The sequence below is a fragment of the Carcharodon carcharias genome, chromosome 5 (assembly GCF_017639515.1).
Source record: "Carcharodon carcharias isolate sCarCar2 chromosome 5, sCarCar2.pri, whole genome shotgun sequence".
Classification (NCBI taxonomy): Eukaryota; Metazoa; Chordata; class Chondrichthyes; order Lamniformes; family Lamnidae; genus Carcharodon; species Carcharodon carcharias.
The window spans coordinates 105,033,463-105,177,641 of NC_054471.1; the positions used below are offsets into that span (position 1 = coordinate 105,033,463).

At 44.8% G+C, this 144,179-nt stretch overlaps 2 protein-coding genes across 2 annotated transcripts; both read left to right on the plus strand.

Moving 5' to 3' along the window:
- The first annotated feature begins 16,924 nt into the window (after positions 1-16,924).
- On the plus strand, positions 16,925-24,469 carry LOC121277731 (basic proline-rich protein-like). The gene is made up of 4 exons (XM_041187367.1): positions 16,925-17,004; positions 22,386-22,404; positions 23,479-24,005; positions 24,193-24,469. The coding sequence occupies exons 1-4, from the start codon at positions 16,925-16,927 to the stop codon at positions 24,467-24,469; spliced, it is 903 nt and encodes a 300-aa protein (XP_041043301.1).
- Positions 24,470-27,015: 2,546 nt separating this feature from the next.
- fam83b (family with sequence similarity 83 member B) lies at positions 27,016-65,665 on the plus strand. The gene is made up of 5 exons (XM_041188891.1): positions 27,016-27,207; positions 28,436-28,929; positions 33,698-33,862; positions 60,704-60,828; positions 62,572-65,665. Exons 2-5 carry the CDS (start codon positions 28,486-28,488, stop codon positions 64,763-64,765), a joined length of 2,928 nt encoding a protein of 975 aa, XP_041044825.1. The 5' UTR covers positions 27,016-27,207; positions 28,436-28,485; the 3' UTR covers positions 64,766-65,665.
- Positions 65,666-144,179: the final 78,514 nt, after the last annotated feature.

Below are 144,179 nucleotides of genomic sequence, written 5' to 3' on the forward strand. Positions count from 1 at the left end.
TTATGTTCTCTGACAAGGGAATAATTAATCTCCAGGTAGAGAAGATGAAAATTCTCCAGTGATTCTTAATCGCAGGGCTCTTGCTGATCTCTAACAAGCAGTTTTTGGCATTGTTTGTCAGATATTTTGTGGATAAGTATACAGCAAATTGATATAGTAAATGCACAGAAGATCACTCAGCTCAGACCAATATGGCTTGCATCTTTATTAAAGTGGAAAACCTTTACAAAATGATTTATGATCAAGGAGCCACACAGTTCCAATTATGAATGAATTGATTTTATACAAAATAAATGGATTATACACATCTGAATAATACAGAATATTAAAAACCCACAAATTTGTCTCAACACAGCAGCTGAGGGAGGTCTATGATTTTCTTGGTTAAATAATTATGTTCCAGTCCGAAAGCCTAACTGCTTGTGGTTCCTGTGCAATTAAGTTACTGTTCATTGCTGATGCATGTCAAAGCATTAAGTAAAAGTGAAACAGCACACTTCTGCTGCCTTGCAATTAAAAGACAACTACCTGTACAAGTTCAATAAGAAAGGGCTCAACAGCAAATTTATGCAGAGCAGTTTCATGAAAATAGTAATCATTTTGGGTTTTGCACATTGCTGTACGTATTTGTAATTTATTCCTGATGATAACTACAGATAGAAGTATCATGCTGAAACCCCCAGCAGGAGGCCAATACACTGACAACTTGACTCACACATAAATTAATGAATTTAAACTATGTGTACCTTCAAGCTTCTTGTGATGCACATGAGCAATTTATAAACATGAAAATCATGGGCATCCCTGCTCTAATGTACTATTACGATCACTGTTGAGACCAATAAACGGAAAAGAATGGAACACCTAAACAATCCCAATGAAGTTAACTGATGGACAAGATTTCACTTTTTAAAACTTTTACTGTAACATTCAAACACACAATCAATATAATATTAAGCATCCATTAACAGATGAATGTTATTTCAATAGAAATGATGAATTTCACTTTAAATAGCTTACATAACAAGGGTGGGTCCTGTGAAAATATAAGCATTCCCCGTTAGCTATCGAGTCCCACAACTCTGGGGGTAGAAATTGCAGCTCGGCCTGCAGGCACCTGCCTGACTTGCTCAAGCATGAAATAGTGTGTGATGACGACGGGCGAGCGCCCCGATGTCATCGTGCACCCCCACAATATTTTGGTCAGTGGGCACACGCAAGAGTTGGCAGCGTGCCTGCTGACAATTAAGAGGTCTATTAAGACCATTATAGTAGCGCTTTTTCGCAACGCTATGGTTGGCGGGCAGGTGAATTGGCCAGACGCCCTTTGCATTTTTGAGGAAATCTCAACCATGGGTGAGATGAGTTTTTCGTGATCAATGAAAAATAAGATTAAAATATTTTGAAAATATTTTCATCATCCGTATGTTGAGGTGTCTCATTCTGACGTGTGGACATTTTTTCCAGAGTTTAAATTTTGTTTTTATTGATATTAAATTTGTCAGCTCCGAGAGGCAGCTCTTTGCCTTCAGGGAGCTTTCTTTCTGTGCTCCCCCGCACCTGCACTGACTTTAACACTCTCCTTCCTCCCGCTTCCACCCACCCTGCAGCGCTGAGCCTTTCAGCATGCCTTTCATGCTGGCTGGCCATTAATTGGCCAGCAAGTGTGAAATCGGAGTCTGGGGCCGATCGCGGTTGGGGGTCTGTTTCGTGGTCGCTCCCGGGCCCGCCGATCGTGGCTGCCCACTGACCCAAAAATTCTGCCCTCTGTATTTCCCAGGTGTGGATTCAGGTCCTTTACTCATACATGAGGTAATCTTGAAGTATTTTCAGACATCAGTATCTTCACTGCTTAGATTCCGGAACCTACCTTTTTGGCAGCTGCCCACGAATTCCTTCCTTATCCGTCTCCCACTCACAGCTACATAGTTCCCTTTCTCCTGAACAAAACTGCTAATGATCCCTGCCTGTTTCTATTTTCCATCTTCTGTTCAAAAATTGACTCCTTGAGAATTTCTGCTTGGTTTCAACGCCAGCAGTTCTGCCTTTGCTTCTGACCCCAGTAGAAATTCTGTGGCTGTGTCCTGCTGTAGCACAACCAGTGGAAACACAACACCAACTGGCGATCCCTCAACCAATAAGCTTTAATTAGCCCCTTTTTTTCACCTAGCTTTCATCCTCATAGCAACCTCAGCCAGAATCTGACTTCTCAAAAATGATGTCACAGTCAGGAATTCCAAATACCCCTCTTTCCAAAACTCTCTAGTTTCACTTTGATTTAAAAGGATATCTCACAAACACAACCCTTTGCAAAGCACTAGGCTCATCACAATATCTCAATGACTTTACAGCTTTATACTAAAAGCAGTACTCCCGTAAAAACTGAAGCAGGTTCCAGCAGAGAGGTGGCAATATAAGATTTCATGATCCAAACCATACTGAGAACACAGTGGCTGTAACATGTGTGATTGCCAAGAAAACTGCCTCATATGAACATAATGATTAGGAGCAGGAGTAGGCCACTTGGCCCCTCGATCCTGCTCCACCATTGAATAATGATCATTCATGGCTGATCTGATGTGGCTCAGCTCCACATTCCACCCACCCTTATAACTTTTGACTTCCTTGTTAGTTAAGAATCAGCTATCTCGGCCTTAAAAATATTTATTGACCCTGCCTTCATCGATCTCTGGGTAAGAGGGATCCAAAGATTCACAACCCACCGATAGAAAAAAAATTCATCTGGCTTAAATGGGAGACCGCTTATTTTTCAACTATATCTCCCAGTTCTAGTCTCTCCCACAAGGGGAAACATCTTTTCCTCACCTATCCTGCCAAGCCCCCTCAAGGTCTTACATGTCTCATTAAGATCACCTCTCAATGTTCTAAACTCCAATGGATACAGGCCCAGCCTGTCCAAACTTTCCTCATAAGATGACCCCCCCACCCGTGACCCCCATCCCAGGTATCAGTCGAGTGAACCTCTTTTAAGGAGTTCTTATTTTTAAGTGGTTTGCCAAGAAACATTTATGCATACCAATATAAGAACAGGAGTAAGGCATTCAGCCCCTCAAGTGTATTTTAATATTTCAGTTTATCTGTATAATAACCATCTAACCCCCTTATTTCAATAAACATTAGCTAATTGCCTAAAAATGTAACAATTTAACCGTGATAGGACTTTAAAATTCTGCTCTTTTTTCTCCAATGTGGACTCTGTCACCGGACCACAAAATCCCAGCTACCTTGATATTTGGAATCCAGTTGTTAATAGTTAGAAAGTCACAATCTAATTCACAGCTAGGACAAAAGATGTATTTAGATTTAGAAGTCTGTAAATAAGACACATGAGCCAAAAACATCGTGTCACTATTAGTGAATGAATACTAATAATGTTATGAATAACTTAATTAAAGGGATTTAACATAGGGGGCAAACTGGAGTGTCATACAAGCACATTAAGTAAACATTTCTTTTTATTCACGCATGGGATGTGGGTGTCACTGGCATTTATTGCCCTTGTTCAGAGGGCATTTAAGAGTCAACCACATTGCTGTGGGTCTGGCATCACCTGTAGGCCAGGCCAGATAAGGACAACAGATTTCCTTCCCGAGAGGACATTAGGGAACCAGGTGGGTTTTTACAACCAGCAGCAATGGCTTTGTGGTCATCATTAGACTTTTAATTCCAGATTTTTATTGAACTCAAGTTCCATCAACTTCTGTGGCAGGACTCGAACCCCAGCTCCCAGAACATTAACCTGGATCTCTGGGTTACTAGTCCTGTGACAATATCACTATGCCTTTGCCTCTGCTAATGCTGTCAATAGCCTATTTCCATTTCAGTTATCACCACTTCCAAAGTAATGCATTAAAAATCTTCATGTCTTGGCAATCAATATTTTTCATACTTCTCTCCTGGGGGCTCCAGCTTGGCTTATATAATGACAGCTGCCAAAGGCATTGACTCCTCCCCAGAAAATCAAATCAATGCAGATGGTGAACTTAAAAGGTCCAGTGAAGTAGCCTTTCAAAGTCAATAGGCTCTTTAAATGCTGATTTTGCACGACCAAGCCATATTTAGTCTATTTGAAACAGGAACTAAGGAGGAGACTGCCATTAAAAATCTGAAAAGAAAATTTGGGCATCCTTGCCTTTTTGCATTCTTGCCAATTCTGGCCAAGCTATCATCTCTGCAGCAGGAGGGTAAGATGTCGGGCAGCCCACCCACCCTTAGGCCTATTGAAGCCCTTAAGTGGCCAATTGACTATCACTTAAGGGTCTTAATTCACCTTCGACTCAATTTTTCGCTCTGCGGGGTAAGGCTGGGGACAAGGTGAGCAACCCAGCAGCTTTGACTGCACAGGTTGCTGCAGGGCAGGAAGGAAGATACCTCTTTTGGAGTGTCCTTTTTGCCCATTGGGACACCCCTCCCACCCAAAGGTCATACACCTTCCATTCTCTGGCCGCTCTAACCCAACCCCAATTCCCACCAACCCTTCCCTCACTGGGATCACCCAGGCGGGACCACCCAAGATCTTTGGACTTACCTCAAGTCCAGGGGACATCTTTTCTTCTTTGGGACTGCTTGTAGTCCCAGCCATGGCCATTACTCACTTCTGGCGCAGCTGCGACTACAGAGCTGATGGCCAATCAGATTGGCTGGCAGCTCTCCAGGGCAGATCTCCTCCCTGATGGGGGCACATGCCCTACTCTAAATGAATTAAGGCCTCTCCCAGCGTAATATCACTGTGGGGCAGGAAGGTTGGTAATTTGTTTCTCCCCCCCCCACCTCCCCGCTCCCACCCCCCCCAATAAAATCCACCTCAATGTGTCTTGCACTGGCTGCTGGTAGCCCAATTATTCCTGGCCTGTCACAAGATAGGTGCCCACTGTGTCACACAATAATGCAGGTGAGCTGACCTAATTTAGGACAGTGCATCATTATTAGCCAGTTACTCTAGCGCAGGAAAAAACTACACAAATAGGGGCTGGCCCGTCAACATTAACAACCAAATTATTCATCCACATTCATACCTCAATTGTTCAACATTGGTTGTCTGCCTTCCATAAACTACGTCGAGTTGATAATAACGCCTTTAACCTCAATCTACTTGCGCACAATACATTCCACTTGTTCTTTTCAAAAGAGTTGATAAATTCAGCCTAGCCTGATCTTGCAGGGAGTCTGTTTCACCTATTCATCAGTGGCTGGCACAAGAAAAACCCTCTGACCTCTCAACACCATCTTGAAGCTCACTAGCTGAACAGTTTCTAGCCTCTACTGTAGTTCTGATGTTGTAAATTTAAAAACCCTACACTCTGGGTGGACCAAAGGTCATGTAGGAAGCCATTTCTTCCTCAGGATGTTTGGATGAGTAAATCCGTTGTGTGATGCCCAGATGGATACTGAAATGCATCATTATTTTTAACAATTGAATAAGCCAGATGCATTCATTTGACACTACTTCTGCATGGAAACCCTGCAGTGCAGCATGAGAACAGCATGAATTTAATTTCTTATGCAATTTCTGATGATAAATGGGATATAGATAACTCATTTTGTTTTAACAACATTAAGCCACAAAGCCCAATGACTCAGATTTGTTCTGTGACTCACTGCAGAAACAATGAGTCTGTTACTTTATATCCATTTTGAGATTAATGTTTACAAAAACATTCTGCTCCCATTATTCCTACCGCTTTCACCCAAAATACCTGCAGAATTTGTCAAATCTCTCTCTCTCAGATCAAATAAAGTGACAACTCAAAGTAAATGATTTTTTTTCCCTCGGGGCGAACTGATGGAGTAACCCATAATGGCAAGGTTAGCCATTTAGTTATAACACCATTATAAGTAACAATGAAAAGCCAGGCTGAAAGGTATAGACGAAGCAATTGCTCAATAATTGGAGCTGACACTCTGACTAATAATGACAACTGGTTTGTGCACCTGACAATCTGGAGCCACCATCAACTCATTGGCTAACATCCCAATATAGAGTGGGACTGTTGTAAAATTATTTTTCAATAGTCTAGCCCAGTTCCTGGTCGATCAAAAGAAATTTTACTGCAAGACATTGTATAAAGACACATTTGGTGATGTAATTTAGTGTTTATGTGACCAATCATATCTCAAACTTCAAGTGCATTATTTCAGTTTAAATTTCCAAGTTCACTTCAATGGGCAAAGGACATTGAGACCAGATTGATGGGAAAGGGAGAAAAGATTTCTCTAATATATTCAACAGACATAATAGGGATGGGTCCCTTAAAAAAAGATTGCCTTCCACCCACAAGGTGCCGCTTCAGGCAGATGTTATAATGGACAAAAAAAAAATCAGTTGATCCAGATTTTGTCTCAAATTCTGATCCGCTGATGTCAATCTGCCTGTATAGGGTCTTCTACCCCAGGAATGTCAGGATCCCAGATTTTGGCTAAAAATTGGTCACCATTGCACCCACTTTGGGATGGAAAATACCTACAACCCTCTGCCCCAAGGACATTTGATTAGCATCCAATGCCACATTGGCTTCAGGTGGTTTACAGACATACAGGGTGAGCACCTAAAATGAGCATTAAGCTGCATGAAAATGGCAACGAGGGGCCTAATCCTATCCAATTCAGTTAGCTGCCTTGAGTGGAGCCCTGTCCAGTTTTGTTTGAAGCTTACCTGCAGCCTAACTAGGGGCCATCAACTAAAAAGTAGACACATATTTGATTACATTTGAGTTGGGCCATCAAGAGTGCTCCTCCCAGCACCACGGCTGACGGCCTCAGCCAAACTGTGATTGGTTTCTTCCTGTTCGCCTCTGCCCCATTTTCTCAGGGGCAAGTAAGCTGTGGAGACAAGGGCAGGAATTTAACATTTGAAGCATTCGGGGTAGGGGATTAAAATGAGTCAGAGGGACCGGGGTGTCGATTGAGTTGGACTTAGGTTGGAATTTTCTTAGCCCTCCAGAGATGGGCAGGGAGGTGCAAGGGCTGGTGACAGAAGGCATCAGGGTGGAAACTCAAAGCGTTCTCAATGTCACAGGATATTGTCAAAAGTGGGAATGGCAGCGGCTTGGCTGCCTGCTGACTGGAGGCTGTGACCAACTAAGATACTTAAATGGCTTATTAATGGCATTTCGGTAGCATCAGGACATGCCCCTACACCACATGGCGAGGCTGCTGGGGTTGCCAGATATATTGCGGCAGCCGCCACCCCAACTAGGGAAAAGGTGAGTTATCTCTTCTGGCCGCTCCATGGCCTATAGAGGGGTCCACTGCCTGCCACAGTTGTCCCCATGGCTCCAATGCCATCGCGGAGGGTTCACCTTCACCCCTGTGAACTCTAGAGTCAGCCTGCCTGCCCCTGGCAGATCAATATTTTTTACCCCAAACCTTCAAATGCACCTCAACATAGAAGATCCTGGAATAGTGAGCAGTTGTAGCAGATAAGAGCAGGACCCAAGAGTGCTTTATGTTGTCCAGCCAGATCTAGCTGTGAATGGCTAAACCAGTTGGTTGCCATATTCATTTAAGTCTGTGTCCCTTAGGAATGGAGATAAGGGTTGTGCCAGGGGAAACAGCCAGGGTGAGAGAGAGAGAGAGTAATAGATTTAAAGGGGATTAGGGCATCAATAGTGAAGGTAAAGGTACGGTTCAGCACTTCTGAAGCTGCAGAAGTGATGTGGTGAACAGATAGTTGGAATTTTGAAAGTGCGAGTTTTAAGTGAATCAAGAGAGAGGTTTTCTCTGAGCTGGACACAGAATGAGAAGGGGAAGGTGGGTCTGAGTGGAGAGTGATACAAGGAAGTGATCAGAGATGACCTGATCTGTGATTGACATGCTGGGAGTTACGAGACCACACAAGATGCCAAGGTCAAGAGAATGGCTGTGAATATGGTTTGGGGAGTTTACGTGGAGGGAGAGATTAAGAGAGGATAAGAGGGCAGTGGAGGGAGAGCATAATGAGATGAGCTCAAGGTTGAAGTCATTGAGGATGAGAAGTCACTCAGTGCCGAGGCTGAGGAAGGAAAACAGTGGAGATACCTCAATGAGAAAACACTTGTGGTATTAATGTCAAGGGTGTGCTGTTACCTGATATTCAAATGTCTGATCCAAATTCTAAGTAATGCTATTTTGACTTTGACATTGATGTTTTTTAAGTTTCATTTGGCCTCACATTTAGCATAAGAAATGTTACCAGTAAGACACTGACTTTCAAATTCCCTTCAACTTGTAATGATCCTTGTAACTGTCTCACAATACAAAAGCTGATTGCTTAAATTCTGGGAGATGGCATTTCATTTTTGTGCAATGTCTGACAGTAAATGAGATCATGGGATAATTTTCAGATTCAGCCGGGAACAGCTGCAGTGGTTGATTGGCCACTTGCTGTATATCTTGCCTAGTTTTTGTTCATAATGACCTTGAATTTACCTCCCTTAAAACAAGGGCAGGCACTTACCTCCTCTGGTCATGCTGAATCCTGTTTTAACCTGCCCTCTTGTGTGGCTGAAAGGATGTCTGCAGGAAGGAAGTTGTTGCTCAGTGGTGGCACTGTCGCCACTGAATCAGAAGGTTGTGGGTTCCAGTCTCACTCCTGGATAAGTGTGGGAGATTGGAAAATAGGGGCTTTTGGGGAGTGGTAAAGACACAGGGCTCAGGGAGAGAAGAGCACTGATAGATGGAGGTTTGGGAGATCATGCTCAGGGTGGGAGTGTTAGAGGGAGACTACAGGTTTAGAGATAGATGGAGACTGGGAATTGGGGGCTTGAGGAGGGAGAGATGCTGGGAATGGGGTCTGGTATATGGTGAGAATGAGGCCCACTATTTCCTGCATAGTCAGGAGCAGCAGTGTGGTGAATGTTGTTGGTGCTGAGAGAGATGAATCAAGTGGCGTAAGTGCAAACTGGGGACCTTACTGTGGATAAGTAGGGATGGAGACAGAGGGTATTTCCCTGGAAGAAAAAAGTGGGAAAGGTAGATTCTTGAACTTAGGCCTAATTGACCATGGGGTGCTTCACCATGTGGCTTTGAGGCAAACCTGACCATTGTTTCGAGGAAATGGAATAAGTGCTTAAAGTGACGAATATAAAGAAATCTAAGGGTGGGGGTAAATGGGGTTAAAGGAGAGAACACCAGCACTGGGGGCAAAATCGCCTCCCTCTCTACAGTAATTTCTATAATTCTATGGAAACTGACTTTTATTGAGACGGAGCACAGGGGGTGATTTATAAATGTTAGTACTGAGCTGTGTTTCGAACAATGAGCCCTATGAGAACTGCCCCAAGCACAGTCCACTGTCCTATGTGCAACCTTTTTCTTCATTCATTCTTTGGATGTGAGCTTCCCTGGTGAGGCCAGCATTTATTGCCCATCCCTATTTGCCCTTGAGAAGGTGGTGGTATACTCCCTTCTTGAACTGCTGCAGTCCATGTGGTGTAGGTACATCAACAGTGCTGTTAGGAATGGAGTTCCAGGATTTTGACCCAGTGACATGTGAAGGAACAGAGATATATTTCTAAGTCAGGATGGTGAGTGGCTTGGAGGGGAACTTCCATGTGGTGGTGTTCCCATCTATTTGCTGCCCTTGTCCCTCTAGATGGTAGTGGTTGTGGGTTTGGAAGATGCTGTTTAAGGAGCCTTGGTGAGTTCCTGCAGTGCATCTTGTAGATGATACACACTGCTGCCACTGTGCATGGGTAGTGGAGGGAGTCAATGTTTGTGGATGCGGTGCCGATCATTAAGTGGGCTGCTTTGTCCTGGATGGTGTCAAACTTCTTGAGTGTTGTTGGAGCTGACTCATCCAGGTAAGTGGGGTGTATTTCATCACACTCTTCACTTACGCCTTGTAGATGGTGAACAAGCTTTGGGGAAGCAGGAGGTGAGTTACTCACCACAGGATTCTTAGTATCTGACCTGCCCTTGTATTTATATGGCTAGTCATGTTCAGTTTCTGGTCAATGGTAACCCCCAGAATGTGAATAGTGGGGGATTCAGCAATGGTAATGCCATTGAATGCCAAGGGGTGATGATAAGATACTCTCTTGTTGGAGTTGGTCATTGCCTGGCACATGTGTGGCATGAATGTTACTTGCCACTTGTCAGCAGGCCTGGCTGCATTTGGACATGGGCTGCTTTATTATCTGATGAGCCGTGAATGGTGGTGAACATTGTGCAATCATCAGTGAACATCCACCCTTCTGACCTTATGATGGAAGGAAGGTCATTGATGAAGCAACTGAAGATGGTTAGGCCTAGGACATTACCCTGAGGAACTCCTGCAGTGATGACCTGGAGCTGAGTTGATTGACCTCCAACAACCACAACCATCTTCCTTTGTGCTAGGTAGGACTCCAACCAGCAAAGAATTTTCCCCCTGATTCCCATTTACTCCAGTTTTGCTGCGGCTCCTTGATGCCACACTTGGTCAGTTACAGCCTTGATATCAAGGACAGTCACTCTCACCTCACCTCGGGAGTTCAGCTCTTTTGACCATGTTTGAACCAAGGCTGTAATGAGGTCAGGAGTTGAGTGACCCTGGCAGAACCCAAATTGGGCATCAGTGAACAGGTTATTGCTAAGCAGGTGCCGCTTGATAGCACTGTTGAAAGCCCCTTCACCTTACTGATGATCGATAGTAGACTGGTGGAGCTGTAATTGGCCAGATTGGATTTGTCCTGCTTTTGTGCAGAGGACATAGATGGGCAATTTTCCACATTGTCAGGTAGATGCGAATGTTGTAGCTGCACTAGAACAGTTTGGCTAGGGCCGCGACAAGTTCTGGAGCACAAGTCTTCATCACTATTGCCGGAATATTGTCAGCGCCCATAGCCTTTGCACTATCTAGTGCTTTCAGCTATTTCTTGATATTACATGGAGTGAATCAAATCTGTGATGCTGGGGACCTCTGGAGGAGATTGAGATGGATCATCAACTTGATTTGTTTTAGGTTGGTCAGTACCAGTTGGTTTTGATATGTAGAGTGCAAGTTTGGGAGAGTTCTGACTGAGGATCCCAGTTCAGTGTTGTCTACTTCAAAAAGAACCAGAAATCCAACCAGAGTCTGAGGAGGTACTGTCTATCAAAGACAGTATTAGCTGGGGAGACTGACTGCATGACGTGCAGAGCAGGAGGATTTGTGGTTGTGGTTTCATGGTGAAATATCAGGGAGTTTATTTTTATATTTCATTCTTGGCATGTGAGCATCACTGGCAAGACCAGCATTTGTTGCCCATCCTCGAATGCCGTTGAAAATGTGGTGGTGAACCACTGCAGTCCATGTGGTGTAGATACACCCACAGTACTTTGTGCTGTAGCAGTTTGATACAAGTGAATGGCTTGTTTAGCCCATTTCAGAGGACAGTTAAGAGCCAACCACATTGCTGTGGATCTGGAGTCACATGTAAGCCAGACCAGATAATGATGGCAGACTTCCTTCCCTGAAGGACATTATTAAACCAGATGGTTATTTTTATTACTCACCAATCCGATAGTTTAATGATCATTATTAACAAGGCTAGCATTTCATTCCTGATTTATTAATTAAGTTAAATTCCTCCAGCTGCCATGGTAGGATTTTGAACTCTTGTTACTGGAGCATTATTGTGGCCCTCTGGGTTGTAACATTCCCACTTTGTTATCCCCCTATGTTATAGAATTGCCACGACTTACAGGCAAGAATGTTGGCATTTTATAGCTATTACTCCCAGTTCCTTAAAGATTAAACATGTCAATGTTAGTTATGAGGGGAATCTGAGTGTTGCGATGGTTTATCAGTGCAAGTTCAACGAGTTACTATTAGTAACTGGTGGAATCAAAAGTTCCTCTCAACTCTGGTTCCTCCCTGCAAATCAGTCCCCCACCATCAAAAACAACTGATCCAGCATTTGGGGGAAAGCAGAAATTATGATGGGAATGATACTGAGTTTGGCAAGGTCATTATACGACTGTATCTGTTTGGGAGCCTATATAGTAAGAAAGACAACTGAAAACGAACATACAAATTAAGTGCAGGAATAGGCCATTTGGCCCCTCGAGCCTGTTCCAATATTCAATAAAATCACGGCTTACCTGAATATGGCCTCAACTCCACATTCCCAATGACCTTTGAACCCCTAGATGTAAAAGGCTTTGCCACCCATTGTAGGACGCAGTGACCTCCGGAGACATTCACTCCTGGCAGGTGGAGATCTGTGCAGGAGGGCAAACTTGTAAAATCTATCTTGGAATATTATCACTCCTAAAGAAAGAATTTGCAACTATATGGCACCATATCATGTTGCAAGATGTTCCAATGTGCTTCACAATCAATGAATTTGTCACAATTGTTATGGCAGCTAATTAATGCCTTGCAAACAGCAAAATTAAAGGAGTGGTCTTTAATGTATTTTTAATGGTCTCAATTGAAAGGCATCATGTTGGTTTGATTCAGTCGAACCCCCTGTTCTCTCATTAATGCCATGAGACCTTTTATATTCACCAAAACAAGTCTTAGTTTAACATGCTATCTGAAAGACATCATCTCCAACAATGCAGCACTCCTTCAGCATTACTCAATTATCAGCTTATTGATCATGTGCTTCAGTTGCTGTGAGAAGTCTGATGTCACAATCTCTTGTCCAGAGGCAGGAATGTTGCCTGAAACAAACTCTTAAAATATTGACTAAAAGTTGTTTAATAAATTGTGTTCTTCTTAAGTTCTCCGCTCTCCTCCTTTCTGTGTCATGGTATCAGGAGTGCATTCCAGAAGCTTTCCCATGTGGCTATTCCTTAAGTGTGAGCTAGGCTCTGGATGTTGTTGAGCTATGAATTATGGAGAGGGTCAAACCAAGCCAAACTTTGCCTTCATCTGATGTTCACACATGTGCAGCTTCCAGTGAGGTTCATTGGATAGCAAATAGGACCAGGATCGCTGAGTGATTTTATCACAACACCATTCCTAGCATATGCGCATTGGTGCTATTTGTAACACTCTAACTCCTGCCCCAACTAAGATAAGCCAGCTCGGTTTAGACTGGAAAGCAAACCAGGAAGCTTATGGTGAGTATGGCTCAGGTTTGGTCTCTATATTTAAGGAAGGATGTACTTTCATTGGAGGTGGTACAGCAAAGGTTCTTTAGATTGGTCTCTGGGATGAGAAGGCTGTCCTATGATGAGATGCTGAGTAAATTGGGCCTATACTCTCTGGAGTTTAGAAGAATGAAACATATAAGATTCAGAAGGGGCTTGACAGGGTATAGTCAGAGGTTTCCCCTGGCTGGGGAATCTAGAACATGGGGACACAGTCTCAGCATAACAGCTCAATCATTTACCACTCAGATGAGCAGAATTTTTTTCACTCAAAGGGTGGTGAACATTTGGGTTCTTTGAGGTGGTGGATGCTCCATCATTGAAGGCTGAGATGGACAGATATTTTGTCATTCAAAGAACCAAGTGATATGGGGGGATGGTAGAAGCAGAAGATCAGTCATGATTGTATTAAATGGCGGAGAAGACTCGAGGGGCCTTATGGTCCACTCCTGTTTCTTTTTCCTTCTGCCTGCAGCATGTAGCCCTTTCCTTTATACGTGACCTTGTCGAGAAGGGAGATCAGGCAGACTGGCAGATTTAATTTCTGCTACACACAATTGACACTGTAATGGCTTTGTGATGTGATGAACAAATAGCAAGAAAACGGCAGATGCTGGAAATCCGAAACAAAAATTTAAAAAATGTTGGAAACAATCAGTTGGGGTCGGGCATTATCCATAGAGAGAATGGTGAAGGACCATTCCGGGAATGTTAACTCCTCTGGAGCTGCATGACCTGCTGTGTATTTCCAGAATTTTCAGTTTTTGTTTGTGATGGAATGATCTGTTTTGGTATGTTTGGCATGTGCTGTGGAAATATGGCTCAATTGTTACTACTAAAGCCTCTTAAGGTAACTTTAAAACGTCTGGCAAAAGACAAATATGAAACAGCTGTCTAAATGTGGAGCTTACTGATAATTCCATTAATACCAAAAGGAACAATGGCAAAAACAATTTAGTTTTGAAGATGTAACTGCCTTGAGGTAGCCTTAGCTTAGCTGCATGAAACTGAGTCATAGCCGCACTAAATGTATTTTTCACTATTTTATTAAGCATTAACATGTAATTTTTTATCCATATCATACTCTTCCAGGTCAAAGATATTTGACATTTGAATTAATCTATTGAAAACTGAAAATAGGATTTTCCCCATATATGCCAGAGGCAGCTGGAAAGGTGAATTATTGCCAATAATCTACTGAAATTCCTATAACTGACCAACTGATGAGAGATAAGCACTCGAGAGCATCAGAGTGAAGTCTACTGTGACCCAAGCTGCAGAAATGTTTCAGAAGAACTTCAAGAGTTTCTCTTTATTTTGCAGCTGTCAGCAGAATGTTGAACGTCTAAAGTAGGGTTGTACAGACTTGTTAACATCTGTTCTGAATGACATGTAGTTGTGGTAATAACTGACTCCAGTGAAAACACGTTTTCATAACTGCATTGCCTCGCCATCTTAAAAGCTCATCAACTTTGCAGGAATCAGAATTCACATCTTGTTAAACTGGAAGAAATCTGACTATCAGAGCTTTTAACTCAGTCCCAAACTGAGCAGGGTCTTGGAAAGGCACAGGGCTGGCCTTTAGGCTCATGATGTTGGCTTTGGTGATGAGGGAAATTCACGGCTCATTAGATTGCAGAGCTCTGAGATTCTGAGGGATCTGGCTATCCTAGTGCATGAATCACAAAATGTTTGAATGCAGGTATAGCAGGTAATTAGGAAAATGTTATTGTTTATTGTGAGGGGAATTGATTACAAAAGTAGGGAGGCTATGCTCCAGTTGTACAGGGCATTGGTGAGACCACACTTGGAGTATTGCATACAGTACTCATCTCCCTATTTGTGGAAAGGTGTAACTGCATTAGAAGCAGTTCAGAAAAGGTTTACTAGACTAACACCAAGAATGGGCAGGTTGTCTTATGAGGAAAAGTGGGATGGTTAGACTTGTATCCACTGGAATTTAGAAGAGTAAGAGGTGACTTGATCGAAACTTTTAAGATCCTGAAGGGTCTTAACTGGGTGGATGTGGAGACAATGTTTTCTCTTGTGGGTGAACCTAGAACTAGAGGGTCACTGTTTAAAAATGAGGAGTTGCTCATTTAAGATAGAGATGAGGAGAATTTTTTTCTCTCAGAGGTTTGAGAGTCTTTGGAATTCTCTTCCTCAAATGACAATGGAAGCAGAGTCTTTGAATATTTTTAAGGCAGAGCTAGATAGTTTCCTGATTAACAAGGGGTGAAAGATTATTGGGGGTAGTTGGGAGGTTACAATCAGATCAGCCATGATCTTATTGAATGGCAGAGCAGGCTCAAGGGACCAAGTGGCGTACTCCTGCTCCATGTTCGTGTGTTTAATAACAATCAATTAAAGGGCACTAAACAGTGGAAAAATGAACTCCTGTCACTTAAAAAAAGCACTACATTTGTTTTTCAATTCATTTCATGCAACTTCCAGATAGACCACTCATAATTACAGCAATCACATCCAAAATCAGTAATCTGGCAGGCCTAGATAGATTCCAATGCCTGAAAACTTCCTACTTATTCCCTTCTGTTCTAGGCTTCTGGTCCCTTTCATTCTGCTAACAGATGGATACTTTGACAAATAAGAGGACAGGTTCAGTGCGACCGATCACACTGGAAGCTCCTGGCATTGTTGACACAAGGGTTGCAGCAACCTGAAGCATGGTCAGAATGTCCGACGGTCTCGAAGTGGGGAATCGGCTGTGTTAACTCAGAGCACAACAGAATGACAGAGTCACCTAGACAACATTATTCAGTATTTATGGTAGCTTGGGGTAGAGTGAACTGGCAGGACTAGTAAAGTTCAGCATGCTAACCCTTCACGCGGAGCCTTATGGAGAGCACTAAACCTTGAATTGCAGGCTTAGCTTGCAACATAATTTAACCCAAGAAATATGTTATTTCATCATCAGAAACACCCAAAACAACACAATAGAAGATTTATGCCGCACCTTATCTGTGAGGATGCTCAAAGGAAGTATCCAAGAAGTCAATTAGCTGGGAGAAAAATGAAATACTCAGTGATGGGTGTTGCTTTAATTATATAGCAGCCATGCAGAGAGGAGCTGCAAAGTTTTTAACTCAGGTTTTCAATAATTGCCGTTAAGAAGCCTGGCTACACCAGGGCCAGAATTTTCGGCTTGGTGAACGGGGGTAGGGCCTGCTCGCTGAAGCGCAAAATGACACACAGTGTCATTGGACATGTGTCCCAACGTCACTGCGCATCATTTAGATTTTCAGTTCAGCAGGTGCCCAGTCGAGTTGGCTGCACACCCGCTGAACTGTCAAAGGCCCATTAAGGCCATTTAAATATCAATTTAAATAATAGACTAAGCTGCCCATCTGATCTAAAGGTTGGCAGGCAGGCGAAGAGCCCAGGTGGACTTTCATTTATCATGGAACCTCATCCACGGGCGGGATGAGGTTTCATGAAGGGTTTATAAATTAAATAAAAATTTTCATTAATGTTCCTTGACATGTCCCAACTCATGTGACACTGTCACATGAGGGAACATGTCTTAAAATATTTTCTTTTCTTTATTTAAATTTTTAAACCTTAATCTAATCTCCCTGAAACACAGAGGTGCCTCAGGGAGATCTCTGTGTGCATGAAAGAGAGCAGGCCCTGACTCAGGAAACCCCCACCCCCGCCCGCACAGGAAGTGCGCAGCGATTCCAGGTGCACGTCATGCTGGGTGGGTCTTAATTGGCCAGCCCACATAAAATGGAGGTCCAGACCCGATTGAGGCGCCGATTGGGTTCATGCCAGCTCCTGCCCGCCCCCCAAACGGGGGGGATCATTCTCCCCCAGGTAGTTTATTTGAAGGAGAGAATAAAAAATGGGCAACCTGACACCAGATTCCATGCCAGTTAATATGCGGGACAACAAGCACAAAATGCAGGAGGCATTAGCTGCAAGGTAACATGTCAAAGAGGCTCTACCATGTCTCAGAGCACTTTAACTGGAAAGGTTTGTCAATATTGCCCTGGGTAATTCATGCAAGTAACATGGCAGACTAGTTTGTGGAAACAATGAGTAAGGAAATAATTGTCTTTATTTATCTATTTGTTTATGGGCGTCACTGGCTAGGCCAGCATTTTTTTCCCATCCCTAATTGCCCTTGAGAAAGTGGCGATGTGCTATCTTATTGGGCAGAATTTAGCCCTTGTTGGGTGGGCTTGGCAGGGGTGGGCGGGGGTGGTCGGGGGTAGTCGGGAAGTCGACTGCCACCCATGATTGGGACGGGCCCGCGATCACTAGAGAAAAAGTACTGGGCAAACTATTGGGATTAAAGGGTGACAAGTCCCCAGGACTTGATGGCCTACATCCCAGGGTCTTAAAGGAAGTGGCAGCAGAGTTAGTGGATGCATTGGCTATAATATTCCAAAATTCCCTGGATTCTGGAAATGTTCCAGTGGATTGGAAAAATGCTAATATAACACTCTTATTCAAAAAGGGAGGGAGGCAGAAGGTAGAAAACTATAGACCAGTTAGTTTAATGCCTGTCATTGGGAAATTGTTGGAATCCATTATTAAGGAAGTAGTAATGGGGCATTTGGAAAGTCAAAATGCAACCCATCAGAGTCAGCATGGTTTTATGAAGAGTAAATCATGTTTGACTAATCTGCTAGAGTTCTTTGAAGATGTGACAAACAAAGTGGATAATGGAGATCCTGTAGATGTAGCATATCTGGACTTCTAGGAGGCCTTTAATAAAGTGCCGCACAAAAGATTAATACACAAGATAAGATCACATGGAGTTAGGGATAATATATTTGCTTGGATAGAGGATTGGCTAACCAACAGAAAGCAGAGAGTCGGGATAAATGGGTCTTTTTCTGGATGACAAGATGTAACTAGTGGGGTGCCACAGGGTTCAGTCCTTGGGCCCCAACTATTTACAATCTATATTAATAACTTGGATTCAGGGATAGAAGATACTATAGTTAAATTTGCAGATGACACCAAAATAGGTAGGAATGAGTTGCAATGAAGAAATAAGAAATTTATAAAGGGATATGGACAGATTAGGTGAATGGGCCAAAATTTGGCAGATGGAGTTTAAGGTGGATAAGTGTGAGGTTATCCATTTTGGTCGGAAGAATAAAAAGGCAACTTATCAATTAAATGGAGAGAAACTTCAGAATGCTTCAGTGCAGAGGGATCTGGGTGTCCTCATGCATGAATTACTAAAAGCTAGTATGCAGGTATAACAGGTAATAAGGAAGGCAAATTGAATTTTGGCATTTATAGCTAAAGGAATAGAGTATAAAAATAGGGAAGTGTTGTTGCAACTGTACAGGGCATTGGTGAGACTGCACCTGGAGAACTGTGTGCAGTTTTGGTCCCCTTACTTGAGGAAGGATGTAATTGCATGGGAGGCGGTTCAGAGGAGGTTCACTGGATTGATTCCAGAGATGCAGGACTTGTCTTATGGAGAGAGATTGAACAGTTTAGGCCTATACTCGCTGGAGTTTAGAAGGATGAGAGGAGATCTAATTGAGGTATATAAGTTGCTAAAGGGGATAGACAAAGTAGACATGGAGCGGATGTGTTTCCCCTTGTGGGGCATTCTAGAACGAGAGGCCATAGTTTTAGGCTAAGGGGTGGTAGATTTAAATCAGAGATTGGGACGAATTGCTTTTCTCAAAGGGTCATGAATCTGTGGAATTCACTACCTCAGAGTGCAGTGGATACCGAGATGCTGAACAAATTTAAGGAGGAGATAGACAGATTTTTAATTAGTAATGGGTTGAAAGGTTATGTGGAGAGAGCGGGAAATTGGAGTTGAGGCTGAAGTGTGAACAACCATGATTGTATTGAATGGTAGGGCAGACTTGAGGGGCTGAATTGCCTACTCCTGCTCCTAGTTCTTATGTTCTAATGTTAAGGTTTTATTTCATGCTGGCAGGCCAATTAAGGCTCACCCAGTGTGAAACACTGAGCTGCCTCAGGGAGATAAGGAGTTTTCAAAAAATAAAATAAAGATGCGAGAAATGTTATAAAACTTGTCACTCTGTCACATGAATCTGTCACTTGAGTAGGGACATGTCATAGGTGAAATTTAAAACATGTTATTTTATTTTTATTTGATGTTGGAAATCACATACCGCCTGTGAATGAGGTTTCCAAAAAACTTCAAGAGCCACTTGGCCTTTTTGCCTGCCTGCAACCATATGATTGGATGGGCAGCAAAAAATTTAACTTAATTGATGCTTTAATGGCCTTAAGAGGCCTTTTAATTGTCAGTGGGTTCACTACCGATTCCTGTGCGTGCCTGCCGACTGAACTATTGCACGACTGTGCGTTGATGTTGGGACGCTCGCTCGGCATCCACGCGCGTCATTTCTCTCTCGAGCAGGTTGGGCGTGCACTTGTTCGTCGAGGTGAAAATTCTGCCCCTCGAATTGTTGCAGTCCATGTGGTGTAGGTACGCTGTTAGGGACAGAGTTCGAGCATTTTGACCCAGCGTCAGTGAAGAAACAGTGATATAGTTCTAAGGCAGGTTGGTGCATAACTTAAGAGGGAACTTGCAGGTGGTGGTGGTCCCACACATTTCCCGTGGGAATGAGAGTAGCAAGGAGGATGCAAAGAGGCTTCAAGGGGATTTAGACTGACTAAGATACTTTGACAAATAAGAGGACAGGTTCAGTGTAGCCAACCATAGTGGAAACTCCTGGTATTGCCAATACAGGGTTTCAGCAACTTGAAGATTGTTCAGAATGCCCGACAATCTGGAAAGAATATGGCAGAAGGAATATAATGTGGAAAAATGTGAGGTTATCCACTTTGGTAGGAAAAACAGAAATGCAGGTTAAATGGTGAGGGATTGGGAAGTGTTGATGTTGCAAGAGACCTGGTTGTTCTTGTTCATGAGCCACTGAAAAGTAACGCGCAGGTGCCGCCAGCAAGTAGGAAAGCAGATGGTATATAGGCCTTTATTACAAGTGGACTTAAGGACAGGAAAAGGGAAATCTTGCTGCAGCTGTGTAGAGCTTTGGTGAGACCACGCCTGGAGTTTATGTTTAGCTTTGGTCTCTTTATCTATTGAAGGATATACTGGCCATAGAGGGAGTGCAGTGAAGGTTCACCAGACTAACCCCAGGGATTGCAGAATTGTCCTATGAGGAAAGAGTGAGGAGACTGGGCTTGTATTCTCTACAGTTTAGAAGAATGTGAGGTGGCCTCATTGGAGTGTACAAAATTCTTACGCGGCTCGACAGGATGGATGCAGGAAGGATGTTTCCCCTGACTGGGGGCTCTAGAATTATGGACACAGTCTCAGAATAAGGAGTAGGCCATTTAGGACTGAGATGAGGGGTAATTTCTTCAGTCAGAGAGTGGTAAATCTTTGGAATTCTCTACCCCAGAGGGGTTTGGAGACTTAGTCACTGAGTATGTTCAAAGCAGAGCTCAACAGATTCCTAGACACCAATGGCATTAAGGATATAGGAAAGCGTGGGAAATTGGCATTGAAATAGAAGATCATCCATGATCTGGTTAAAGGGCAGAGCAGGTTTGAGGGATCAAATGGCCTACTCCTGCTCCCATGTTCCTATTGGCTGCCCTTATCCTAGGTGGTAGAGATTTGGAAGAGGCTGTTGAATGTGCCTTGGTGATTTGCTGCAGTGCATCTTGCAGATGGTGCACACTGCTGCTACTGTGTGTCAGTGATGGAGGGAATGAATGTTTAAGGTGCTGGATGGGGTGCCAACTAAATGAGCTGCTTTGTGCTGGATGGTGCCGAGTGTTGTGGGAGCTGCACTCATCCAGGCAAATGGAGAATATGCCATCACACTCCTGACTTGTGCCTTGTAGATGGTGGACAAGCTTTGGGGAGTCAGGAGGTGAGTTACTCTATGTAGAATTCCCAGTCTCTGACCTGCTTTTGTAGCCACAACATTTATATGGCTAGTCCAGTTCAGTTTATGGTCAATGGTAACCCCCAGGATATTGATAGTGGGGGATTCAGTGATGGTAATACCATTGAATGTCAAGGGGCAATGGTTAGATTCTCGCTTGTTGGAGATGCTCATTGTCTGACACTTGTGCAATCATCAGTGAACATCCCCACTTCTGACCTTATGATGGAAGGAATGTCATTGATGAAGCTGCTGAAGATGGTTGGGCCTAGGACACTACGCTGAGGAGCTCCTGCAGTGATGCCCTGGAGCTGAAATGACTGACCTTCAACAACCACAACCATCTTCCTTTGTGCTAGGTAGGACTCTAGCTTTCCAGGAGGAAGTCATGATGGAAGCAACTTCCATCAATCTCAACAGTTCAGGAAAGACACAGTACCAAATTTTTAGGGCAATTAGGGATGGGCAATAAATGCCAGCCTAGCTAGTGATGTCCATGTCCTGAGGACAAATTAATATAAAAATGCAAAGCCATCTAAAGAGCCATCGAGTCATTTATGGCACAGGAGGTGGCCATTCAGCCGATGAATTCCATGCCACACCTCTGCAGAACAATCTGGTAACTCCCTCACTCTAACCCCATAGCCCTGCAATTTTATTTCTTTTAAGCATTCATTAAATTACCAATTGAAAACATTGTTTCCACTTGCACCACACTTGCGGGCAATGAGTTCAAGGTCATTGTCACTTGCTGTATTAAAAAAATTCTTCCTCACATTCTCCCTGCATCTCTTGACCAAAAGCTTAAACCTGCATTCCATAAATATCTAAGATAAAAGCAAAATACTGCAGATGCTGGAAATCTGAAACAAAAACAAAAATTGCTAGAAAAACTCAGCAGGCCTGACAGCATCTGTGGAGAGACAGACAGTTAACATTTCGAGTCCGTATGACTCTTCATCAAAACTGTCAGATGCTGTCAGACCTGCTGAGTTTTTCCAGCAATTTTTGCTCTTGTCCCATAAATATCTGCCTTAGAATGAGTCTCATATACCTTACTGGGATTCCTCGGTTTGATATTGTTACAATTATGATATTCATCAATTAAATATATGAGAAGATGATGTGGACTGGTCAATCTATTTTATGATGTTAATCCATACAAGTTTAAAGAATGTGTATCAGTTAAAACCCTGCATTTGTGATGTTCTTAACGTCAGATTGAGAGGAATTGGGTTTTCCATATCTTCTTCAAAGATTAATGTCCAGGAATGATGTACGGAGCAGGGTAGATGGAAACGTTTAAAAGGATAAGCTTTTGTTGTTTCCAGGCTATTTCTGTCCTGAGTTTCTTCACCTTTGTTTCTTTTCCCTCTCATTGCACGTAGTACTCATCGATCTTGGTGTTAAAGAGTTGACTTATTTTCTTTTCTACAGGATCATTGCAGCCATCAATGTGAGGTGCTGTGAAAATGAAGAGTTCTCCAGAGGGATGGCAGATGGATTATACATACAAGAGCAGCTCTGTGCCCATCTGCCATTCCCCATAATCAAGACCAGCTGAGTACTCTTGTTTTATTCTTCTGCTTGTGTGTAAATATTGAGTTTATCAGTAAGTCTGGAGATTTCTAACCTGAACTTTATAGTCTGACAATGTGAAATTTACTGCCTTCCACAGTGCACACAGAAGAGTCCAGTGAACAGCTCATGTAGTGTCTGGTGAATCAACCATGATAAAAGTGTCATTGTTAGTCTGTGGCAGACTGTGTCACTGTTGATCTATGTCACACAGAGCCATTGTTGGTCTGTGACAGGCTGTGTTGTTGTTGGTTTGCAACATGTGGTGTCATTGATGGTCTCATCCTGGCAACTGCCTTTTTTTGCCAATACAATATGAGATGTAGCCACAATTATAACAGGCAGAACATTGCATAAGAGTACAGGACAATGCCATCCTATAAAGCGGGTAGGATGCCAGTATCTAAAGAAATGCCAACACCTTGAAAGGAGAAGAGTAGAAAACTTACATTACTATAGGTGATAACTGCAGCGAAATAATTTATGCATTTAGGTAAATGGGCTAACACCTCTCTTAACATGGTGAATGAGCATGCTAATTGTTTGCTATTAGCGTCATATTAACTTTTAGCCTCAGATCAATTATTACGCCAAAGCTTATCCCCAATTGAGCTTCTGAAAGTATACCTTCTTCATTTACTAAATGTAACTTTAGCACCAATATGTTTTATATTTCTCAATATTGACTATTTGAACACCATGGCTAAGTTTACTCATTCCAGTGCTGTTTGGTGAAGAGATAATTTGCTAATAACCCTCTTGAAAGTTGGGCCTGAGAGTGCAGATAGCAGAAAAAGAAGGCAAGAGAAAGATGTCAAAGTTAGAAAGCAAAGTAAGATATTAGAATAGGTGGAATAAATTATTTTCACCAACAAAATGACAAAAGGAGATAGTGAAGAAAAAACACTATTTCTGGGTGCTATGCAAAATTATGTTTTATGTGTTTAATAAGGTTAGAACCCAGCTTTGGACAACTGTTGTGAGGAAGGACTGGAACACGGCCGTCCCTGACCACAGGCAACCTGGCCTATTACCGGCCCCCAGCGTCCTGGCCCATTACCAACCTCCGGCGACCTGGCCCATTACCGGCAACACGGCCCGTCACCAACCCCCGGCGACCTGGCCCATTACCAACTCCCGGCGACCTGGCCCATCACCAGCCACCGGCAACAAGGCCCGTCACTGGCCCCCGGTGACAAGGCCCATCACCGACCCCCGGCGACCTGGCTCGTCACCGGCCCCCGACGACCTGGCCCATTACCAGCGACTTGGCCCATTACCAGCCCCCGACGACCTGGTCCATTACCGGCCCCCGGTGTCCTGGCCCATTTCCGGCCCTCGGCAACAGGGCCCTTCATTGACCCCTGGCGACCTGGCCCATTACCAGCCCCCAGCGACCTGGCCCATTACCGGCCCTCGGCGACAAGGCCCGTCACCGGCCCCCGGTGACAAAGCCCATCACCGACCCCCGGCGACCTGGCTCGTCACCGGCCCCCGCTGACCTGGCCCATTACCGGCCCTCGGCAACCTGGCCCATTACTAGTGACTTGGCCCATTACCAACCCCCGACGACCTGGTCCATTACCGGCCCCTGGTGTCCTGGCCCATTACCGGCCCTCGGCAACAGGGCCCTTCATTGACCTCTGGCAACCTGGCCCATTACCAGCCCCCAGCAACCTGGCCCATTACCGGCCCTCGGCGACAAGGCCCATCACTGGCCTCCGGTGACAAGGCCCATCACCGACCCCCGGCGACCTGGCTCGTCACCGGCCCCCGGCGACCTGGCCCATTACCGGCCCTCGGCGACCTGGCCCATTACCGACCCCCGGCGACCTGGCCCATTACCAGCGACCCACATGTGTGACTCAGAATTCTGGACTCAGATCCAATGGGATACCCGTATTAAGGGATACGGAAGTCCTTACAAACTTCCTGCTACATAGGACAATATGGCCCCAGAAAGTGTGCTGACTGCCAGACTTTTAATCAGCCTCTGGAGTCTTCTCAATGGATCCCCATTGGGATGAATGAAGATTACAAAATATCAAAACAACAGCAATAACATTAATCATGCTGCAGGAACATTTTGTTATGGTAATATTTGTGAGGTCCTTTTTTTTTCCCAGTGCATGAGTTGAAAATCAAATTAAACTCATCGGATGATGGGGGGTGGGGGGGCAGGAGTAACCCCAAACTTGTCAGCAACTTGAGCATCAAATACAATTTTGGGATTCATCAATTGCTGAGCTTCTATAGGTCCCATTAAACTGTATCTCTTTCATCTGAACCTTCAGCTTTCCATACATTTTAATTACTGTAGATATAGATGCACAGTTAACAGCATCATTGACATCGTTTCCAAAAACCAGCAGATTTTCTACAGTGTTGCTGATGGGTGTGCTGGATAGCCTAGTTTACCAAAGAGTGATAGTGAACTGCTAAAATAGAGAGGTGTTTAATCTGTCCTGTCCCTTTAAAACCAATGCTCAAGTTTATTCTGTGGGGAGGTGATCTTAATAGGGAAGTCCTTTTAATTGTAGCTGTTTGAAAATACCTCAGGTCACTCAGTGGTTAATTAGTAACAACTTATACCCTTCTGGCAGTGGGCCAGCATTCTCAAGTATTAAGCTTTCCTTCTCCTAATAAAAGTTCAGCATTCCAAAGGCTGTTTAGATTTTATATATCCTTGTAGCTCTCCTGTGATATTGCTCACAGCAAATTGTAGTTTACCAGTACAGGAGGGTTATCACGTGTAACAGAATGTATCATGGTCACATATGTTTGACGTTGTTTGTCCAAAATGAAGAAATGGATTTGAAACTGTTGAGATTATATGTAGAAATTATATGCAAATTGAAATGAAATGATTAAGTTATGTATTTTCTTGGAAATGAACAGAATGTGAGTTAGTAATGCTAATTAAAAGTACATTTTAGAATATGTTGTCATTTTTGTAAAGCATGCATTTTTATGTCTGCAAATGCCTTTCAGCTGAGATAGTAAACTTGAAGACTTGTCTGCACTATTTTGAAGAAGAGCTTGATTAGTCTGTTGAGACAAGGCGCAACTGCTAACCAACAATTATTTTATTTTGCATAAAATATTTGAATGAACAGTCTATGGTTCTCTCAATTTTCCTACGTTCCTTTGTTATGACAAACAATAACAGCTGCCACTTTCTCTCTCTCCCTCTCTCAATGTGGCCTTGTCTTTCTAGGTATTTGAAGCTGAGCTGGTTCAGACTTCTGACATGTCGGTAATTTGCTGCGGTGGCCTGCTAGAACACAGTTCACTCTCTTGAGTTAGTTTTAAACTCACCCACCTAATGGGAAACTGGTGAGGCCAATTAGTTGCCCCCGCATACCCACCTGATTCTATTTTCCATCCTGGAAAATAAAATTGAGCATGGTGGAGACCTAAAATGAGTAGATGCCTATCCTTTGATATGTGTGCAGAAGGCATGCCCTTACACTTACACTTATGCTTGCTCTTAACTGCTCTCTGAAATGGCCAAGCAAGCCAATCAATTGACAATGGAATGGGCTTATACTTTTGCTCACTCAGATGACGTAAGGAAACCATTTTCTCACCATGGCATGAAATGCTTGAGATTGTACACGTCAACTTTACTAATTAAATTTTATTTACTAATTAAGAGCCCTAAATCATGGTTGAGAGCAGATCCAGACAGGTGGCCTGGCGCCAAGAAAGAATGTTGCACAAGGCCTTGAGGAATTAGCTCCTTAGGAGCTGAATTCAGTGTTACAGGAAATTTGCAAGTTTAAAAACTCCAATCCAGGCAAAATCTAATTCCCAGGAGGAGAAAGATGGGTCAGTGTCAGTGGGACCCAGCTGCAAAACTCAAAGCAACTGCTAACACAAAAAGACAACTCATTCAGTCGAGGAAAGACAATAGCTTTAGTGACCAATTGTTGACAGAAGCAATGGCATTTGATAGTGGAGCAGAAGAAACCATATCTTGCAGAACACACCTTAATCAATGATTGTGAGACTGGGGGATGGTGAATATAGCTCTTTTAAATTGCTCCTGTATATTGCAGCACTTTCATACACAGGGGGCAGGTATCAGATTTATATGGAGAAAAAAAACATTCATTTTTATAGCACTTGTCACACCACCAGACGTTTCCAAGATATTTCATAGGCAGTGAAGCGCTTTTGATGTGTACCCACCAATCCCACAAATGATAACTGTGTGGTGTGGCAAATGAAATTGGGCAAAAAAAAGTACTTGATATAACTTTAATATAAAACTTTCCTCATGAACTATGTAGCTTCAAGTATAGATACCCATCTTTACCTGATTTTCTTTTGGAAAATATCTTCACAGCTAAATACTTACATGGCTCTTGACTTCAGTGACAAAGGGTGGTTCACAGAATGAAACAGGTTTTTGCATAAGCTTTGGCCCAGTGTCAGAGTATTGGTTGACACACACGCACCTTGACATACAGCTGCATGTTGGAACTGGTTTCCACGCCCTGTACTATAGTGCCATTCCCTAATTACGTAGTTGCTAAAGTTTTCAGTTTGCAGTCTGCCACAGAGAACATTAAACACAGCGAGGCTGGACTGGTTGTTTCAACACCCTGAAGAGAATATCAAGTTAACTGATAGCCAAACTATCATTAAAGCTGTGCGCCCAAAACTACTGCACAAAGTAAGTGGAAATTTCAGTGAACTTGTTTAAGTCTTTCACCTGTTAGTTCTGGTCAGTGCTCACAACAGGCCAAGACTTATTTCTTACCATTGCTGTGATGAAATGGCAATTAACCTTCTTCATCTATTTTATTAGCAAAACGGCGTAACACATTGAAATGCTATTTTAAAAAAATAGTGTGATAATAGGTGCACCAATGAATGCAACTAGATTCCCAGGGCAATCCTGCCAGACAGAAGCCTAATCAAACTCAACTCCGGTTTGTGTGCAGCTGCATGTATGGGAGTGGAACAAGACATTTCTGCATTGCTTCAACAATATGGCATTGTTACAGATAATTGTTTGAAAAACATTGTTTGGTAACAGTGGTTTTAGTGTATGAGGGAACTTTAGACAGTGTAGCCAGCTTATAACAAAGTCACTGGAGCCACAGACTATATTACTTTATTTTAGCAATTTTTGCTAAACCAGGATTACTAATGTTTGACATTACTTGCTTTTTCCGAGCTGAACCTATGCAGTGGCCCTGTGGCTTGGTTTTTAAAAAATTCTTTCAGGGGGTGTGGACCTTGCTGGCAAGGCCAACATTTGTTGCCCACCCCTAATTGCCCTTGAACTTAGTGGCTTGTTAGACTATTTCAAAGGGCAGTTAAGAGTCAACCAAGTTGTTGTGGGTCTGGAGTCACCTGAAGGCCAAGCCAGGTAAGGATGGCAGATGGCAGTTGTATCCCAGTGATCTGTATGAAGTTATTAGCTGGTACATTTATTGATGCATATTCAACATAGAGCTCTCTCACTGAAACTCCACAAATGCTTCAAACTGCAAACGTGCTTTAACAAGCCATCTCTGAGTCTTCAAATATCTGGGAGCAGCCAAGTTTGTTATATTGGATGTGAAAGGATTATATGACAGTTGGTCCTTAATAACTGGAAACCCTCAGCAGGCCAGGCAGCATCTGTGGAGAGAAACAGTTAATTTTTAGGTTGCAATACATCTCATGAGATCTCTCATCCGTTCTTATTTTTAATTCAGAGTTCCAGCATCCACAGTATTTTGGTTTTATGTTGGTGTCACTTTGCCGTAGTCAAAGCAAGATGAGAAAAGCATTTTATAAAGGATTTTCATTATAAGGAGATTCCAATGTATATTGCTTTTATTCCACTGTATATGGCCTGATTTGTATTCCCTGCTGTTCAGAATCATAATACTCTGTTTTCTTTCCCCCAGTAGGTACAAAATTCATCCTTGGATAACGTTTAATATTAAATTCTGGCAGCATGAACTTATCTTCCTGTATCTCATCCCTGGGAGATGAATATAGATCTGAGGACTATGTTGAGCCTCACTATAAGGAATGGTACCGTATAGCGATTGATACATTAGCAGATGAAGGTATTCCTGCCTATGTAGAGTTTCTAGCAAAGGAAGGACTGGGCGAGTTCCTGGCTGAGGAGGAACTTTATTTAATCAAGGACAATGTTAGAAAATTGTCTCCATCAATCACAGCCTACACTCTGGATGATGATAAAGATGGCTCCTCCTCTGGTACCTACTGGCCTGTTCAGTCTGATACAGATGCTCCAGATTTAGACTTGGGGTGGCCTGATGTTGCAAGAGGCTTGGAGAATCAAACCAAAATTGACCTATGCTTTCATCCACCTCGAGAAAACTCACCTACAATTAAGGAGATCGTCAGGAAACTAATAAAGAATGGACGGCAGGTATTAAACTAGTTTAATAGTAAAATAAATTCTACACCCAAATTTAAGGCATGTGATCCTTTAGAGGTAAGAACTGACTGCTGTGACAAGGTTAGTGGAAAGATCAGGAAAGGGCTTTGGCTGAAAGCACTCCAAGCTCAGCAAGGAGAGTTACAAAATTTGGTCTCAGCAGAACCATTTTCAAAATTATAAAGACTTTTGATAGAATAAATGAGGAGAAACTGTTTTCACTGGTCATGAAAGGTGGGGCGTTTGGACAGCTTGATAAAAGGAAATTGTTTTTTATTAGGCAGCACATTTCTGTGGCCTGGAATACGCTGCCTGAACAAATGATGGAAGCAGATTCAATAGTAACTTTCAAAAGTGAATTGGAAAAAAGGGACGGGGTGGGAGTGGAGAGTGTGAGGGGAGGGGAAATTTTTGCAAAGATCTTGCTGTTTCTAAGAGGAAAATGCCTCACAGGGCATGGAGGAACAGTCAACCCCCTGAAGTCCCATTAACAAAGATTCTATTTAACTTTCTTTTGGGTTTAGCTGGCTTTCTGACAGGAAAAGTAGTGTGAGAACCCCATTACCAGGTTAAAATTCCACCAGGGTTCTAGGCATGTCATGAGATCTCCTGATTTTCACTTATTATTGTGGTTACTTTTGGACTTCTGCAGGTGCCTTATCTGCCACCAAATAATGTAGTAGATCAGGACTTGGTGCAAAACCGGCAATAGCGAACCAATGACTGACCTTATACCTCTCCTGATTTTAATCTCCATTGACATCATTTTGACACTCCCCTTTCCCACCAAATTGAGAGGATTAAAATTGCATTACTAGCTATGAGGCACAACTGTAAGGATTGTTTTCTTTTATTCTTATTGAAATAAATTATCCTCTTTATACCTTGATATCCTTCTCCTAATGGGAGTTCTGAGAATGGGTGCTTAAAACAGCATTCAGAACGATCTCATCTGCTCATAATTGTAATGTTTCTTGAGAGCAGGTTCTCAAAGGAATAAATAGGATATCAAGAAATGTGAACGGGCAAGGTGACAGCAGTGTGAAGAAAGGGGTTACAACTTCACCCCCTTCACAATTCCTTCCTCAGGCACTGTGTACTCAGATTGGATTCCTGAGGGATGTAGCAGTGTACTGGTATTCACACTTGACTGGTAATCTAGAGACCTAGGCTATCCCTCTAGGATGTAGGTTCAAATCCCACCATGATAGCTGGTGAAATTTAAATTCAATTAATTAAAACTCTGGAGTTGTTTGCTTATCTCAGTAATAATAACCCTGAACTTATCATCAATTGTTGTAAAAACTCAGCCAATTTACTATTGTCCTTTAGAGAAGGAAACCTCCAGGTCTAAATGTGATCCAGACCCACAGCAATGTGGTTGACTTTTAACTGCTCATGAGGACATTTAGAGATGGGCCACAAATACTCGCCTTGCCAGTGATGCCCGAATCCCATGAATTAATTTATAAAAAATATCCAACCACCTGAAAACCAACTTGCATCTAAGGCCTGGTCCTTCATTACACCTGATCCGCCCCCATCAGAACCTGTTGAACTGTTATTCTATATCAGTCTTTCTCCTATCTAGCAACTGTAGGACCAATTATGGCAGCCTTTGACACCTTGCAATCTTCCTTCCACACAACACCTCCATATCCAAAAGCAAACAGAACGGATCAAATAAACAGCAAGGAAGAGAAGCAGAAACACACACAACAGAGGCAGACAAAGAAGCAGCAATATAGACAATACAAAGTCAGAGTAAAGGAGACAACAGCTTGTGTTCATGTAACGCCTTTAATATAGTTCAATGTCCCAAGATGTCCAGATGGTAATCACTGACTTTCCATAAGCAATGACAGCAGGAGGTCCACTAATTAACCTATTTAAAAACATTAGCCACCCATAAATGGCTGGAGGCCTATGTCTTTGAAGACAGAGTCCAGATAACAGCCATTTTTGGCAAGTTGGAAAGCAATCTATTTGGGGGTTGACAGTAGTAAGACTGGTGGTGTTCAGCGGTCGGGAGCAGCATTCATCCTACTATTCCCTTTCACTTCCATGAACCTCCACAGGAGCTGGCCATAATTAATATCCTGCAGTTCTCTTTACTGGGTGGTGGAAATGTATATATAAGGGTGGAATTAAAGCAAAAAGTGATGTTGCTCCAAAGGGTATTGCTGGCTAAATGCAAGTTGTATTTTAAACAAGACATGACTGAATGCAAATTCTTATAATGGTTATTATTTATTACCCAGTGTACTCTTCTCAAGATTTAAGTTAAAATGTGTCAATATCTGGCATCTTATTGTTACAAACACCACAAGGTAGGGTTTTAGCTGAGGGAGTATCAGGAGTATCAGTACCAGCCGATCTCTTTGGTATTATTCATCTCCACTCATTCTTTTGGACACCCACATAAGTGATGATGCTTTATAGCTGGCATGCAGAATCACCTTAATGGAGGCTATGCCAACTGTGGTTCACATTGTAGTTGTTGTTCAAGGGCTATGAACATTATTACCCATCAGAACATTATTGCCCATCACTAGTTGCCCTTGAGAAGGTGGTGGAGAGCCTTCTTCTTGAACCATGCGGTGTAGGTATACCCACAATGCTTTTTGGGGGGGTGGAGTTCCAAGTTTTTGACCCAGTGACAGTGAAGGAACAGTGACATATTTCCAAGTAAGGATAGTGGTAATTTGGAGAGGAACTTGCAAGTGTTGGCATTCCGATGTATCAGCTACACTTGTTCTTCTGGGTGGTAGAGGTCACAGGTTTGGAAGGTGCTGTTGATGGAGCTTTGGTGATTGTTGCAGTACATTTTGCCTATGGTACACACTGCTGTCGCTGTTGTCGGTGTTGGAGGGACTGAATGTTAAGGTGGTGGTTGGGGTACCAGTCAAGGGACTGCTTTGTCCTGGATCATGTTGAATTTCTTGTGTGTGGGAGCTGCACTCATCCAGGCAAGGGAAGAATATTCCATCACACTCCTGACTTGTGTCTTTTAGATGGTGGAGAGGTTTTGGGGAGTCAGGAGATGAGATATTTGCTCAGAATTCCCAGTCTCTGACCTGCTTTTGTAGCCACAGTATTTATATTGCTGGGAATGAAGATTAAAAGGGGTTAGTATTTTAAAAGAAGAATAAGGAGTAAATTGGTCTCAGCTCCAGCTGAAGAATTAGCACTGCTGTAGGATCTAAGACTGAATGGCTTACTTCAGTGCTGTAATTCCTAAGATTCTATGAATATACAGGTGCCATTATTTTTTTTCTACAGTTTGAGCCTATTTGCTCTTGGAGTACATGTGACTTTTATTTTAATAATAAAATTGAAGCAACAATTTGACTCCAGCTCTCCTTCAGACAGAACTTAGCCAAATGTTATCATGTTTTGCATTGCACACTTCAGGTTGCATTGCTGTGATGTTATATCTGGACACTGCTTTCCAGTGGTAGCCATCTTATTGAGACAAAGCCTAATATGAACATTAGGCCCAAAATACTGAGTGGAAATAAGGTCCTGCCTTTGCAAAGTTGCTCTGTATTGTATTGTAATGCATCTCCAGACCTTAGAAATATGTCTATTCTTAAGCTGAGTATTTTCTCCCACTTCACCATAAATGGGCTTTCTGCCACATGGGGGTTAAGAAGTGAAATGCACGAAATGCAATCCCAAGCCGCTGTTCAAAAGCTCATACATTTTGCAGTGGCAAATATCGGAGCACCTAAATGCCCCATGGAGGGGTGGGATGTTTAATTAACATTAAATTCAGACTCCCACACTGTAATTGGGAATCTGATTTAAGAGGCAGTGCTGATGCCCCACATCTTAAATCAGATTCCCATTACAGCGTTAGGTGTCCTGGAAATCGGGGGACTTGGTTGTAAACGGGAGGTGGGGGCTGCTGACTTTGTAAACTGATTATTTCTGTTCAAGGAGCTCTTCAGCCCCCCTCACCCCCACCGATATGCTAACCCATCACTGCCTCCGATTGTCGACTTGTCACTGGCCCAATTGTTCTCCTATCATCAGCTCCGATCGCCAACCTCCCCCAACCCCACCTGCCAACCAACCTCCCCTTCACAATCTGGTGCCAATCCACCCACACCCCCACCCTGATTATCAGGGACTATCCCCATTGGCCAGGTTGTCCAGGCTGGGAGGTGGACCTACAAACTGTTGATGAAGTGAAAACAGAAAGTGCTGGAAAAACTCAGCAGGCATGGCAACATTGGTGGAGGGAGAAACAGAGTTAACGTTTCGAGCCTAATATGATTCTAATATGATGAAGAGCCATACGGACTCGAAACATTAACCCTGTTTCTCTCTCCACAGGTGCTGCCAGGCCTGCTGAGTACTTTTCCAGCATTTTGTGCTTTCAGTTCAGATTTCAGCATCTGCAACATTTTGCTTTTCTTCAATTGTTAATGAGGCGCTGCCGCAGAAACCAGTATCTCTAGCCTCACCAAACCCTCCCACCTCCCACTAAGTATGTGGACTAATGCTTCAGCGTAATGGCCCCTGCATGTTCTCCACACAGATAAGTGAATATACCAGTAACATACTCCAAACAGCTTTCTCATGTTTTCACCTTCTCCTGTATTACATACAATAGTGGCAGCACTTTGGGTCTTGGATAACTTCCATCATGTATTCTGAAAGAGCACATTGTTGCCATAGTGATATAATAACAAAACACTTCCACTGCCAGGGACTAATTTAACTAATTTTCTTTATTTTAAATTTCAAACAGGTCATTGCTATTGTTATGGACATTTTCACTGATGTGGACATATTTAGAGATGTGCTTGAGGCTGCAGCAAGAGGAGTTCCAGTCTACATAGTGCTTGATGACTCTAACTTCAATCACTTCACCAATATGTGTGAGAAACAAGCGGTTCACCTTCAGAGGCTCATGGTAAGGCTTTTTTTGCTTTGGCAGCCCTAGTCCCTCCTTACTTAAAGTGAGTACACATGTTGGCCTGGGTTATGGTTGCAAAGGCGATAATGCAGTTGCACAGCATGCCCAAGCTAGGCGGTGCAGTGCCAGCTACATAATCTGCACAGTCTGCTGCTCAGCTGTTGCCCACTCCACAGGTAGTTTACCTGACTCTTGAATCAAATTTTTGGCCACCTGCCTCACTAGTAGCCATCCTCAGGCAAGTCCTGGGGTGCAGAGTTCAGCAGGAGGGGGCAGTCATAAAATTGACAGCAAATCTCAGGGGACCTGTATTTGACCCAGTGACAATGAAGGAATGGCAATAAGTGCCAAAGTTAGGATGGTCAATGACTTGGAGGGAAATGTGGAAGGCAACAGTGTTCTTCTAGGTGGAGTAGGTTACAGATTTGTAGATACTAGACATTGCAGCTCTGCCACTCTGGTGGTGGAGGGAAGTGATGTTTAGATTTAGATGGTGAATGAGGTACCAATCAAGAAGGCTTCTTTGCTTGGTAGATGCCAAGTTGCTTGATTGTTGTTGCACTTGCATCCACTCAGCCAAGTGGAGAGTTTTTCATCATATTCTTGACTTATGATTTGTAGGTGCTGAAGAGGATTTGGGAAGTCAGGAGGTGAGCGGCCAACCACCAGATACCCAATCACTGATCTGTTCTTAGTAGCCATGATATTTATGTGGCTGGCCCAGTAAGTGTCAAGTCAAATGCTAAGTCATTGATGGTTGAGGACTTGGTGTTAGTAATGTTGATGAATGTGAATAGAAGGTAGTTATTCACTTTCTTGTTGGAGATGGTTGTTGCCTGGCACTTGTGTGACACGAATATTACTTGCCACTTGTCAGCCCGAGCTAGGATATTGTCTAGGTCTTGCTGCATTTGGACATGGACTGCTTCAATACCTGAAGAGTCGCGAATGGTGCTAAACATTGTGCAATCATCAGCGAACATCCCCACTTCTAACCTTATGATGCAAGGAAGATTATTAATGAAACAGCTGAAGATGGTTAGGCCTAGGACACTACCCTGAGGAACTCCTGTAGTAATGTCCTGAGACTGAGGTGATTGACCTCCAACAACCGCAACCATCCTCCTTTATGCTAGGTATGACTCCATCCAGTGGAGAGATTTCCCCTGATTCCCATTGACTTCAGTTTTACTAGAATTCCTTGTTGCTACACTTGGTTAAAATCTCCCTTGGTGTTAAGAACAGTCATATCACCTCACCTCTTCAGCTCTTGTTTGGACCAAGGCTGTAGTGAGATCTGGAGCTGAGTGGCACTGGCCAAACCCCAACTGAGCATCAGTGAACTTGAGTGAATGCTGCTTTGTAGCATTGTCGATGACACCTTCAAGCACTTTGCTGATGATTAAGTCTAGATTGATGGGGCGGAAACTAGTCAATTAGATTTGTTTTCTTTTTGTGGACGGAACGTACATGGGCAATTTTCCACATTGCCAGGTAAATGTCAGGCAGTGTCATAGCTGACCTGGAACTGTTTGGCTACAGGCATAGCTTGTTCTAGAGCACAAATCTTCAGCACTATTATTGGGGCCCATAGAATTCGTTGTGTTTAGTGCACTCTGCTGAACCTTGAAGTCACGTGGGCTGAATCGAATTAGCTGAAAACTGACATCCTATGATAGTAGGGATCTCAGGTGGAGGTCAAGAGGGAATATCCCTCAGCAGTTCTGTCTGAAGATGGTTGCAAATGCTTCATCCTCATCTTGTGTATTCACGCGCTGGACTCTTCCTTCATTGAGGATGGGGACCTTTATGGAGCCTCCTCTTCCCATTAGCTTTTTAATTTTTAATTTTAAGCTGCATCATTCATCACTGAACATGGCAGGGCTTTAGAGCTTTGACTTGATCTGTTGGTTGTGGGGTCACTTAGTTCCAATTATAACATACTGGTTTATTGTTTAAAATGCATGTAGTTCTATGTTTCCAAGCATGCCTGATTCTGTTTAAGCATGTCAGAGGCACGGGTAAAGGATATAGATTGGGTAATACTATCCGAAAAAAACAGACTAGCTTCCAGTTGACCCCTTGAGTTTCAGTGTTTCGAAAGCTCTTTTGTTTAAATAAAAAAGTGTTTATTTTATCAGAGTGGAAACACCCTCAAATAACTTTAACATGGATAAGTCAGCAACTTCTATTCTATGCTAAAAATACTTAAGCATCATATTTACAGTATAGAAAACAAAGCTGCTGATTAATATCTTCTCTGAATATTGCAATTTGGAGTGGATTGCTTTACATGTTTGGACAAATTGTAAGGTGCATTCAGACTTGGAAGGCACAATAAGAACAATCTCAGTAATATATTTTATTTCAAACATAACTATCACAAACTACGCCAAAGTGCTGAATGTGAAATGCAGTGAGATATACTCACTGTTCCCAATTATGTATATTTATGGCAGCAAGCCACATTATTTTTTAAAAATATGACAGCAATATAGAAGATGTTGTAACTGAAAGTGGTTTAATTCCTTGACTATTGAGCTCATCAGGATAATAAACACTGATAGTTTATTTTCTCCCAGATTTTGCAACATGTGTTTTACGGATTGGCAGGGAGCATTTCAAAGATCAGATTATAAGAACTGCATCCCTCATAGACTCATAGATAGACTCATAGATGTTTACTGTGCAGGTGGAGACCATTCGGCCCATTGTGTCTGCGTTGGTCAACAAAGATCTGACTACACTACTCCCATTTTCCAGCGCTTGACCCATAGCCCTGGAGGTTATGGCAATGCAAGTGAATATCTAAATACTTCTTAAATGTTACAAGAGTTTCTGACTCAACCACCCTTTCAGGCAGTGAGTTCCAGACTCCTACCACCCTCTGGATGAAAGAAGTTTTCATCAACTCCCCTCTTAGCCTTCTACCTCTTAACTTAAATCTATGCCCTCTGGTTATTGATCTCTCTAATAATTCAAAAAGTGCCTTCCTATCCACCCTATCTATGCCTCTCATAATCTTATACACCTCTGTCAGGTCCCCTCTCAATCTCCGCTGCTCCAAGGAAAACAATCCCAATCTATCCAATCTTTCTTCATAGCTCAGACCCTCCAGCCCAGGCAGCATCCTGGTAAATCTCCTCTGCACCCTCTCCAGTACAATCACATCCTTCCTATAATGTGTGACCAGAACTGCATGCAGTACTCCAGTTGTGGCCTAACCAGCATTTTATACAGTTCCAGCATAACATCTGTGCTCTTGTACTCTATGTCTCGGCTAATAAAGGCAAGTATCCCATATGCCTTCTTAGCCACCTTATCTACCTGCCCTGCTGCCTTCAGGGATCAGTGGATCTACATGCCAAGGTCCCTCTGATCTTCAATACTTTCCAGGGTTCTACCATTCATAGTGTAATCCCTTGCTTTGTTAGCCCTCTCCAAGTGCATTACTTCACGCTTTTCTGGGTTGAATTTCATTTGCCCCTGCCCTGCCTACCTGACCAGTCCATTGATATTCTCTTGCAGTTTACGGCTATCCTCCTCACTATTTACCACCCTACTAATTTTCGTGTCATCCGCGAACTTATTGATCATACCCCCATTCCTAACTCACACGTTACTTCCCAAGCCCTGTCTCCATTCACAAATTCGAACATAGTAATAAATTTCTTGTTATGTTGATCATGGGTAATCCAAAACCTGGGGTGTGGCTTTGAGTGTTTACTGTGGTCCTTCTACAACATAACATTGCAGTGTCATAACGTAACCTGTTCTGCTGGTCTGCCCTCTGCCAGAGACCAAAATTACTAAGAAAAAAATTGCTCTGTGATTAGAATGAAGTAATTTTTTAAAAAATGTATTCATTAATGGGACTTGAGCCTCACTGGCTAGGCCAGGATTTATTGCTCATCTCTTATTGCCCCTTGAGAAGGTGAGTCACCTTGAGCTGCTCCAGCCTGTTGTAGCAGTTTTGACACAACTGAACAATTTTCTAGGCCAGTTAAGAGCCAACTTTCTGCCTGGAATTGCGGGATCTTCTCCTGTTCAAAAGAAGGGAGTTTGTGACAGTTTTGTGAAGTGTGTCAAATATGAGGTGAGTAGGAGTGAGGGTGAGTACCTAGGGAGGTTGAGAGGTAGGGAAGTGCAGTGCAGTGACTGTGAGAAAGTGAAGAGTAACAGGGGAAGTGGAGAATTGTGAGTAGTGAGGCTGGAGGTGGTGAAGATAATCAGTAGAGAGCAAGACAGTAATATTCTTACCACTGTACAAAAGCAGTATACAATGGATGCTGAAAATCTGAAATAAAAGCAGAAAATGCTGTAAATATTCTAAAGCCTGGCAGCATCTTTGAAGAGAGAAATGGAGTTAATATTTCAGGCCTGTGACCTTTCTTACCTTGGTAACTCTGCTGAGGTCATTGACCTTTTTCCAGGATTGCAGCCATGTTCTTAGAGCTAAGCTCCATGCATTGACCTGCTCTGCCGCAATTTCCCGTGCTAGCTGAGAGTATTGACTTGTGGGGGGAGTGTATTCTCCCCTCGGGAAGACCAGAATCTCTCTGCTCCTGTCCACTATATGCATCAGGGTCTCCCAAGAAGCTGGGAGAACCTAGATGCCCTTTCAGTATTTACTGTGGCTGTTTATCTTCTTCCAAGTGTTGCCTTCCTTCTGCAACAAGAGTGTGCCTTTTGTAAGTGGCAGCAGAGAGGTCTGATATCTGTCCCCTCTGCCCTTCCAAACTAGCATGTTGTCAACAAATAGTACTGATTGGGCGGTCATGATCTAACAGCACGGATGTTCTATGCTTCCTGTGACAACTTAAACTGACTGGTGCAGTGCCCTCTGCGTCCCCGTCAGCAGTGGAGTCATGTTTGTAGGTCATAATATTGGTAATTTTACTTAGATTTAACAAAAAATACTTTGATCACAAGGAACTTTGTTCCTTCTCCTCCAGTTTTGTCATGTCTGTAATTTAGTAGTCGTAACAAAAATTAGCGTGTGGGTTGTACTGATATGCTGCCCTTAATTCCATGAAAGATCAACAGAAACCCTGGATCAAGGTATGATGCAGATTCTCCGGGGTTTCTGCTGAAGTTATGGTGGAAAATTCCCCACAGAAATTTTTATCACGTTAATACCAGAATCTGTCGTGTCTGTGATAGGGTGGAAGGCAGGAGCGATTACGTGACTAAGGGCTGATGTTGCAATGCCAAAGGGAGTGGTAATGGGACAAGTAAAGAAACAGCACGTATGTCTAGAGGTGTGAGTAGCAGAATCATGAATTGCTACCATCTGAAAGCCAAAAAAAGAGGAAAACAAGAGAGTGAAACAAAACCAGCAAAAGAGAAAGGAAACAAAATGGGGAAGAGGTTACATTCTGAAATGACTGAACTCAATGTTGAGTCCTGAAGGCTGTAAAGTGCCTAATCAAAAGATAAGCTGCTGATCCTCGAGCTTGAATTGAGCTCCATTGGAATACTATAGCAGGTTAAGAGCAGAATGGTCAGAGTGGGAGCAAAGTGGAGAATTAAAATGACAGGTGGCTGGGAACTTGGGGTCATGCTTGTGGACAGAATGTCAGTGTTTTGCAAAGCAGTCACCCAAGCTGTGTTTGGCCTCCCCAAAGTAGAGGAAACCACATCCTGAGCAACAAATACAACATAGTAAATTGAAAGTGCAAGTAAATCATTGCTTCATCTGGACAGATTGTTTGGGGCAGTGGATGTTTTGAAGGGTGGAGGTAAAAGGGCAGGTGTTGCATCTCCTGCGCTTGCTATAGAATGTGGAGGTATTGTTTATGGTGATTAAAAAGTGGACCAGGGTATCAGGGAGGAAATGGTCTCTTCGAAATGCTGAAAGAGGAGGTTAGGGCAAGATGGTTTAGTGGTGGCATCATGCTAGAGGTGGCGGAAATAATGGAGGATGGTCCGTTGAATACGGAGCCTGTTGAGCTGGAAGCGGAGGACCAGAGGGACCCTATCAAGGTTCTGGGGGGGAGGGTGAAAGCAAAAGTATGTGAAATGGAATGGACATGGTCAAGGGCTTTGTCAATCACGGTAGGGGGGGAATCCTCAGTTGAGGAAAAATGCAGATAGATCAGAAGCACTGGCATGGAAGATTTCATTGTTGGAGCAGATTTTTAAAAAATTCATCCACAGGATCTGGGCTATGCTGGCTGGGCCAGCATTTTTTTGCCCATCTCTAGTTGCCCTTGAGATGGTGCCTTCTTGAACTGCTGCTGTCCTTGTGGTGTAGGTACACCCACAGTGCTGTTAGGAAGGGAGTTCCAGGATTTTGATCCAGTGACAGTGAAGGAACGGTGATATATTTCCAAGTCAGGATGGTGAGGGACTTGGAGGGGAGCTTCCAGGTGCTGGTGTTCCCATCTATCCTTCTAGATGGTAGTGGTTGTGGATTTGGAAGGGGCTGTCAAAGGAGCCTTGGTGAATTCCTGAAGTGCATCTTGTAAATGGTACACATTTGCTGCTACTGTGCATCAGTAGTGGAGGGAGCGAATGTTTGTAGATGTGGTGCCAATCAAGTGGGCTGCTTTGACCTGGATGGTGTCAAATTTCTTGAGTGTTGTGGGAGCTGCACTAATCCAGGAAAGTGGGGAGTATTCCGTCACACTCCTGACTTGTGCCTTGTAGATGGTGGACAGGCTTTGGGGAGTCAGAAGGTGAGTTACTCGCCGCAGGATTCCCAGCCTCTGACCTGCCCTTGTAGCCACAGTATTTATATGGCTAGTCCAGTTCAGCTTCTGGTCACTGGTGATACCCAGGATGTTGATAGTGGGGCATTCAGTGATGGTAATGCCATTGAACATCAAGGGATGATGGTTAGAATCTCCCTTGTTGGAGATGGTCATTGCCTGGCACTTGTGCGGTGTGACTGTCACTTGCCACTTGTCCGCGCAAGCCTGGATATTGCCCAGGTCTTGCTGCATTTGGACATGGACTGCTTCAGTATCTGAGGAGTTGTACATGTTGTTGAACAATGTGCAATCATCAGTGAACATCCCCACTTCTGGCCTTATGATGGAAGGAAGGTCATTGATGAAGCAGCTGAAGATGGTTTGGCCAAGGGCACTACCCTGAGGAACTCCTGTGGTGATGTCCTGGAGCTGAGATGACTGACCCCCAACAACCACAACCACCTTCTTTTGTGCTAAGTATGACTACAACCAGTGGAGAGTTTTCCCCCCGATTCCCATTGACTCCAGTTTTGCTACACCTCCTTGATGCCACACTTGGTCAAATGCTGCCTTGATGTCAAGGGCAGTCACTCTCATCTCACCTTGGGAGTTCAGCTCGTTTGTCCATGTTTGGACCAAGGCTGTAATGAGGTCAGGAGCTGAGTGGCCCTGGCAGAACCCAAACTGGGCATCAGTGAGCAGGTTATTGCTAAGCAAATGCCGCTTGGTAGCACTGTTGATGACCCCTTCCATTCCTTTACTGATGATAGACAGTAGACCGATGGGGTGGTAATTGATTGGTTTGGATTTGTGCTGCTTTTTGTGTACAGGACATATTTTTTACATAGCCGGGGAGATGCCAGTGTTGTAGCTGTACTGGAACTGCTTGGCTAGCGGTGCGGCAAGTTCTGGAGCACAAATCTTCAATACTATTACCGGAATGTTGTCAGGGCCCATAGCTTCTGCAGTATTGCTGAAGACTGAGATCTGTGATGCTCGGGACCTCTGAAGGAGGTGGAGATGGATTATCCACTAAGAACTTCTGGCTGAAGATTGTTGCAAATGCTTCAGCCTTATCTTTGCACTGACGTGCTGGGCTCCTCCATCTTTGAGGATGGGGATATTTGTGGAGCTTCCTCCTCCAGTGAGTTGTTTAATTGTCCATCACCATTCATGCATGTGGCAGGACAGCACAGCTTAGATCTGACCCTTTGGTTGTGGGATTGTTTAGCTCTGTCTATCACTTGCTGCTAATGCTGTTTGGCACACAAGTATTCCTATGTTATAGCTTCAACAGGTTGATACCTCAGTTTTAGGCATGCCTGGTGCTGCTCCTGGCATGTCCTTCTGCACTCTTCATTGAACCAGGGTTGATCTCCTGGCTTGATGGTAATGGTAGAGTGGTGGATACGCTGGGCCATGAGGTTACAGATTGTGTTTGAGTACAGTCATGCTGCTGCTGATGGCCCACAGTATCTCATGGATGCCCAGTTGTGAGTTGCTAGATCTGTTCAAAATGTATCCCATTTAGCACAGTGGTAGTGCCACACAACACGATGGAGGGTATTCTCAATGTGAAGGCAGGACTTCATCTCCACAAGGACTGTGTGATGGTCACTCCTACCGATACTGTCATGGACAGATGCATCTGCAGCAGGCAGGTTGGTGAGGGTGATTTTCCCTCTTGTTGGTTCCCTCACCACCTGCTGCAGACTCAGTCAATCAGCTATGTCATTTAGGACTCGGCCAGCTTGATCAGTAGTGGTGCTACCGAGCCACCCTTGGGGATGCACATCGAAGTCCCCCACCCAGAGTACATTCTGTGCCCTTGCCACCCTCAGTGCTTCCTTCAAGTGGTGTTCAACATGGCACTGTTGTACTGATTCATCAGCTGAGGGCCGGCAGTATGTGGTAATCAGCAGGAGGTTTCCTTGCGCTTGTTTGATCTGATGCCATGAAACTTCATGGGGTCCAGTGTTGATGTTGAGGTCTCCCAGGCCAACTCCCTCCCCACTGTATGCACTGTGCTGCCTCCTCTGCTTGGGCCTCTCCTGCTGGTGGGACAGGGCATACCCAGGGATGGTGATGGTGATGTATGAGATGTATGATTCCGTGAGGATCAGGCTGACTGGTCTGTGAGACAGCTCTCCCAATTTCAGCACTAGCCCCCCCAAGGTTTTGGTAAGGAGGACTTTGCAGGAGGCTACGATTGCCATTGTCAATGCCCAAGTCGATGCCAGGTGGTCCATCCAGTTTCATTCCTTTTTTGTGACTTTGTAGCAGTTTATTACAACTGATTGGCTTGCTAGGCCATTTCAGAGTCAACCACATTGCTTTGGATCTGGAGTCATGTGTAACCCAGGTAGGGACGACAGAGTTCATTCCCTAACCAGATGGGTTTTTTACAACAATCGACAATGGTTCCATGATCATCATTAGATTAGACGTTTAATTTTTATTGAATTCCACCATCTGCTGTGGTGGGATTCGAACACAGGTCCCAGAACATTACCCTGGGTCTCTAGATTATTAATCCTGTGACAATACCACTACATCATCACCTTGTCCTAATGACATAACAGAGATGAAGAAATGGGAGAATGGAATAGAGTCTTAATCAGAAGCAAGGTGTAAGGAAGTGTAGTTGAGGTAGCTGTGAGAATTTGTGGGATCTTTTGACAGCAACTTCCAAACCTGTGACCTTTCCCACCTAAAAGGACAAGGACAGCAGATGCTTGGGAACGCCCCAACTGCAAATTCACCGTCAAGTCACACATCATCCTGACTTGGGGCTGCATCTTCCGGTCGGGCGGGTGGCCCGATGTCACCCCGCGTCATTTACATTTTCAGGTCAGCGTGCACGGAGTCGAGTCCGCTGCATACCCCCTGACCTGTCAACGGCCACTTAAAGCCATTAATAAAGTAATTGAGGTAATCAATGGACCTGCCCGTCCAACCTTAAGGCTGGCGGGCAGGCTGGGAGTCCCGGCGGGAACTAGAAAAAACATGAAACCTCATCCACAGGCGGGATGAGGTTTCATGAGGGATTTTAAATATTTACAAAATGTTGAAATAAAAGAAATTGACGTGTCCCAGCTCATGTGACAGTGTCACATGGGGGGACAGGTCAGTAATTTTTTTTTCACACTTCTAAAAATTTTTGAAACTTCCAGCGATCTCCCTGAGGCGTCACTTTGCGTCAGGGAGATCTGTGCGCTCGTGCGAAAGAACCCACTCCTGGCTCAGGGAATCCCCCCCGCCCACACAAGGAGCGCATTGCACTTCCGAGTGGACGTCACGCTGGGTGGGCCTTAATTGGCCCGCCCATGTAAAGTGGCAGCGCACCCCCAAGTGGGGGCGCAGATCAGGAACCTGCCCACTTGCGCCCGCTCCCGCACATTCCCCCTGACGGGGGGATAATTTTGCCTTTGGAAAAATATCACTGAGTAAAAATCCTGAACTCCCTCCCTAACAGCACTGTGAGTGTATTTACACCACATGGACTGCAGCGGTTCAAGAAGGCAGCTCATCACCACCTTCTCAAAGGCATTTAGGAATGAGCAACAAATGCTGGCTCAGTCAGTGGTGCCCACATCCCATGAAAGAATAAAAATGTGAATATTAGAAGTTTTTGCGGAGTTTACTGCCAATGAATATAAGGAAATACCAATAGATGTTATCTGTATGGACTTACAAAAGGCATTCAATAAGGTTCTGCTAAACAAGTTAATAGAAAAATGGTATTTGTATTCAACTTGTATGTTGGGAGGCAGGAGGTGAAGGGTGTTGATAAAGGCTTTTCTTTTGTAACATCCCCCAGTGGGTGTTCTGATCTGTTCTGCGTCCTCAACTTTTCACCATGTTTATTTATAACTTGATTGAAGGCATACAGAGTCATGTTATCCACGTTTGTAAGTGACACTAAATTAAGAGGGTCACTAAATACTGCAAATTGGAGCAGGAAGTTGGAAAGGAGCATAAACAGTGGGAAAAATTGTGATAGATGAAGTTCAATAAGGGAAGATATGAGCTCATCCATTTTGGACCCAAGAAAGCTAAATCAGAATATTTTCTAAATGGTGAGGGCCTAGGAACTAGGGGGGAGCAAAGAGATTTGGAAGGTTATGCGTACAAATCATTAAAGCCAATAAACAGATGCAAAAAGCAGTCAAAAGGAGTGATTGAATGTTAGTCTTTATTGCAAGGGGGCTACAAACAAAGGGGTGCAAGTTACATTACAGTGATATAAAGCTGCAATTAAACTTCATCTGGACTAGTACGTTCAGTTCCGGGCATGAACGTCAGGAAGGGTAGATTGGGCTTAAAGCAGCTGTAGCACAGATTCACTAAGGTTATACCAGAGCTAAAAGGGTTAAATAATGAATTAAGGATTTGGTAAGGCAGACAGAGATAAACTGTTTCCTCTAGTGGGTGAATCCAGACCAAAGGGTCATAGCGTTTGAGCTAGGCCATTCTGGAGGGATGTCAGGAGGCACTTATTCATGCAGAAGGTAGTAAAAACCTGGAACTGTGTCCACCAAAAAGCTGGCAATTGAAAATTTCAAAACCGAGATTGATGTTTTTTTGCTGGGGGCAAGGGTCTTAAGGGTGATGGAGCAAAGATGCTAGATGGGTGTGCAATACAGAGCAGCTGTGGTCTAATTGAATGGCAGAGCAGATGCAAGGGGCTGAATGGTCTATTGTTTCCATGTAGTACTGCATTCATTTCTGCAGGCCACATATTTGAATAGACACATTGGTCTCGGAAGGATGCAGTGTAGATTCATTAGTGAGTCAAATTCTGAGGATAGGTTGCATAAACATGGCTTGTATTCCCTTGAGTGCAGAGGTCAAGGGGTGATGTGATTGAGGTGTTTGAAATGTTAAAAGGATTTGATTGGGTTGTTATGGATAAACAACTTCATTTGGACAGTTAATCAAGAATAAAAGGCTACAATCTGAAAATCAGAGCTAAATCATTCAGGAGCAAAACGAGGAAGCACTAAAAGTTGGTGGCAATTTGGAATTCTTTCCTCAAAAGGCAGTGGATGCTAGGACAATAGGAGCTTTCAAAGATTGACAATGATAGAGTTTTTTCTGGTGAGGGTATCAAGGGATATGATACAAAGACTGGAAAGTCGAGTTGAGATGCAAATCAGCCATGAACCAATTGAATGGCGGAGCAGGCTCAAGGAGCAGAAGGCTGATTCCTGTTCGTAATGCTTCTATTTTTAGCTCTGTAAATTGCTCTTGGGGGAAAAAGGAAAGTGGTGGGAAAATAATATGAGCAACTTGGTTTGGTTGGTTTAGTGGTAATTGTTTTTTTGAAATTGCTAGGTTTGAAAATGAATGTGATTTGAGTGCACAGTTATTCACTGGTGATTTGCAGAATGGAAGAGGTTTTTGATTACTTTTTATTTAGTCAATGACACATTTGAACCAATGGGTAGGATTAATTTAGAGTGAGTTTATTTGATGCAAATGTGACTTCCTGCTTTATAGACAAGCAGTGGTTTTGAGGTTTAAAGATGTGATGTTATCATGCAGAGTAGATGCAATATTTTAATTAAATAGATGCATTATAACTCAACTTGTGCTCTAGGTAGATCTCTATTTGACTGTTTTATGGTAGCAATCATTATAGTGTTTATTATTGAAATCAAAACAACACATAATATGTTACAAAGAGACAATGTGTTTTTTATTCCGCCCAGTGTCATTTTAATAAGTTGACACATAACTGAAAATTTGACTGTATTTCTGGGCTCTTCAAATGTAGAATGTGCATGCTAAGAAATGGAACATATGTCTCACTTTTGAAATTAATTTTCAGTATCAAGGGCTCCTAGGTCAGGAAAAGCACATATAGCAGGGCACTTAGAGAATCTCAATGCAATCAGGCAGAGTCGACATGGATTTATGAAAGGGAAATCATGTTTGACTAACTTATTGGAGTTCTTTGAGGAAGTAACAAGCAATGTGGATAAAGGGGAACCTGTGTATGTGCTGCACTTGGATTTCCAGAAGGCATTTGGCAAGGTGCCACATCAAAGGTTACTAAACAAAATAAGAGCTCATTGTGTAGGGGGTAACATAATAGCCTGGATAGAGGATTGCTTAGCTAACAGGAAACAATGTAAACATAAGTGGGTTATAACTGGGCTGGCAAGATGTGATGAGTGGGGTGCCACAGGGATCAGTGCTGGGGCCTTAACTATTTACAAGCTATATCAGTGACATTGTTGAAAGGACTGAGTGTATAGTTACTAAATTTGCTGATGACACCAAGGCAGATAGGAGAGTAGGTTGTGAAGAGGACATAAGGAGTTTGCAAAGAAATATAGATAGGTTAAGTGAGTGGGCAAAAATTTGACAGTTGGAGTATAATGTGGGAAAATGTGAACTTGTCCACTTTAGCAAGAAGAATAGAAAAGCAGCATATTATTTAAATGGAGAGAGAATGCAGAACTCTGAGGCACAGAAGGATCTGGGTGTCTGGGTACATGAATCACATAAGGTTAGTATGTAGGCACAGCAAATGATTAGGAAGGTAAGTGGAATATAAAAGTAGAGATGTTTTGCTACAGTTGTACAGGGCCTTGGTGAGAGCACATGGAGTACTGCATACAGTTTTGGTCTCCTTATTGAATCCAGACCAAAAAAAGATATAAATGAGCTAGAAGTCGTGCAGAGAAGATTCACTCGACTGATACCTGGGATGGAGGGACATGGTTACTTTATGAGGGAAGGTTGGATAAGTTAGGCCTTTATCCATTGGAGTTTAGAAGGTGATCTTATTGAGACATTTAAGACCTTGAGGGTGCTTGACAGGGTGGATGCTGAAAGGATGTTTCCCCTCGTGGGAAAGACTAGAACTAGGGGACACAGTTTAAAAATAAGGGGTTTCCCATTTAAGATGGAGATGAGGAGAATATTTTCTGAGGGTCATGAGTCTTTGGAACTCTCTTCCCCGGAAAGCAGTGAAGTCAGGGTCATTGAATATTTTAAGGCAGAGGTAGATAGGTTCCTGACTAACAAGGGAGACAAAGGGTATTGGGGGTAGATGAGAATGTGGAGTTGAGGTCACAACCAGATCAGCCATGACCTTATCGAACGGCAGAGCAGCTGGAGGGGCTGAATGGCCCACTCCTGCTCCTAATTCGGATGTTCATAAAGCTTTTTTTCCATTGCGCGGACAACGTGTCATAACCCAATCTCTAAGGAATATGCCCCTCCTGTGGCAAGCACTCTTGTAACCCCCCTTTCTTAGTGTCCTGAGTCACTGAATTTGTTCATCATGGCCCAGTCATTTCATGTGGGCTCTTTAGTCCATCAGCTTAACCTGGGTTCAAACATAGGGCTCACGTGTGATCCCCTGTGGCATCTCTAGTCCCACCATCATGACTACTGTTTTGTTACTTGAACCAGCAGCAGATTTGCAGTCTGCATTACAAAGATTTTGATTAGACTCTTGGACATTTGCCTAACCAAGAAGTATCCAGCACCTTGTCTTTCCCCTCATGGCAGATGGTCCAACAACAAATTTAAATACAAGGCAAATTTCATGATCCCATGCTTAAAGGCAGCATGGAGCATAGATTGCAGAATCACAGAGAATGGTTACAGCACTGCAGCAGGCCATTAGGCCCATCAAATTGTGCTGGCTCTCCGAAGGAGCACTTCATCTAATGTCACTCTCCCTGCCTTCTCCCTGTAGCCCTGCACATTCTCCTCTCAGCCTTCTCTTCGCCAAGAAAAACAGTCCCAAATGAAGTTCCTCATCTCTGGAACAATTCTCGAGAAAATTTTCTGCACCCTCTCTAATGCCTTCATATCCTTGCTAAAGTGCGGTGCCCAAAACCAGACCAGGAACGCTTCGGTGGATGCTGAACCAGCGTTCTATACAATTTTAAGATAAATTCCTTAGGCTATTTCCTTAAAATAATTGAGTACCTTCGAGTCTTTCCAAATTATTGAAAAACAAAGTTCAGAATAAATTGTTCATGTAATTGTTCTTACTTTACTGTTAATTTTTTTACTTCAGAGAGTCAGCAGAAGTCAGAAACAGCAGAAAGATAAAGAGTGAGAGTGACAAAAGAAATTGTATTGTTCTCTCTCCCCTTGTCCTCGGGTTATTGTTGCTGGGCAGGTGGCTGTCTGAAAGTAGGAAATCAGAAGCTGAAATCTGCAATGAGGGAAGGGGAATGAACTGGCAAGCAAGATCTTCAATAAGGCAGTGTTAACCCACAGAGAGCAGCTGGCCATTCAGTGCACTGGGCCACTGAATTCACACTGATATACCTCCATGACGCTGAGAGGTACAAATCTCGTGCATGTAAAGACTGTAATAATATTTTCCAGTCATGACACAAGGAACCCTGCTCCTCCCTCCTCAAAAACTCCTATTCCCAGTTGTTTCCTTCATGCACCTGAAAAGCAAGAGAGTGAAATTCCCTCCAACCCGCCGCACTTAGTATCAACCATGTTACATATCCCAGGGACGGAGTGGTTTACGTTCCTGGAGCAGGTGCATCACATCTGTAATGGTCAATCAGCAATGTGACTGACCCCTGATCATCTCTCAGGAAGGAGAGCAGCATAAGCCACTCCATAGAAGCCTATTTCTGGGCTGAAGAAAAAAAAGTGGTTCCGGGGATCTTCGGCTCCACATGTGCGAGGGTTCAATCTGAAACCAAGGATGCAGAGGGAGATAGAATCAATGACAAAGCTGCAGCGTTTGTGCTGAGGGTCAAAGGTGATGACGTCAGTCTTCCCAGTGTTTAACTGGAGGAAATTGCAGCTCATGTAAGACTGGATGTCAAGCAAGGGGGCTGACAGCACTGAGGCAGTAAAAGGGTTGGTGGGGTAGAGCTGGGGGGACTTTGTATACCCAAGGAAGCTGTTCCCATGCCTTTGGGCAATGTTATCTAGGAACAGGAAGAGCACAAGCACAGTTCAGCAATGCAGAATGCTGAAAGAGGCAGAGAAGGAAACTGTGGGGCTGCTGGAGAGGGGATTCAAGCCTGGCGTAACAGCAGGAGAGGAAAAAGAAAATGATGTTGTGGTAGAGATGGGGTTGAGCAAGTACCCAAGAGGAGACAAATGAAAGATAACATGACTGAATGACAAAAAGTGGAGGAGCCTGAAGAGAAAGGGCAAAGAGAGACAAAGGAAAAAAAAACTGGAAGTAGTATAAGCCCAGATTCTGAGCAGCTGACAGAACATACAGAGGGGTTCAGGTTGCACAGCTATGGGTGGGTTTATGAGAGACATGCCCTAGAATCCAAAGTTAAACACTGGTGTTCAGTGTGGTGGCATGAAATTATTTCTAGTCAGCTTGAAGCATTGACAAACCAATGCCCAGATTCAGACACAGTCATGGAGAGGGAATCAATGCAGGAGCTGTTATACAGCCAAATGCATTGTTGGATGCTGCCTAGTGGCCATGGGGGGCCAAGGAGGTGAAACCATATGCATTATGTTATTACTATAACCAGTGATCTCACCTCTTCAGCTTTTCCCCTTTGAATGTAAATGTCTGATTGTCAAGAGCTTGCCCCTGTCCTCTGCCTGCTGGCTGGCTCAGGGTTCCATCTATACTGTTCCCTCTTTGCTGATCCACAGACATCCTTTCCAGAAATTAGGAAAGTCTTGTGAGTAGAAAATGGAAAATTCCAACATTTATTTTTAAATAGCAGCACATGCACAATTTACAAGTAGGGGAGAGGGAGGCATACTAATGAAACCAAAATATGAGGTATAATTATTTGCTTAGAAGAGCAAATAAAACTGTAAAGGAATATCAAAAAGATGGGGAGTGGGATAAATAGTGCTAGATGGAGTTCAATGAGATGATTCATTTTGGCAATAAAAACAGCAGTAGCTATAATCTGAATGGATGTAGGGCCAGTGTTAAGGAAAAGTAAAGGATTGGGGTACAGGTTTACCAGCAATGTCAACATCAATCACAGTTTTGAAATTTTTAATTGACCTCCTGCCCCAATCTCCTCTTGGGAGAGAAAGTTCCAGATTTCCACTACCCTTTTTGTGAAGAAGTGCTTCCTGACATGTCTGAGCATTATTTTAATGTTATCCCCCTCATCTTTGCTCTGGGCTCTTCCACCAGAGGAACTATTTTCTTGCATGGAGGTTAAACACAGATACAGAATGGCTGGACCAAATGGGCCTATTCTGTGTTGTAACTTTTAACTTCTATGCTTACTGCTGTTGGTGCTCAGACATTCCAATACACCGACTGCCAGGATGAATAAAATTACTTCTATTTTGAAAATACCTATATAATGTGAAGGTAATGATCAGTCTGTGAAGTGACTCACCACAAACATCCCATAATTTGCATAGTTGCTGTTGGCTGCTAGATGTCTCACTCAAAGTAAGATAAGTATATAGAAAAAGCAGTGCTGGAAATGCAAATATGGCACTCTACCGTCTAATTGGAGTCATCATATTGTTGGAGCAGGTGTTGTGAGAGCGATCTGGTTTGGAATGTTTAATGCACAATGTGTTTCATTGCTGGCACAATGATCAAGATAAAGAATTTGTGAAACTTATCCCAGTTTGGAGCCAGCTGATTGCATGGTGCATTTTTATTGTGACATAATTGAGGTGCTCATTTTTCAAAATCTCAACAGGGGCAAGTATGCAAGAAATCTTGCCTTTCAAGCCATAAACCTGGGTTCTCCTGAAGCCACACTTATTCTGCTAAACCATAGGCTGCCTGCTAGATCCTGTTTGTAAAATAGAATCCCAGAATATTTACACCAATATCTACACCTATAAAACAGAACTCCTCTTACACATGGAGTGATAGATTCCTCCATTGTGGATCAACAGTCCCTAACCACTAACGCTATCTCTATCTCTATCTTACAGCTCATTAATCAATGTGTACAATCGGATGAACTTTGCATCTAAGCAGAATATAGAGAAGACTTGTCTGCTTTGGTTGGCAACCTGCATCCCTACCTGCAATGTGGATTCCTTTCATTAAAGAGAAATTAAGTCAGCAGAGCATTTCCTGAAGATGCAGTTTAGAGAAAGGCAAAGTGCCACAAAGCCACAGATCCTTCATCAAAGCACATCAAATATAGGAGCCATTAATGTAACGATGAAAGAACTTTCCCAAGGTGCTGGCACCTGAATAAGCTCACTTTGCTCTGTAATGTGGGATCAGCTGTTTTACATGATTTGATACTAATTTGTGCAGCGACTATAGTAACCGGACCAACAACGCAGAGGTCCTGAGCCCAAATTCTATCATGGCCAGTTACAAAACTGAATTCAATATACTGCCAATTTGCGGGCCAGGATAATGAGGGAATATGCCAGATTGTGTCAGAAATCCAAATAATTGACTAATGTCCTACAGGGATGGGCGTCTAGTCATTCAGCCCTATACATGACTCTAGTTCCACACAATGTGGTCGCAGTGAACAAGGGTTACAAATAACAGAAAAAATAAGACTGCCCTACAGGCAACAATCCAGACATCATATCAATCTTAAAATTATACAAAGTGCATCAGAGAAGGAAGCCATTCTGCCCATCATTCCTGCGTTGGTTCTATGAAAGAGTTATTCAATTAGTTTGATTCCCTTGCTCTTTCCCCATAGTCGTGCAAATTATTTCCCTTTAAATATTTATACAAATTCTCATTTGAAAGAAATCATATGCTGTGCTAAGAAAATTCTCCTTATCTCACTCTGGTTCCTTTGCCTCTACCTTAAATCGGTGTCCTCTGGTTGTAAGTCTTTGAGCCACTGGAAACAGTTTCTCCTTCTTTACTCTCTCAAAACCCTTCATGATGTTCAAAACATCTATTACACCTCCCCTTAACTTGCCCTGCTCTAAGGAGAATAAGCCTTGCTTCGATAGCCTCACCGACATAACTGAAGGCCTGCACCCCTGGTACAATTCTAGTAGATCTCTTCTGCACCCTCTCTAAGGCCTTGACACCCTTCCTGAATTGTGGTGCTCAGAATGGGAGACAATATTCTGGCTGGGACTTAACCACTGACTTAAAAAGGTTAAGCATAACTTTCTTGCTTTTGCACTCCATGCTTCTGTTTATAGAGCTGGTATACTCTATTAACAATGTTCTCAACTTGTTCTGTAACTTTCAATGGTTTGTGTAAATACACCCCTGGGTCGCTCTGTTTATGAAAATTCTCTTGAAAATCATACCTCCTAATTGTTCTTGCCAAATTAATTATTTCACAGTTTTCTGAATTATATTTCATCCGCTATATACCTGCCCAGCTTACTGGTCTGTCTATGTCCTCCTGAAGCTTGCCACTATCCTCACTGTTTACTACATTTCTATGTCATCTGCAAACTTTGAAATGATGCCTTGTACATCCAAAGTGTAACTAACATTTATCAAAAAGAGCAACAGCCTTAATACTGAGTAGATGGATTTGCTGATAGCACCGAGTTAGGTGATATGGTAAGTAGTGGAAACAAAAACAAAAATACCTGGAAAAACTCAGCAGGTCTGACAGCATCTGCAGAGAGGAACACAGTTAACATTTTGGGTCCGTACGACTCTTCAACAGAACTAAGGAAAAATAGAAAAGAGGTGAAATAGAAAAGTAGTGGAATTGGGAGGCACAAAAATAATTTTAAAAGGTTATTGGAATGTTAATTTTTCTCTAAGGGAGGCTGGAATACAAAAAGGTGGATATTATGCTCTAGTTGTTTACCACTTTTGGAGTACTGCATTTCATTCTGAATCTCAGGGAGAAGGAGGAACTATGCAGATTCACCAGAACAATGCTGGGGTTTAGAGGACTGTGTGCATAGAAAAGGCTTGTAACTCTTCCGAGTACAAACCCATTTCCATCTGTGTTAGATGAAGTTACATTGTTTCATAGTTTGTCATTGTGAGATGTGAACTCTTGATTCATAGTTTGCTATGGTGAGATTTGAACTCTTGATCTTGGGGTTATAAGCCCAGTACCATAACCCACTTGGCTGTCATACCAGAACTAAAAGGCTTCTAACTCTTTCGAGTACAAACCCATTTCCATCTGTGTTTTTAGATGAAGTTACATTGTTTCATAGTTTGTTATTGTGAAATGTGAACTCTTGATAATCTTTTAAATGAAAGTGGTAACTCTTTTGAGTACAAACCCATTTCCATCTGTTTCAGATGAAGTTACATTGTTTGCCATTGTGAGATTTGAACTCTAGATCTTGGGGTTACAAACCCAGCACCATAACCACTTGGCCATTTAGGCCAAGCTCAAGATGTAACTCTTTCATGTACAAACCCATTTCCATCTGTTTCAGATGAAGTTACATAGTTTGCCATTGTGAGATTTGAACTCTTGATAATCTTTTAAATGAAAACCAAATCAACAAAATTGGGATAAATCAGGCACAGCCCCTAATTCAGGTCAGCTGTAAAACCAAGAACAAAGTTTAAAGGAAAAAGTGATGGAACTCTTTCGAGTACAAACCCATTTCCATCTGTTTCAGATGAAGTTACATTGTTTCATAGTTTGCCATTGTGAGATTTGAACTCTTGATACTCTTTCGAGTACAAACTTGTTTCCATCTGTTTCAGATGAAGTTACATGTTTCATAGTTTGCCATTGTGAGATTTGAACTCTTGATCTTGGGGTTACAGGCCAAGTACCATAACCACTTGGCTATTTAGGCTTGTATTTGCTTTAGTATAGAAGTTTAAGGGGTGATCTAATTCAGGTGTTTAAGATGATTTGATAGGGAGAAGCTGTTTCCTCTGGCAGGGAGCTGTCCAGAATAGAGAGACGGAACCATCAAATTAGAGCTGGGCTGTTCAGGGGTGATGTCAGGAAGCATTTCTACACACAAACGGGGGTGGAAATCTGGAACTCTCCCCTGAAAAGCTGTGAAGGCTAGTTCAATTGATAACTGAAAATGATAAATCTTCGTTAGGCAAGGGTATTAAAGGTTATGGAGCCAAGACAAGCAGATCATTAAGGTACAAATCAGCTGTGATCTAATTGCATGTTAGAACAGACTCAAGGGGATGAATGGCCTACTGCTGTCCTTACGTTCCTATGCCCCATATCCATCCAACCAGGACGCCTGGCTTAAGGGGAGTGCAGAGGGGGGTATCAGACACAGCACCAGACATAGCTTAGAAAAAAGTTCAAACCCAGTGATGCTACACCACTGAGCTACCTGCTAAGCATTAAAAGCAGCAAGCTATAGATAGAGTTAAGCAGTCACGCAAAAAAATGAATCGGGCTAAATCTTTGTAACTTCGTTACATCCAGTTGAGAATGATAGCGATCAATCAAACAGCTAATAGGAGAGTGATGCTGCATGCGCATCCTCATTATCAACCATGGTGGGAGTGCCATAGACAAGGCTGAGTCAAGGCAGAAGATATAAATGCTGAGCCAATGATTGTGTTGATACGTCAAGGTTCCCACCATCATTGATGCCTGCATTGAGCCAATTCAGTCCACGCCACATGATATTGAGAAGCAGCTGAGTTCATTGAACACAACAAAGACTATGTCAGCAGTAGTGCTGAGAACCTGCTTAGCAGAACTAGCCCCTTCGGTTGAGCTGTTCCTGGGCAGCTATGATATTGGCATAGGTTCAGTTGTATCTCAGTGGGTAGCTCTCACCTCTGAGTCAGAAACTTGTGACTCACACTCCATTCTAGAGACTTGAACACAAAATATAGGCTGACACCATCCCCCGCACCCCTGTACAGTACTGAGGGAGTGCTGCATTACTGATAAAATGTTAAACCAAGGCCCTGCTTGCCCTTTCAAGTAAACATAAAAGATCCCAAGGCACTATTTTGAATGGACTAACCTGGTGATTCATGTTGCTGTTCTTGCTGCATACCAGAGAGACAGCCCCGTTTCTCCCTGTCACATGTTATTGATGATGCACGCACACACTCAGACCCAGTTGGGTAGTTCTTTGTGTTAAAGTGTGTGAAATGGCAAATAGGGAATTAGGAGCCTGTTTCACACCATGCCCAACTTAGTTTTCCTTTAAAGTCACCGAGAAAGAGAATTAAGCCAGTGGCAAAACACATTGCCATTTTTCTGTCAGCCATTTTGCGGCACCATCCAAGAGAAATTTTACAGTTGGTGTGTCTCGACTTCTAAAAGGCATTTGACAAAATTTCTCTCATTTTCTTTTGGTGAAGCTCAAAGAATTCTGATCTCTGAGTATGGATAAGAAACTGGTTGATAGGGAGAATGCAATAAGTAAATATAGGTGGTGTTAGGCCATGAAGGGGAACATATTGATTAGGATGTTCAGGAGTTTGATGTTGGGACCTCTGATATTTCTCAATTACATAAACTAGACTTGGAGGCTAGCATGTCCTGTAATGATAAATTTCTCGGGAGTTGGGACCATTTGCGGGTCTCGATCTCACTTATTTCAGTGCTGTGTCCTGTGGCGTGATCTTACAGGAGGCAGCCAATTAGCAGGCTGCCTCTGCATTCATCATCCAATTTGAGACTGGATTGGCATTGCGATTGATTGTATTATATTTGAAGGAAAGTCAGAAATATGCACAGTGTATCCCCAGACCCTGTAATGCCTGTCTCCTCAAAAGTGCCCATCATGTGTTTACACATCTGCACCATTGGTTCTATCACTACTATCAGAGTAGTAATCTATTCATGGAGAATCATTTGTTTTGAGCACTTTTAGTCTGCCTCCCACTAAGTTATTCTGAAGTTAGTTTAATCGGAGTAACATTACTGAGGGAGAGAGCAAGCTGCTCGATATTTTCACTAGGAAAGGAATCATTTATTATACTAATTATCTCAGGCTCATCTCCAGATTCTGCTTTGTTCACATCTCTTCACCTACCTTGTGACTTGGACGACTGAAATACTACCTTACCGCAGTAAGGTTTTATATCTCCAGCTATAGTTTTCACAGATCCTTCTTTGACACTTTGTTCATCCTCTCATTATGTTTCTGTGTGTTCTGTATTCATCCCAATGAACTCCTTCACCTTTCTCCCCACAAGATTTATATGTTATTCTTCCTTCTATTTGGATTTGATTAATTTATTTACTCCTGCCCTGAGCCTTGCTGTTTTGCTTCTTTGTTGGGCTGAGCGACTGTCTGGTTGCAGGCAGTGATGACTCCCGGCTGTGATTTTGGCTCCTCTGAGCTGGCGAGCTCCTGACACTGTGTGAGATCTGGGCGGCATTCAGAAAACTTCATTGCACTGCTGAAATAGGGATTAACTATACATATAATCACCTGAATTGGCTTTCCACTGCTGCTGAGAGGGTAGCTGTTCTGCTGGATGCCTACCTTGGGTAAAAGCGCATGTATGCAGAAACACATTGGGGAGCCAGCCTGATGTTTCTCCTTTGGATATTCCACAGCTCCCTCACCACGTCCAAAGCTGCCTCTCTGGGGCTGGGAAAATTCCAGCCAGAAACTTAATATGAAGATGTCAAATTTACTGATGATACCAATTCAGAGCTCAAACTGATCCATGGCACCCAAAATTGTCTACCCAATTGTTAAAGTTTTATTTATTCACTCACAGGCTACAGGCATCACTGGCAAGACCAGTATTTATACCCATCCTAATTGCCCTTGAGAAGGTGTGGGTGAGCTGCCTTCCAAACTGCTGCGGTCCATGTGGTGTAGGTACAGCCACAGTGCTGTTGGATGGGGAGTTCCAGGATTTTGACTCAGTGGCAATGATGAATTGCAATATGTTTCCAGGTCAGGATGGGGTGTGACTTGGAAGGGAAACTGGAGATGTTGTGTTCCCATGTTACTGCTGTCCTTGTTCTTCTATGTGGTAGAGGTCACAAATTTGGAAGGAGTTGTCGCAGGAGCCTGGGTGAATTGCTGCAGTGCAGCTGGTTAATATTACACACTGCAGCCACCATGTGCTGGTGGTGAAGGGAGTGAATGCTTAAGATGATGGATGGGATTTCAATCAAATGGGCTAGTAAAGTTGAAGTCAATGGGTCTTGGGATGGTGTAGTGCTTCTTGAGCGCAGTTGGAGTGCAACTCATCCTGGCAAGTGGAGAGTTCCATCACACTCCTGACTTGTGCTTAAGGATATTGGAATGGCAGAATATCTAGCCTCTGATCTGCTCTGTAGCCACAGAATTAGGTCCAGTTAAGCTTCCGGTCAATGTTGACACTCGGGATCTTAATGTGGGGTGTCCAACTATGGTATTGCCATTGACGGTCAAGGGGAGATGGTTAGATTCTCTCTTTTTTGTAATGGTTGTTGCCTGACACTTGTGTGGCGCGAATGTTACTTGTTACTTATAACCCCACACCTGGTGCAGTCTGGGTCTAGCTGCATGTCGGCATGAACAGCTTCATTATTTGAGGAGTTACAGATGGAACTGAACACTCTACATTCATCAGTGAACATTTACTTATGATGAGGGAAGGCAACTGATGAGGCATCTGATGGGCCACATGGCCTCCTTCTGTACTGTAACAATTCTGTGATTTATGTGATCTGTGAAGATGATTGGGTCTTGGACACAACCCTGAGGAACTCCTACAGCAATGTCCTGGGACTGAGATGACTGGTCTTCAATAACTATCTTTCATTGTGCTACGTATGACTCCAGCCAGCGGAGAATTTTACCTCAAGACCCATTGACTTCAACTTTACTAGGGCTATTTGGTGTTACACTTGATCAAATACTTCCTCGATGTCAAGTGCAGCCACTGTCACCTCACTTCTGGAGTTCAACTCTTTTGTCCATGTCTAGACCAAGGCTGTAATGAGGTCAGGAGCCATGTGGCCCAGGCGGAATCTAAACCTAGCATCCGTGAGCAGGTTATTGCTGAGTAAGTGCTGCTTGATAGCACTGTCAATGACACCTTCAATCACTTTGCTGATGATTGAGAGCAGACTTGAGAGAGTAGGCAGTGTGGAAATTAATTGGATTGGATATGTCCTGCTTTTTGTGGACAAGCCATGCCTGGGCAATTTTTTACATTGTTGGGTAGGTGTGTAACTGTACTGGAACAGCTTGGCTAGGGGCATAGTTAGTTCTGGAGTACAAGTCTTTAGTACTGCAGCTGGGATGTTGTCAGGGCAATAGCCTTTACAGTATCTAGTACACTCAGCCATTTCTTGATACCACATGAGTGAAGCGACTTGGCTGAAAATTGACAACTGTTATTATGCGGACCTTAGGGGGAGGTCAAGGTGGATCACCCACTCTGCACTTCTGGCTGAAGATTATTGACTCAGCCTTGTCTTTTGCACTTGTGCTGGTCTCCCCCACCATTGACGATGGGGATATTTGTGGAGCCTCCTTCTCCAGTTAGTTGTTTAATTTTCCACCACCATTCATGACTGGATATGGCTTGACTACAGAGCTTTGATCTGATCCACTGGTTGTGGGATTGTTTAGTTCGCCTATAGAATGATACCTCTGCTGTTTAGCATGTTTGTAGACCTGTGCTGTAGCTTCACCAGGTTTGCACCTCCTTTTCAGATATGTCTGGTGCTGCTCCTGGCATGCTTTCCTACATTCCACATTGAACCAATGTTGGTCCCCTGGCTTGATGCTGATTATTGAGTAAGGGATGTACCAGTCCATATGCTTACAGATTGTTATGGAAACAATTCTTCTGCTGTTGATGGCTCATAGTGCGCCATGCCTGCCCAGTTTTGAGCTTCTAGATCTGTTCTGAATTTAGCATTTAGCAAAGTGATCATGTCGTGCAACACATTGGAGGGTGACTTCAATGTGAAGACAGAACCTCCTGTCCACCAGGATTGTGTGGTGGCCACTGCTACCAATACGGCCATGGACAGATGGTTTTGTGATAGTTAGATCAGTGAAGACAAAATCAAGGAGTTTTTCCCCTTGTGTTGGTTCTCTAACTACAGCCCTGTCAGATGGCTGTGTGCTTTAGCTATGTTCTTGGCCAGCTTGGTCAGTAGTCGTGCTACTGAGACACAATTTGTGACTGACATTGAAGTTCCCCCAGCCTGAGTGCATTCTGTGCTCTTGCCACACTCAGTGCTTCTTCCAATTGGTGTTCAACATGGAGCAGTTCTGATTCATCTGCTGAGGGAGGACAGTAGCTGGTTCCCTTGCCCATGTTTAACCTGATGCCACAAGGCTTCATAGGGTCCAGAGTCAACATCAAGGTCTCCCAGGACCATGCACTCTCCTGACTGTATAGCACTGTGCTACCAAGTCTGGCGGGTCTGCCCTGCCAGTGGGTAGAATATACCAGAGATTATGATGGAGCAGTCTGGGGAATTGGCTGAAAGCAATGATTTGGTGAATATAACTATGCCATGCTGTTGCTTGACTAGTCTACAGCATAGCTCTCCCAATTTTGGCACATTCCCAGATGTTAATTAGGAAGACTTTGCAGAGATAACAGGGTGTGGCATTGTCATTTCTGAATTCATTGTCTACTTCGATGCTGGATGGCCTGTTTGGTTTTATCACTGATTTTTTTTTTGCAGTAGTTTGATACAACTGGATGGCTTTTTAGGCCATTTAAGAGGGCAGTTAAAAGTCAGTCACATAGTTGTGCATCGGGAGTCATATATAGGATGGCAGATTTCATTCCCTAAAGTACATTGGTGAAGCAGTTGGGCTTTTACAACAATCTGATAACTTCTTGATCACCATTACTGATGCTAGCTTTTTATTCCTGGTTTTTGTAATTGACTGAATGTAAGTTCATAAACTGCCATGGCGGGATTTGAACTCATGTGCTTAACTTATCAGTCCAGCCCCCTGGATTGCTAATACAAAAGTGACATACAGTGGTGTTGGAAAATTGGGAGGCCGGCAAAAAGAATTTTGGAATAGTCAAATTTGTTTAGATTATTCCCCATTCAAATCTTGTTGGCATTAAAAGAAATGCTTGTTTCCTTCAATTCATTCACTTGTACATTATTAAAGAACTTTCTTTATTTTATGATGATTCACATTGAGACACAATCAATGTACTCACCGATACCTAAATGATGGGATATTAATTTAACCCATCATAATATTTCACTTCCATCTGTCAACAGATTTAAAAGACTAATGTGCTGTTTCATTTCAAATTGTTGCTACTGAGTGTCCAGTGCTACTGACTTGAACTAATTTCTCCTAATTTCAATCATTCTAACAGAATATTAGAGTCCGGACAGTCAAGGGTTTAGATTACCTTTGCAGGTCAGGAAGCAAGTTCCATGGAAAGATGATGGAGAAATTTCTTCTGGTTGACTGTAAGACAGTGGTATATGGAACATACAGGTAACTTTCTATTTAATTATACTTCTGTGGGAGGCCAAAAATAGAGGCCATAAATATAAGATAGTCACGAATAAAAGTATTAGTCATGTTAACGCGATAAACCCTAGTTCTGCTGCATAAGCATTATCTCATTAAATCAACCCACATCGTGCCTTTCTTACAACGATGAAGAAAAAGCTGGGCATCTGTTAAGGTTCTGAATACTTCATCAGAGTTTGTGTATTATCCTTAAACAACAACCGCTCTGTTTATGCATTGCCATTAACGTAATAAGATATCCCAAGGCACTTGACAGGAACGTGATAAAGCAAGATTTGACACTGAATCACAAAAGGAAATTTCAGGGCGTGTGACCAAAAGCTTGGTCAGATAGTTAGGTTTTAAGGAGCATCTTAACAGAATAAGGAGGGGTACTGAGGGTTTAGGGATGATGGGTGAACATGACTTGGGATGAGTAAGCATACAGGCAGCAGAGTTTTGGATGCCTCCAGATTTACAGAGGGCAGAATGTGGGAGGCCAGCCAAGAGTGGGTTGCAATTGTCAAATGTAGAGGTAATAAAGGTATGAATGAGGTCTTCAGCAGCAGAAGAACTAAGGCAGGAGTGGAGTCAGACAATGTTATGTAGGTGAAAATAAGTGAACTTCATGATGGTGCAGATATATGGTGGGAAGCTCGTCTCAGGGTTATACATGACACAGGTTGTTGACACTCTGGTTCAGTCTCAGACTTTCACCGGAGAAAGTGATGGAATTGGTAGCTAGGGAACAAATTTTCTAGCAGAGACCAAAGACAATGGCTTCGGTCTTCTCAATGTTTAATTGGAGGAAATCTCTGCTCATTTAGTATTCAATGTAGGATAAGCAGTCTGATAATTTAGAGATTTTGGAGGTGGTGGTGAGTTAAAGGTGGGTATCATTAGCTTACATGTGAAAGCTAACTCTGTATTTTCAGATGATGTCACTGAGGGGCAGTATGTAGATGAGAAATAGAAGGGGGTCGAGGATAGGTCCTTGGGGAACATCAGATGCAATGGTTCAGGAGCAGGAAGAGAACCCATTGCAAGGAATTCTCTGCCCATGATTAGGTAGATAATAATGGAATCAGATGAGTGCAGTCCCACCCAGGAGGACAACAGGCTTTGAAGAGGGATGGTGTGGTTAATGATGTCAAAGAGTGCAGAACAAGATGAGGTCTGCTAGTTTACTACAGTCACAGACAGGATGTCATTTGTGACTTTGATAAGAGCTGTTTTCGTATTATGATGGGGGGCGGCGAGTGTAGAATCTAATTGGAGGGATTCAAACATTGAAATGCGGGAAAGATGGGCATGGAGTTGGGAACTGAGGACACATTCAAGGACTTTGGAGAGGAAAGGGAGGTTGGAGATGGGATGGTAGTTTGCAAGGATGGTGGGATGCTGATGACAGATTACAAGAAGAAAGGGACAGTATCTGAATCATTAACATTATCTGCTGACATAGGGTCCAGGAGGGGAAGCTGGGTAACCAGCAGTTTAGTGCCTTCAAGAGATGTGTCATCTGCACTAAGGAGAAAGTCATGAACATACAGCTTCCTCTTCACTATCTGGGATTTATTTTCAACACGATTGTGTTATGAAAAGCAAGAATGAACTGCGGCAACACATTTCTGTAATATTCTTGAACAACTTTGAAATTTCACATTTTCAATGCATTAGTTATTTATCTTTCTGCAACTAAATAGATGAATTATTTATTTTCAGCTTTATGTGGTCCTTTGAAAAGATAAATCTCAGCATGGTACAAGTGATCACTGGCCATCTAGTAGAATCTTACGATGAAGAATTTCGGACGCTCTACGCTCGATCAGATATCCCAAGTATGTTTGTAACAGAAAGCTCCACATTATTGGGAGAAGGAAAACGACCATCAATGTGGCAAAATAGTCTTAATGCCGGGATCTACCAGCATTCGGTATCTTCATTTGCTTCATCATCTAGCCAGCATCAGCCATTTAGCAGGAACAATCCCAATAGGCATACACTTGACACATTATATCAAAAGCTTCATGGAAGGCAAAACATGCATCTAAATGAGTGGAACAATATTGATAATAAATTGAATCTATGGAATTCACATCTTAGACCTCCCATTACAAATGGTCAGGATGTAGCAAACAGAACCAATTGTCTACAGACTTATGAGAGAAACGATTACAGGAAGAGACATAGTTATGCTGGAGAGCAGCCAGAAACAGCATCATATCTTTTGCTGAATAGATCAACAAACCACAGACCCTTATTTCAAAGAAGTGACCAGAATTTGCTCGAAGAAAATGAAAGTGTTACTTCTTCATCTAGAGGTGAATTTATGTCCAACACCATTAGAAATGCTCTTGAGCGTCTGAAGCAAAACAGAACAACGCCGCACTTTGAAAGGAGCTCAAATATTCGGAATACATATCATGGGCCTAAAACTCTGCACCTGCCTTCCACCCATAAACTGCCAACCCTAGAAAATATGAGAAAGACAGGCTTACGAAACTGGAGAATTGAAAGCTACCTAAATGATAAAGCTGGACCTCCAACAAATCCTATCACTGATTCATTTGACAACATTACTCTGAATGCAACAGACAATTTTGAAAATCCAGGGCCCAGGATGCAAGTAAATTTAGAATTAATGAACAGAACGGAAATTAAAAGCAACCCCAAATTGTTACAATCCCGACTGCGTTCTTCACTAGTTTTCAGAACCCCTGTGATGAGACAGACTGATGTCATCAGCCCTGATTCTGAATCAACGGCTTCAACTATTGATGCAACCTCAGGGTCAACAACTCCTCAGGATTTGAGCAATATTGGATATTCATTGTTTAATGCAGATAAACAGCATTCATCAGATGAGTTGAAAACTCCAACTCAGGCAGGTATTGAACAGTTTCCTAAAGATTGCACATCTTTTCACAATGACACTGAGATGAATCAAAATCCAAATCTCCAACATCAACACAGTTATAATCAAAGCTTCCAAACACATCTGACTGAACAAAACAGAGTGCCAGATTACAATGCCAGACAAGAATCAGGGCACTCCACATTACCTAAAACAAAGTTTAATTCTGCTTTAAGCAGGACTTTGTCAATCCACTCTCTAAATGATACAAAGGGAAATGAATCTCCCAAGATGTGGCATCTGGGGAAAGACAATAAACATCAGGAGGAACATTCAAATTTCCTTAGAAAAAGTACAGAGAAGATCAGATCTCTACTCAACATCTCCCATGATAAAAGAGATAATGGGTCTAGAAGTAGAGGGTCAGTTGCATCCAGTAATATGAATAGCAGTACTGAAACGTTGACCTCCGAGAGTGACCAGCAGGAAAGGAGGAAAATAGCAAAATACACATGGAATGAACAAAAGGATAAGACAGCAAGCATATCATCAAATTGCACAAATACTCCAAAATTTGCTCGCGCTAATAACCAAGAACAATTAAATGCAAATGCTCAGTTGCTTGGGAAGAATGACATGAGTCGGGGAGATGCATCAGCTCCAAGATTTGCCATGGAACAACAATCGGACATAGGTAACAGAGAAGAGAGGCTGGGTTCCAGCCCCTCTTCTCTTGTGAAGAACCAAAAACCTGAAGAGTTGACAAACATGATCAATACCGCAAAACCAAGTGACCAACTTAACAAACAGAGAGTTTACAGTCGTTTCGAGAAAGTGTACATAAAGCAAAGCAACAACTTGAAACCGGAAGGGACTGACCCAACTCCATTGCGAGTGAGGTCGACTGATAGCCACAACTCTTTGCTCAGGAATCAGTCATCCCATAATTCAAGATTACTCTCATTTCAAGGGAATCATGCACGCCATGTAGCCCCCCACAATGAAAATAGATTTGAAAAATTTGTGCAGCGGTTTGTGGGATCATTCAAAAATAAAAAGTAACGAGCTGTAGCCTTGAAATTACATTGAGAGCTTATGAGCACATTCCTCTGAAATTGTTCATGTCACTATTCTTACAAGTGTTAGCAACTTTTATATAACATAACACCTGCATTGAAATAGTACTAAGAATGCACCAAGTATCAGTACACCATGGTCCCATGTATCACAGAATCACAGAATTGTTACGGCACAGAAGGAGGCCATTTGGCCCATTGTAACTGCGCTGGCTCTCCGAATGAACATTATGACTTAGTGCCATTCTCCTGCCTTTACCCTACATCCTTGCACATTGTTTCTATTCAAATAATTTGAATGTCTCGATTGAACTTGTAATTTTAAGTCCATTGCGTAAAACACAATGATGGTGTGCAAGATATAGTGTGAGAGAAATTCCTTTGTATGACGGCTTCGATGTTTTTAAGATTGCTTTAAAATAAATAACTTCAGAAGATTAGAGTGATCAAATTTAGTTTTGTAGAGTTAGAGAGTAGAATTACCTGGCTTCTTTTATTTCTTGTATTGGATGCATGAACTAATTTAAATACTGATTATCTTTCCTACGTTCAAAATTCCGACTTTTCCCACAGTCTGTTGCTTTTTGCCCATCTACAATACCTTGTATTGTAAATTAGCATTGATGGAAAGTTGAGAATCACAGAAAATGCTCCATCTGATGGTGTTTCTTAAAAGGCTGAAAATATTTAATTTTGGGACTGGACTGTTGCTAGGATTTCCAATGGGTACAGCCACTCAGACTTTTCAATATGTGATTGTTTCCAAGGCACTGAGAAGGTAGAATTGTTTTTGAATTATAGTAGCTAACTGTTCCATATTTTGTACAGCGGAATTTGTGAAAACTGAGGTTCACATATTAAACATTGGGGAATTTTTTAATTAAAATCACAGATGTCTTGGTATTATTTAATATGATTTTGAATGACATTTTGCTTCCCAGTATTGGCAGCCCAGAGCTTTTGTTTTAGCCTCCTATTCCTCCAGATTTCTGCTCTGCTCTCCTGAAGGTGCTGACTCATCCTACAACACAGTTCCTTATGCTCTGGCCACCCTTGAGTCACTAACTCACTTTTTTTTATTCACTTATGGGATGTGGGCTTCGCTGGGTGATTTTCCATCCCTAATTGCCCTTGAGAAGGTGGTGGTGAGCTGCCTTCTTGAACAGCTGCAGTCCATGTGGTGTAGGTACACCCACAGTGCTGTTAGGGAGGGAGTTCAAGGATTTTGATCCACAGCAGTGAAGGAATGGTGATATAGTTCCAAGTCAGGATGATGAGTGGTTTGGAGGGGAACTTCCAGGTGCTGGTGTTCCCATCTATCTGCTGCCCTTGTCCTTCTAGACGTTAGCAGTCATGGGTTTGGAAGGTGTTGCCTAAGGAATGTTGGTGAGTTTCTGCAGTACATCTTGTAGATGGTACACACTGCTGCTACTGTGCGATGGTGGTGGAGGGAATGAATGTTTGTGGATGGGGTGCCGATCAAGTGGACTGCTTTGTCCCGGATGGTGTCAAGCTTCTTAAATGTTGTTGGAGCTGTCATCAACCAGCCAAGTAGAGAATATTTCATCACACTCCTGACTTGGGGCCTTGTAGATGGTGGACAGGCTTTGGTGAGTCATGAGGTGAGGTACTTATTGCAGGATTCCTAGCCTCTGACTTACTCTTGTAGCTGCAGCATTTATATGGCTATTCCAGTTCAGTTTCTGGTCAATGTTAACCCCCAGGATGTTGATAGTTGGGCATTCAGTGCTGGTAATGCCATTGAATGTCAAGGGGCGATGGTTAGATTCTCTCTTGTTGCAGATGGTCATTGCCTGGCACTTGTGTGGCGTGAATGTTACTTGCCACTTGTCAGCCCAAAACTGAAAATTGTCCAGGTCTTGCTGCATTTGGGCATGGACTGCTTCAGTATCTTAGGAGCCGTGAATAGTGCTGAACATTATGCAATTATCAGCGAACTTCTCCACTTCTGACCTTTTAATGGATGGAAGGTCATTGATGAAGCAGCTGAAGATGGTTGGGCCGAGGACACTACTCCCAGGAACTTCTGCAGTGATGTCCTTTGGTTGAGATGACTGACCTCCAACAACCACAACCATCTTCCTTTGCGCTAGGAGTGACTCCAACCAGCAGAGATTTTTCTCCCAATTCCCATTGACTCCAGTTTTGCCAGGGCTCCTTGATGCCATCTTGGTCAAATGATGCCTTGATGTCAAGGGCAGTCAACCTCACCTCACCTCTGGAGTTCAGCTCTTTTGTCCATGTCTGAATAAAGGCTGCAATGAGGTCAGGAGCTGAGTGGCCCTGGTAGAACTCAAACTGAGCATCAGCTAGCAGGTTATTGCTAAGCAAGTGCTGCTTGATAGCATTGTTGATGACCACTTCCATTACTTTACTGATGATCAAGAATAGACTGATGGGGCGGTAATCAGTCAGTTTAGATTTGTCCTGCTTTTTGTGTACTGGACATACCTGGACAATTTTCCACATAGCCAGGTAAATGCCAGTGTTGTAACTGTACTGGAACAGCTTGGCTAGGAACGCAGCAAGTTCTGGAGCATAAGTCTTCAATACTATTGCCGGAATGTTGTCAGGGCCCATAGTCTTTGCAGTGTCCAGTGCCTTCAGTCATTTCTCGATATTACATGGAGTGAATCAGATTGGCTGAAGACTGGCATCTGTGATGCTGGGGACCTCCGGAGGAGTCTGGGATGGATCATCCACTCAGCAATTCTGGCTGAAGGTTGTTGTGAATGCTTCAGCCTTATCTTTTGCACTGATGTGCTGGGCTCCTCCATCATTGAGGATGGGGATATTTGTGGAGTCTTCTCCTCCAGTGTGTTATTTAATTGTCCACCACCATTCACGACTGGATGTGGCAGGACTGCAGAGCTTAGATCTGATCTTTGGTTGTGGGATCACTTAGCTTTGTCCATCACTTGCTGCTTATGCTGTTTGGCATGCAAGTAGTCCTGTGTTGTAGCTTCACCAGGTTGACATCTCACTTTTAGGTATGCCTGGCGCTGCTCCTGGCATGCCCTCCTGCACCCTTCATTGAACCAGGGTTGATTCCCTGGCTTGGTGGTAATGGTAGAGTGGGGGCTGTGCTGGGCCATGAGACTACAATTCTGCTGCTGCTGATGGCCCAATTATCAGAGATAATTTAAAAGTCAACCTCATTGCTGTGGGTCTGGAGTCATATGTAGGCCAGACCAGGTGAGGACGGCAGATTTCCTTCCCTAAAGGACATTAGTGAACCAAATGTGTTTCAATCAACAATGGTTTCATGGTCATCATTAGACTTTCAATTCCAGTACCTGATGGATGCCCAAGTCTTCACTTCTAGATCTGTTTGAAACCTATCCCATTTAGCACGATGGTAGAACCATACAACATGATGGAGGGTATCCTCAATGTGAAGACGGAACTTGGTCTCCACAAGGACTGTGCAGTGGTCACTCCTGCCGATACCACCATGGACAGATGCATTTGTGGCAGGCAGGTTGGTGAGGATGAGGTCAAGTATGTTTTTCCCCCTTGATGGTTCCTTCACTACCTGCATCAGATCCAGTCTAACAGCTGTATCCTTTAGGACTTGGCCAGCTCGGTCAGTAGTGGTGCTACTGTGCCACTCTTGGTGATGGACATTGAAGTTCCCCTCCCAGAGTACATTCTGCACCCTTGCTACCCTCAGTGCTCCCTCCAAGTGGTGTTTAACATGGAGGAGCACTGATTCATCAGCTGAGGGAGGAAGGTAAGTGGTAATCAGGAGATTTCCTTGCCCACGTTTGACCTAAAGCCATGAGACTTCGTGGCATTCAGAGTCAATTTGAGGGCTCCCAGGTCAACTCCCTCTTGACTGTATGCCACTGTGCTGCTAACTCTGCTGGGGCTGTCCTGCCGATGGGACAAGACGTACCCAGGGATGGTGATGGTGGTGTCTTGGACATTATCGGTAAGATATGATTCTGTGAGGATAACTATGTCAGGCTGTTGCTTGACTAGTCTGTGAGAAGGCTCTCCCAATTTTGCCACAAGCCCTCAGATGTTAATAAGGAGACTTTGCAGGTTCGACAGGGCTGAGATTGCCATTGTCGTTTCCGGTGCCTAAGTCAATGCCGGTGGTCCATTCAGTTTCATTCCTTTTTATTGACTTTTTAGCAATTTGATCCAACTGAGCGGCTTGCTAGGCCATTTCAGAGATAATTTAGGAATCAACCGCATTGCTGTGGGTCTGGAGTCATATGTAGGCCAGACCAGGTGAGGACGGCAGATTTCCTTCCCTAAAGGACATTAGTGAACCAATTGGGTTTCAATCAACAATGATTTCATGGTCATCATTAGACTTTTAATTCCAGGTTTTTATTGAATTCAAATTCCACCATTTGCCATAGTGGGATTCGAGCCTGGGTCCCCAGAGCATTACCCTGGGTCTCTGGATTATCAGTCCAGTGACAATACCCTCAAGTACATTGGCAAAATAACAATTCTTTATGTTTGAGTGAGTGACCGGGGGGTCTGTTAGCTCAGCTGGCTAGATGGCTAGTCTGTGGATCAGATTAACACCAACAGCACAGGGTTTTGATCCCCATTCAGCTGATATAGACTTGAGGCCTACCTCCTTGCCCTGCCCCCTAGTTAAAAATGATCACAGTACTTTGCCCTGGTTTGGTGAATAATCACCAAGAACCTGCCATAGGCCAGGAACTCAAGAAGAAGAAATGAGAGACGACAGGCTATCTGATCATGAGTAGAGATTGCTGCTACATCTAAACTTCACCCAAATAGGAGGTGGGTAATGTTTGTGTGAAGAACCCTAATACTCAGGAAACAATACCATACAGGTTAATTGTGTTCCTTGTGGCACAAAATTCAAAGCATTAAAGGAAAACTCTCCACTTGCTGAAACACCGGCCAAAATTTTTACTGCTAGGGGTTGGGGGTGAAGCTGAAGGGACGGGATTACCTCACCACACAGTGATTTTCTGCTGGGGCAGGCAAGGCCTCTGATTGGAAACCCGCCCTTGTCCCTGCTGAAGCCCTTAAGAGGTCACTTAAGGGCCATTTCCCACTCAGTCTCAGTTTTTAGGCTGGCGTTAGGATTGAACTTGCATGGGAGAAGGCTGAAAATCTTGAATGGGGAGGGGTGGTGCCTCCATCAGAAGCCCCCATCTGAAACCAGGCACCCCCCCCCCACCCTACCCCTTTAAGGACCGGTGACCTCCAGACCTCCATCCTCACTGCGTCCCCCACCACCCCTCCCCCCTACCAGCCTCCTGAGACCCTGATTGCTGTTATGGCACCGCACCTCCCCAGGCATTATTTGCCCTTCCCACCCTGAGATCCCTTGAACTTACCTGGGACTTAGTCTCTGACATCTTCCTGTATTTCTTCTGTCCGCTGCACCACTGTTGCTGCAGGCACTGGAGAGCTGCTGGCCGATCAGATTGGCTGGCAGCTCTCTAAGATTGGAAATCCTCCCGAGTGAGGGGCAAAAGTCCCACCTGCAGCCACATGGTGTGAAATGGCTGTAGGGCGCTCAGAGTCAGCGGGGATTTGATCCCCACTGGCTCTTTGGATGGCGGAAAACAAGACCCCACCATCCGAAAAATTGAGGCACTTGTGTGAATTTTCTTGAATACATTGGTGAAAGCTAAATTAAATTTAATAGTTAGCAAATACACTGATCTTCTCAGCCAATTTTGCATAAAGAAGTAGATGACCAAATTTGCCTTGGTGAGATCTCCATATATCCTGTTGGTGTGACTGTAGAGCAAAGCCTCATCTCCAGGAGCCAGGTACAGTCTATTCTGAGAACCCTACCATTGTTCCACCAAATTAAAGCAAGTTATAGGAGGCTTTATAATATGGAGGGCACAGTTCCTACTATAACATTTATAGTTCACATTTTCTTTATTTAAACAATTGAAGCAATTTTAACTCTGTTCACCCTGCAGGGAGCTGCTGCTGAATCACCTCTCCACCTTGTGCTTAAGACCCTCTGTTACCTCTTCTAGCCCTACAACCCTTCGAGAACTCTGGATTCCTCCAGCTCTGGCCTCTTACATTCAGCCATCTAGGCCCTAATCTCTGGAATTCTCTGCCTAAACCTTACCATACTACCCTCTTAATTTAAGATCCTTGCTAAAAGCTATCTCTTTGATCAAACTTTCCTCCTAACCCTTGGCATGGTGTCAGCTTTTGTGATGCTCCTTCAGATGGATTCCTGTTAAACAAGTGATATAAATGGAAGTTGTTGTTGGTGCTGTTGCCTAATGTTCCCTAATGCCTTCAAGGCTGTGGTCTACAACTCCATGGAGATAAGGCACAGAATCATACCAGCCCACTTCAGAAGTGGATAGGCTGCTGCTGATTGCAACAAAGCTGACATTATGCTGTACTCTTTTGAGCACACTTCCTGCTTCCTGCTGTTCAGAACAGTACTCTCTGAATTTAAAAAATGCCAGTGAAATCTAGAGTCTAATCTGTCAGTTGCTACACATCATCAAGATCTACATGTAAGTGTGATGTTCCTAAATCATCCTTCTTTCCAGGTGAGTACCTATGGACTAGAGCCCGAAGCCATGGATAGCTCTGCTCGGCAGGTTTTGCATTCTCACCTACTCCTCATTCTTTGGCTTCTTTGTGCTCTGAGAATACTTGCTGACATGGTCTAAACCCCCTGAGTGAACCTACCTGAGTTGGTGTGTGTGGTCATTTGAAGGCAAGTGACTCACAGAGTGAAATTGCAGGGATTGTCAGAGGGACATGTGGCAGGATGTTCTCCTGGAATTCCTGCAAACCTTGTCCTCAGCATCATCTTCTCCACATTATCATGCTCATTCTTCTCATCCTCCTCCTCCTTCTCCTCCTCCTCATTCTCTTCGTCCTCATTCTCCTCATCATCCATCACCCGTGTCCACAAGGAGGACTGTTCTTTGCCCCTGCTGCCACACTTGCTCAGCATCATCTTCTTCCTCCTTAACATTCCTCTGAAAATAGGGCACAAACTAAAGATTAATTAACATACTCCCCTTGGGATTAAGGGGACAGAGAGGGTGTTGAAGCCTCTGGTGGTGTACTGGTTCATATGAATGCCATACCAACTGTGTATGACTGCACCCACTAATCAGTCACATGCATATACACTCCCATCTCACCATCCTCAATGGCTAGAGTGGAGGGTGACTCCAGAATCTGCATGGCCTGTTCCTCGTAAGGGGGCAGCTCTCCAATGTCCAAAATGCTCCTCCTACTTCCTGTCTTTCATGTGAACTATGTTTAGGTCTTTGAATGAATTAGGTGAGGAGCATTTGGGAGCTGTCTCCCTGGTAAATCGGACACTGATGTAATAGATCTTCCGTTAAATTGAAAGTAGGTTGTAAACTATTATGTGTATGGTAGCGCTGTTAGCAGAGATGGTGAGACACAATGTAGCATCCTTAGTTATTGCCCTACTTAAATTCAGTGCAGTGTAAAGTGTCATTAGTGTACTCACTTCAGAGGCTAAACAGTGCACTAGTGCAGATGGAGTCCCAAGGAATAAAACAGAATTGCTCAGTTTTACACTACGATAAAAGCAAAATACTGCGGACGTTGGAAATCTGAAACAAAAACAGAAAACGTTGGAAAAAGTCTGCAGGTCTAGCAGCGTCTATGGAGAAAGAAACAGGGTTAACGTTTAGAGTCCGTATAACCCTTCTTCTGACTCTGAAGAAGGGTCATATGGACTCGAAACATTAACTCTGTTTCTCTTTCCACAGTGCTACCAGACCCGCTGAGATTTTCCAGCATTTTCTGTTTTTGCCAGGTTTTACCTAGCCTGCCCTCACCTGGTCATTGAGCTTTTTCAGGATCTAGTCCGTTGTACTTGAGGGCAAGTATAAGGCACTCAGTCCACATGGCAAACTGGAAATTTTTCTGCACGTTCCTCCCATGTGCGCCCGACAATCTTCCTCTTATTTGCTGTTTCATCCTGCACTGTCTGAAAGTTTGTGCCCTTCTGCATCCTCCACAAAGCCCTGCTCTACTGTGTGCCAGATCCTTGGGAGACCTGCTTTCAAACTGACATTGAATCACACTTGATACCATCTATTGCAGCCACCTGACAGCTAACTCACTGTAACTCATTACATCAAATACTTTCTTATATACCCGGTGATGCAGCCTTCAGACACTCTTGGCTTTGTAAAGGCCTTGCTTTGTAAAGTCCAGGCTCCCCAGGTGCATTGCCTTTCTCCTGTTTTACACCCTGATTGTTGGAAATGGATATTGTACCGAGCTGACCCAGCAATCTACCACAGAGTTGGCACCGAACAGTATTTTTGTGTGACAGTGTCAACTCAGGGGTGTGACACTGCCACAAAGCTCCTTTAGAATTTCCCTTCTGTTTGAAGGAAAACAATTTGAGTGTGGTGGGGGAGTCATGCTGAGCCCTAACTCCTGGCCCTAGCCTTTGGCATGTGGCTTGTGGCTAGGCGCCGGATCCCATCTTTAGCTGGGCACTCTCTGCGAGGCGTTCCTCATGGCTGCTGAGGAGTTCTGTCGGCTGGGCCTTCGCTGGTAGGAAGTGATGATGGTCAGCAATGTCCTCTAGGGGTGGAGCATGAAGCCCTGTGTATAGGCTGAAGTTAGAGCAGGACTTGAAGCTCTGAGAGTGGACTGAATTGGGGGGGCAGAGCCAGACGCCATGAGGAGCAGCAGCAACAGAGTGAAGGAGCAGGAGCTCTAGGAGAGCAGCCTGAAACCTCAGATGGGACAGTCTGGACAGCACAGAACACCCTGAATCCGAGAAGTCCCAGGTGCAGGAGATAGCCTTTGTGGTCTGGATGGCAAGATAATTGTGGTTGAGGGGATTAGCAATGAGTGTCTTGAGGGTGCCAACTTTCAACTCTGTTCCTTCTCTATGCTTCAAATTCAATATGCCTGCTGATGCGATCTTCAGCCACTCTTGGCCCCAAACCCATGTTGCGAAGAATGGGAACCAGAGATAGAAGAGAAAGTTTTGGGATCACTAATCAAAGTATCCCTGTTCCCACAGTTCAACGGCCAAGTCTGCAGGAGGGCTGGTTTGAGACCAGAAGTTGAGCTCTTGATGGTTTCCTTTTGTATGTCTGGATTGTCAGGCCACGGTTGTCCATTGTAAAAACTTCATTTCTTCAAGTTAAGCTTCTTCATGAATGTACTTGTAGGTTTGATGCTGTCTTCATGAATGTACTTGTAGGTTTGATGCTGGTGGAACAAAGGATCGCTGTGCAGGAGCTTCTGTGCATTCCGTGTGCTCTAATTCTGCATTACACTAGTTTCTCAGATCTCACCACGTAGCAAAAGTGCCTCACTGCTGGTACCATTCTGAAAATTGTCTTCTGCACCCTCTATAAAACCTTGACATTCCTCCTGAAGTGTGATGCCAAGAATTGAATGCCATGCTTCAGCAGGTGCCCAATTAATGGTTCATAAAAATTTAACATAACTTCCTTGTTTTTGTAACCTATCTCTCTGTTTATAAAGCAAATGATCCTGTGTGCTTTTATAACAGCCTTCTCACCTTGCATTGCAAACTTCAAAGGTGCATTATGTATAACCCCAGTTCTCTTTATCAACGCCTTAAAATTAAACTACTCATAATTTATATTATTCTCTTCATTCTTCCCACAGAAATGCATCATTCTTCCTACTGAAATGCATCACATGACGTTCAGTGTTACATTTCATTTGTCCAGTGTGTGCCTATTTCACCAGTTTGTCTATGTCCGCCAGGATTCTGTTGCTATCCTCCCAACTGATCTCTCCATTCCAGTTTCATGTCATCTGCAAATTTTGAAATTGTGCCCCTTGTACCCAGTTTTGTGTCATTAATATATCAGAAAGAGCAATATTCTTAATGCAGATCCTGGGGACACCATTTTATACTTTCCTCCAGTCTGAAAAAACAATCATTAACCACTCCTCTCTGATTTCTGACTCTTAGCTAACAGAAGTGTTGAAGTAAAAACAGAAAGTACTGGTAATACTCAGGAGGTCAGGCAGCATCTGTGGAGAGAGAAATAGAGTTGTCTGCAGAAGAATCAAATTCGACCTGAACATTAACTCTGTTTCTCTCTCCACCGATGCTGCCAGACCTGCGGAGTATTTCCAGCACTTTCTGTTTTATTCCAGATCTCCAGCATGTGCTGTATTTTACTTTTACATAAGTTTTGAAGTCATTGACAGTTCCTGACCTAAGATGCATGAATAGTAAGATTTTCCCTTTGAGCTACTCTGATTAGAGTCAAGTATAATAATATATTGGCACAGAACAACTGATCTCCGGATGGTCATATCCCAGAGGTACCCTCCTCAAGTTGTGCTGGGGGATCCCTTGGAAGACCTGACCCACTGACTATGTGATAATTGCCCAGGAAGTTTGGACTTCAGATGATCCTGAGTGATTTACCAGAACAGTTACCCAGAAAAAGTTAGAAGGATTGAAACCAGTTCCAACTCCCAGGTAACTCAACTACTGACCTCCCGCCTCCCCACCTGACCACCCTACTACCCCCGACCACCCGACTACTTGCCCTAACTATCCAACTACCCTCTGCCCACCCTGCATCCCACCCCCTCCCGACAACCCAACCACCCTTCGGCCCCGAACATTTGATTATCCTCCAACCACCCAACTCCCTGCACAACCACCCTCTTAACCACCCGAATCCATCCCCTGCAGACCACACAACTACCCCCGGACCACACTTTGACCACCCAAATCATCACCAAACATCCGACTACCCTTTGACTCACGACTACCCGACTATCCCTTGACCACCTATATTCCTCCTCCCAAACACATGACTAACCCCAAGCACACGACTTCACTCCGACCCCCAACCCAGCAACCCACCCGAACCCCTCATCTACCTAGCTGCTACCCTACACCCTCACCCACCTTCACACTGCCCCTTCACCCACCCACCTGCCATGCTATCTCCTCACCCACCTGTCATCCTACCCCCTCACCCACCCTGCTGCCACCCTATGCCCTCACTTGCTTACTTGCCACCTTACCCTCTCACCCATTGACTGCCCTTGACATCAACGATGCATTTGCTCGAATGTGGCATCAAGGAGCCCTAACAAAACTGGGGTCAATGGGAAACAGGAGGAAATCTCACCGCTGGTTGGATTCATACCTAGCACAAAGGAAGATAGTTGTGGTTGTTGGAGGTCAGTCATCTCAGCTCCAGGACATCACTGTAGGAGTTCCTCAGGATAGCATCCTCGGCCCAAACATCTTCAGCTGTTTCATCAATGACCTTCCTGTCATTATAAGGTCAGAAGTGGGGATGTTCGCTGATGATTGCGCAATGTTCAGCACCATTCGCAACTCCTCAGATACTGAAGCAGTCTATGTCCAAAAGCAGCAAGACTTGGACAATATCCAGGCTTGAGCTGACAAGTGGCAAGTAATATTCACGCCACACAAGTGTCAGGCAATGACCATCTCAAACAAGAGAGCATAAAACCATTGCCCCTTGATGTTCAGTGCCATTACCATCACTAAATGCCTAACTATCAACAACCCGTGGGTTGCCATTGACCAGAAATTGAACTGGGCTAGCCATAAAAATACTATGGCTACAAGAACAGGTCAGGGGCTAGGATTCCTGTGACAAATAACTCACCTCCTGACTCCCCAAAGCCTGTCCACCATCTACAAGGCACAAGTCAGGAGGGTGATGGAAAACTCCCCACTTGCCTGGATGAGTGCAGCTCCCATAACACTCGAGAAGCTTGACACTGTCCAGGACAAAGCAGCCTGTTTGATTGGCACCACATTCATAAACATTCACTCCCTCCACCACCGACGCACAGTAACAGCAGTGTGTACCATCTACAAGATGCACTGCAGGAATTTACCAAGGCTCCTTCGACAGCACCTTCCAAACTCACGAGCATTACCATCTAGAAGGACAAGGACAGCAGATAGGTGGGAACACCATCAGCTGGAAGTTCCCCTCCAAGTCACTCACCATCCTGACTTGAAAATATATCGCCGTTCCTCCACTGTCGCTTGGTCAAAATCCTGGAAACCCCTTCCTAACAGCACTGTGGGTGTACCTACACCACATGGACTTCAGCAGTTCAAGAAGGTGGCTTACCAGCACCTTCTCAACAGCAACAAGGGATAGGCAAGAAATGCTGGCCCAGCCAGTGAAGCCCACATCCCGTGAATGAATAAAAAACATACATTTACCTTCTCGCCGTAGATTCTCAAAGTGGCTTTGCGACATTTAAACTCTCTACTTACCGGAATATGGCAGCTAGTGCCATAAAAAAAGGGGCATGGCTTGGCTTCCCCGATGACCCCGCACCACGAAGGAAGTGATTCCCGGAACGGGTACACTCTACATATGTGAAGGGGTCTGGTTTGGAAGTCTGGCTGAGTAATGCGGGAACTCCGCATTTCAAGCTAAGAAAATAGGAGCAGAGTGGCAATCTGATGGTGAGTGCTGCTCCATGGAAGATTCCGCCGAATGTTGACTGTATTGAATTATCTTGTTACTCAGCAGGCACATATGAACATAGTACTTTCCTCATTTTGCACCATAGCCTTAATTTCTGAGGTCCACTGCTATCGTGAATCATAACTATTTGTTTTGCATAATACCCAGATGTTCTGTAGGCCCCTGGATCATTTTGCAATATTTTTAAAATATTTAATGGATTTGGGCATCACTGGCATTAAGGCCAGCATTTATTGCCCATCCCTAGTTGCCCTTGAGAAGATGGTGGTAAGCTGCCTTCTTGAACGACTGCAATCCATGTGGTGTAGGTACAGAATGTTGTTAGGAAGGGAGTTTTAGGATTTTGACTGCAGTGACAGTGGAGGAACAACGGTATATTTCCAAGTCAGGATGGTGCATAACTTGGAGGGGAACTTGCAGGTGATGGTATTCCCATTCATCTGCTGCCCTTTTCCTAATAGATGGTAGAGGTTGCAGGTTAGGAAGGTGATTTATTGTGCACTGTATTTGTTTTGAGGGTGGCCGAGTTGCTACTATTGATAGAGTTAATCTGCAGACACTTGGGTGAAAACATTAAGTTTATTTACAATGCACTCAACAGCAACTACACGTGTGCTTTCAACTTCAACCCTATCAACACGCTGTCTGCTGAGGTAGCCCATGCTAGTCTCCTATTGGTTACTATAGATCATGTGATCTTAACAGCATTATTCTTGAAGGTGCATTACACACCAAATAAACCATAATTACTACATTCCTTCCCCTTTAACTCAGCTATACATATTATATTCACAAGTACAAAATTTTCATGACAACATAATACTTACATTGGGTAAGGAATTTACAAGTTCACCCTTTCAGGTAGTTTCCTGGTATGTGTGTATGTTTCAGCTCCACAACTTCAGATTCTTTGTCAGGTATCTCCTTTTCCGGAGTTGCCTGAACATCAGGAGCTCTGATGGGCACTTGCAGTTCTGCATCCTTGACTCTTGCAGGAACATCAGACATGTCTGTCCTGGGTTGAGCATCCTCAACAGGAAACGCAGACCCAGTCATGGTCACTGGTGGAACCAAATCTAGGTGATTTCTCTCTCCTTTCCTTAAAGGGTCCACATGTTTCCGTATGATCCTGCCTTCCATCTCTATGTGGTAAGGTAGAGGCCCAGTCACCACAATTATTTTGCCCAGTAACCACTTTGGTCCTTCTCCGAAGTCTTTCACCTTTACCGGCTCTCACACGGTAAATTTCCTCTGATGACTATGCCAGTCGTGTCTGGTTTTTTGGGTTCCCTGACTTCTTTCCACAATACCCTGTAATTTCAGCTTTATTAAGCTCAATCTCGTCCTGAGACAACTGGGATGTGCTCATCATTTTCTTGCAAAGGCAAATGACTAAGGGAATCGGCAATTGCAATTTGATTGCTAGGCCAATATATGAAAGTGTATGAGACAATGTTTCAACAATAACTCCACAGGTGTGACCCCTGTTGTTGTGTGAGGTGTAGTCCTGTAATGAAAAAGGAAGCGTGCTAGCTTGGTTGCTAAGGAATTTCCATTTAGCTTTCTCATGTCTGCCTTGAGCCTCGGCCAGTCCATTCGAGAAAGGATGCTATGATGCAGTTTATGACGAGTGATACCATTGAGGCTGATAAATGCCATGCCGTTATCAGAAATAACTACTTCTAGTAGCCCATGAATGGCAAAACTTTGATGTAGTTTCTCAATTGTAGCGGTCAACGTTGGTGACTTCCCCTCATGTATGTCCAACCATTTTGAATAGGCATCAACAATGAGCAGAAACATTGTTCCCAGAAAAGGTCCAACGGGTCTACCTGACCACTCCTAAGGGTGTAACGGACCTGTTGATGGCAACTTTTTCAGTTGCTGACATTGCACACAATTCTTCACTAAACAATATATCACCATCCATCCCAGGCCACTATAGATAGCTGCGTGCTATGGTCTTCATTTGGGAAATTCCTGGATGGACACTGTGTCATTCAATTAAAAGTGGCTCCCTTCCCTTTGGAGGAACTATCACTTGTGCTCCCCATAATAAGATGCCATCCTGGCTGGTTATTTCATTTCTTCTGTTGAAGTACAGTTTCATTTCATCTGATACAGGCTCCTGCGACCAACCATGTAGTGCTTGTTCTCGTACTTCAGATAGGACTGGGTCCCGACTTGTCCAGTTTCTGATCTGTTGAGCACATACCAGTGAGGAATCTAAGAAATTTAACAGTACAACAAGTTCCTGTGGAACTGGGATGTGCTCATCATTTTCTTGCAAAGGCAAATGACTAAGGGAATCGGCATTTGCAAGTTGATTGCTAGGCCAATATATGAAAGTGTATTTGTATGTTGCCAGAATTAAAGGCCTTTGAGTATTTCAGTTTCTTCTTTCCAGGTGCCATCTTTTTAGTGTAGACTTTAATCTCAGCCTCCTTTTTGACTTCACTGTTGGCCAGATTTCTCTCAGATGCAAGCTCAACCTATCTGAGCTCAGTGGCTGAGTCTTCCAAAATTTCATTATCTTTCTGCTTCTTGGAAAATTCCGTGACTTTTGCTTCCAAAGCCTCTTTGGCTTCATTTAAATGATTCTTCAGCTCTTCCATCTCTTTTTTATATTTGTTTGCTGCCTCCTGGAAAATTGAACATTGCTGTGTCTTCTCTGTCAACTGATTCTTCATTTTGTTCAGAGAAGTGCTGAGTTCTTTCTGTTTCTCTTCATACTTTTCCAGGGGTACAAACTCTGACCTGAGGGAATCTTGTAATGTGTGAAGGTCTTTCAACAGTTTTTCTTTTCCCTGTGAATGTTGCTCACCTCATCTCGAACTCTGTCATCAGGCAGGGTCTATTTGAGTTTCTTCTGCTGTTCTTCCAGGTTTTTTTCTCAAGACACCCTGCATTTCTTCAGATTGTTGAGTCCTTTTACACTCCTTTTTCAAAACAGGAACACTTCCAGCTTCTTTTTGCAATCTCAGTGGCCACACAAGTTGATTTATTTCCCTTAGCCAATTTCACCCTAGAAGGCTTGGTCCTCTGCCTCTCAATACCAATACTGGTAGCTTTGCCGATTGGCTTCCATAATGGACAGTTATTCTGCTTATGCCTTTTACTTGAATGTCTTCACCTGTATGTGTTTTTAGCCTGGCAGCTCTTTCTTCTAAACTTAATTGATGTTCACTATTATTCAGATATCTGAAGGCATGTTCCCCAATTACTACATTGGAAGCTCTCGTATCCACTTCCATTCTAACAGGTTTGCCATTTACTTTCACTGTGACAAATATGGTTCCATCTTTCCAACTTTCCAAGTAAATATTTGAATTTGTTGTTTCAGGCTCTTCTACATTGTAGATTTCATTGGGCTTCTTCATTTGTTTACAAGCCTGCTTGAATCTTTCCTTGCACTGCCTCATCATGTATCCATTTCTGTGACAATAGTAGCATTCGATTTTTTTAAACTGCTTGTTTCCACTTGTAATAGAATTATTCTTTGATTTCCACTGCTAAGGTATTTTCTTTAGTCTTTGACCCATGGGGTCTGTTTCCCGCTTCTCGACAGAGTCTTGCTTTTTGGTGCCCTTTTCCGTTGGGGTTTCCCACCCAATGTCAAGGATGGCGACATTTTGCACACCCTGTATTGCTTTTGAATCACTTACTGCACTTTCCATGACCAATGCTATCTCTAGCACCTTCTTGAAATCCAAATTCACTTTGGACAGTAATCTTTTCTGAACAGTGTCCTCATTCACATCACAATCTCTGAGCATATTGTTTAGAGATGTACTGAACTCACAATGTTCTGTTAGCTGCTTCACTTTTGCCACATAGTATGCAATTGTCTCACCCTGGGCTCTATTTTGCAAATTAAACCTGAACCTCTGCATTGTGACTGAGGGCTTTGGTTGAGAATGACCATTCATGAGGTCCACCAAGTCATAAAATTTTTTTGAATCTGGGGCTGTCAAACTTTGAATCAAACTGCAGATTTTGCTCCCACATGTCCTTAAGAGGATCGCTCACCTCTTCTCTTCCCCCGTAATCTTGTTCGCTTGAAAAAGAACTTGAGGGGTTCTATGCAATGAGACCAATCGTTTGTGGCTGGTTCCAAAGGATCAATTCTCCCAAACTGTGGCATTTTGAGAGGGTATAACTTCTTCAATTCTGCAAGAGCCAGCTACTTACAATCATTGGGTGAGGTACAGTGTTGATTTCTTTTTGACATGATTTCTTCAGTTCAATCCTGTTTTATCCTCATTGCCAGTTTGTTGTGAGGAGTGGTTGAGTTGTTACTATTGATAGAGTTGATCTGCAGACTATTCTTGGGTGGAAACATTAACTTTATTTACAATGCACTCGACAATAGCTGTCTGCTGAGGTAACTCACACTACTTTCCTGTTGGTTACTACAGATCATGTGACCTTCCTTAACAAGCATTATTTTTAAAGGTACATTACACACTAAATAAAACCATAATCTCCACAGTGTTGAATTACTAACTTGATCACTAAGACATCTTGTCTCATTTTACATCATCTATGGTGGATATTAGCAGCTGAAGTAATTTTTTTTGAAAAAACAGACACAATTTAAAAATATGAGTTGACCAGCCGAAGATAACTAATGCTGTCGGAGCCCCAGTACCTTTAAAATGTCAGTGCTTGTGTTTAATATGTTGTGATCAAAGCCACTGATGAGCAGTTTTCATGGGAAAAGAAATGGAACTGCAGAATCTGATTCCAACATGAGTAAAAATGCCATAGCATCCCATTTAACAAAAATAAAATTTATATTCAATTAACGTGAGCTGGTGACCTTGATTATAATATTATTGGAAAGCCTTGATTAAATCCTTCTAAGCCTTTTTTTTAATGTTCTCTCTGAGCCTATAAGTCTAAATTTTAGCTGCTTGGGACTATTGTTCTTTTGGCTACACAAGTTGCTGATTGAGTTCTGCCTTGATCTTGTCTCCGATTATAACAAACAAGCTGACGATAGATAACCTTTAACCTTCTATCTGGTTTCAAATTTGACTTGATTCCTAGAAGTGAAACTTTTAGGAATCTTTTCAGCACTGTGGCTTGGATTTTTTCCTGACACTTACTGTAATTTTGGATTGTTTTCCTGCACTGTTTGTGTCAGAGAATGCAAACATTCGACTAGTTGCATTTGGCTTTCTAGCACTTAAGTGTTGAACAGTTTTATGAAAATTACAGGCCTGGTAATTGCCACTCAAAATTAGCTGGGGTAAAACACTATTTTTGCCTTGAGCTTGCATGCAGCTCTTACAAGAAATCTTCCAAGAATGCAGGGTGCAATATCTGTTCCTCTTCAAAGCAGCTATCTTTGTGAAAGCTCAGTATTTAAAAATATAATTATTTGTCCTTGGTCTTTCATCTCATTCATCATACCTCTTTGAATATGTTTCAGAGCATGAGAGTTATGCTGTAATGCTTTTCAAAAAATCTTAGAAGCAAATTCAGAACTTGGATTTACACCTATCCTTCTGACGAAACAAAGAGATTAATTTATGGCAGCAGCCTTAAAGCTAGGAGTCACCAGATTACTTAATTGTGACTGCTTTTCAACCAGCTCAGCAAGATTTACATTTCAGGTTACACAGGGTTCCTTTTGTTGCTAGGGAACCATGTAGCACAATGCAAAAGGTAATTTAATAAAAGCCCACAAAAAAGTGAGTGAACTGAGTGAATTTCAGTAACCCAGTTCTGTTTGAATTAAAGTATTCTGTCAGCACAGAACAGAGTCGAAACTTCCCACCATCGCCCTGAAGGTCCTAATTAATTAGAATTTCTGCTGCTAATGCGGTGCCTCATGAGCTCTCACGTCCAGTGAGCACTTTCTGCTGCTTCCCTACATTTCTTCCCTCAGTCCCCATTTCTTCTTACTCCCACTTCCTCATGTTGGGCTTATGGAGCTGAGAGTTAGGATGGATGACTTGATCCCACATTTTGATGCACGTTGCTCCGTGGGGAAGTGCACAATGCTGGCATGGGACAGGGTGGGACGGGGTTGAGGTGGGGACGGGGGTGCATTCTCCCTCTGGCTCTCATTCCCTCACCTCTCCAAATTCCCAGAGTTTTGGTTCTGACAGCTAAATTCAAATTATGTGGTTTGAGCTTGTATCCCTAATTCCCAGGAAACATCAATAATATTTGGACAGCAGAAAACTGCTGGAATACTTTTACTTAACCCGGAGAGGACGCAGGAGAGCCCAGCAGAGGGAATTCCTGCCCTCAGCCCCACTGGGGAAAATGGAAGTTCTGCCCACTAACAAGATAAAGGAACACCCAGCACATGTCAGAGATCTGGCAGACAGGAGGAAATATCCTGTTTCCACGGCCCAAGGTCCCACTTTGAGCACTAAATTCACTCATTCACCAACAGAAGTTGGGTTTCACTTGCTACTGGAGGAGCACTGCGGAATTCTCCCAAAAGGGGTTCTTAATTGCATCATGCTTGGTTGCTGTGCCATGAGCAACTTTACTATTCATGGTCTAGGACTCTAAAAGTGGATTCCCAGGAGGATATGGGCCCAACTGTGGAGAGAAGGAAAAAGAAACTTGAACACAGCATTGGGAACATCAATACACTGAAGACTCTTCCATGCTGGCAACTAGGGAATTTGTAGGGATGGTGTTAGTCAGTCTTGCTCCTTAACTTAAAGTTGTATCTTTTGGAGCATTCTATCACTACATCTCCCCAGGCTTCCTACCAATTTCAATTTGTTTATTAACAAATATGTCACATCATTCCAACCAAACCTCACGAGGCCTCATGAGTTCATTGAACAGTCAATGGAATGGAAATTGAGTGAGTTCTGTTTGGGGCAGGTGGGGCAGATTACCACACAGCCAGGCAGCGGAGATGAATGGTCTTCCAGCACATTCCACAAGGCAGGTCTCATCTGAAGAGGCTGCTCAAACCTCCACAGCTTCAGTCTGTTCTTCTGATGAACACAAACCAACTTGCCTTGGGACCCAAATGACGATGCCACGTACCCCATTCATTGCTACACCAGGAACATTCTTCCATAAAGTTAAGAGGATACTGAACTCCAGTGCAACTTCTGTCATCTGGTTTGCATTTTGCAAGGGGAGCCTAAGCTTGCATATAGCATGATGCTCATTGAACATGCTTCTTTTTTTATAGCAGAAGCCAGAAAATCTGAGTCTACCATCTTTTTACCAATTGAGAAAGTATGTACACTTTCCACTGGGGAGATGCTGAATAATTACCTATTTGCAGTTACTCTGCAGTGTCCTTATCCCTATTATTCTGTTCCCCCTGGATATACAGGGAGGAATTTTAACCTGTCAGGTTGGGTAGATGTCTATGTGTGCGGCAGGTTAAGGGAGCAAAAGATGCCAGCATGTTGGGAAGCCAGCAGGAATCCGCTTAAACGTTCACATTTAATTGAATCACTTTTGTTAGCACATGGTTACACTCCGTGGGGCAGGCAGATTTGCTTCTAACATATATTAAAGGCAATTGAGTGCAGTTTTAACCCTAGATTCTGGCTTTAATTGTCAGCTCTCGGGTTTCTCAGGTCTACTGGAGCCTGCCAGGGTGAACAACTCGAAGGGACAGCAGGGATTGACCAGGCTGAGCAATGTACAGGCTGGAATGCATTTAAAATATGACAGCTGCCTAAGTGAAATATTTTTGCTTGGAGGCCGTAACTTGAGAGTGTGCTTTTATCGTTTTGGAGGGGATTTCTAAGACTTTGTGGTCATTCCTGCTACCTTGGAGTTTTTGCCTTTAGTTTGCGTTTCCCAGTTGCCAGCCTGTAGGGGTCAGTCATGCAGCTCTATCTTGGACCTCTGATGAGGAAAAGGACAAGCTGCTCTTGGTGGTGCAGTGGTAGTGTCAATTCAAGAGGCCCAGGCTATTGATCAGGGGACATGAGGGCAAATCCTTCCATAGCAGCTGGTGGAATTTTAAGTTCAGTTAATTATTAAATTTGGAATTAAAAGATTAAGGGCAGAATTTTCTGCCTGTCGGGCGGGCGGGCCCGACCCAATCTCCAGCGGGCAGAGAGCTGACCCCCACCAGAGAAGTGGGCCCCGCCACCATTTTATGTGGACGGGCCAATTAAGGCCCACCCAGCGTGACGCCTGGTGGGAAGCACTATGCGCTCCCTGTGCAGGTGGTGGGGGGGGTGGAGGGATTCCCCAAATGCGATCCTGATGCTAAGTGCTGCCTCAGGGAGATTGCTTACACTTGTACAAACATTAAAAATAGAAAAATAAAAAAATCCTTAACATGTCCCCCTCATGTGACAATGTCACACGAGATGGGACATGTTAATAAATTTCACTCAAACTTTATTAAAGTTTTTTAAATCCTACATGAAACCTCATCCCCGCCGGTGGATGAGGTTTCATGTTTTTTCAGAAGCCTACTGGGGCTCCTGGCCTGCCCACCAACCTTAAGGTTGGACTGTCAGGTCCTTTAATTATTTCAATTATCCTGTCAATGGCCTCAATTGGCCATTGACAGGTCGGCGGGTGCACAGCTGATCTCACTGTGCCCCCACCTTCCTGAAAATTTAAATGGAGCGGGATGACATCGGGGGTTCCTCCCGACGTAAAGCTGTGTCATTTTGCGTGTTGGCAAGTGGGTCCCGCCTCCTTCTCACTGACAGCAAAATTCAGTCCTAAGAGTCATTTCTGTTGGTCTGGAATTGCATGTAGAAAAGAGCAGGTAAAATTAGCAGATTTTCTGATGATAAGCTCATTACTAGCATTAAATTTCAGATTTTTAATTAATTGAATTTAAATTCCACTAGATGCCATGGTAGGATTTGAGCTCATGTCCCCAGAGCATTAGACTGGATTAAAAGTCCAGTGATATTACCACCATGCTACAATCTCCCTTTCTACAACACCTTCCAAACCTGCAACCTCTACCATCCAGAAGGACAAGGGCAGCAGATAGATGGGAACACCACAGCCTGGATGTTCCCCTCCAGGTCACTCACCACCCTGACTTGAAAATATATCGCCATTCCTTCATTGTCGTTGGGTCAAAATCCTGGAACGCCCTCCCTAACAGCACTGTGGATGTACCTACACCACATGGACTGCAGCAGTTTAAGAAAGCAACTTGCTGCTCACATGATAGGAGGGATGAACACCGAGCTGCAGCCCACAGAAGGTTCAACAACACAGGTTATACACTCAGAGAGTTAGCTTTCTAGAGATGACTGAGCACCAATGCCTGAGGAGCTTTAGACGTTCCTGTCAGATGGTTGCTGACAATTGCAGCCCCCTAAAGAAGGCCTCCTTCAAAGTGGGCCAGCTGGGCATGCACTGCCAGTAGCCAATAAAGTCACCATAGCCCTGAATTTCTTCACCCCTGGATCATCCCAAAGATCTGCTGATGACATCTGCAGAATCTCATAACCTTCTTCCCAAAAGTGTATCTCCCAGGTGACGGATGCCATGTTTGCTAGGGCTGTCTCTTAAGTTTACTTTACCACTGATGAGGCCAGTCAGAATGAGAGGGCTTCAGATTTCCTGCTCTCGCTGGATTTCCACAGAACCAGAGAATCAATGTTGTGCCCATTTAGAATTTAAGATACCCTTGGATCACTGAGGAGCGTTTATCAACCGAAAGGGATTCCACTCTATCAATCTTCAACTGGTCGAAAACCACTGAAAGACTATCACGTATGTCTGTGTAGAGAGTGCCATGATGTGTTCATACTGTGCCAGCCAAGTCTTCCACAGATATTCACACCTCCAAGAAGAGTCAGTGGGTGAGTCTTTGGAGACAAAGGCTACCCTCTAACAATGTGGCCAAAATTACTGCTCTGTCTGCTCAGGTGCTCTTACTGAATGTCCTCTGGGCTTGGAGCTCATGAGGGTCCTGCCAAAGACTGCCCCATCTAGAGCTGTGCTGGGGTAGAGTTGGCCACTGGGATGGGAGGCAGTATAAGGGGCTCTGATTGATGGGTGCGGTGGTGTGGGGTGCATGCGGGGGGCCGGTGAACAAGTGGAAGCGCTTTGAGCGGAGTCCGCTCTTTCATGTGCCCTTTCTCCATCTTCCCTCATGTGGCCCACCTGCACTTCCCTATTAGTAAAGAGCTGGAGAGCAATTTGCTGCACTTCACTGAGGTGCTGAATGACAAGGGTTTCCTCAATCCTGCTTAAAGTCTGCGTGTACAGGCCATTGGTCAGGGCCAGCATGCACTCGGTTGTCTGCTGCATCTGATGCTCCATGAAGGTGGCCACTCTGGCCAAGGATAAAGACCTCATTGCAAAATCCAGTGACATCGCGTCTCCTTGGTTGATGATCCCTGAGGGATAACATCTGTGTCCAGCTGTGCAGGGATTGGAGGGGTCTGCACCCTCTGATCGGGGCTCCCCGTTATTGTCCCTGCCTCCACCACCTGCTCCTGCTCTGACCGCTCAGATACCTGTGGCAGATGTCCTCTGGGTTTTGGAGACCGTGAAAGCCCCACCAAAGTCTGGCCCACTTGCACTGTTTTGGGGGGGCCATCAGAAAACGAGGCGGGATGAGGGGCTCTGATTGGAGGGGGTGAAAAGGGGAGAAATGGGAGTGCTTTGAGCAGATCCTCCATTTCCATGCCCCTGGAAACCCTTGTTGCTGCATATTGAAGGAGGGCCCCAGATCTATCCAGGCACTTGAATCATAGCTTCATATTCTGATAATTTGCTCAGTAACAGTACTTGTGCTCATGTGGCTTCATTTTTTTTTACCTTTCCCTGGCATCAGTAGTAGAGCTCCTGTTTTGGAGGTCTCATTGAAGGGTAATTGTGCTTGAGTTGGGGAACGATATGCATGACCATGTGAAGGTGCATCCTCAGAGTGAGTGACTCCTTCTGAAGAGTCATCATCCTCCTCCAGCATTAGCTTCTGAGGGACCCTGGGAGAACTTGTGGGAGGCGAAAGACATGAATTAGATTGGTGCGTTTTCTCGGTCCTCACTGTGCAGGCCATCATTTTTTATTGCCTGCTGCCAACAAGGGCAGAATTTTATGGCCCCGTTGTGTTGGGGAGGGGTGGGGCGAGGCCATAAAATGTGGTTAGTTGTTCAAAAGTTCATTGGCTCCGGCAGGACCGTAAAATTCTGCCAGCATAAAATTTCGCCCCATGAGCGAGTGTTGAATGCCATGTTGCTGTGTGATATTTAATGCTGTCATCAGGTAGCTCAGAGGTTCCCATCTCTCCATCTCCAATGGCCATGTACTCCACCACCCCTGGAAAGAAAGGGTGTGTACACCTACAAGGTGTGTTGGTCTGAGGAGTGATGCCACAACAGCATGGGGAAGTCAGAATGAGGGGGTTTGCCTTTGGATGCAGCATGCCACCCATCTTTCCAGCAATGATACAGTCATTGAGCCTCATGCAGCACTGTAACCAGGAGTGAGGTACACACCCTGTTCACCCTCTCTGCCACTTCCAGCCATGCTTGCCTGATCTCCGAGGCAGGCTTCTTCTTTCTGTCCACCAGGAACAGAATCTTGATGCAGAATCTTATAGCCTGAAACATGATGTCCATGGAATGCATCAGACAACCAGACATGCAGCCTTCTCTCATTGACAGTTCATCTGTCAAGTAACTCTCCTCTCTTTAAGCCTTGTGAAATGCTTCCATTCTGATCTTGCAGGGTTCCTTTAAATGGTGAAACTTCAAAAGGCATCTGCAGGCCACCATTACAACCACCTGCTCTAATTGTTCTGGAAGTTTATAAGTCAAATGCCAACGCTGTGGCTTACAAAGACCACTGACAAATGTACTTTGATGTGCTGCTGGCTTCTTCTGCTGTGCATTTAGCCCACTGTCTCTGAACTGGTGTATGGGGCAGCGAAGGTGGGTGTCAAAGAATGAAACTGAGCCGGGGCAGTGGCAGCAGAAGCTCGGGGTCACCATCCTCATCATCATTGTTGCTGTCTTCCAGTAATATTGAGATGCCTCCCACTGTCCTAATCATTGTCATTTTCCTTCTCTGCCTATCCCCTCACTGTGCTCGATCTGCAGAAGAAGAGACAAAGATATAACCATTGATGCACACAGAGCATGGCAACTCTCTCTAGATAGCTCTCCACAGATTTTTGAGCCCTTTTTAATTACTTTTGTCTGTTAACATTGCCATGGGAAATAAACTATTAATTTGAAATAAAAATGTTTTACCCTGCTTCGCTATATTCCTGGCATGGACACAACAGGCTGAATGGCCACTTGCTGCATTGTAAATTTTCTATGATTTCTGCGATGTTCCAAATTTACTTCTAGGTCTCTTTTTATTAACCTTTGCCTTCCTTTCGCCTTTTGATAATTGTCCTTTTAAGTTATTTCTAATGAATGGACTATATTCCAAATTTTCTGAACCCCTTTTCTATCCTTTCATTTATTTGTTTTCCTTTGTCTCCATGCTGCCACTGTTAACTTTCCAGGTGGGAACCCACATTGTACAACATGTCTCTGGTTGGCTGAACAAAAATCAGCTCCAAAGGCAGTTCTGCTCAGCCAACCCAAGGCTCAACAATACAAGGATTAATGTGGTGAGATTTTGACTTTGTTTCACTCTGCAGAATCCAGCGCCCTAACAGTGCCCTGATCAGATAACACAGCCATGGCACTGAAAGGGTTAATGTGCTCAGTTTGGAAGTTCATGGTGTGCATAAGTAACAGCAAAGAGTGAACAATAAACTGATAGTTCATATAGTAATAACAATACCTATCCATCAGATATCATTTCAACAAGGGTTGAATATGCACAGGGCGTAATTTTCCGTGCCCGCTGGTGGCAAGGGTGATGGTGGCGTGTTCGGTAAATATGGCATGACCTGCTTTACGACGGTGTGAAGGCAGGCCACGATTGTCCACTCAGCCCATCATGGCATTTCCCGCCATCGGTCGTTGGGGAGCTAATTGTAATATATTAGTATATAATTAAAAGGCCACCCTGCCAGGCTCTTGGAACTTGGCCGTATTGTCTGTCCATGTTGGCAGGAAAGCACACCAATGTGTTTCACAACAACACGCAGGTAACATGTACTTGGTGGCCTTCACTTTGGGGGAACTGAAGTGAGTGAGCAGCAGCGTTCTCCACAACTCGCCTGTTGTTTACAGGCCTTAGGGGCACTGAGGGGTTGCGGGGGGGAGGAGGGTAGCGTGGTAGTGTGGGGGATGGGGGGCGGTGGGAGGCAAGGGAAACTGATGCCTTAGAGGTGACTGCTGATTGGGGGGGTGTCCAGGGGCAAGTGCTGGTCAGCCTCGCAGGCGACCATTGTTGGTGGGGGCATGGGTGTCAACTGCTGCCTTGGCACTGCATCCCATGCACAGGCAATTGAGGTGGGGGGCAGGGTAAGCAAAGGATGTGGCCAAGCATCAGGGACACCTTCTCATAATCATAAACTGACCAGGCCTCCGCAACTGAGACAGATCAGGAGCAGCCACAGTGATGTGATTGGGGTCAGTTTCCTAGCCTACCCGTCCATGCACCAAAGGGCCACCAAGCTCCACATCTTACCCTCAACCCTGCACCCCCCACCACCGCGCTCCCCCCCCCGCCCCTCCTCCGGCACAGACTTCGAGTCCACCACTTTACTGAACTGTGGGGCAGTTGGACTGCACACGTTGTACAATCTCCTTGCCAACACTGGCCATGTAGCAATCACTGCTGGAGATGCTCACAGCCCCTTGCCATCTCAGCATCCTAGCTTGGACCAGTGTCCCCCATGTCGCAGGTTGACAGGACAGCCCATGCAGTGCACTCATGTCTGGCCATCCAAGAGGTGACCTGTACTCTCCGAGAGGCATTAAGGGGCTGTCATACAGAGCCAGGAAAGGTGCTAAGTACAGCTATGATAACCACATCTCTCTCTCTCTCTTTCGTGCTGCAGGAGGACCATGTCAGGGTCATGGATCCTGATGGCCCAGCTGTAGGGCTGATGGCCTACAGAGAGTGCAGAAGACTGAGAAGAGAGCGACTGAGGCTCCTGGCTGCACAAAGGCAGCAACTTGAGCAGCAACCTCAGGAAGAATAGGCAGCAGGGTCTCCCGCACACACGGCCCAGGAGCGACACCCAGGGTCTATAGATACTGCCTGCCATTCCTGCAGATGACTGAGAACCAGTGTCACTGATCACTGCACATGTCTAGGGACCTGGTGGCTCACATCTGCCACTTATTACAGGACTTGGTGCCAAGGGGACATGGAGGGCATCCACTGCCAGTGGCTGTGAAAGTGACTCCGGCAATCAATTTCTATGCCTATGGCTCCTTTCAGGGCCCCACAGGTGACCTCTGCAGGATTTCACAATCTGCCACCCACAAATGCATCCATGAGGTCACGGATGCCATCTTCTCTATGGCACACAACTTTGTGCATTTCACCCAGGACCGGGACAGCCAGGATGAAAGGGCCATTGGATTCACCCTGAACTCAGGATTTCCACAGATGCAGGGTGTGATTGACTGCACTCATGTGATGCTCAGATCTCCATCTCTACCCTCAGTGGAATTCATCAGCCGCAAGGGCTTCCACTCATTTTGCAGCTGGTGTGCAACCACCAGAAATGCATCCTGCAGGGGTATGCATGGTTTCCAGGGACTGTGCACGACGCCTACATCCTGAGTCACTTACAGACCCCTAAAGTCTTCCAGGGTCCACAGAGGCTGCAGGTTTGGCTTCCCAGGGACAAAGACTACCTGCAGAGGCCGTGGCTGATGACACCTGTGCGGCGGCCTCAGACGCAGGAGAGCGATGCTATATTGAGGCTCATGCTGTAGCTTGCAACTTGGTGGAGCAAACCATCGGGCTGTTGAAGATGAGGTTCCAGTGCCTGGATCGGTCTGGTGGAGCCCTGCAATACAGTCTGCAAAGGGTGTCATGCATCGTCATTGTCTGCTGTGCCCTTTACAACCTGGCGCTGCAACGGAGAGATGAACTGGCTGAGGAGGAGATGGAGGAGCTGGAGGTCTCCTCCAATGAGGAGGATACCAACGGGAATGAGGGTGAGGGAGTCCTCGGTGATGACGATGACGAGGATGAGGCCCTCGCACTGACAAGATGAGGCAGATACACCTCGGAGGCCCTCATACTGCTAGATTTGTGGTGGATGATGACGACTTGCAGTGAGGTGTCTGAAGAGATCCTCACATCACAGTTGTGAACATTTGACTCCAGTCTGGCTTATGGCAGTGCCAATACTCTCTGTGAGACTGCTCCTGTCATGGAGATGCCGACAGAGGCCCATTAGTCACTCGATCACAGGAGGATGATGACAACATGCAGTGAGGACACTCCATAGATCTTCATATAGCCTCTTGAAATGTCTGACTCCTGTCTGGCCAAGGGTAGCTCGCTTGCGCTCCATTATCAGGACCATCTCAGAAACATAGCGAAGAAACTTTAGACACATCTGATGCTTTGTCTGCCTTCAGCACCTCAGCCCTTCAGGAGCTCATGCACAGCATTACTGGTTGCAGATGAGGTTGTGATGGGGGCTAGCCCCACCTTAAAGGTGATGAGGGCACACAGTGTGAATGATGGAACTCTGTGACACCTGTCCACTACATTTTGGCAGCAATGACAAGCACCATTGAAGTGCAGGCATCAGTAATGTGTCCAGGGAGTGTGAGGCTGGACCATCACTTTGGTCTGAAGGCCACACAAAGCACAGGGAATAGGGCCCTGGACTGAGACACCTGCCTTTATCTTGTGCAGAAAGGTTTCACATCTGAGTGACAAGAAAACTGCTCATCAGAACAAGGAGCCACAGGCAGGGAGACATTCTTAGGGCTTTATTGGCAATAAGGAACAGCATGTACAAGTGATTAACACCCATGCCCAGGCTGTGTAACTAATTCTTAACTTTCCTAACCCTGCCACTATGTCTTAGTGCTCCCCTGGCATCCACAGTGGAAGTGGAGGCAGCCGGCTGGCTGCTATGGCCTGTCTGTGATGACTTTGGTGGGCGTCCTTTGGAGGGCCGAGGTTTGGAGGGCTCTGCCCTGCTTTCAGGGTCCTGCTGTGTGGCAGTGGCTCCCTCCTCGGCCTGTGGAGCTGGAGCTGCGGAGGTCACAGGAAGAGGAGAGTCAGATGGGCCGGTCGCTCCCAACATCACCTGGGTGCACCTGCTGACCCTCCTCTCTATGGGTGCTCAAGGGCCCCTGGCTGATTCCATGAGCAGAAAGGGTAGCTGGAGTGAGATCAAGCTGCCCAGCACCCCTCTCGCGCACACACTGTTGGAGGCCAACTATGGCATCAATGATGGAGTTGAGCCTGTGCAGCAGTGCAGGAGTGACGTCCTGGACCAAGGTCTCTACGGCGGCCGCCATCCTACCAGTGTTGACCTCAGTGCATTGGCATGCCGGCGCTATCACCTCAGAGTGAAGACGGAGGGACTTCTCCATCATGCCTTGCAATCTGAGGAGTGCAACAAACATCCCTTCCTGATGTTCCCGAGCTTGCCTTTACAGCTCCAGCAACTGTGACATGACCGAGTCCAGAGGCTCATCATCTGACTCAAGCTCAGCAAATTTCTGGCATCCAGCAGCTCTCCTGAGTGCCGGGGACCTGGGAAGCCCCTGCCGCCACCTACTGTGCATCGGAAAGTACGATGTGCTCAACAGATTGCGATCCCGAGGCTACTCTAAAGCTCGGTCCCACCAAAGTGTTTGTTTTTGCGATGTTGGAGGGTGTAGGTGAGTGCTGTGACGGGGCTTCAAGGAGGGTGCCTTCAGATTCCTCTTCAGAGGTTTTTTCAGGTCTTGACTGGAGGCCCTGGGTCATAGACTCTATCGGCTGTTTGGCAGATGTGTCTGTGGAAGCAAGGGGAGATAATTAGTGCATGGCAGTGGCCTGTGAAACAAGACACATCACTCACAGCATGGTTATCTGATGGATGTTGCACTGCTGGATCCTCACTTAGTAGAGCAGCGCTGACCTCACCGTCAGCACAGGACTGGTCCAGATCCTCGCCAGCCAGCTGGATGGCTCTGTTTTTGAATTCTGTCAGAACTTTGATCTCTGGCATCCCTCCACCTGACTGCAACCTTTCCCTCCTGTTGTGTGCCAGCTTGTCCTGCATGGATAGAAATGGGGAGACTGTATCAGGACACCTGCCAGGACAGATGATAAGTATGCCTGTCCTGTGTGGATGGTGAGTGGTCCCATGGAGGGGATGAAGACAATGATGGTGTGTGTGAAAGAATGAATGGTGATGTCCCTTGCACTGGCAGTGTGTAAGGGCCATGTGGGTGTGTGATGGGTTTGAGAGTGTGTGAGTTGGGAGTGATGAAAAGAGTGACTTACCCTGGCGGAACGGAGGAGACCATTCATCCTTTTGTGGCACTGGGTAGCTGTCCTCCTCTGCAGGGTGTTCACACTGACCAGCGCTGCCACCATCTCCCAAGCCGGGTTGGTGACTTTGCTACCCATCCTGCAGCCAAAGTGGGGGTAGAGCACACCCCGGTGAGTCTCCATGGCATCCAGCAGTCGCTCGAGGGACCCGTCATTGAAGCTGGGGGGCTGCAGTCTTTTTTCCTTTGCTGGCTATGTCACCTGGGCAGCGGTGGTGAGCTGGTGGTGATGAGCACTTTGCTGGCAGCTGCCTTTTAAAGATAACGGCTGACGTGATGTAACAGCGGGCTGATGGTGAGCGGACGAGTGAGAGTTCACTTGCCATGAAAACAATTTGTTTCGCGGGAGTGAATATATAATGAGGCAGGCTCAGGACGATATGGCATGAGAACCCACCATTTTTGTTGGTGGGTAGGACTCCATTTTACCCGCTCACTGCTACATTTAGTGCAATTCTGGGAAAATTCTGCCCGTAGCCAGCTTTAAAGCAGGATTCTCTCATTTCAAAATCAAGATGCTATTTTTCATAACAGGTATCGCTTCTTGACACTAGCTATTCACACATTAAAATTGGAATACACCACTTAACAATGACTGCAGGGTTTTTTCTTATTTTGCTCAGTGTTTTCTAAGTGGGAGAACAGGTTTTTCTTCCCATTGATCTGTGAGAGTTGAGCAGCACAGAAACTTTCCTGCACTGCTTAGATTACGGAGACCAGGTTAGCGACCAATTTAACAATAGTGTTTAAATTTCACACCATTGAAAGAGAAAAAAGCAAATTAATCAGATATTTACTGGTAATGCATATGCGCTTAGCAACACATTTGAACTCTACACAATGCAACTTGGTTTTCGTAAAGATTTAAAACATCTCTTAAAAGAAAGACTGCATGAATTGATATAATGCCTTTCACATGTCACTAAGTGCTTCATAGCCAGTAATGTATAGTGACTCCTTCAGGCTGCCACAGAAACAGAATTGTGTACAATTATTCTCTTCACGGGTCTGTCTAACCCAATTAACGCCCACATTAAGTTAAGGGCCAGAATTTTCTCATTGGCATGTGGGGGCGGGCCCCGCACATCGATGTGTAAAATGACCCGTGGTGACGTCGGGCAAGCATCCCGATGTCACCACGTGCCACCGCGATATTTAGAAGAGCAGGCACGTGATGTTCTCCAATACACATCCGCCGTTAATTAATGATCCACTTAAGGCCTTTGAGGCAGCAATTGTCTGGCTTCTTTCGGGGCCCGTGCGATCTTCAGGATGTCACATGAGCGCAACAGGCAGGCGGGTAGGAGACATTTGTATAAACCTCATCCATGGGCGGGATAAGAGGGGTGAGTGGAGTCGCGAGTCTTATTTGTCAGACATTTAATTGTTAAAGTTACTGCTACTTGCCTGTGTGAGCAGGAATACTTCAGATCTCTTCACAGCTGCTTGGACAGGAATAATAGGCTTCATGTCAGGACTCTGGAGTAAACATCATTTCAGGGTCCTTGCTGGTTTCAAGAAGGCTTCCCTTAGCCTGGGACTGGGACTTGTGCTCTCCACTGGAGACACCTCCTCTGAGGGGGAGGGGAGGGCCAGAAGGAGGAGGAGGCCAGGAGTCCACATTCAGCCACCGGGAAGCCACCTTTGGGAGGAGAGGCTCCGGCACAAGGGGTGCAGGGCCAACAGGAAGTCCAAGGCGGAAGGTGCCGCAGAAGATGCCGCTATCCTCCTTCCAGGTTATACAGACGGTGAAACAGCTACATCAATATGTCTGAGGTGCAGTGCCGAAGGAGCCTCTGTCTCTCAAGGGAGACAGTCACCTCCATCTGTCAGATGATCGGCCCTGAAATCTGCACCAACTGTTTGGGTGGACACCCCATGCCAGTGGCACTGAAGGTCACGGCTGTCCTCAACTTCTATGCCTCCAGCTCTTTGCAGGGGTCAGTGGGTGATCTTTGCGGAGTTTCCCAATCAGCTGTCCACACTTGTGTCAAGCAGGTCGACAGACGCTCTGTTCAGGTGTGCATTGACTTTCATCCACTTTCACTGGGACCAGGCCAGCCAGACAGAGCGAGCTAGAGGCTTTGCGGCGATTGCTGGCTTTCCCTGAGTCCAGGGTGCAGTTGACTGCACAAATGTGGCCATCAAGGCGCCAACGGGTCAGCTGGGTGCCTTTGTCAACAGGAAGGGCTTCCACTCCATGAACATGCAGATAGTGTGTGATCACAGGATGCTGTTTCTGCAAGTCTGTGCAGGGTACCCAGGCAGCTCCCATGATGCTTACATCCTCAGACATTCCCAGGTGCCGGGGCTCTTCAGTGCTCCTGCCCGACTGGATGGATGGCTGCTGGGCGACAAGGGCTATCCCCTCAGAAGGTGGCTCATGATGCCTCTCTGCCATCCAACAACAGAAGCTGAGCAGCGATACAATGGAAGCCACGCCTCCACAAAGGCTGTGTGGAGAGAACGATCAGTCTTCTCAAGATGCGCTTCCGATGCCTGGACTGTTCAGGGGGCGCACTCCAGTTCCCCCCAGATCGTGTGTCGCTGATAGTGGTTTCATGCTGCATTCTCCACAATCTTGCGCTGGAAAAGGGGGAAAGCAATGGATGAGGAAGACGTGGACGCAGTTGTTCCGGCTGCACACGATGAGTCCAGCAGTGAGTCCGAGGATGAGCATGTACAGGACAACACTGAAGGTGGCTTCAGTTTACACCTATGTCGAGGTGCTCCCCCCTCGCTAGCACTGACATCTGAGACAGCACGCTCACTGTGCTGTCCTGTTGGCCTCGATGACCTTGGTGGATGCCCTCTGGCCCATGGAGCCTCTGATGGCCCCGCCTGGGAGGGAGCGGGCAGTTCCACAGCTGGCATCTCCCCAGTCATCGCAGCCTCATGGGATCCAACAGTCACTGGTGGAGGGGCAGAGGATATGCTGCCCTCATCCGGAGCATCCTGAGAGGAGTCTGCAGAGACAACAGGCAGCTGCTGCGCTGACGTGAGGTCACTTTGGACCTCCCTGCTCACTGTGGATGGATGGGCACCGAGCTGGGAAACTTGGTGCCCAAACCATCTTCCACACGGGCACTGACCAACTGAGGCCAAAACTGCTGTGAGGGCTTGCTGGTCTGAGCGCAACCCCAGGAAGACCTGATTGGTCTCCTGGAGAAGCCTCTCCACAAGAGTCACCACTCTCCATGGAGGAAGCATGGCGCTCGGCCATGAGGCTTATTGCTTCGGCGATGCTCTGTGTGAACTCTCCCAGAATGGAGGCCATGCCACACATAGCCTCATGTATCTCCGCCAGATCGCCCCGCATACCCTGCTGCACTTCCAGTGTCTGCTGCCTCACGGACGACTCCAGAGGCACATCATAAGCCACTGACCAAGCATGTACCTGGTCCCCAGCAGTCTTCTGACTGGCAGCACCCTGGACACTCTCTGTCCCTGCCCGTGCCTCAAGCGAGTGTGAAGTGCCTTCACCGCTGTGCCCCGGGACACTCGTTGAATATCTAATTCCTACCAAGGTGTTAGTATCTGCGCTGGTGCCTGCCTGGCTGAGATGGTGTGATGCTGGTGAGTCCACTTGTTCAGGGGTCTCAGGTGTGAGAGGCAGCCCCTCTGCCTCCTCCTCCCTGCCCTACCCTGGTGATGCTGCAAGGAAGAGCAAAGACATTTGATTGTTAAAGTGGAGACAATGTGAATGTTCATGCCTGGCCCTTGGATCAGTATACGCTCATGCTGCCATAATCAATGGGAAACCCATGTTGCAAGCTTCAATAACTGAGCATTCAGCAGTGCCACAGCTGCTGGGACACATATGGTGGCCTCAGTGCTCAGCAAACATACTCCCCATGGCACCCCAGCCTCACTGCCATCAGTGGACCTGGGCACATGGTGCATCTCCAGATCCATGACCTCCTGTTTAAAAGGAGTCAAGATGACCAACTGGGTCTGGCCTCCCCCAGTCAGCATCCGCTCATTGGCATTGTGTGCATTCTTTTCCTGTAAAGGAGAGAGGAGCATTGATTAGTCCAGCTTGTCCCTGGGTTCCCATCGCATCCCTGCCACCCTAACCAGAGTGGGACATTGCAGACCTCTAGTGCTTCATCACCCTGCAGCTGCCGCACACTCACACCAAGCAGCCAGGGCTGACCCCCTCTTGCCCACATGCTACCTCCATCACATTTGGCACCACATGGTCTAACGTTGCAAAACAAGGAGGCATAAGCACATGGAACACGAAGAGCAGCAGATGGGTTGGTGTCCCGCCAGCTGGAAGCTCCCCTCCCAGCATGTCAGCATCCTGACTTTGACGTGCTTCCCAGTTCCAGCACTGCGCCTAGGTGCAGATCCTTGAGGTTGCCCCCAAAACAGTAATCTGGGTGTCAGTGTCACATATGCTGCGGTTGCAGAACCCATCTCAGCGCTACCTTCTCAGGGTGAACTAGGCATGGGCAATATCTGCTGGCCCAGCCAGCGAGGGAAACAAACCGTGAAGGATTCAATGTTGTAACTGCACTCAGAGTTGTTGGGGTGGGGGGAGGGCTAATGTAGAAAGGCTGCCGCCTGTATTAAGTGACCTCTGCCAACATGGTACTCACCCTCCCTGAGCGCAAGAGGTCGTTGAATAGCTTGTGGCACTGGACCCACTTGCGTCGAACCAGTGTCTTGGGAGCTGACTATCTCGGCCACCTCCTCCCTGGCACGTTTGGTCAGGTGGGGGACCTCCACTTTCCATCCCTCAGAATGAGGACCTCCTGCCGCGCTGCCATCTTCTCCTGGAGGGCAGCTAGGCACTCATTGGAAAACTAAGGGGCACACTGCTCCACTCACCTACCCTCCGGCCTGGCCTGCTCTCCAGCAAAGCTCTGGGGAGCCCTTCTACTGACCATTGTGATCAGCCTTTCCCAGGCTGCCAGCGTTTCATTTAAACAGGCCCCGGATCGCCATTAGACCCAGTGGTCATTGCACTCCCGCTGCTGCCCGCCCACTTCCGGTCTCTTCGGGAGTTGCACATTACACTGGGTGGGCCTTAATTGGCCCGCCCACGTAAAATAGTGGCGCGGACCTGATCGCAGGTGGCGCTCAGCTCCGCGCCGGCTCCTGACCGGCCTACCCGACACAGGGAAAATACTCCCCATGGGGACAGTTCTCTTCTGTCCAACTATTGGGAAATCAGAACAAAAACAGAATTACCTGGAAAAACTCAGCAGGTCTGGCAGCATCGGCGGAGAAGAAAAGAGTTGACGTTTCAAGTCCTCATGACCCTTCAGTGAAAATCAGTGCAGCAATCAGAAACCTAGCCTAACTCTTTTCCCAAAGAGATATCGGTGAGTCTGTATGCCGGAAAGAGGAAACATGGATTTATGAATAAATGTGAGCGATTGAGAACAGAGGCCTGCGTCCCTGTGGAATTCACTTCCAAAGCTGGTGACTGAAGCAGAACTATGGGGCAAACCTTAACCCTGCAAAAACAGGTGGATTTGGGATGGGCAAGAAGTTAAAGTTTTAAATTCTTGAATTGTGTCAAGAGCCCGCCCACTTCCTGTTTTAACTAGGTTAGGACAGTGGGCGGGCTACCTATCAGGTCCAAGGAGGTGGGCTGCCACTTTCAATATTATAATGAGGCAGCAAGACTCATTGGCCAGAATTTTATGGGGGAGTAGTGGGCATGCATGCGATCTGAAAGCATAAAATCTCGCGCCCCGAAGTCATAGCGCACTGGAGCAATATTTCAGTCGGCAGGCACAGACAGGACTTGGAAGCGTACCACTGACAATTAATCAGCCCCTTAAGGCAATTAAAACTTCAACTGAATTCAATTTTACATTGCCCGTGCGATGTTCTGCTCATCGCACAGGAAGTATGGGCAGGCGGGCGGCCAACTAATTTTTTCACTTTCCCTATCCAAGGGCTGGATAAAAGGGGAGCTGAGCATTGCCTGTGTGGGTCCTTAGTTCAGATAAAAGTTTGCTGCTGCTAGTTTGCTGAGGTTTCAGACTTTTTCCTGTAGTTTTTTCTGAAGTTTTCGTTTTGTTAGCTTTGTTTTGAAGACTCTTTTGTTTTGTCAACTGTCTTGGAGCATTCCAGCCAAGTGCAGCCTTCAGTGCACAGACAATGCTATCTGCATTTCAGCAGATGGGGATTGTGTACTCCGCTGGGGGGACCTCCTCTGAGGAGGAAGAGAGGGGAAGAAGGGAGAGGTGGACAGGTGTCTGCAGGCAGCATTGCAGGGACAGACTTCTGGGAGGAGAGGTGCTGGCACACGTGGTGTAGGGCCAGCAGGGAGAGCAAGGTGGAAGGCACCGCAGAAGATGCCAGTATCCTGCTGCCAGAGTGTACAGGCAACAGTCCAGCTACCTCAACATGTCTTAGATCCAGTGCCGCAGGAGGCTCCGCCTGTCTAGGGACACCATAACATCAATATGCCAGATGATTGGTCCGAGATCACTTCCGACTGTATGGGTGGGCACCCAATGCCAGTGGCTTGAAGGTCACAGGTAGCCCTCAATTCTTTTGCTTAAGGATCTTTTCAGGGGTCAGTGGGGGATCTGTGTGGAGTATCTCAATCAGCTAGCCACAATTTTGGGGAGAGAATTCAGAAATCTGGAGTGTAAAGGGTCTTGGGAGTCCTGGTCCAGGATTCTCTTAAAGTTAACTTGCAGGTTGAGTCGGTAGTTAGGAAGGCAAATGCAATGCTGGCATTTATTTCGTGAGGACTAGAATATAAAAGCAGGATGTGCTGCTGAGGCTTTATAAGGCTCTGGTCAGACCACATTTGGAATATTGTGAGCAATATTGGGCCCCGTATCTCAGTAAAGATGTTCTGGTGCTGGAGAGGGTCCAGAAGAGGCTCTCGAGAACGATCCCAGGAATGAAAGGCTTAACATATGAGGAACATTTGAGGACTCTGGGTCTATACTCGATGGAGTTTAGAAGGATGAGGGGGATCTGATTGAAACTTACAGAATACTGAAAGGCCTGAATAGAGTGGACTTGGGGAAGATGTTTCCATTAGTAGGAGAGACTAGGACCTGAGGGCACAGCCTCAGAGTAAAGGGAAGACCTTTTAGAACAGAGATGAGGAGAAACTTCTTTAGCCAGAGAGTGGTGAATCTATGGAATTCATTGCCACAGAAGGCTGTGGAGGCCAGGTCATTGAGTGTATTTAAGATTGAGATAGATAGGTTCTTGATTGGTAAGGGGGTCAAAGGTTATGGGGAGAAGGCAGGAGAAAGGGGTTGAGAAACTTATCAGCCATGATTGAATGACGGAGCAGGCTTGATGGGCCGAAAGGCCTAATTTCTGCACTTATGTCTTATGGTCTTATGGTCTTATGAATGGACAATGCCTGCAATACCATAGCAGGCTCGTAACCACCCCCCACCCCGGGGAAGCAAGTTGAAGTGCCCATCATATTTGCACACCTGGCCCTTATATGCACACAGGGCCAGCGGTCTGACTTCCCAGCCTTAGCCTCTGAATCTTACAACCCTGATCGCCATGAAGGGCAGCCACTCTTCAAGGTTTCTCCACAAGTACCATGCCAAATCTGTACCCACCCTTCCGACTACAGAAGATCATTGAACCTTTTTCAGCACTGAAACCAGGTGTGGCACTCTACGTCAAGCCCACTGACCTGGGCTGCTCCTTCTGCCCAGGCCATCTTTGTGTTGTGGGGTGGCCTCCTCTTGTCATTCCGCAGCATCAGGATATCCCGCCTGGCACTGACTGCCTCCGCGAGGGTGCACAGGCTTCGTCCAAGAATGTCTCACCAGAGCGCCCATCTGCATTGCCCTCCCACCTGGCGTGTCGAGCGGGTGCTGATGTCATAAATTTGTCTTATATTTGGACGGCTCCCTGTGCCTCCTCAGGAACTCCGGGCAGTGGAATCTCTCGCCACAGATGCTGCCAGACCTGCTGAGCTTTTCCAGCCTTTTCTGTTTTTCTTCTGCAGAAGGTCAGAACCATCCAAAGTCTGGTTCCGGTGGTGGTGGGGTGGGAGGCCTTGGTGTGGATCGTCTTCTGGTGGAGGGGTGGTTTTTGAGGGGTGGAATGTGTTCTACAGAGGGGTCTTTAGGGAAGGACATGTTCCGGGGGGGTTTGTGGGAGGACCTGTTCCAGGGGGCGGGAGGGTGGGGCGGTTTTCGGCGGAGGATTATTCATGCTCCAGAGGGGTGATTCGGGGGAGTGGACATGTTCTGAGGGGATTCAGGACTGGTGGTTCAGGGGGAATTCAGTAGGGGAGGTGTTCAGGGGGGTATGTGGGGGGATTGGGTGCTCAGTGGAGGAAGCTGGGTAGGGTTGGGGTATATAAATGGTTTGGTGGATATATTTCCATGATACCAGAAAATGGGAGATGGAACACTCATAATAATTGCTAGTTCCTGCATTTCAAACACACGGCAGGGACTTGGTTAAATTCCCAACAACTGCAGGGACTTATACATTTCTATCTGTGAGCGCTTCAACAACCTTAAGGTACTTGCTGTGAGCACAGTTGAAGCTGGCTGAGAACTGATTGGGTATCATTCCATGTCAGTTGAACAGCAATGATGTCGACTGAACACTTGTAGACAAATAAATGTTCACAACTGATGTGGCTTAAGTGCTGTGTGAATTCATTTCAAGTCAGTAACTTCACTTGATCACTTTCAGATGCCTAATAGTGACTGAAAGATCATTTTGGAATGCAGAGTATTGCACCCGAGTGCAAATTAACACTGTTGCACACAGAATTCTGTTGAAATTTTCAGGTAGGAAAGTGTTTTTCCACCTATCTGCTGGACCCAGTGCCTATCTGGACATCCTCCAGCAATCAAATTGCACCCCCATCACCAACAACTGTTCCCAGACCCTTCTGATTTGTTGAAGGGTCATGAGGACTCGAAACGTCAACTCTTTTCTTCTCTGCCGATGCTGCCAGACCTGTTGAGTTTTTCCAGGTAATTCTGTTTTTCTTCTGATTTCTCCCTATCCCTCCAGTTTCTGATCTCCTCCCCGCCCCGACCTCTGACAACAACTTCCTGATCTCCCTCTCCACTGAGGTCTCTGCCATTTCCTGAACTATCCTGCACCCCTTGCCCACCACTGAGCCCACCCACTGGCCTTCCCCCCATGTCCTCTCCCAGGCATCACCCCTCCCCACCCCATTCTCGGAATGTAAGTGCTGGGTTGACCATCCACCCCAGTGCCTGCTTACCCAAACCTATGCCACCCTCTGGACTGCTCCAGCCTGACTGGAACCCGAACTTGGAAATCAGGCTGCCTTTCTGGTGAGGAACCTGTTAGTGATGTCACACGTACACAGTGGAGTTAAAACTCCACAGCATCAAGGGGAATCTCAACTTCTTGGATTCGCTATGCTTTCCTGAAACCACCCTCCCAGACCCTCAGACCCCCAGCAACTAGCAGGCTAAGTAAGTTAAAATCCAGCCCTGTGTGGGGTGATTTGAACTTCCAAGAGCAAGTGAGCTAAGGAGCAGTCAGGGTGTCAAAAGGACTGAAATTGACAGTAAATCAGGAAGCTAGCTCAGACCCACCAACCTCCCATTTAAGTTCAGTGCGTTAGTATGTATGCAAGAGACCCTCTTGGCAGAGGCAGTTTGCGAATTTAAATTTGATATGATCATTTTCTGACAGGCATTTTCAGTTTAACTGTAGGTGCACAGGTTCCATTCTAGAACTCCCCAGTGACAGCAATGTGGGATCTGTATCTGGTGAGTCACCAGGCAGTGAGCTACAGCCAGGCTAATGGAAAAAAATAGCTCATTGTATGACAGTCCACCAGAGATCCAGTTCTCAAGTGTGCTCTGGTGCAAGAGGGCTCAGATGAGGATTCGATGGGACGGAGTAAGGGGGAGCGCTGATGAACATGGACACAAGACTCTTGTGCATTGGCAGGCCTGCTACATACTGTCACTGTTGAGGGGATTGGGGGCTCCAATTTGGTACAGGACTCCACACTGATCTTGGAGCCAATCCATTCCAGCAGCTGTGGGCCCACATAATGCAATGTTTGGTGGTTGATATATGAACTTCCAATGTTGCAATGGAAGCTCAGACTAAGGTCATGAGATCCACATTTGCTACTATGCAGGCTCAGGCTGCTGCCATCATGGCTGCAGATATCAGTGCTCAAAGGGGTTGCAGGTTTTCACAATAGCCCAGTAATCCGTGTGCTTCAATGGATTGCTAGGATTGCTGAGCTGCTACCCCCAGATGTGTGGCAGTAGCTCCATCATACACAAAGCCTGCTGTCCTCTCTCAGGATGACAGGATTCCTGTTCCCACCGCTGCCGTGCTCTGCCAGTACCTGTGCTGTTGTGTCAGCCAACCAGGCCAGACCACAGCCACCCATACCGAGGTGGGACACTCCAAAGATAGGCCCTCAAGGCCCAAAGCTGCTTGAGAGAGTCTACCAAGGCCATGCAGTAAAGTCAGCAGCCTTCCACCAGTCATGCAGCAACCACAGGGGAACACCGTGTAGGAGCACGACAACAGGTAAAGACACCCGCAAGACAGGCATTAAGAGGAGGCACAAAGGTGAATAGTTCAGTCTTGTATATTTTATTGGATACATTGTTGGATAAAGTAATGAAGGAATGTTTGTTAGCGACTTTTATTTCAGGATTTTGTTCAACGGGCACTGAGATGGGATGTAGCCGATGGCTGATAGGCGAGGAATTGTGGAGCAATGGTGATGATGGGATGAGGTCTTTGGAGAAACGATGTCTCATACCTGTTCATGGGCAGCTCATCCAGAGCAAAGCACTCCAGAACTTTCAACCCTGCTTCTTCCTCCTCCTGTTCCTCTGCTTCCTCTGCCTCCTCCTTCTCCTCCATTTCCTGTCAAGGTGGCCTCTGAATGACTGGTGGCAAAAGCTAAGCACTTCTAATGGTGAGGTTTTGGAGGAAACAGCAGATCACATCTTGGGTACCCACTCTGGTGAGTACTCGAGGATGCTGATAACCTGCTTCTTGTGGCTCCATAGCACATCTATAGGCACCTTGGTCAGGTGGCAGAGAGGAGTCATGAGCTATGTGTGCAGAGATTTTCTCTTGTCTCCAAGCAGCCAAACTCTGGTTCATCATGGTGACCCAAAGACACGGGAATAGCTGACTAGCTCAGGATGAAGGTGTTGGGCTGCTGCCAGGATAATGGGTATTCTCTGTCATGATGGACTGTGTATGGCCGCATGATTATAGAGTGATAGGTTGTATTGAAAGAGTTGGTGCAGTTTAGTGGCTATCTCTTAGCTGAATTGTCGGAGCCTCAAACATTGTTCCTGGTTGGGATGGAGGGAGGAGAAGGGTTTGCTGAAAACCCTTGGTGGGTGGGGCCTTCTGTGGAGATCCCATCATCCTTCTTCGTCTGTGCACAGCTCTCCCTCTCTGCAGCCTGTGCTCCTTTTCTCTGTTGTGTTGCAGATCAGGTGGGTCAAAATCATAGAACTCTGTCCCTAACAGCACTGTGGGTGTACATACACCATAGGGACTGCAGTGGTTCAAGAAGGCAGCTCACCACCACCTTCTCAAGGGCAATTAGGAATGGGCAATAAATGCTGGTCTAGCCGTTGGCATCCACATTGCATGAAAGAATGAAAAAAAGTGGCACTCCAACTATAGCTCCCATATTGTGGTGGGGGGGTGGAGGGTGGGGAGTTGGGGGTGGGGGGGTGGGGGGTGGTGGGGGGGGTGGGGGTGTGGGGGACACACACGGTGGTGGTGGTAGTATGTTCCTTCATGCAGTTGAGAGTGATTAGGACAGGGAGTTAAATGGGCCTACAGGGTCCAAATTGGTGAAATGAACATCAAGTCAATCTTGGACATTACGACTGGTTCAACCTGCATGTTTCCAGCATGTGCACACATGCTCATGTGTTACGAATACATATCTCTAAGGACTTTGCATTTAAAATATTGAAAGGTCAATGAATTATTTGGTATTTTCTTGGGAACTGATCTGCTTTTTTTTTAAAGGTTATAAGTTCACTTTGGACTATGAGAAAACTGCCTTATCCAAGAAGTCATATGACTATAGCTGAATGACCAGCAAGTCACCTGGGGAGATAAGAACTATTTGTTTACTTTAACTTTAACTGCTGGGGGAAAAAAACTCTACTGCTTTCAGGCTGTGAGGCCCTGGTAATTTTCTGGAAATCACTTGACTGAGTTGAGTTTCTGTTTTGAACTGGTTTTTTTGGACTCAATTTTGGGAATAAACCAAAAAGGAGAGGGTTGCCCAACTCGCTCTCTCCCTGCCACGTCTGAAATTCAATTGTGGTTATCAGTATCCAGCTAGAAATCCTCAACTCAGTATAACTTGTATGCATTTGGAAACCTGAGAATCTGAGGAAAGAGGAAGATCCAAGGACACTGATTCAGCTCCATTCTCTTCTGCACTAAAGCTTCTTTGGAAAGAAATTCCAGACAACCACTGTGACCAGTGATCCATCTTTGCATGCAGGAACACCAGAGTGACAGCAGCAAAACCCTTTGAACTATATCCTTTTTCAAGAAGTTTTCCCATTGGCCAAACAGCGTTATTTCTCTTAGATGTCAACCTCTGCAGAGATGCTATTTGTTTTGTTCTTTGTGTGTATGTGTGTGTATGTGTGTTGAGATTTAAAGTGGTAAAAATAAAAAAACTGCGGATGCTGAAAATCCAAAACAAAAACAGAATTACCTGGAAAAACTCAGCAGGTCTGGAAGCATCGGCGGAGAAGAAAAGATTTGACGTTTCGAGTCCTCATGACCCTTCGACAGAACTAAGTAGAAATAGGAAAGGAGTGAAATATAAGCTGGTTATATTTCACTCCTTTCCTATTTCTACTTAGTTCTGTCGAAGGGTCATGAGGACTCGAAACGTCAACTTTAAAGTGGTATATTGTTACACTTCTGGATTATGAATTGTATGTTAACCATTTTTGCAACTGTTTTTTTTTAAATAAGTTTTGTTTCATAATAAATCAAACATTCTAAGTTTATTGAAAGAAGCCTGGTCAAAGTCTCTTTTATTCTGGTTCTGCCAATAGTGAAAGTAAGCAATTGGCCATTTTAGTGAATGAATTAAACCTTTAAACTCATGGTGTGACCTGTGGAGCAGTGAGGCTAGAGAAACTGTGCACTCTTCCCGCCTCAGTCTTAACACATGTTAGCGCCCTCACAAGGCCATCAGACTACACAGGCCATGCTGAAAGTGGCCGGCAGTGCTGTGCCCACCATTTTGAGGGCCTCTGATTGCCACAGCGACATCAGAGAACTGAATTTCACGGTCAGTGTGTCTGGGACCACTGAAGAGTATGGGTGAAATAATTGAGAAAGTATTATTGTATGTATTTTAGCACACTTTTCTACTCTAATGGATGTTAGCAAAGTTCAACACCTAGTGCGAAAAGATGTGTTAACTTTTAGGTTAAAATCAGTAAAACATTAGGAATAATTTTGAATTTGTGCGATCATATAAAATGATAACAAAATTGGGAAAGAGGTAAAACAGGTTACCAACTTAACAAAATGGGTTTCCCATTTTATACTATCACACATCAAAATTATCCCCAAGTGGTGTAAATGATCATTTACATGCTGCCTGCTGTGCTCTTTAGATAGCTGAGCCATTGCACAACCAACAAATTACTTTAGAAGTGTAATCACTCTTGTTTCTTATCAGCAAACACAGTATTCAATTTATGCACAGCCAAGACTCACAAAGGAGAAAACAGTTAAATCATGAGTTAATCATTTTGCTGATGTTCCTTGGAGTTCTGCAAGCCAACAAAAGGGAATACAATTGCAATTCTAATCCCATACCCCATCTTTGTAAATTTGTTTCAACAGCAATATTCTGGCAATAGTAGTACGGACTTGTGCTCCTGAACTTGCCATGTCCCTAGCCAAGCATTTCCAGCACAGCTACAACATAGGCATTTACCCGGCAATGTTGAAAATTGCCCAGGTATGTCCTGTACATAAAAAGCTGGAGAAATCCAACCCAGCCAACTACCACCCCATCAGTCTATTCTCAATCATCTGTAAAATGATGGAAGGGACCATCAACAGAGCTATCACATGGCACTTGCTTAGCAATAACCTGCTCACTGCTGCCCAGTTTGGGATCCGCCAGGGTCACTCAGCTTCTGATCTCATTACAGCCTTGGTTGAAACATGGACAAAAAATCTGAACTCCAGGGTTGAGGTGAGAGTGACTGCCCTTGACGTCAAGGCAGCATTTGACTTGAGTGTGGCATGAAGGAGCCCTAGCAAAACTGGAGTCAATGGGAATCAGGGGGAAAATTCTTTGCTGGTTGGAGTCACACCAAGCACAAAGGAAGATGGTTGTGGTTGTTGGAGGTCAATCAACTCAGCTCCAGGACATCACTGCAGGAGTTCCTCAGAATAGTGTCTTAGGCCCAACCATCTTCAGCTGCTTCATCAATGACCTTCCTTCCATCATAACGTCAGATGTGGGGATGTTCACGGATGATTGCACAATGTTCAGCACCATTCACGAATCCTCAGATACTGAAGCTGTTCATGTCAAAATCCTGCAGGATCTAGACAATATCCAGGCTTGGGCTGACAAGTGACAAGTAACATTCACATTATACAAGTGCCAGGCAATGACTATCTCCAACAAGAGAAAATCTAACCATCACCCCTTGGCGTTCAATGGCATTATCATTGCTGAATCCCTCACTATTAACATGCTGGGGGTTACCATTGACCAGAAACTGAACTAGACTAGCCATAGAAATACTGTGGCTATAAGAGCAGATCAGAGGCTAGGGATCCTACTGTGAGTAACTCACCTCTTGACTCCCCAAAGCCTGTCTAACATCTACAAGGCACAAGTCTGAAGTGTGATGGAATACTCTCCATTTGCCTGGATGAATGCAACTCTAACAACACCCAAGAAGCTTGACACCATCCAGGGCAAAACCATTTGATTGGCATCCCATCCACAAATATTCATTCCCTCCACCACCGACGCACAGTGGTAGCAGTGTGTACCATTGACAAGATGCACTGCAGGAACTCACCAAGGCTCCTAAGTCAGCACTTCCAAACCCACAACCACTACCATCTAGAAGGACAAGGGCAGCAGACACATGGGAGCACCACTACCTGGAAGGTCTCCTACAAGCCACTCGCCATCCTGACCTGGAAATATATCACCGTTCCTTCACTGTCGCTGGGTCAAAATCCTGGAACTCCCTCCCTAACAGCACTATGGGTGTACCTACACCACATGGACTACTGCATTTCAAGAAGGCAGCTCACCATCACCTTCTCAAGGGCAATTAGGGTTGGGCAATAAATGCAATGCTCACTTCCAATGAATTAATTTTTAAAAAGCTGTAACGAATCACAAATGACACCTTGGTTGACTATGACAAAGGTAAACTATCATTCAACATCCTTTTCAACCTGTCTGCAGCATTTCATATAGTTCCAACACCTTTCCACCTTTATCCAACTGAGCAGGACTGAACTCGCCTGGTTCCATTCTTATCTATCCAGTTGTAGCCAGAGACTCACTGGCAATGGCATCTCTTCTTTCTCCTGCACCAGCATCTCTGGTGTCTCCCAAGAACCTGTCCCTGATACCATTCTACATGTACATGCTACCTCTCAGTGACATCATTTGAAACACAATGTCCATTTTCATATGTACTTTTCATATGTACACTAATGACATCCAGCTTTGCCTTAACATCACATTCCTCGGCCCCTCCACTTTCCCTCGATTATCAGACTGCTTATCTGACATCCAGTACTGGATGAGCAGCAATTTGCACCAAATAAATACTGGGAAGACCAAAACCATTGTTTTCAGTCCCTGCCACAAGCTCCATTCCTTAGCCATCAACAGCATCCCTCTCCCTGACAACTGTCTAATGTTGAACCAGAATGTTCGCAATCTTTTGTTTATATATAAAATGCTGACGTGAGCTTTTGACAATATATCCTAACAATCACTATTTTCTCTTTTCACCTCAGTAACAACATCTGACTCCATCCCTGCCTTAGCTTATCAGCAGCAAATCCACATCCATGTTAGACTTGACTCCTGATCAGCCTCCCTCGTTCTACCCTCCACAAACGTGAAGTTATTCAAACCTTGTTGCCCATGTTCTAACTCATACCAAGTCCTGTTCACCCATCACTCCTGTGCTCATTGACTTACATTGGTTCCTAGAAGGTTCACCTCAAGTTTAACATTCTCAAGTTTGTTTCAAATCCTTCCATGGCCTTGTCCCTCCCTTTCTCCCTCCAGTCTTATGGCCCCACAAGATCTCTGCACTCCAGAAATTTAAGCATCGCTGATTTCAATTGCTCCACCATTGGTGCATGAGCCTTCAACTGCTTCAGCTCCAAGCTCTGAAATTCTGTCCCTAAACTTTTCCACTCCTCTGTCCTCCTTTAAGACACTCCTGCACCCCAAGAAGTCATCCAATGGCATCAGCAAAATTGTGTTAATAACTGAGACCTCATTTATGCAAATTATTACATAGAATTATATAGATTGAACAGCACAGAGCCAGGACACAAACCCCAAATAATCTATGTCAGAGTTTATACTTCTCACAAACCTCTTCCTGTCCTCATCATGTAACTCAATTTCCATATCCTGCTTTCTCCCTCATGAACTTTTCTAGCTTCCACTTAGATAAGTTTATGCTATTCACCGCAACTATTCCTTGTGGTAGCAAGTTTCATATTCTTACCATTCTTTGGGTAAAGAGCCTTCTCCTGAATTCACCATTTATTGTTGGTAATATTACATATGCAGCCCCTAGCTTTGGTCTCTCTCGCAGGTGGAATCATTTTCTCTACATCTAGCCTGTTGAGCCGCTTCATAATTTTAAAAACATCAACTAAAACTCAATTTATCTTGTCTAGATAAATAAGTCTTCTACAAATTTAGCAACCATACATCCTGCCCCTTTATCCAAGTCATTTTTATGAATTGTAAAAAGTTGAGGCCCTAGCACCGACCCCTGTGGCACACCACTCATTACATCTTGCCAATCATGAAAAGACTCATTTATGCCTACTCTCTGGTTTCTGTTAGTTAACCATTCTTCAATCCATGTCAATATGTTACCCCCTGTACCAGGAGCTTTTATTTTCCACAATAGCCTTTGATGTGGCACCTTATCAAATGCCTTCTGGAAATCTAAGTACAGTACATCCACCAGTTCCCCTTTATCCACAGCATTTGTTACTTCCTCAAAAATACCAATAAATTGGTTAAACATGGCTTCCCTTTCACAAAACCATGTTGACTCTGCCTGATTACTTCGAGTTTTTCTAAATGCCCTGCTATAATGTCTTCAATAATATCTTCTAACATTTTCCCTATGACAGATGTGAAGCTAATTGGCCTCTAGTTTCCTGCTTTCTGTGTCCCCCTTTTTGAATAAGCGAGTTACATTTGCTATTTTTCAATCTAATGGAACCTTCCACAAATCCAGGAAATTTTGGAAATTTAAAACCAATGCATCAACCATCTCACCGGCCACTGATTTTAAGACACTAGGATGAAGTCCATCAGGACCCAGGGACTTATCAGCCTGCTCAATTTGTTCATAATGACTTCCCTGATGATTGTAATTTTCTTGAGTTCCTCCCCCCCTTCCGTTTCCTGACTTACCACTATTTCTGGGGTGTTAGTCATATCCTCTATAGTAAAGACTGATGCAAAATACCTGTTCGATTCACCTGCCATCTTCTTACTGTCCACTATTAGTTCCCAGACTCTCTTTCTGTAGGACCAACACTCACTTTGTTAAAAACAAAAATGAAAAACTGCGGATGCTGGAAATCCAAAACAAAAACAGAATTACCTGGAAAAATTCAGCAGGTCTGGCAGCATCGGCGGAGAAGAAAAGAGTTGACGTTTCGAGTCCTCATGACCCTTCAACAGAACTGAGTGAATCCAAGGAGAGGGGTGAAATATAAGCTGGTTTAAGGTGGAGTGGGGTGGGGGAGGGGGGGTGTTGGGTGGGGGGAGAGAAGTCGAAAGGGGTGGTGTGGTTGTTGGGACAGGGGGAGGGGGGGTTGGGTGGGGGAAGAGAAGTGGAGGGGGGAGGTGTGGTTGTAGGGACAAGCAAGTGTCCCTACAACCACACCACCCCCCTCCACTTCTCTCCCCCCACCCAACCCCCCCGCACCCCCCCAACCCCCTCCACCTTAAACCAGCTTATATTTCACCCCTCTCCTTGGATTCACCCAGTTCTGTTGAAGGGTCATGAGGACTCGAAACGTCAACTCACTTTTTTAATCCTTTTCATTCTTAAATGTCTACAGAAACTCTCACTATCTGTCTTTATGTTTCTAGCTAGCTTTCTCTCATACTCTAATTTTTCCCTTCTTATTAATCTTTTAGTAATTCATTGCTGTTTTTTATATTCTGTCCAATCTTCTGACCTGCCACCCATCTTTGTACAATCCTATGCTTTTTCTTTAAGTTTAACACGGTCTTTAATGTTCTTTAGTTAACCACAGATGGTGGATCCTCCCCTTGGAAGTTTTCTTTCTCATTGGAATGTATCAAATCTGTGTATTCTGAAGTATCCCTGTAAATGTCTGCCACTGCATCTCTATTGACCTTTCCCTTAACCTCATTTGCCAGTTCATTTTAGCTAGATCTGCTTTCATGCCCTTGTAATTGCCCTTATTTTCTGCAAACTGAATGTAAAATTCAATCATATTATGATTATTGCTACCTAGGGGTGCCTTTGCAATGAGGTGATTAATTAATCCGATCTCGTTGCACAATAGCAGGTCTAGCATAGTCTGCTCTCTGGTTGGCTCACAAATGTGCTATTCTAAAAAGCTATCCCAAAAACATTCTATGAATTCTGGGTGACTTTTACCAATCTGATTTTCCCCGTTCGTATGCAGACTAAAATCCCCAGTGATTGTCACCATTCCTTTCTGACAAGCTCCCACTATTTCTTCCTTTATACCCTGCCCTACTGTGTAGTTACAATTAGGAGGCCTGTATACCACTTCTGCAAGTGACTTCTCGCCTTTATCATTTCTCATCTCAACTCAAACTGTTTCTACATCCTGGTTTCCTGAACTTAGGTCATCCTTCTCTACTGTGCTAATGCCATCATTAATTTACAGAGTCACCCTTTTGCTGACTTCCTGTCCTTCCTAAATGTCATGCACCCTTCAACATTCAGGTCCCTAACTATGTCATCCTCCAGCTTTGTTTCTCTAATGGCTATCAGATTGTACATATTTATTTCCATTTGCACTATCAGTTCACCTGTTTTGTTCAAAATGCTACATGCAGACACAGAGACCTTTGTTTTGTCCTTTTACTACTTTTCTAGCCTCTACATTTATCTGCTGATTGACTGAATCTTTGGCTCGGCGAGCAGGAGTGGGGCCCGCTTGCTGAGGTGTAAAATGAAGTGCAGTGATGTCGGCCGGGTGTCCTGACATCGCTGCGTGTCATTTAGATTTTCAGCTTAGCGGGCGCGCAGCTGACTCAGTTGCACGCCGACCAAACTGTCAAAGGCCTGTTAAGGCTATTTAAATATCAATTAAACGAATAAACTGAGCTGCCCATCCAACATTAAGGCTGGCAGGCAAGCAAAGAGCCAAAGCGGCCTTCGCATTTTTCATGGAGCCTCATCCACGGGCGGGTTGAGGTTTCATGAAGGGTTTATAAATTAAATAAACTTTTTCATTAATGTTCATTGACATGTCCCAGCTCATGTGACACTGTCACATGAGGGGATATGCCTTTAAATTTTTTCTTTTCTTCATTAAAATTTTGTGAACTTAAACTAATCTCCCTGAGGCACCTCTGTGCCTCAGGGAGATTTCTGTGCTCTTTCATGTGTATGTGCAGAAGATTGCAGGCCCTGACTTAGGGAAATCCTCCCCCCTGCCCACACAGGGAGTGCACAGTGCTTCCAGGCGTATATCACGCTCGGTGGGCCTTAATTGGCCCAATCACATAAAACAGCGGCGCGGACCTGATCAGGGGCGCCAATTGGGTTTGCTCCTGTCCCTGCCTGCCCCCACCCACCCTTGCACAACCCCACTGACGGGGGGAAAATTCCCCTCTTAGATTTGTACTCTCTGTCCCATCCTGTCACGGTCTGTTTTTCATTTCTCATATTAATACCTTTCTCTCTTGCCTTGTCTCTACTCTTTGATTTACCACACCTTCCTAAATTTGATCCCTTGCTCCCACCATTTAGTTCAATCCCTCCCTGCTTCCCTAGTTATACAGCTCGCTAGAGCACTGGTCCTAGGTATAAACCAGCCCAATAGTACAGTCCCCATTTCCCCAGTACTGTTGCCAGTTTCCCACAAATCGGAACTCACATCAATCACACCAGTCTTTAAGCCGTGCTTTTACTTCTCTAATCTTATTTACTTTATGCTAATTTGCACATGGCTTGGGTTATAATCCAGAGATTATTACCTTTGAGGTTCTGTGAAGAGGGAGGTGAAAGAGTTAAAAACCAAATACAATGGACAAATAGGTAGCTTTTGATAAAGCAAAAGTCATAGTCTGGACCAGATAAGAGTCAATGTCTGTGTGTGTACATTGAAAAGGCGTGGATAATATAATCATGCATAAGCATCTCGAAGATAATAGGATAGAGCTAACAAACTAATTGTGTTTGTAAATGATTGGGTCCTGTAATGAGGTTAAAACATGTATACATCAAAGGTAGTAGGGTAGACCAAGCTGATTATATGTGGAAATGATTGGGTTTCGTAACAAAGTTAAAACATGTAGACATTGATAATTGGTGCATGCAAATAGAGTAAGATAAGGGAAGAGTATAATTGCCAGGAAATGTGCCCATTCAGGGAGCTTGTATCCATCTTGTACGTATACCATCTCCCCTGTATGCTTGAATAAAACTGGTGAAAGAAGCTTGAGTCTCGTGTGGTCGCTGCAGGATTGGAGGGTGCTTGAACTTCCTTTCATCCTGCTTCTTAATTTGTTACAAAAACAAAAACAGAATTACCTGGAAAAACTCAGCAGGGCTGGCAGCATCGGCGGAGAAGAAAAGAGTTGACGCTTCGAGTCCTCATGACCCTTCGACAGAACTTGAGTTCGAGTCCAAGAAAGAGTTGAAATATAAGTTGGTTTAAGGTGTGTGTTTGGGGGTCGGAGAGAGAGAGAAGTGGAGTGGGGGTGTGGTTGTAGGGACAAACAAGCAGTGATAGAAGCAGGTCATCAAAAGATATCAACAACAATAGAACAAAAGAACACATAGGTGTTAAAGTTAAAGTTGGTGATATTATCTAAACGAATGTGCTAATTAAGAATGGATGGCAGGGCACTCAAGGTATAGCTCTAGTGGAGGTGGGGAGAGCATAAAAGATTTTTAAAAATTTTTAAAAAATAATGGAAATAGGTGGGAAAAGGAAAATCTATATAATTTATTGAAAAAAAAAGGAAGGGGGAAACAGAAAGGGGGTGGGGATGGGGGAGGGAGCTCACAACCTAAAGTTGTTGAATTCAATATTCAGTCTGGAAGGCTGTAAAGTGCCTAGTCGGAAGATGAGGTGTTGTTCCTCCAGTTTGCGTTGGGCTTCACTGGAACAATGCAGCAAGCCAAGGACAGACATGTGGGCAAGAGAGCAGGGTGGAGTGTTAAAATGGCAAGCGACAGGGAGGTTTGGGTCATTCTTGCAGACAGACCGCAGGTGTTCTGCAAAGCGGTCGCCCAATTTACGTTTGGTCTCTCCAATGTAGAGGAGACCACATTGGCAGCAACGAATGCAGTAGACTAAGTTGGGGGAAATGCAAGTGAAATGCTGCTTCACTTGAAAGGAGTGTTTGGGTCCTTGGAAGGTGAGGAGAGAGGAAGTGAAGGGGCAGGTGTTGCATCTTTTGCGTGGGCATGGGGTGGTGCCATAGGAGGGGGTTGAGGAGTAGGGGGTGATGGAGGAGTGGACCAGGGTGTCCCAGAGGGATCGATCCCTAAGGAATGCCAGTAGTGGGGGTGAAGGGAAGATGTGTTTGGTGGTGGCATCATGCTGGATTTGGCGGAAATGGCGGAGGATGATCCTTTGAAAATGCTCTCGTCGGGACTTGGAAAAATTTATTAATTTTGCTTCCAATCTCCACCCCTCCATCATTTTCACGTGGTCCATCTCTGACACTTCCCTTCCCTTCCTTGACCTCTCTGTCTCAATCTCTGGTGATAAACTGTTCACCAATATCCATTACAAACCCACCGACTCCCACAGCTATCTTGACTACAGCTCCCCACAACCCGCTTCCTGTAAGGACTCCATCCCATTCTCACAGTTCCTTCGCCTCCGTCGCATCTGTTCCAATGATGCTACCTTCAAAAACAGTTCCTCTGACATGTCCTCCTTCTTCCTTAACCGAGGTTTTCCACCTACGGTCGTTGACAGGGCCCTCAACCGTGTCCGGCCCATCTCCCGCGCATCCGCCCTCACGCCTTCTCCTCCCTCCCAGAAACATGATAGGGTCCCCCTTGTCCTCACTTATCACCCCACCAGCCTCCGTATTCAAAGGATCATCCTCTGCCATTTCCGCCAACTCCAGCATGATGCCACCACCAAACACATCTTCCCTTCACCCCCACTACTGGCATTCCTTAGGGATCGATCCCTCCGGGACACCCTGGTCCACTCCTCCATCACCCCCTACTCCTCAACCCCCTCCTATGGCACCACCCCATGCCCACGCAAAAGATGCAACACCTGCCCCTTCACTTCCTCTCTCCTCACCTTCCAAGGACCCAAACACTCCTTTCAAGTGAAGCAGCATTTCACTTGCATTTCCCCCAACTTAGTCTACTGCATTCGTTGCTCCCAGTGTGGTCTCCTCTACATTGGAGAGACCAAACGTAAACTGGGCGACCGCTTTGCAGAACACCTGCAGTCTGTCCGCAAGAATGACCCAAACCTCCCTGTCGCTTGCCATTTTAACACTCCACCCTGCTCTCTTGCCCACATGTCTGTCCTTGGCTTGCTGCATTGTTCCAGTGAAGCCCCACGCAAACTGGAGGAACAACACCTCATCTTCCGACAAGGCACTTTACAGCCTTCCGGACTGAATATTGAATTCAACAACTTTAGGTCGTGATCTCCCTCCCCCATCCCCACCCCCTTTCTGTTTCCCCCTTCCTTTTTTTTCCCAATAAATTATATAGATTTTCCTTTACCCACCTATTTCCATTATTTTTTAAAAAATTTTTAAAAATCTTTTATGCTCTCCCCACCCCCACTAGAGCTATACCTTGAGTGCCCTACCATCCATTCTTAATTAGCACATTCATTTAGATAATATCACCAACTTTAACTTTAACACCTATGTGTTCTTTTGTTCTATTGTTGTTGACATCATTTGATGATCTGCTTCTATCACTGCTTGTTTGTCCCTACAACCACACCCCCACTCCACTTCTCTCTCTCTCTCTCTCTCCGCCCCCCACACACACACCTTAAACCAGCTTATATTTCAACTCTTTCTTGGACTCGAACTCAAGTTCTGTCGAAAGGTCATGAGGACTCGAAGCGTCAACTCTTTTCTTCTCCGCTGATGCTGCCAGACCTGCTGAGTTTTTCCAGGTAATTCTGTTTTTGTTTTTGTTTTGGATTTCCAGCATCCGCAGTTTTTTTGTTTTTATTTCTTAATTTGTTGTCTAACTCCTCATAATGACTATGCAGAACATCTTTCCTTGTCTTGCCTATGTTGTTGGTACCTACAGGGATCACATCGACTGGATTCTGCTCCTCCCAGTTCCTCTCCAGCCCTGAGCAGAAGTCTCAAACCCTGGCACCAGGCAGGCAACACAGCCTTCAGGACTCCCCCGCTCTTTGCTGCAGAGAACAGTGTCAATCCCCCTCACTATACCGTCCTCTGCTACCACTACATTCCTTTTTGCTTCCCCTGCTTGAACAGCTTCTTATACCATGGTGCCATGGCCAGTCTGATCATCTACCCTGCAGACCTCGCTTTTGTCCACACAGGTTGTGAGCACCTGAAACCTGTCTGACAATTGCAAAGGCTGAAGCTCCTCCACTGCTGTCTGCTTGATCCCTTTATCTGTCTCACTGATGGTTACATCCTCCTGTCCCTCTCCGCTGACCAAAACAGATGACCCTATTATAAGTGGTGTGACCATTTTCTGGTACAAAGTGTCCAGGTATCTCTCCCCCTCCCTGATTTTTCACAGTGTCTGCAGTTCAGCTTGAAGATCACTAATCCTGATCTGGAATTCCTCTAACAGCTTGCACTTTCTGCAGACGTGTTTATTCTGGAGTGCATTGGCATCCAGAAGCTTCCACATTCCACAGCTGCAACACAACCCGAGTTGCCATTGTTACTTATGTCATTTAGTTAATTGAATTGAATTACTTTCTTATTCCAGTTTTTAGGCTATAAATTGAACCTGAAATGAAAAGAATGAGTTTTTTAACCATCAATAAAAGCAGACCTTAATGATCCTGAAGCAGATATCCAACAGATGGAAACGCACTCCACAGAATCTTGACAGAGAGTTTGTTAAGCTGAAATGGCCTTTATTTTAACAGAGCAATGACACAGAAGCATAGAGGTTGAGGCTGAGGTTACTGGTATTTATTTGATCAAGTACAGCCTGGACAGAAAGGGGCAGCCTAAGGGCAGGTTGCAGCCTCTTCCACCTTCTTCTTGTGCTCCTACATGTCAACTTCGTGCCTGTTTAATGGTGATAGGTGGTGTTCCATCACGATGGCAAGGCTGTGCAGCATGCAACATGCCACCACAAAACTTGGGAGCTGCTCAGCTGAGTATGGCAGTGCTCTTCCAGATTGAAACACACAGTGGAATTATTGCTTCAGGATGTCATTGCCCTATTCTATCAGATTTCTTGTAGCATGGCTTGCATAACATGCCTTCTACATGTGTATGCATGGGTTACAGACTGAAGTCACGTCATTGGTGGATATGCCTTGTCATCTTTTGATCATCCATGGTGGTTGAAATAAAATAATAATAAATTAGAAGAGTAACATTGGACTCGAAACATTAACTCTGTTTCTCTCTCCACAGATGCTGCCAGACCTGCTGAGTTTTTCTAGCAGTTTCTGTTTTTTATTTCAGACTTCCAGCATCTGCAGTATTTTGCTTTTATTTTAGTGGTTGAAATATAGCTGGCACTGCAGGCTGCTGCAGGACAAATGCATCGTGACTGCTAACAGGGTATGTTGATGCACTTAATGTGAAGCCTATGGTCACACACCATGTTGAGTGGGTGGAATCCCTTTTAAATTGGTAAATTGTTCTAGTGTGAGGTTTTCAGCCTGGGACACTAACTACATTTTTCTCTCTCTACAAATGGTGCTGGGCCTGTTTCCAGAAATTTCTGCTTTTATATCAATAATAAACTGCATGATTACACTGATAATTTTTATATAGGTGGTATGCATGGAAACTTCTCCCAGAGAGTGTGTTAGAACAAGCCTGCTTGTTTTTTTTAAATGTTTGTTCGCCATTAGTAATTTTCCACAGACATCTGGAACATCTCATTACCATTGAAATTTCTTTCAGCAGAAATAAATAAAGGAACATAATTGGCTTCCACTTAAAAATGAAAGTAATTTACTATTGCACTGCTAGCAACAAATTAATTGACTCTTTCAAATCATTTCACTGTTCCACCCTGGATCAAAAGACGGAGGTCACCAGCTGAAGTGGAAACACATCACAAACCTATGTTTTGAAATGTAGATTTTAAAGTATTGGTAACAATTGATATTAAATAGCAAAGCATTTTACTGAATCAACAAGGTGAAAATTGTTCGGGGCTGTGGGATGTTACAATTCAGAATGTTAGCATAAGAAACACAATTTTCTAATCCAACAAACAGGAAACTAAATCCACCAACTCCATGGGGCTGACAAAGCTCCAGTTCTGACTGTGGACCTTCCCTTCAATTTTAATGGACTTCCTGTACCTGGACAGAAGTGAAGGGAGTCAGATTTGGAAGCTTGTTGCCGATGTCTACTCTAATAAGATATATGTGATATTTACATAGTGTTAACTCAAAACTGTTAATTCCTGGTTGGAGTAAGCACATTGGAACAGTTACACTTATTGATTTTTGTTATTCTCTATGTAAAGAGTCTGAATTTTTTTTAAAATAAACAGTGAATGTTGGAGATGTAACAGGTCTGGGAGAGGCTGGGAGGCAGGAGAGATTAAATGGCAAAAAGAGATACCTGGTGCAAGTCGAAAGGGGGAAAGTAATGAAAGAAAATAGAAAATAGTAAAAGCGTGTGTAACAGAGGTCATGCAAATTACAAAAGCTGTTTGACCCTTAGTAATTAATAACATTGAAATTTTATCTTTGGCATGCATACAATTGTTCTGTCTTAGTTTATAATTACGCAAGAACCTTGAATAGTTACACAAAACCTCGAGTAGCCCATCTGGCGACTAGTCATCTGGACAGCCAACAGATAGCATGACTAGGCCCTGTCTCATGTGCTGATAACAGACATCCTAACTTTGTTTCAAGGACTCTTGGTAGTTTGTTTATGATACTTGTTTTTCTTCCTTCACAATAGCTGACAGCGTAGGTTTGTCTGCTACTGGTGCAAGGAGACTTCGTCGTAGTATTCCACTACAATGAACCCTTTGTTATCCTGTAGATGTATTTTATTCTCCCACAAGAAGAATCTAGAGGAGGTGTAAATAGAAATGAGGGGCATGTTTTCCCTTTGTTGGGTGGGCGTGGCGGGCAGGCCCAGGAGTGACCGCTAAATGGACCATGGCCTGCAATCAGGCCCTGACTGCGATTTTACGCTGGCGGGCCAACTAAGGCCTGTTCAGCATGAAATGCAGATCCACACTGGCTGGAAAGGGCTGTGTAGGGGCGGGGTCCAGTGGCAACCCGGCAGGCCGGTTTAAAAGCGGACCAGGAAAGCTGCTACGGTGGACGTTCCCTGAGCTGGCACAATGGACCTGAGTGCAATTGGACATGGCAGGTGGGAGGGCAGGTCAGATGGGCACTCGGCACCCCCACTTCTCTGATGAGTGCCTCACCGTCCTCCTGGAGGAGGCAGCTACCAGGAGGGATAACCCTGTCCCCAGGGATGGGAGGAGGAGGCCACCACACCTCATCAAGGTGGCATGGGAGGAGGTGGCAGCACTGGTCAGCAGCCGTGACATGACACGGTGCTCCTGGGTGCAGTGCTGGAAGTGCATCAATGACCTGCTGCGCTGAGGAAGAGTGACTACTGTATTGGCATAGATCAGTGTGCAGAAGTGTTAAGATCTGGCTGCACCCCCGTGGACCTCAGGGATTCTAGAGTCTGAGTGCCAACTGTCAATCATGCCAGAGCTGGCCAAGGGGGTGAGCCCTGGCTGCTTGGACTGAGTGCCTTGTGGCTCAAGGGCCATGACCTGGAAGTGCCCTGTAAGGTGCTCCTCTGCTGGGGTTGGCCAAGCTGCAGGTAGAGAGTGGACCAATTAATGCTCCTCTGCTGTTTCAGGAGAAGACTGACTACAATAAAATGGTCATGGTCCGGTGGAGACCCTGCTAGCCTCCTAATCCTTTCAAGGTATGAGCAAGATGCCCTATAGTCCAAGAGCCGGCACGCCCCATGTGCAACTGGGCGTGGTGAGGCAGGGGTGCCTCGAAGGTAAGAGTGCAGTGCACAGAGATGAGAGTTTTGGCTAGTACAACCATTCTAGTGTAGTCTTTTCATTGATGCAAGCCTTGAACCTGGAGTCTCCATTGATCATTGAAAGATGATGGCATCATGATGCTGATCTCCATTGTTTCACCAGGGTGCCTGGCATGCACAGTGACAGTGTGATGACTTAAACTAATGACATGTCCTTCTTTTCCCTTTTAGCTTCACCCCCAGCAGGCGTCCGATCTGCAAGCCCCGAAGGACCACCCCTGACCCCAGAGGACCACCAGGAGCCATTTTCACCTGTGGTAGGCACCAGCTCAGATACCAGACCTGAGTGAGCATGATATCAGCGGCTAGTATCTCGGTGCACATTGATGAGGGCATTTCACACTCACTTGAGGAGCAGGCAGAAGCAGAGAGTGCCTGGGGCACCGGCAGTCGGAGGAGTCCTGGGGATTAGAACGATGCTCAGTCAAAGGCTGATGATGGGCCTCTAGAGCCGACCACTAGGCAGAAAATGCTGGATATCCAGCAAGATGAGTGGCAGGATCTGGTGGAGATCCACAAGAGTCAGCATGCCATGGTCTCCATTGTGGAAGAGACCATGCAGAGCATGAGTGCTGTGTTGATCCCCATGGCCAAGCGCACTGCCTCCTCCATTGAGAGAATGTTGACTCTCATGGAGAGGCAGCTCCAGCAACAGAATCAGGGGTTCCTGGGGCTGCGCTCGGACCTGCAAGCCCTCATACAGGCACTAATTTCAGGTGGTCAGTGTCAGTGTGGGAGATGGATGAGGCACCCAGTATCCCAGCTAGGTATCCGCCCATCAATGGTGAGCAGGGAGGTCCACAGTGACTTCATGTTGGCGCATGAGCTGCCTGTCATCTCTGCGAGCTCCTCTCAGGGTGCTCCGGATGACAGCAGCAGCTCCTCCACCTCTCTGCTAGTGACCGTGGCATCGGATAAGGCTGCGATGACTGGGGAGATGCCAGCCATGGCAATGGCAGCTCCCTCACAGGTGGGGCCAGCATAGGCTCCATTGGCTAGAGGACGACTGCAAAGGTCATCCAGGCTAACACAGCAGCAGGGTGAGCAGGCTGGCTCCAATGCTGGTGCCAGCAAGGGGGGAGCACCTAGAGGTAGCATTCACAAACATAAGCTAAGGCACCATGAGCACAAGAGGGACAGGTCACAAGAGATTTTATGTTCATTTTTGTTACAATTCTATATACTGGTCCGATGATGAATGCCAGAAATGTTCCTGTTAAGATTATTAAATTGTAAAAATGACATAAATTGTAGTTGTGTCTTCATGGCCTGCTTCACCTTTATATTTCATTGGTGCGGGGAACAGCAGTGTGTAATGCTGATCCCTGGAAAAAGCCAGAGACATAGAAGTTGAGGGCTGCTGTGACCTTCACATCCACAGCATGGGGTGTCCACCCACACAGTTGGAGGTGATCAAAGGCCCAATAATCTGACAGATGGAGGTCACGGTCTCCCTTGAGAGGCAGAGCCTCCTTCGGCATTGCACCTCGCATCGCCGCCTGTAAACCATTGCAGCAGGATAGTGCAGTCTTCTGCGGCCCCTTCCATCTTGGACTACCTGCTGGCCTGCACCACTTGTGCCTGCGCCACTCCTCCCACAGGTCCCTTCCCTGGAAGCTGCACTGGGACACCTGGTCTTCTCTCCCTTCTGCCCCTCTCTTCCTCCTCAGAGGAGGTGCCTTCTCTGAGACTACAATCCCCATTATCAGGGCAAGGGATGACAATGGTCCACAATGCCTGAATCCTTCGGGGGTCTGGCAGACAGTAATGAGTCCTGAAATGAAGCTTGGAAATTCTAAGAATGAAGTCCTGAACCGAGATGAAGCTGACAAGTAACAATAAGCAGCCAACTGCAAACTATCTCCAAATCTCCGCACTACTTACAATGGTAATGCTGCTGACCCTTTTTAACCCACCCTTGGATGAGGTTTGTGAAAATGTTGGCTGGCTGCCTGCCCGTTTTGCCTGCATGATGAGCAGAAAATCACACGGGCAAGGAATAATCACAGTCAATTGGACTGTTAAGGGCCTTAAGTGGCCGTTTAATTAATGTTGGGCACTGCTCTAGCACCCACACAGTGAGCAAAATATCACGAGAGTGTGTGATTTCGTTGGGACGCTCACCCGATATCATCGCGCACTATTTTACTCCCATCCCCGGGTCATGCATGCACTCGCCTGTAGGACAAAAAATTCTGCCCAATGTCCCAATATTACCAAATTGTTACAGCGCAGAAGAAATATTCCATTGTGTCATTCATCACACCTACTCTCTGAATGAACAATTCACTTAGTGTGATTCTCCTCCCTTCTCCCTGCACATTCCTCCTTTTTAGATAAAAGTCTAATTCCCTTTTGAATGCTTCGATTGAACCTGTCTCCTCCACACTCTCAGGCAGTGCATTCCAGAAATCAACCACTTGCTGTGTGACAAAGATTTTTCTCATATCACTTTTGCTTCTTTTGCCAATTACTCTAAATTTGTGCCCTCTTGTGCTCAATCCTTCCACAAATGGGAACAGTTTCTCCCCACCTACTCTGTCCAGACCCTCATGATTTTGAATACCTCTTTCAAATCTCCTCTCAACCTTCTTTTTTCAAAGGAGAATAGCCCCAACTTCCTAACTTCTCCAATTTATTTTCGTAACTGAGGTTCCTCATCCCTGGAACAATTCATGTGAATGTTTTCTACACTCCCTCCACTGCCTTTACATCCTTCCTAAAACATGGCACCCAGAACTGGATGCAATACTCCAGCTGAGGCTGAACTAGTGTTTTATACAAGTTCAACATAACCTCCTCGCTCTTGTACTCTCTGACTCTATTATTAAAGCCTAGGATACCGTATGCTTTATTAACTGCTCTCTCCATCTGTCCTCTGCTCCTGCACCCCCCTTTGGAGTTGTACCCTTTATTTTACACTGCGTCTCCATGTTCTTCCTAACAAAATGAATCACTTCACATTTCCCCACATTGTGCTTCATCTGCTAAATGTCTGCTCATTCTTCCAACCTGTCCATGTCCTTTCAGAATTTCTACACCATCCACCTCACAGTTTCCAGTGCTTCCAAATTTTGTGTAACCTGCAAACTTTGAAATTTTGCCCTGTACACCAAGGCCTAGGTCATTAATATATATCAGGAAAAGTAAGTGTTCCAACACTGACCCCTGGAAAGCTCCACTGCAAACCTTTCTCCAGCCAGAAAAACATCCACTACTCTGCTTCCTGTCACTCTGCCAGTTCCATAACCATGTTATTATTGTCCGTTTTATTCCATGAGCTATAACCTTGCTCACAAGGCTGTTGTGTGGCACTGTATCAAATGCCTTTTGGAAGTCCATGTACACCATATCAACAGCATTGCCCTCATCAACCCTCTGTTACCTCTTCAAAAAACTCCATCAAATTAGTTAAACATGATCTTCTCTTAAGAAATCCATGCTGGCTTTCCTTAAGTAAATCACATTTATCCTTGTGGCTATTAGCTTTGTCCCAAATTATTGTTTCTAGAAGTTCCCTCACCATCGAATTTAAACTGACTGGCCTGCAACTGCTGGACTTATCTTTACACCCTTTTTTGAACATGGGTGCAATGTTTGCAATTCTCCAGCCTTCTGGCACCAACCCTGAGTTTAAAGAAGATGGAAAATTATGGCCAGTGCCTGCACAATTTCCAGTTTCACTTCCCTCGGTACTCTTTGATGCACCTCATCTGGTTTCGGTGCCTTATCAACTTTAAGTAGAGATAACCTATCCAATACCACCTCCTTATCAATGTTAAACCCTCCTAGTGTCTGAATTTCCTCCTCTTTCACCATGGCTTGGGTGCTATCTTCTTCCTTGGTAAAGACAGATACAAAGTATGTATTTAATACTTTAGCTATGCCCCCTGCCTCCATGTGTAAAACCCTTTTTTGGTTGCTTATCGGCCCTACTCCTCCTTTTATCACCCTTTAACTATTTATAAACCAATAGGATACTTTGCAATTCCCTTTTATGTTTGCTGCCAGCCTTTGATCCTTTTGTTTCTTTTATTTTCTTTCCCCGCTTCTCTTTGAACCTTCCATATTCAGTCTGGTTCTCAGTTGCATTTTCTACCTGACATCTGTCAGAAGCACAATTTTCCTTTTTTATCTTATCTTCTATCTCTTTTGTCATGCAGGGAGCTCTGGATTTGTTTGCCCTACCTTTCACTTCCATGGGAATATACTTTGACTCTGCCCAAACTATATCTCCTTTGAATGTAGCCCATTGTGCAGTTACTGTTTGTCCTGCCAATCTTTGGATTTATTCAGCCCAGATTTGTTCTTACCTCATTGAAGTTGGATTTCCCCCAGTTATTTATTCTTACTCTGGATTGTTCTTTTCCCCTTTTCCATAATCAAACTGAACAACAGCATCATTGCCAGCACCTGCTGTGATCTGAAATTGCTGAACTCAATCTATAAACTTGTGAAAATATTGCCATACTGTTAGGAAATAGAGATAGTTTAAGTAAGCTATATTTGTATTTGTGGTGGTAGGAATGAGTTTTTGCTTTAAAGTTTAAATTTGATTCGTATTTCCGTATCTCTGTTAAGAAAGGTCAAATGGGGTTTTTGTTTCAATTTAAAAGGGTGCTTGCATTTCTAATGAGTTTTAGGACTCCTAAGGGGAAGCTAAACAAACACAACAGTAGAAAACTGGCTGTTGCCTAGCAACAGGGGGCTAGAGAGGCAGGTTCCTCCCACAGGCACACACATGGAAGAAGAGTTGAAACAGCAGTTTGATTTGGAAGCTGTTGGAGATTAGTTGGTTCGAAGACAGCTGTGAAGCAGAAATAACCTAGAAGGGGACAGATAGCCAATCCCAAGCTAAAGAAAACCACAAGAATCCAGGGGAGTGGAAGAGGGAAAAATCCAAAGTAGACCCTCTAGTCAGAAGTAAGGACAGGAACATGGAAAATGTCCTGTTAACTGAAGTTAAGAGTGGCAGAGAGAAAGGCTCCAAGCTTCAGATTTAAATGACAAAAGCTGCAGAAAGCAGACTTAAAGTGAGAACAGCGAGACAAGAAGGTCCAAAGAGACAACTGAAGTTCTTTAACTCTTTGCTATGGACATTTGAAGCAGTGGTACTGTTCACAGCTGAGTCAGTGAGAAAGAGTGTGTGGATGACAGTTTGAATGCATGTGGTGACCCAGGGAAGAGGAACATCAGAAGCACAGTTTGAAAACCTGAAGGTAAACCCTTGTGGAAGATGTCTGAGAGAAAGTGTTGGTTTGGAGAAGATTCTAAAGCAAGTTTTTGGAGAATGGAGATTGGAATCCCCCATGAAGGACGGAATTCAGTGACACTGGTTGGCTTACGGTGTGACAAACATTTGGGGGGAGTTGAGGAGAGATCCATAAGATCTGGTTGAGGTGGCATCTTTCACTTGGTTTCAGAGTGTGGTGTGTCTGACCACAGGGTGCCTATTAGTACATGGACTGTGTACTTACTGTGAACTTTAAAGTACAAGGTAACTTTTGTAACCTGTGTTATCCTTACAAATCTGTATATATCTGTAAAGGTAAGGTTGTGGATGAAGGCATATTGTAATATAGTTCATCTTTTCTTTTTGAATAAATGTTTTATTCTTTTGTTAAAGTTCATCAGCTGACTCCTGTGACTCTGTTCAGAAGCCCCTCTCCATGTATCTAAGCAAACAAATAAAAGTTAGGTTCTATCAAGCTGGGTTCCATTCTGGGATCAGGCTTGTCCAGGGGTAACATCAGCTGGGATCATTACAGTACCAATGTGAGAGATTGTTCAGATATAACATTGAAAAACTGCTGCTTGCCATTGAAGAGAATTTGAGGAGTGCAGCAGCCTCATGAAGGTGTAAATGGAGTGGACATTTTGCTATGTACACAATGGGAGCCTTGGGAAAAAATTTTGGTTTTCCAGTACTTTGGAAGTCCTGTTGCTGGAAATGCAATGAAGGAAGATGGCCCTCAAAGGGTGGCTGAATGCAGTTTCTCAGGCGTTATGGATGAAGAAGAGGTTCAATCACAGCACAGGAAATGCCAAGGTAAGCATGGATACATTTGCCTATATTTGCACTATTCCTTTGTACAAAGTATGGCCCCAATATATAACGGAAGCTCGAGGAAGAGCAGCTCATCTTTTGATCTGGCAGGCTTCTGGGCTTAACATGGTGCTCAACAATCTCAGATCATATTGACTGTTTCCAATTGTTTGGAAAGCAGATTCCAATAATGATTCTGCAGTTGCCATTTGTACCTCCTGTAGACCCATATTTTGTTTCTTTTCTTGTCTCATTGCACCCCCTCCTTTGCTTGTACTATCACCCCTTTAGTCATTTAATCTCTTCTTGTCTTCCACCCTATCACAGACCTTCCTTTTTGATGTTTCACCCAACCCCCTTTTCCCTGCCTCTGTACTTGCTTAAAACCTGTGCATCTCTAATGATGAAAGATCACTGGCCTGAAACATTGGGCTAGATTTTCAAAGAGCTTTGGGGGATGATCACAGGTGTGGGCAGGGATTGAAGAGCATGTCCTCCGATTGAAGATTGTGTTCCCAGAAGGCGTATCTAGATATGAAAGTTCCGGGACACACTCAAATTTTCAAAGAGAGGGTGGGGAGAAGGGAACCAGAACCTACTCGCCTGCAAATAATGGCCTGTTAAGCCCTTTGAGGAGCTTGTTAATTGACTGCGGAATGCAAGGTAGGCTATTCTTAATTTGTAAATTGCCAAGCCTGAACAGATTGGTGTACATTAGTGCACACCTATCAGCTTCAAAGCAGGGACAGTCCTGACATGCATTCTCTTGAATCACCTACTTTCTGTGGCTGATGAATTCCTCCCAGTTATACAGTGCAGCTTTAGACCTTCCAGAGGAACCTCCAACATGGTCATTGTTGCCGGACAATCCCAAGAACAATGTTGAGAACAACACCAGAAACTTATTGCATTCATTGACCTGACCAAAGCATTTAACACATTAAATTGTGAGGTTCTGTGGATTGTGCTTCAAAGATTTAAATGTCCAAGAAATTTCATCACAATCCTGCAAATGCTTCATGATGATATGACTTGACTGGGGGATCTGAAATAGGCCTTCAAAATCCAGACCAGGGTTAAGAAAGGCTTTGTGATAGGCCCCATACTATTTACAGTCTACCTGACAGTGGAAGTTTTAAGAGCGGAGGGTGATGATCGATGGTTGTTTTCCACAATCATTTTGCAGTCTCTGATGGAGGTACAATGGGGATCTGGAGCACATTTCCTTAGAACACACCCACCAATCCACAAGAAACAAAACATGCGCAAGTGTGTCATGGAGCCTCAGAGCTGAGCCAATAACTGGCCAGCCAGAGTCTCCACTCCACAGTCATTATTGCTGCCTTGGAGGAGGAACTTGTGACCCCAATCATAATATAGTAAAGAAAGAGCCCAGGGGGGTATAATACAGGCCACAAGAAAGACAGCTGAGGTGGCGTGTGGCCTGGCCCATAGTGAATATCCCTGTGTCAGAAGGTAGCTGGAACTAAATCTATGGCTTTTCATATTGCAATGCAACTGCACTTAGAAATCAGAAGCACATTTTACTCATGTTTGGAAAGTTACAATGATGATTGCAGGGTTATAAATACTGTGAATGGAAACTGTTTTCATCCAAACAGTAATAAGAAAGGTGAAATGTCTCAATGCTTGAACTTTTGTAAGCAATAATCTTTATTAGCCTTTGTGATTGTGAAACACTCATCCATGAATTGCACAGTACAGTCTGTTTTTACATCAAAGCAGAAACCTACTATTTGACAATCTCTCAATCTTAGTAGGCTCCTTATTGCAGACTGAAGAAGTACATTATTTGTTTTTCTACTCTCCCTTGCTAAGAAATTGAAGTTGTGAGAGATGCAGCAGCCACCGACACCAAAAGTTTGGTGTGACATAGTCACTGCTAAGTAATAAATATCTTGTTCAAAGCTATCCATTGTCAGCCTACAGCCAACAGCTGCTAACTTTTGTAATTTTATTTCTGCTTCACTTTTGATTTTTAAGTAAACCTTTATTGAATCTTACTTCGTAGACATTAATTTAAAGCTAGGTCTGATTGTGCTTTGATTATTGATCAACTGTATAATCAGTGACATCATTAACTGTAGACTCGGACCTTTTCCCGAGGATTTTTCTTGCGCATGATATTCACAACTGCTGTTTTGACTGAACATTGTTGTTTATGGAGATGCATCACTATAAAACAAAGTTGTCTTTCCATTGTTTATAAAGAGGCACTGTTCTTACTGTATTGACCCTGGTGACCCTTGAAATACAAGCCAGGGCAATGCATGGCCTAACACCTGGGGTGGCCACGAGATGGAAATTGACTGATGGACAGTATACATTTGGGAGACTCCATCAAGGATGTCTAAACAGCTTGAGTTCTTGAAGTGTGCAGACTTTGCAAAGTCTGTGAGAAAGGTTAATAAAGACTCATGGTTGTTCAGACCTATATTTTCAGAAAGTCTGAACAAGGCCTCAAAAGACTGGAATGGAGCCAGAAATTTGGCAGAAAGGAACGTGACTTCCAGGATTCGCTGCTGCAGCCTGAGTGGATTAGCCTACCACTGAAGATATGGAGGAAGGGACATTGGAGTGACTGACCAATGAGTGTACCCCTGTGCCAGTTTATTCAGAGCTGGATTCATCCCAGAAATCAGCAGGATCCAATAGTGGGCGGGGAAAGCAGTGTTTGACCAGCCAACAGCATTGGTGGCTTTTTTCATTATATCATGCAGCACTTTGTCCCAAAAATGCAGAGGCATGTGTTTCACTTCGGATCGCTGGCAGGGCAGACTCTGATTTGCCTGCCCTGACCTGACCTCAGCCTTCAGTAATCCGGGCGCCATATATAAAGGACACCTCTACACGGAGCTAGCACTCTCTAAGGGATCGAAAGCTGCTGGAATGTGATGACTGCCAAAGGGAGGAAACATGCCGCTCCCAACTTTAGTGATGCCTCCTTCAAGCACCTACTGGGCACAGTGGATGCTCACTGCAAAGTCCTCTACTCCTGCTCTGGGTGAAGACCAGCAAGCAAGGTCACCAATTCAGCTTGGGAGGCAGTGGCAGCGGTGGTCAGCCCTGCAAAAGAGGACAGTCACCCAGTGAGGAAAGAGGGTGAATTGTCTCATCCATTCTGCCAGAGTAAGTCACTCTTCTCATCACTCTCAATTCACATACTCACAAGCCCATCACACATCCACAGGACCCTCATTCACTGCCAGTGCAAGGGACACCACCATTCACTGTCCAACACACATCTTCATCTGCCTGTGGATCGTGTCCTCATCTTGCCCATTGGACCACTCACCATCCACACATGTCAGGCATCCTTCTCATCTGGCCTGGCAGGCATCCTGCTAACACTCTCTCCATCTGTATTCATGCAGGACAAGCTGGCACACAACAAAATTAAAGCATATGGGATTGGGAGTAGTGTATTGAGATGGATAGAAAACTGGTTGGCAGACAGGAAACAAAGAGTAGGGATAAACAGGTCTTTTTCTGAATGGCAGGCAGTGACTATTGGGTTACCGCAGGGATCGGTGCTGGGACCCCAGCTATTCACAATATATATTAATGATTTAGATGAGGGAGCTAAATGTAATATCTTCAAATTTGCAGATAACCCAAAGCTGGGTGGGAGGGTGAGCTGTGAGGAGGATGCAGAGATACTTCAGAGTGATTTGGACAAGCTGAGTGATTGGGCAAATGCATGGCAGGTGCAGTATAATGTGGATAAATGTGAGGTTATCCATTTTGTTAGCAAAAACAGGAAGGCAGATTATTATCTGAGTGACTATAAATTGAGAGGGGAATGTGCAACAAGACCTGGTTGTCCTCGTACAACAGTCGCTGAAGGTAAGCATGCAGGTGCAGCAGGCAGTAAAGAAGGCAAATGGTATGTTGGCCTTCATAGCGAGAGGATTCGAGTACAGGAGCACGGATGTCTTGCTGCAGTTATACAAGGCCTTGGTGAGACCACACTTGGAATATTGTGTGCAGTTTTGGTCTCCTTATCTGAGGAAGGATGTTCTTGCTATGGAGGGAATTCAGCAAAGGCTTACCAGACTGATTCCTGGGATGGCGGGACTGACATATGAGGAGAGATTGAGTCGGTTAGGATTATATTCGCTGGATTTCAGAAGAATGAGGGGGGATCTAATAGAAACCTATAAAATTCTAACAGGACTAGACAGGGTAAATGCAGGAATGATGTTCCTGATGGTGGGGAAGCCCAGAACCAGGGGTCACAGTCTGAGGATATGGGGTAGACCATTTAGGACTGAGATGAGGAGAAGTTTCTTCACCCAGAGAATGGTGAGCCTGTGGAAATTTTTACCACAGAAAGCAGTTGAGCTCAAAACATTATATGTTTTCAAGAAGGAGTTAGATATAGGTCTTGGGGTGAAAGGGATCAAAGGATATGGGGGAAAGCGGGAGCAGGTTATTGAGTTGGATGATCAGCCATGATCATAATGTTTGACGGAGCAGGCTCAAAAGGCCGAATGGCCTACTCCTGCTCCTATTTTCTATGTTTCTATGTAAAATGGAGAGGTTGCAGATTGCTGGAGGAATGCCCAACATCAAGGTCCTCAAAGGCTTTGAAAATAAAATCATCCAGCTGGTGGACAATGTTCTGGACCGGTCCTATGCTGACAGTGAAGTCGGTGGACCTCTACCAAGTGAGGATCCAGCAGTGCAACATCCATCAGACAAGCATGCTGTGAGTGAGTTCCCCTGTTCTGCAGTCCCCTGCCATGCACTAATTATCTCTCCATGCTCTCACAGGCAGACCTAGTAAGCAGCCAAGAGGGGTCCACGAGCCAGGACCTCAACTCCAGTACCCCTCGGACCCCTCGGAAAAGGAATCTGATGATACCATTATGGAAGACCCATTACAGCGCTCACCCACACCCTGCACCAGAGACACACACATTGGTGGGACCCAGTTCTAGATTAGCCTCGGGGTCACAATCTGGTGGGCAAATCACATTGTCTGCTCCACACCTGGCAGAGGCAGGGACTTCCAGGTGTCCGGCACTCGGAGGACTGCTGAAGGCCAGAAATTTGCTGAGTCTGAGTCGATGACGAGCCTCTGGACTCGGTCATGTCACAGTTGCTGGATCTGCAAAGGCAAGCTCGGGAACATCAAGAAGGGATGTCCGCTGCACTCCTCAGATTGCAAGACATGATAGAGGAGTCCGCTCTCCTTCACTCTGAGTTAATAGCACCAGCATGCCAACGCGTCGAGGTCAACACTGGTAGGATGGCAACTGCCATGGAGACGTTGGTCCAGGTCATCGGTCCTGCACTGCTGCAGGAGCTGCACCCCATCACTGAGCCACTTGCTGGCATCCACCAGTGCCAATGTGAGAGGGAAGTGGGGCATTTTGAGCTCATTCCAGCTGCCCCTTCCTCTCAAGGTGTCAGCCAGGGGCCCTCGGGCACCCATAGGGAGGAGGATCAGCATGTGCACACTATGCGGCCATCCATTCAGTTGACCCTGGGGGTGTCCAGCCCACCCCAATCCCCTCTTCCTATGATCCCAGCAGCTCCAGCTCCACAGGCCGAGGAGGGTGCCACTGCCACACAGCAGGACCCCGAAAGCGGGCCGGGGGCCTCCAGTTCTTGGCCCTCCAAAGGATGCCCACCAAGGCCATCACAGACAGGGTGTTACAGTCAGCAGGCTGCCTCCACCTCCACTGTGGATGCCAGGAAGACAGGCAGTGGCAGGATTAGAAAGGTCAAGAAGATTTAACTCTTTTGGAGTCAACCAATTAAACTAAATTAACAAAATGAGGGATAAAATAAGCACGGCCCCTAACTTAGGGAACTGCAAAACCAAAGAACCGAGAAGATTTAGTTGCACACCATGGGCACGGGTGTTAATCACTTGTACATAACGTTGATCATTGTAAATACACTCCCAAGAATGTCTTCTTGTCTATGGCTCCTTGTTATGTTGAGCAGTGTTCGTGTCACTCAGATGTAAAACCTTGCATCCTGCACAAAACGAAGGCCATTGTTGTAGTCCAGGGCCTATCCCCTGTGAAGAGCATTCTGAGCACAGTGATTGTCTGGCCTCAAAGTCACTTTCCAGATCAGTGATGCCTCCACTTCGATGGTTTTTCTTTGCTGCAAGAATCTCATGTCCGAGCATCAAATGGTTCCCTGATGTTCTCTGTGTGCTCTCAGCACCTTAGAGGCGGGACTGCCCCCCCATCTCAACACCATTCCTGACAGGTGATGGTATGGTACTGAAGGGAGCAGGTGATGAAGCCTGCCAAAGAAGCAAGTTGTCTTAATGTCCATGTGGCTGCTGTATCTCAGCAGCATCTTGATGATATGAGCCTCACCAGATTGAAAAAGCAGTAAAAGCTAGGAAACGAGAACACTGGTCTGAACTAGCCTTGTATACCTTAAAATGGAATGCCAGTAAAAACTGGGAAATAAGAGCACTGGTCCAAACTGTCTTCTGGTTCTAACAGAGCGTATGTGTGCTGCCCTCAGCCAGACAGGTGTCAGACCTTCCCAGATGCAATGTTAAGATCTCAGGAGTGTTCGCACTGCATTGTGTCATCATCCTCCTGGAATCTTGTGTCAATGAGGGCCTCACAACTAGGCCTGCCTCATCTGGCCAGTGCAATGTTCTCATCCCCTGCACCCACGCCTTCCAGGACCCTATCACCCTCATCCCCTTCAGCTCCCTCCTCATCAGATGAGGCATGCAGCTCTTCCATCTCCTCATCATCAAGGTCCTCCCCACTTTGCATTGCCAGGTTCTGTTGTGAAGCAAGCTATGATGATGCGTGACACCCTCTGGGGAGTGTACTGGAGTGCTCCGCCAGATCTGTTGAGGCACCGGATCTTCATATTCAGGATCCTGATCGTGTGCTCCACCAAACTCTGGGTGTGGCAGGAGCCTCATTATACCATCTCTCTGTTGCAAGTCTGAGGCTGCCGCATAGGTGTCATCAGCCACGTGCTTTGTGGGTAGCCCTTGTCCCCGAGGAGCCAACCCTGCATCCTGTGTGGCCCTGTGAAGATGTCGGGGATCTGAGACCTGCTGAGGATGTACGAGTTGTGAACACTTCGGGGGCATCTTGCACAAATCTGCATGATCCGTTTGTTATGGTTGCAGACCAGCTGAATACTGAGGGAGTGGAAGACTTTGCAGTTCACATACTGGAGTGCATGTTGCCAGGCAGATTTAAGAGCCATGTGGATGCAGTCAATGGTATCCTGCACCTGTGGGAATTCGGAAATCTCAGCAAATCCCAGCGCTCTTGCTTTCTGGCTCATGTGATTCCTGTCAAAGTGGACAAAGGTGTGTGCCTTGGCAAAAAGGGTGTCTTTGACCTCCTGGATACATTTGTGGGTGGAGGCTTGTGAGATCCTGCAAAGGTCCCCAGTGGAGCCCTGGAAGTAGCCACTGCCGTAGAAACTGAGCGCGGTGGTCACCTTTACTGCTCTGGCAGTGGATGACCCCCCAGTCCCCATGGCGCCAAATCCAGCAGAAGGTGGCATATGTGAGAGACCAATTCATTTGATAAATGCAGTCATCGGTGGCGTTGGTTGTTGCTCATCTGCAGGTAGCACATGCACCCTCTATAGACCCTGGGTCTAGCAATGCGCATACGAGCAATGGCTCCGTGGGGTTCATCCTCTGCAAGCGGACGAGACCCTGCCGCCCCTTGGTCTTGAGTGTTCTGCTCCTCCCTTTGGTGAGCCAGGCATCCCCATTGCATTCTTCTCCTTGATCTCTCTTGCATATAAGCAATGAGGCAGACAGTGAGATGGTCTCCTCACTGCAGTATCAAAGAGAGAGACACAAGTTTCAGCAATTTTTAAAAAATGCATTCATGAGATGTGGGCTTTGCCCATCCCTAGTTGCTCTTAAGAAGATGGTGGTAAGCTGGAATCTTGAACTGCTGCAGTCCATGTGGTGTAGATAGACCCACAGTGCTGTTAGGAAGGGAATTCCAGGCTTTTGACCCAGCAACAATGAAGGAACAGTGATATATTTTCAAGTCAGGTAGTGAGTGACTTGGAGGGGAACTTCCAGATGGAGGTGTACCCATCTACCTGCTGCCCTTGTCCTTCTAGATGGTGGTGGTTGTGGGTTTGGAAGATGCTGTTGAAGGAGCCTTGGTGAATTCCTGCAGTGCATCTTGTGGATGGTACACACTGCTGCTAGTGTGCGTCGGTGGTGAAAGGAATGAATGTTTGTGGATGTGGTGCCAATCAAGCGGCTGCTCCGTCCTTGGTGGTGTCAAACTTCTTGAGTGTTGTGGGAGCTGCACTCATCCAGGCAAGTGGGGAGTATTAGAGCAAACTCCTCACTTGTGCCTTGTAGATGGTGGACAGGCTTTGGGGAATCAGGAGGTGAGTTACTTGTCACACAATTCCTAGCCTCTGACCTGCTCTTGTAGACACTTTATTTATATGACTAGTCCAGTTCAGTTTCTGGTCAATGATAACCTCCAGGATGTTGATAGTGGGGGATTCAGTGATGGTAATGCCATTGAACATCAAGAGGCAATGGTTGGAATCTCTCTTGCTGGAGATGGTGCGAATGTTACTTGCCACTTGTCATCCCAAGCCTGGATATTGTCCAGGTCTTGCTGCATTTGGACATGGACTGCTTCAGTATCTGAGGAGTCGCGAATGGTGCTGAACATTGCAAAATCATTAGTGAACATCCCCACTTCTGACCTTATGATGGAAGGAGGGTCATTGATGAAGCAGCTGAAGATGGTTTGACCAAGGACACTACCCTGAGGAGCTCCCGCAGTGATGTCCTGGAGTTGAGATGACTGACCTCAAACAACCACAACCATCTTTCTTTGTGCTAGGTTTGACTCCAACCAGCAGAACATTTACCCCTTGATTCCCATTCACCCCAGTTATGCCTCCTAAGGACCATCCTTGGTCAAGTCATCACCTGTGGCTGCCTCTCAAGGCCCCTTAACGCATGCCGAAAAGTCCAGTCCACTACATGGATGCCCAGTGTTTAGTGTGCATGATGGCTTACCATGCCCACACCCAGCACACCCCACACCACTTGACCGAGGGGTGGCAGCTTCAGTCACTTGACTGTATCCTGACCTCTCATCTCAGGCACAGGCATTTTCCTAACCTGCACTCCAAGGCTTCATGGTTTGCTTGTACCAAGAAGGTGACTTTTCAATGCCAACTTAAATAAGATGCAAAGGTCAAGGAGCGCAACCCTCCAAAAGTGTGCCATGACCACCTTTCCCAAGGGGATCCGCCAGCTTGCCCAGAGGCCCAATGGTTCTGCAGCATCATAGCACTCATTCAAGTTTGAAGCGTGTGTGTGAGGGGTCAATAGTAAAGGAGCAATCATTGGCACTGCGAGGAGTTAATGGTGCCGGAGTAGGCACAATTGTTTGACTAGGAATTGGTTAACTCCAAGCATGTCACTTGAGCTCAAGCTAAACGCTCCCAGCTGTGGTGAGAGCTCCTCTTTGACATGTTTTGCCATTAGGCGGGCTGTTTCCTGCCCTCTCCATCCCCACCCAAACCCACCGCATGCGTTTGTGATCAAACTTCAGTCAGCACTGCCATGAAAAGGGGCTAAAAAGCCAACTGCAACCCTGGTCTCTGTGTGCTAGTTTTGGTGTTCCAGTCCTGGTGCACGAGGGTGTGCTGTGATGCTCACAGATGATGAATATCAACTAGGCATCCCTTCGCTTTCATGTAAAAAATTCCACTCTCTCTGACTACTGGAAGCAAGTCACAAATCAGCAAAGCCACAGTTAAAAAGGAAGCAGGACAACTCCTTTCAGCTAGCCTATAGAACCAAGGATTTCCAAACCAACTATTCAACTGTTCAAAGTCAGCTATAAGGGAATCATCAAACTTAATGGCCGCAACATTTTACCATCTGCTCCTCACGGACCAGCCAAAGACTGATTTGTACATCTTTTTAACTTCTATTTCTGGACTCACTTCTTATTTCTAATCTGTGTGTTTATGTGTTGTGTTTTTATTATTTTTTCCCGTGTTTTAGTAACTAATAAACACAATCTTCCCTTAACTCAAGACATCCTGGTTAAAATATAAATACATTTGGACTGGGAAAAAGTATCCATGAGGGAAGGGATCCTTTCAAAATTTACCTTTTTGCAACTATCCGAGGACATTGAATAAAGAAGGGGAGGGAGTTCATTCCTCCTCACCTGTGAGCATAACAATTTGCGGTACCTTGTCCAGAATCATAAAAAATTGGAGAAACTCGCTCAGGGACCAGTCGTAACAAATTGGGGGCTCGGTGCTGGAATTGTTCCCACTGACGAAACGGGAGGATTAGAGTGGGGAAAGTAAATTGTTTCTTTGAAACCAATTTTTAAAAGCTGCAAAAAGGCTTCTAGAGTCTGTATTATTAAAGTGTAGAAATATCGACATTTGATGCCAGTGCTTTTCGAGGAGAATTAGGGGAAGTTACTTTTGAGGATTTAAAAGTCCAGTCCCTCAAACAGCTAAAAGATTTAGTAGGATTAGAATTTCACTTGAAAGCCAGAAAGCCCAAAATTTTAAAAGGGGTGGCGAACAGTCTACAGGTGGGAATTGAGGGCGATGAAACAAATAGAGTAGTGACAGAGGGATTAAAATTGGAACAGCGGAAATTAGAATTTCAGGAAAGAGAAAAGGAAACAGAAAGAGGAAGGACAGGAAAGGGCACAGACAGAAGAGAGAGAATTTCAGAACAAAGAGAAGGAAAGGGAATTTAAACTAAAGCAGCTCGAGCTGAGGGGGCAGGAGTCCTACGGTGTCTCTTGAAGACACCAGGAGCTCAGATTTAAGGGCTGAGGCAATCTGATTTTGCTCATTTAATCCCTAAGTTTGATGAAGCAGGCGGTGGAAGCCTTCTTTATCTCTTTCAAGTGGTTAGCATAGCAGGTAGAGTGGCCAGTTATTGCAAAGTAAACTTTCAGAGAAAACTCACGTAGTTTACCCTCTCTTGCCTGAGGAAAATGCCATTGACTATGAGGTCACAAAATATTTATTTTAAGTGCATACCAATTAGTGCCAGAGGCATACCATCAGAAATTCCACACGCTAAGGTCCTGACCAGATGTACCTGGAATTTGAAAGGCTTAAGCAACTTGCTTTTGACCAGTGAGTGTGGGCACTTAAAACAGAAGCCACTTTAAATTTGTGCAGGCTCTTCTGGACTTTGAGGAAGGGGATGCAGAGGCGTTCTTAATTTTGTTTGAGAAGACAGCTAAGCAAATGAAATGGCCAAAAGAAATCTGGACATTGCTTTTACAGTCTAGGTTGGTAGGTAGAGCTCATGAGGTATATGCATCACTGGCAGAAGAACTATCTGTGAATTATGATGCAATAATAAAGGCTATTTTGAGTGCATATGAGTGGGTTCCTGAGGCATACAGGCAGAAATTTAGGAATATAAGGAAGCAGCCTGGACAGACCTAGTTCTGTTGAAGAGTCATATGGACTCGAAATGTTAACTGTGTTCCTCTCCGCAAATGCTGTCAGACCTGCTTAGTTTTTCCAGGTATTTTTGTTTTTGTTTTGGACAGACCTATATTGAGTTTGAGAGAGTAAAACAAAGTAATTTTGACCGGTGGATATGGGCATTAAAAGTAGGGACAACGTATGCAGCTCATAGAGAAGTAATTCTTTTGGAAGAATTTAAAGATTCACTTCCTTCAGCAGTTAGAACTTTTGTGGAAGAACAGAGGGTTAAAACAGGTAGGCAGGCAGCAGAGATAGCTAATGATTATGAGCTAGCCCATAGGCCAAAATTTTTATTCATCGCCGTTTTAAATCCAAGAAGGATAGAAAGTGGAAAGGTGATAGGAAGGCAGGTAGTCAGGGAAGTGAAGAGCCAGTTGGAAATTCTCAGGAAGTTTCTCCTCAGATCAGAAAAGAAGGTGTTGAGGGTAGAAGTGACACTTGAAAACTTAAATGTTTCCATTGTAATAAGACCGGGCATATGAAGTCAATGTGTTGGAGGTTACAAGGAAAACCTATTGCAGTAATTGGAACACAGAAAAGTTCTGGAAATAAGAGTACTGTGGGTTCAGAGATCTGGAGGCAAAGGACAACCAATGATTTGTGTTGTGTTTGTGGAGCAGGAAAAATCAGTGGTAGATGAAGAAGTTAGAATGTGTTCACAACTTACCCAAGGGAGCTCTGAAGGGCAGGTTACAGAAATGTTTAAAGATTTTGTATGCAAAGGTAAAGTCTTTCTATCAGGGTGGAACTGGAAAATATATTAAAATTTTAAGGGACACAGGGGCTAATCAGTCCTTAATGTTTTGGGATAGTGCTAGTTGATGTCCAGAGTGGGTATTGCAGGAATGAGTGGTAATAATTGGAATCCATGGAGATGCTAAACCTATTCCACTGTGGAAAATAAATTTAAAAAGTAAGTTGAAAGCAGAATCACAGAATCACGGAATCACAGAATCACAGAGTGCAGAAGAGGCCCTTCGGCCCATCGAGTCTGCACCGACACGTGAGAAACCCCTGACCTACCTACCTAATCCCATTTAACAGCACTTGGTCCATAGCCTTGATTGTTATGACATGCCAAGTGCTCATCCAGGTACTTTTTAAAGGATGTGAGGCAACCCACCTCCACCACCCTCCCAGGCAGTACATTCCAGACCATCACCACCCTCTGGGTAAAAAGGTTTTTCCTCACATCCCCCCTAAACCTCCTGCCCCTCACCTTGAACTTATGTCCCCTTGTGACTGACCCTTCAACTAAAGGGAACAGCTGCTCCCTATCCACCCTGTCCATGCCCCTCATAATCTTGTACACCTCGATCAGGTTGCCCCTCAGTCTTCTCTGCTCCAATGAAAACAACCCAAGTCTATCCAACCTCTCTTCATAACTTAAATGTTTCATCCCAGGCAACATCCTGGTGAATCTCCTCTGCACCCCCTCCAGTGCAATCACATCCTTCCTATAATGTGGCGACCAGAACTGTACACAGTACTCCAGCTGTGGCCTCACCAAGGTTCCATACACCTCCAACATGACCTCTCTGCATTTGTAATCTACGCCTCGACTGATAAAGGCAAGTGTCCCAAATGCCTTTTTCACCACCCCACTAACAGAGATCCGCCTTCAGAGTTCTATGGGCACACACGCCAAGGTCCCTTTGTTCCCCAGAACTTCCTAGTGCCATGCCATTCATTGAATACTTCCTTGTCAAATTATTCCTTCCAAAGTGTATCACCTCACACTTTTCAGGGTCAAATTCTATCTGCCACTTATCTGCCCATTTGACCATCCCGCCTATATCTTCCTGTAGCCTAAGACACTCAACATCGCTGTTAACCACCCGGTCAATCTTTGTGTCATCGGCAAACTTACTAATCCTATCCCCCACATAGCCACCTGTGTCATTTATATAAATGACAAATAATAGGTATACCACAGATCCCTGTGGTACCCCACTGGATACTGGCCTCCAGTCACTAAAGCCTCTGTCTCCTACACCTAAGCCAATTTTGAATCCACCTTATCAAATTACCTTGTATCCCATGTGCATTTGCCTCTTTATAAGTCTCCCATGTGGGACTTTGTCAAAAGCTTTGCTGAAATCCGTATAGACTACATCAGCTGCAATACCCTCATCTACACACCTGGTCACATCCTTAAAAAATTCAATCAAATTTGTTAGGCATGACCTCTGTCTAACAAAGCCATGCTGACTATCCCTGATCAAACCTTGCTTCTCCAAGTGGAGATAGTTTCTGTCCTTCAGAATTTTCTCCAGTAGTTTCGCTATCACTGACATGAGACTCACTGGCCTGTAGTTCCCTGGATTATCTCTATAACCCTTCTTAAATAGCAGAACCACATTAACTGTTCTCCAGTCCTCTAGCACCTCCCTCATGGCCAGAGAGGAATTAAAAATTTGGGTCAAAGCCCCTGCGATCTCTTCCCTTGCCTCCCTCAGCAGCCTGGGACACAAATCATCCAGACCTGGAGATTTGTCCACTTTTAAGCCTGCCAACACCTCCAATACCTTGTCACTCCCAGATCAATTTGCTTAAGAACCTCGCAGTCTCTCTCCCGAGTTCAATACCTTCATCCTCATTCTCTTGGATGAAGACAGATGCGAAGCATTCATTCAACACTCTCGTGATGTCATCTGGCTCCACCCATTGATTGTCCCCTTGGTCCCTTTTGGGCCCTACTCTTTCCCTGGTTATCCTCTTCCCATTGATATACTTATAGAATATCTTGGGATTTTCCCTACTTTTACCAGCCAGAGCTTTCTCATATCCCCTCTTTGCTCTCCTAATTGCTTTCTTAAGCTCCACCCTGCACTTTCTGTACTCCACTAATGCCTACGTTGATTTGCTTCCTTTGTACCTGCTAAAAGCCTCTCTTTTCCTTCTCATCATAACCTGAATATCTCTGGTCATCCATGGTCCACCTATAGGTGAGGCGATTGCTGGAATAGTGGAAAAATTGCCCATTGCAATTACCCAATATAGCTGGGTCACAAATGCTTGTGATGCGTTTAGTAGTTGAGCAGCCTGCGGAAGTGCATTCAACACAGGTGTTTCAGAAAGAGCATCCTGGATTGTTTCCAGATTATGTAGTAATGAGATCACAGACTCATAGGTTGAAACAGGGATTGGAGGAATCTAAAAGACAGGGGAAGGATGCTGACATCCAGTTAGCTGGATCTGTCTTTGAAAAGGTTGTTCAAGTAGAGAAGTTTGAAAAGAGATTGAGTGAAGTAAATTATTCAAGAAATAGTCCAGACAGAAGAAAGAAGTAGAGGGTGTGTGATGTAAATATGCTCAAAAAGTACTTTGACGAGGAAGATAACTGAAAGGAGGTATGATTAGTGGTTGTTAAGGAGAAAGAGGTAGAAATGCAGGGTTCTGAAATTGACTTTCCTCTAATCAAATTGGACAATGAAGGGGTACTTAAACCTTGAAATGCAATATTGAGTTACCTTCCAGAAAAGTGTCAAAGTGATTTGGAAAAGCTATTGCAGTCACACAAAGCTATTTGTGGGACTAAGCTGAGGAAATCAAATCTAGCTACACATGATGTAGATGTCGGAGATTCAGTTTCAATAATAGATTAAATCCATTAAAATTAACTCAAGTGCAAAAAGAAATTGAACTCATGCTTCAGAATGACATCATTGAGTCTAGTTGCAGCAACTGGAGTTCACCCATTGTGATGGTACCGAAACCGGATGGAACGCAAAGACTGTGTGTGGATTATTGAAAAGTAAACACAGTGACAAAAGTGGATTCATATCCTATTCCAGGGTCGGAAAATTGTATTGAGAAAGTGGGACAATCAGAATTTATCACAAAGATGGACTTGCTATGAGCATATTGGCGAGTGCCATTATTGGAAAGAGCAAAAGAGATATTGGCTTTTGTAAAGCCAGCTGGACTGGCTAAGAGTAAATTTGCAAAAGCGCAAGTTACATATTTAGGCCATTCTGTTGGACATGGTCAGGTGGCCCCATGAGATGTGAAATTGAAAGCCTTCATGAATTTCCCAGTGGGAAGTTTTGAGATTTCTGGTAATGAATGGATTTTATCAGAAGTTTGCACCAAATTTTTGCAGGGTGGTTGCTCCATTGACTGAATTGCTAAAAAAGAACAAGAAATTTCAATGGAAACAGGAATGTCAGAATGCATTTGACAGTTTGAAAACTGTGTTGACTACTACACCAGTTTTGGCAGCACCTAATTAAGCCAAGCATTTTAAGTTGGAAATTGAT

Coding starts and splice junctions, on each gene's coding strand:
- LOC121277731 (XM_041187367.1), top strand. CDS start 16,925: ATGGGCAACCTGACACCAGATTCCATGCCAGTTAATATGCGGGACAAC. Junction 24,006..24,192: donor CACCGACCCCCGGCGACCTG/GCTCGTCACCGG, acceptor GCCCATTACCAG/CCCCCAGCAACCTGGCCCAT.
- fam83b (XM_041188891.1), top strand. CDS start 28,486: ATGAACTTATCTTCCTGTATCTCATCCCTGGGAGATGAATATAGATCT. Junction 28,930..33,697: donor TAATAAAGAATGGACGGCAG/GTATTAAACTAG, acceptor AATTTCAAACAG/GTCATTGCTATTGTTATGGA. Junction 60,829..62,571: donor GTGGTATATGGAACATACAG/GTAACTTTCTAT, acceptor ATTTATTTTCAG/CTTTATGTGGTCCTTTGAAA.